The 144,179-nt window shown below is 43.7% G+C and overlaps 1 protein-coding gene across 1 annotated transcript; it reads right to left on the reverse strand.

Annotated features, from left to right (window-relative positions):
- Nucleotides 1–9,036: 9,036 nt before the first annotated feature.
- Nucleotides 9,037–108,630, reverse strand: CUNH7orf57 (chromosome unknown C7orf57 homolog). The gene is made up of 8 exons (XM_089669439.1): nucleotides 108,459–108,630; nucleotides 65,284–65,352; nucleotides 51,906–52,094; nucleotides 48,602–48,710; nucleotides 38,103–38,265; nucleotides 26,537–26,649; nucleotides 16,487–16,611; nucleotides 9,037–9,136 (listed from the first exon to the last, which is right to left on the reverse strand). Exons 2-8 carry the CDS (start codon nucleotides 65,330–65,332, stop codon nucleotides 9,126–9,128), a joined length of 759 nt encoding a protein of 252 aa, XP_089525565.1. The 5' UTR covers nucleotides 65,333–65,352; nucleotides 108,459–108,630; the 3' UTR covers nucleotides 9,037–9,125.
- Nucleotides 108,631–144,179: the final 35,549 nt, after the last annotated feature.

Raw genomic sequence — 144,179 nt, forward strand, 5'->3', positions numbered from 1 at the left:
TCCCAAGGTGCTTTTTGATAAGCTCATCTAGATACTTCCTAACACTTTCCACCTCCCATATCTTCCTATTGGCCGGTAATGCTTTCCATAATAATGACTGGCCAATAAGAAGGTACTGGAAGAGGACAGGTCTCAGCCAGGGGTGGACTGACAACTCATGGGGCCGGGGCAATAGGGGATCATGGGGCCCCTGTGTCCTTGCCCAAACTCAAAAAAGCCTATGAAAAAGGTAGCAGGGGCATCTCATGGGGCCTTCTACTGACCCCGGGCCCTCGGACAGTGCCCGAGTTTCCAAATGGTCAGCCCGCCCCTGGTCTCAGCTATAAGGTTTTAAAATTCAACAAATAGCACTATCCTTTCACAGAATAGAATCCCCACCAAGTTACCAACACAATCCTTCCCCTGAAGTACAAATAACATCAAAATATAGTAAACTTGATTCCCCTCTAATCTAATATAAGTGTATAAACATAAAATTCAAACCCCAAAAGGATATAAACAAAAAGTAAAAAACCACCCAAAAAAATAAAATATATAGAAACAAAAAAAAGTCCAAAATAAAGTCCCAAATAGTTATATCAAAATCTTTATCTGTAATATCTTAATTCTTCATATCTTCCAAAATCTTTGTGATATACTTCCAACCAGATCTTCATATACCTCAAAGAAAAGAACTCAACATGTGTGATATCTTCAAAGAAAAAGGGTTATCTAAACAACCGTGCCACACGTGTTTCATGCACATAAAAAATAAACGTGCCACCACAACCGTGAAAAAGGAAAAATCCCTCAGCCTTAGGAGTCAATCCACTGCATACCATTAAAGGAAGTTCATAGTTACCCTCAGAATGGTATCAAGGGTCTGAGTATTTCTTTCCAACCTTTAAAATATTCCTTCAGCCTTTCCAGCCACTTCCCACAGACCTCATAAACAGACCATGGATCAGTATGTATCATAAAAACTTATAACACTTTATTGTAGCAACTTACATTCAAATATAATGACATCAGCTTCAACATCACAAGCGATATGTTCACAGTCCTGCCTCTCCTCATAAGTGTATAGATTCCACACTATCTCACTCCCGAGGGGGAACCGATTGCCTGTGGTAAGTCCCCAGTACCTCAAAGCCCCATGAGGATTCCAGGAAGCCACAGCCGCATGTACCAGGATCAAAAATGGCCGTCGCCGCACTTCCGGAAGAGCGTAGCTATGTCACCACATCACGTGCCCCGGACGCGTTTCGTCACATCCGGACTTTATCAACAGGGATACGGATGTGTCTCCTCATTCCCCTTAAGTACCAACCAGGGCGGGAAATCGGTTCCCCCTCGGGAGTGAGATAGTGTGGAATCTATACACTTATGAGGAGAGGCAGGACTGTGAACATATCGCTTGTGATGTTGAAGCTGATGTCATTATATTTGAATGTAAGTTGCTACAATAAAGTGTTATAAGTTTTTATGATACATACTGATCCATGGTCTGTTTATGAGGTCTGTGGGAAGTGGCTGGAAAGGCTGAAGGAATATTTTAAAGGTTGGAAAGAAATACTCAGACCCTTGATACCATTCTGAGGGTAACTATGAACTTCCTTTAATGGTATGCAGTGGATTGACTCCTAAGGCTGAGGGATTTTTCCTTTTTCACGGTTGTGGTGGCACGTTTATTTTTTATGTGCATGAAACACGTGTGGCACGGTTGTTTAGATAACCCTTTTTCTTTGAAGATATCACACATGTTGAGTCCTTTTCTTTGAGGTATATGAAGATCTGGTTGGAAGTATATCACAAAGATTTTGGAAGATATGAAGAATTAAGATATTACAGATAAAGATTTTGATATAACTATTTGGGACTTTATTTTGGACTTTTTTTTGTTTCTATATATTTTATTTTTTTGGGTGGTTTTTTACTTTTTGTTTATATCCTTTTGGGGTTTGAATTTTATGTTTATACACTTATATTAGATTAGAGGGGAATCAAGTTTACTATATTTTGATGAAGGTTTTAAAATTACCGTACTTCAGGATTTCAGGGTACTTATACCACTCAGCCATAACTTTAGGACCACGGACAGGTCACATGAATAAAATTGATTGTCTTGTTACAATAACATCTGAAAGTTGGTGATATATACTAGACAGCAACTAAACATGTTGTCCATTAATTTTTTATGTTGAGAGTAGAAAAAATGGGCATCACAGTTTATTGTGTATGGGGTTGCATAGTCACAGACTGATCAGGGTGCCCATACTGACTCGTGTCTACAGCTGAAAGTGCACGTTAGCATCAGAACTGGACCACAGAGCGATGAAGGAAGGTGGGCTGGTTTGGTTTGATGAATCATGTTTTCTTTTACATGATGTAGATGACCGTGTGCATCTCTTACCTGAGGAGATGATGGAGAGATGGTACCAGGATGCAGTATGGGAAGAAGGCAAGCTGGCAGAGGAAGTGTGATGTTTTGGACAATGTTCTGTTGGAGAACCTTGGGTCCTGCCATTCATGTGGATGTTGCTTAGACATGTTCCAACTATCTAAATTGTTGCTGACCAAGCACATGATCCCCTCATGAAAAAACTATTCCCTGATGGCAGTGGCCTCTTTCAGCAGAATAATGTGCCCTGCCACACTGCAAAAATGGTTCAAGAATGGTTTGAGTAATGCAACAATAGGTTTGAGATGTTGACCTTTAAATTCTCTAGATCTCAATCCAATTTATGAGTCATTACTTTTGATAAAAGATCTGACATTATATGGCTGACTAGTGTATCTGTTTCATAAAAGTATAGGGAAAATCTTAAGTGGGGTACAAACTATGAGAAAATCGGACGACCGATCATGAGATAACTGATAATGGCATTAGCTTGTGCGAAAATTCTCGAACGACAAGGGCAAACAATCTTTCTTGTGTATGATTTCTATGTTTGTTGCCACTTTCTTTCATATCATTCTTTGCTTCTGATCATGTGCGTTTTTTTCTGTGTGATTATTTCCATACCATTACTGTACACATTGAGTGAAAATTGGACATGGTGCTCACATATGATAAAAATTTTCTGCCTTGCAAATTTCTTTTTTTTTTCCGAACCGTTGGAAACAGCTGTTGAAAGCAATATACTAACAATGAGATAATCAACTGATTGTTCCTCGTATGGAATTTTTCTTCTAATTTTTTTATAATGTGTACCCAGCTTTAGACTCTCCTGCAAAGAGGCATGGGGAGGATTTGAATCAAAAGTTGCAGTAGGTGAATACTTACAAAGCAGTTATGTGATTTGAAATAGTTCTCACTCAATTACCATTTCATTTTGTGACTATTCATACGTGGAGATTGTAACATACGATGCCATGAGGATACTCAGCACTTATTTCTGGCAGAGTGAGTAATCTTTGCTTTAGTTTTGTGCCATGACTTTAAGAACAGCGGGTCGCTCTAGCGGTGGCATCAACAACATAAAACATCGGTAATGATCCAGGGAATATCTGATTGCATCCTGGGGGATCAGGAAGGAATTATTCTTTCTTGCTGGAGCAACTTGGATCATGCTTTATTGGGATGTTTTTGTTTCCTCTGGATCAACTGTGTGTACAAGATTGTGTGTATGGAGGTTTTCTATGTTTTTTTTTTTTTGTGTTTTCTATTGGTTGAAATAGATCAAGAATAGCCAAACTTAACCACATGCCACCCAGCCACTGTAGAAATATGGCGGCAGGGCGGCACGGCTGGGCAAAACCACGTTTTAAACTGTGTGTTTGCAAAACAGGTAGGGGGCGCGCGCGAGGTGCGCCACCGCCCTACCTGTCCCGCCGATCACGGCCGCGGATGTCAGTCGCCGGGTCACAGCCGGTCGTTACCGGCTGTGTCCCGCCGATTAGCGGCAATCACTGACAGAGTGCACAGCTGCAGTAGCTCTGCTCTCTGTCAGTTCCCTGTCAGCTCCTGACATGCTGAGCCGGAGAGAAGAGTTTATCTCTCCCAATCAGTGTGTCCCCCGTGCAGTACACACCCCCGCCCCCTAGTAAAACACCCCCCTCACACAGTTAACCCTTTCAGTAAATAAAAAAGTTAACCCCTTCCTCCCCAGTGCAATTAGTACAGTGTCAGTGTTTTTTTTTTTGCACTGAATACTGTATTGGAGTCACTGGGGATGTCAGTGAGCCCAAGTCAGTTCCCCCCCAATGTCAGAATGTCCGCCGCAGTCCCGCCATAAGTCGCTGATCGCCGCCATAAGTGACTGATTACTGCCATAAGTCGCTGATCGCCGCCATTATTAGTATAAAATTTTTTTTTAAATCCCTGTATCTTTCTCGCCATTTGTAAACGCTATAACTTTCATGTAAACCAATTAATTTACACGTATTGGGTTTTTTTTTTAGCAAAGACATGTCGCAGAATACATTTTGGCCAAAATTTATGACGAAATTTGATTTTTAAATTTTTTTTAGTGGACATGTTTTATAGCAAAAAGTCTAAAATATTGTTTTTTTTTTCTCAAACTTTTCAGCCTTTTTTTTCTTATAACGCAAAAAATAAAAAACGCACAGGCGATCAAATACCGCCGAAAGAAAGCTCTATTTGTGTGAAAAAAAGGATGTAAATTTAATTTATGTACCGTATTGCATGACCGCGCAATTGTCCGTTAAACTAGCGCAGCGCTGTATAGCAAAAAAATGGCGTAAATTGCAGTATCTATACCATAGTTTGTAGACGCTATAACTTTCACACAAAGCAATCAATATACACTTATTGGGATTTGTTTTACCAAAAACATGGAGCAGAATACATTTTGGCCTAAATTTATAACTAACTTTGAGTTTACTATATATTTTTTATAGCTGAAAGTAAAAAATATTGTTTTTCTTCAAAATTTTTGGGGTTTTTTTGTTTATAGCGTGAAAAATAAAAAGCGCACAGATGATCAAATACCATCGAAAGAAAGCTCTATTTGTGTGAAAAAAGGACGTAAATTTTGTTTGGGTGCAGAAGTGCATGACCGCGCAATTATCAGTTGAATTAGTGCAGCGCCGAGTAGCAAAAAGAGGCCTGGTCATTAAGGGGGGTAAATCCTCAGGAGGGCAACTGGTTAAAGAGGTGGAGATCTACCTGAACAACATGGGAGAAGTCAAAGACCACCAGGCACAGTGTCACCTCCTCACCCCTGATTTAAGCCTCTAATTGCTGTACTACCGTGTCATAATCGCATGCATTGCATGGCAATCATGGGTCTAAATCATATGGGGAGGAGGCAACATATTGCCTGCTCACCACCTGTCAACCACAGATCACTTTTCAGAGGAGCAGCAGTGCCTGCTGCACTTGTGAATGAGCCCTTAGTTGCATTCAGCAACGGCACCCTTGAAAGGGGTGGTAAAACCCTGCTGTTGAGTTGGAGTTTTACCACCCCAATTTCTACCCCCTTTCACTGCTTAGGCATCAGCCAAAGGGTTCAAACCCCTGTTGCTTTTGGTGGGCGCTACTGCCTGCCAATTGCGACCCATTCAAGTAAATGGGGCCACTCAGCTAGTGCTCCGCAACTGCATGTTTCTGCGGGGTTAAAGCAGGTGGCGAGAAAGCAACATAGCGCTGCCTGCTTTAACCCCATGTTTGCTGTACTGCACAAGGTTGCAGGGCACTTGAAGAGTGGCCTTGTTCGCTTGAACGGGTCATGCTTGGCAGGTGCTACACCCACCAACCATGACAGAGTGTATAACCCCTGCTGTGGCTGTGACATATGTTCACCCCTGGCCATTACAGCTAAAGGGTGTGCGGTTGGGCCGGGGAAAGTAAAAACCCATCTTAACTATGGGGTTTTACCACCCCCAAGACTTTAAATGTATATGAACCCTTACTGTTCTGAGACCCTTATAAGGCTGCTTTTACACCGATGTGCTGGGGTTTACCTGCACCGCGAGTGCAGCACAGTGCATCTGCGACTTTCCTCGGTTGGATGCACTTTGCCATAGACTTCTATTATATTCTGCAGGTGTGGTGCACTTTCAGAAAGTGCACCTAAACTCCTGCATTCAGAAGTTTTGGTGCGATTTCAGAAAGTGTACCCAACCCACAGGATATAATAGAAGTCTATGGCCCATAGGAAAGCTGGAGGTACACTGCACTGTACCCGTGGTGTGGGTAAACCGCAGCACATCAGTGTGAAAGCAGCCCTATACTATTATGCCCAATGTGTTGTTTTATAATGACCTAAAGATCACTTCTTTTCTGCTGCTGGCACCACTCTGGAGACCGTTAGCTGGGATAAGAGGTGGAGTGCAATTGGTATCACTCCGCATGGGACAGGAGCCAGCGCTACAGGGGAAGTATCGACTTATGTGGCTCTTGCTCCCTACTACAGCTCCAACTTTACAAGCAGTCCCTCTGCAATGCACTTGCTGTGGAATGATGGATCAGCAAGCCTGGACCATGATCTACCAGTCACCTAGCTGCGACCTACTGGTTGCTGACCCTCGAACTAGATGGACTTGTGTCTTTTTTCAACCCAACTATGTGACAACTTATATAGCTACATTTAGGCGTATGTCAAGCTAATGATCCTGTTGCTGGTGGTAACATTCCAGCACCAAGATCACTAGGAGAGGAAAGAAGCCACCCCCTGCCTCTACTCATTCCCTCTCTGGAAAGCAAGGTCCTGAAGCATTTGGACCAAGAAGGAAGCAACACCATAGAAATAAATGTATCATTCTTGTGGCTGACAATTCTCCACCAATGATAAGATTGCTAGTCTGACAACAACATTAGAAGCAACACGCAGGAAGTTTTTTTCCTATATTTATTATTCACATAAATATTAATGTATCCATGCAGATTTTCTTAAGTAAATAACCACGCAGGTGTACGTCTTGTAAGCTAAACTCCAGATATGCAGCGCAATACACAGCTCAAATACAATACATATATGTGAACTGATTTACCTGCCAACAAATTTGAATTATAATCAATTTTTGATCGAGGCAATAAGCAGGCCAGGCCAGACAGCATAACCAGGTCCTGCCCTATCTGCAGAGAACACTGCAGGTAAGCAATACAGCCTGGCCCAGGATCTATTCTAGCCTGTGACTGGACAAAAAAGCAGAACATTGTTAAAATATATTGGTTTTCTCCCCTACTCTAAGCTCGGTCAGAGTCAGGGGTGGACTGACAGCTCATGGGGCCCCCGGGCAATAAGGGATCATGGGGCCCCTGTGTCCTTGCCCCAACTCAAAAAAGCCTATGAAAAAGGTACCAGGGGCATCTCATGGGGCCCCCTACTGACCCCGGGCCCTCGGGCAGTTTTCCAAATGGTCAGTCCGCCCCTGGTCAGAGTATTAGACTGGCAACATTGTGTACAGCAATAAATCCCTGATTGGCAAGAAGTGCTGACTAATAGGCTGTTATTTATTAAAACTGGAGAGTGCACAATCTGGTGCAGCTCTGCATAGAAACCAATCACCTTCCAGGTTTTATTGTCAAAGCCTAATTGAAAAAGTTCAAGTTAGAAGCTGATTGGCTACCATGGACAGCTACACCAGATTCTGAGTGCTCCAGTTTTAGTAAATCTACCCCAAAGGCTCAACATACACATTACAACCAGACTATACAATCTCTATACAATCAGCTTTAGATCTACCAAAACTACTATCTTGCTTTATTAACTTCTTAAACTACCTGATCCAACCAGGCAGGCCCTAACATTGCATATTTGTTCGTAGATCTAAAGGAGATTGTACAAACAGATTGTAATGTGAGTGGTGAGTCATAATGCACACGGAATTACAGGAGAATTTCAAGGCTGATTTAGGTGATATGCCAGTTCTATGTGCAGCCATGTGCCGGCTATATTGTTATGTCTTTCAGGGACATATACAGATGAGACTATGATTAATCCCTTTTCCTCCTAGTGCCCAGTACTACATCACTTCCTGTTAGAGTGGATTCAGTTATTCTGACTGCAGATGATCTTGGGACCTGTAGTCCCATAGCCAATACATACTGTGTTTCTGAGTGCTGGTTGAACTACAACTACCAGAGAGTTGGGGAACCAGAATGTTGCTGGGAGAGCAGATATATTCTTCAGCAAGGAACTAGCTTGTTCACTTCATATGGGATTCAGAGCTGAACACCGGGGGGCTGCCGTTTTCCAGAGACAGATTGCTGGCCTACTGCTGAGAGACTGTACACATCAGTTCAGCACAGCGGTGATGACAATCGCCACACCAGGTTAGCATCGGGACCGTCACTGTTCAGTCTTCACACAGACCTCTCAGCTCGTCACACTGACAGGCTGTCAGGCAGTAAATCTGCACTTCCCTGCAAACAGACAAAATCCCCGGCAAGAAGTCTCATTCCTAGGAGCTATCCATAGGATTGGTGAGCAGGTGGATGCCCGACCTCTTTCTGTCATCACTCTAGAAACACTGCATGCAGACACCTTTACACCTGAGTTATCAGAAGACCTTTGTTTTGAGCAGTACCACAGTTTGTTTAACTTTATTGAATTACCAGTATTCACTAATGCTTATGGGCCCCACCATTGCTAGCAGAAGACAACAGATACCACCACGTCAGGAACGTTAAACATCTCAGGACTCAAGTTGCAATCTCTAGTTAAAGGGACTTTTTCTCCAAGGCCATTGTTATTCAGTTTAGATCTATTTATGCCAAAGTATACTTTTGCATGCCCTGTTGCGGTGCCGATGGGATGGAGGGAGCTACTACATATGTTAAAATACATCTAATTATTGAATAAATTTGTAACTGGATTAAATAGTGAATTCTACATCTCCCTGGACTTCAGCTTTAAAATATACAGTGGCAGTATCCTTTAATGGTGATCTAACCACATCTGTCAATGATGTTGATGAGTACGATAATTAGCTGGCCTGTTACTAGATTTTGAGCCACATGCCGTTAATATATCAGATCACCGTTGATAGTGCAATCTAGCTGTCAGTCATGACTTACTTCTCGTTACCTACTGAAACGCCTAAAAAAAAAAATATATATAGTGCTTCTAGATGAATTATCAAAAAATGTTCCAAATGTAATATTATTTGTGCTTTTGTAACAATGCAGTGGACAAACTATGAAACAGGAGTGTTGATGATTCTTCACACATATTCTTTTAGCCAAAATCTGAAAAACACAAAATATCAAAAGAAGTGAATGGATTTTAAATTTAAAAGTTATTAATCTGATTTGTAAACTTAAAAATGTGATCCTGTTTGTTATATTAAAGAGGCAGTGACAACACTTTATAGCACAGCTTCTTCACCTTCCCTGTGCTCCCTAATGGGAGTGTTCCTCTGCAGTTCTAAATGCAATTTCTCCTGCGCTCCGGGACCCAGGCCGATGGTGAGTAGATCAAATCCCAACAAAGCAACCACCAGGGCATTCAAGGTCGTGCAGCTCCAAACCAAGGCTAGGGAAGCCCGAGGAAGAAGGCATGACCTTCGAAACGCGTCAGCTGTGCTGAGTGTCTACCCCCATGATGGGATTCCTGCTTGGCTCTTGCCTTTGAAGTCCCTGGGAGGAATTACATGCCTGTTTTTATTCGCTGTTTGTGAGTACCATTCTTTTACTAAATACATTTTGGTTACTGAGGTAATGCGCAAGGTTGGTGCGTTTCTTCTTGTTTTACTTCACACCTCTACAGTTCTAACCAGGGGTGGACTGACAACTCATGGGGCCCCCGGGCAATAGGGGATCATGGGGCCCCTGTGTCTTTGCCCAAACTCAAAAAAGCCTATGAAAAAGGTACAAGGGGCATCTCATAGGGCCCCCTACTGACCCCAGGCCCTCAGCCAGTGCCCAAGTTTCCAAATGGTCAGTCCGCCCCTGGTTCTAACCCTGTATAAATTCTGTATGGGAGGGTGTCAGAGCTTGCACAGGGTTGATGATGTCACCCCTCCCTCTTATGACATTGCTTGGGTCTGATAATTGTCTATTCAGGCCAATAAACAACACCACATGAGAGAAGGTGTCAGGAATGGACTAGCCAGCAATGGTGGGACTCACCTGCCTTTTGATCTGCAGTACCAGGGCTGGCCAGCGGATGCTCCCAGCAATCAGACTCAACTTTGCAGCCAGCTAACACCTGGAACTGATTATGCTGGGGTATTTAAGGGATGGCCAGACTTGCAGACTCTGCCTTGGTGTTGTGTTTCTCTTGGGCCCTGTATCCTGTTCCTGCTCTCTGTTCCTGTCTGATTCTCTGCTACCTGTTCTGATCCCTGGCTTGTCTGACCATCCCTCTGCCTGACCCTCTGTACTACGCTGCCTGCTACCTGTTCTGATCCCTGGCTTGTGACCCTGACCATCCCTCTGCCTGACCCTCTGTACTACGCTGCTAGCTACCTGCTGAACCTGGCCTGTGACCCCGACCAATCTCCGCTTGCTCCCCCTGTACCTACCTGCCCAATTGATATTGACCCGGCCTGCCTGACGACGCTTGCTTGTATGTACTGTTATCTGTGGGTGGTTGGTTTGGTTTGTTTGCACTGTATTATGTTTAGTATTGCACTGCGTTTATGTTTGTATTGTTAGTGTTAATAAATTATATTGTTTATCACATATCTGAAGTCTGCGTTTCCCTGCGTCAGTCACACACCTCTGGTCACACCTGGGAGCAGTGCAATACTAAACATAATACAGTGCAAACAAACCAAACCAACCACCCACAGATAACAGTACATACAAGCAAGCGTCGTCAGGCAGGCTGGGAGCATCCGCTGGCCAGCCCTGGTACTGCAGATCAAAAGGCAGGTGAGTCCCACCATTGCTGGCTAGTCCATTCCTGACAGAAGGTCACATATTGCCAAGTCATAAGGTATGTAGCAAAGGCCTTTACCGGAGGAGAAGGTGAGTACAAGTTAGATCAAGGTATGGACATTAAAGAGATTCTGTCACTTCTGTCCCTAAATATGTAGACCTTTCACATACTAACAACCCCAGCCTATTTTACAGCCCCAGGATTTTAAACTATAGCCTAAACTTGTTTCTTGATTTCCAGGGATAGTGGTTGATTTAGAAAATTTGCTCTAAAAAATGTTTTCATTTGTTCTTGGACTTTCTGATTTTTGGCTTTGATCTAATTTAAACCAAAAAGAAACAATTCTAATAATATTAATCTAAAAAAATGTATTACTGGTAGCAGAGACTTTGGGTGTTTTGTTTCTTACTGTAGCGATTGGGATGTGGTGCTCTTATTTCATGTCCCATGCAGGGGCGAACTGACAACTCATGGGGCCCCCAGGCAATAGGGGATCATGGGGCCCCTGTGTCCTTGCCCAAACTCAAAAAAGCCTTTGAAAAAGGTACCAGGGGCATCTCATGGGGCCCCCTACTGCAATAGGGGATCATGGGGCCCCTGTGTCCTTGCCCAAACTAAAAAAAAGCCTATAAAAAAGGTACCAGGGGCATCTCATGGGGCCCCCTACTGCCCCCAGGCCCTCGGGCAGTGCCCGAGTTTCCAAATGGTCAGTCCGCCCCTGGACTCCCAGGCATCCCAAATACATGTGGTCTGATCTTGATTACAGGGACTGCAAAACAGAATTGACTACCTTTAAATAAATCGATCAACTATTCTACTCAAACTATGCATATGATTAAATAAATGCACACGTAGAGGTTAACTTAAGTAAAAACTGCAAGTCAAGACAATTAGGAGATCCAGTAAAACAAGGAGCTGCATAAGCTGATCTTCACTTCTCTGACCTTTTCTGGTGACTGAGAGTACTTATCACATGAAAGGATAACTGTACCTGTAAACCACATTGTTGTTTTTATTATACCAAAGGATACCAAGTATCTTTGCATTCCCAACATAGGGGTGATTTACTAAAACTAGTGCACTCGGAATCTGGTGCAGCTGTGCATGGTAGCCAATCAGTTTCTAACTTCAGCTTGTTCAAGTGGAAGTAAAAGCAAAACCTAACTAACTCAGCCACATTCTAAGCCTAATCTATCTAGCCCTGTAAAGAAAAAAATCGCTATATCTATCTATTCAGTGGTCACTCCAGTTTAACCACCTCCCATCCAGCCATTGTATATAAACGGCCGGACAGTGCCAGTGCAGGGTCAGGTGGCCGTTTATAAACGGCCTCCCTGCCCCCTGCTTGTGAGCGCTCCCTGGGAGCGCGCGCACCGCGATCCGGTGCCCGCTGTTTCCTCCGGACACAGTGGAACACTGATCGTCGTACAGGACCTCTGTGCGAGGTCCCGATCATGTGATCACTGATTGGCCAATCAGTGATCACATGCAGAGTAGCAAGCAAGATGTCACTTCTGACATCATTGCTTACTACGTGCGAAATTTGTGAATGATCACAGAGGTCACATGGTACAGGGATATTCACAACATCCTTGTACTATGTGACAAGCTGTGATCAATCACAGCTCACACAGTAGTTCTCAATGGCTGCAAGAATGCAGTCAGAGAGAAGGAGAAATGATTGCTTTTACAGCCTTTATGGGTGTAAAAGCAATCAATTTGAAAAAAAAAAAAAATCTTCATCACCCCCTACAAGTAGTACAGTGTCACCATGGTGACACTGTACTTCTAGGGTGACAGTATGTACAAAAAAAAAATAATAATATAAAGAAATAAAATAAAAATGTAAAAAAAAAGTTTTAAAAATTTTTTAGTTATAAACTAATTTGGGTTATTTTTTTTTACTAAAAAGATAACAGAATAAATTTTGGCCAAGATGTATGATGAAATATTTATTTGCAAAATTTTATAAGAAAAACACTTTTTTTCAAAATTTTGGAATTTTTCATTTACATAGCAAAAAAAAAAATCCCAGTGGTGAATAATTACCACCAAAATAAAGCTTTATCTGTCTCAAAAAATGCTAAAAAATTCATATGAGTAAAGTGTTGCATGACCGCGCAATTGTCATTCAAAGTGTGATAGCACTGAAAGCTGAAAATTGGCCTGGACAAGAGGGGGGTAAAAGTGTCCGGACTGGAAGTGGTTAAGCAGGCTTGGAATGTGGCTGAGAGTAGGTTTAGAGTTTGTAAGGTTTTGCCTTTAAGTTTTGCCAATAAAACCTGGAAGCTGATTGGTTTCTATGCAGAGTTGCAATAAATTGCACTCTCCAGTTTTAGTAATTAAACCCTCATAACCGATTTTGTCTGCCTTTTTCTTCCCTGTGTTTTGAGAGCTGCCTTCACAGGCCCAGCACGGTGTACGTGTTGCTCTGTTTTTTTTAACTTTCAGCATGTCTGCACCGGCTTTGTGACTTAGAAGGAATGAGCACAAAGGAGATGGTTATATTTAAGGTCATGCCGTACAACACTGTACCAAAGTGATGCTCCTGTTGGCACTGAAGTTCATAGGATCCAACAATTAATTTTCTAGCTGATATTTCCAAGCTAATTAAAATTGCTTTTGCAGTTTTCCAGTGATAATTGAGATACTCTGAATGGTTATCTGATGTTATAATCCTTACAACCAAAAGTGCAACACCTTGTCTCCTGCAATACTGGATGCTGTACCCAATTCACTTCTACTGTAAGCTGCTTGCTCAATTGCCGAAACCACCCAATCTCTACCATCTTCATCTGCCACGGTCTGTTTTGCCCATATGAATAGTCCAGTAAGGATATGAGATGGCTCATGTCCAAGTCCATTTATCATACACCTGAAGATCACCGCTCCTCAAAAACCAAAACAAATCTATGGTTGTGGTAATACTAAAATCTTCCTGTCCGGCAGAGGCAATCCAAACTGTCAGGTCATGTGTTCAATGCAACCAGTACTGAAAGGCTACTACTGTTTTCCTCTTTCTGAAAATTATATTTGCTTAGCTGTCTTTTACTTTCTAGATACAATCTTGTAGATATACAGTGGGGATCGAAAGTTTGGGCACCCCAGCTAAAAATCTGTATTAATGTGCATAAAGAAGCCAAGGAAAGATGGAAAAATCTCCAAAAGGCATCAAATTACAGATTAGACATTCTTATAATATGTCAACAAAAGTTAGATTTTATTTCCATCATTTACACTTTCAAAATAACAGAAAACAAAAAAATGGCGTCTGCAAAAGTTTGGGCACCCTGCAGAATTTATAGCATGCACTGCCCCCTTTGCAAAGCTGAGACCTGCCAGTGTCATGGATTGTTCTCAATCATTGTCTGGGAAGACCAGGTGATGTCAATCTCAAAGGTTTTAAATGCCCAGACTCATCTGACCTTGCCCCAACAATCAGCACCATGGGTTCTTCTAAGCAGTTGTCTAGAAAACTGAAACTGAAAATAGCTGACGCTCACAAAGCTGGAGAAGGCTAGAAGAAGATAGCAAAGCGTTTTCAGATGTCAATATCCTCTGTTCGGAATGTAATTAAGAAATGGCAGTCATCAGGAACAGTGGAAGTTAAAGCAAGATCCTGGAAGACCAAGGAAAATATCAGACAGAACAGCTAGCAGGATTGTGAGAAAAACAATTCAAAACCCATGTTTGACTGCACGATCCCTCCAGAAAGATCTGGCAGACACTGGAGTTGTGGTACACTATTCCACTATAAAGAGATACTTGTACAAATATGGTCTTCATGGAAGAGTCATCAGAAGAAAACCTCTTCTACGTCCTCACCACAAAAATCATCGTTTGAACTTTGCAAATGAACATATAGACAAGCCTGATGCATTTTGGAAACAAGTTCTGTGGACCGATGAGGTTAAAATTGAACTTTTTGGCCGGAATGAGCAAAGGTACGTTTGGAGAAGAAGGGGCACAGAATTTAATGAAAAGAACCTCTGTCCAACTGTTAAGCATGGGGTTGGATCAATCATGCTTTGGGGTTGTGTTGCAGCCAGTGGCACAGGGAACATCTCACGAGTAGAAGGAAAAATGGATTCAATAAACTTTTAGCAAATTTTGGATGGTAACTTGATGCCATCTGTGAAAAAGCTGAAGTTAAAGAGAGGATGGCTTCTACAAATGGATAATGATCCTAAACACACCTCAAAATCCATGGAGGATTACATCAAGAGGCATAAACTGAAGGTTTTGCCATGGCCTTCACAATCTCCTGACCTCAACATAATTGAAAATCTATGGATAGACCTTAAAAGAGCAGTGCGTGACAGACAGCCCAGAAATCTCAAAGAACTGGAAGACTTTTGTAAGGAAGAATGGGCAAAGATACCTCAAACAAGAATTGAAAGACTCTTGGCTGGCTACAAGAAGCGTTTACAAGCTGTGATACTTGCCAAAGGGGGCAGTACAAGATATTAACTCTGCAGGGTGCCCAAACTTTTGCAGACGCCATTTTTTTGTTTTCTGTTATTTTGAAAGTGTAAATGATGGAAATAAAATCTAACTTTTGTTGACATATTATAAGAATGTCTGATCTGTAATTTGATGCCTTTTGGAGATTTTTCCATCTTTCCTTGGCTTCTTTATGCACATTAATACAAATTTTTAGCTGCGGTGCCCAAACTTTCCATCCCCATTGTGTAGATAACTATCAAAAAGCTTAAAGTGTATTTAAACTCAAAACCAAAAATATAATATATTGCTGTTTTACATTTCTTAGATGGGGTGGTTGCAATAGTTTTGTTTATTCATTTTTTCCTTTATTTTCACCTGGTAATCCTGCAAGCAACACACTTCCCCATCCTAGGCTGACAACACTCGCTGCACTGTATCTATTGAGGAGCAGACTTGTTACCCTAGGCTGCTCTCCTGGTTTGGACTAAAAATACCTCCTCCTCACTGTTTCATAGGACGAAGGTGTTCTGTATTTCACATAAGATAGCTGGGAAAGCTATTTCTGTACTTGCAGAAAATATTCCTAGCCTGAAGAAGAAAAACAAATGCAGCTGCCAACTTCTAAGGTAGTGTTTCTCAACCTTTTTTCAGGGAAGGAACCCTTTAAAATTCTTCACAATCTCAAGGCACCCTTTGGAGTTTGGCATTATCTTGAGGCACCCATTACAAAATGTAAAAAACTAAGCAAATAGTTTTACAGAGCGCAGCAACATCTGCACATGTAGGACTCCCAATGTTAGAGGTGATTTATTCTTTCAAAGCAAATACACTTTTGCACACTGGTACTGACTAGTATTCCATTGTTTCTCTTCTCCTTCAGTTTCTCTCTCTCTTACTCCGCTAGTGTGACCCCAGTGCTTATGGAGAGAGTCAAGAAAGGATGCTGTGCAGGTGCCCAATATCCTTCTTATCAATTGGTGACATCATTGGTTTTTATTTCGCCAGCGGCTAGAAAGTTGTAATGTTGCACAATGAAAACCTGTGGTTTTGTGTAACTAAAAGCCAGGCTTGATCCACCAGCTGGCTTGTATACACTTTTTGGGCAAGTTTCAGGTATTTTGTCAAGGCACCTATGAAAAGATCTGCAGGCACCCCAGGGTGTCTGGACACCCTGGTCAAAAAAGGCCGATCTAAGGAATGGTACGCTTCAACATATTGGAACTTTTTGTTCTTTAGTTTAGACATAATTTACTTTCTATGACACTTACTTTTGAATGTCTTGGACTTCAGTGTGGCCTTCCTCTCTTCTTCACCGTACTGACGAAACCAATCATCTCCATAACCATTGCTAAGCAACTTGCTAATATTAACAGCATCATTTCTATTTCCTGGCCTTTAGCATAGAAAAGAAAATAGCAGGAAGGAAAAGAAAAAAAAAATAAACAGTGAAATACAAATTTTTAAAGTCTAAAAATAACATTTGAATCTTAATTTCCAATTTTTTATATTGAGCCACAACTTATACAAATATATAAAAATAGTGATCTATGAGTGTTGTGTTTGTACACAAAGTATGCTCTGAGTGTTGAAAAAAGTGAAACGGAATTTTAAAAAAAATCAAGATTCCCTATCTTATAGGGAACATCTTGAAATAGTAATAGTGCCCAATAAATACCCTGACATTCAATTTATCTAGAATTTACTTTCTGACATGCAATTGTGTCTACAAGCTCACAGCTATACATCTACAGTGTGTGATCACCTAAGGCGCTGTTGTCTGCCTGGTTTCACGAGATTTAAAATCAGATTTGGTGATGTCACTATGTTGCTGCAAATCCAGGTTGAATGTTTGTTTACAAACAAACCTCACCAGCCTGCTGATGGCAATTTTCTGTGTATTCACTGTGCCAGTGGTACAATGTTAAGCTTGAAAAATATGAATTCATTTAAAATGTTGTGTAAAACAACTTAAAATGCATTTTTCCACATTTTTCAGCTTTTATCAAAATGTTTGGTTGTTGACTTCTTTATATGTGTGTAAGATACATTATTATTTTATTAAAATTTACTTGTCATAAAGTGAGACCTACACTATATTACCAAAAGTATTTGGACACCCCTCTAAGACATTGGATTCAGATGTTGCAATCACCTCCATGGCCACAGGTGTATAAAATCAAGCACCTAGGCATGCAGGCTGCTTCTACAAACATTTGTGAAGGAATGGGTCGCTCCCCTAGGAGCTCAGTGAATTCAAGCGTGGTACCATGATAGGTTGCCACCTGTGCAATAAGTCCATCCGTGAAATTTCCTTGCTACTAAACATTCCACGGTCAACTGTTAGTGGTATTATAACTTGGTGGAAGCAACTGGGAACAACAGAAACTCTGCCTTGAAGTGGTAAGCCACGTAAAATGACAGAGCGGGGTCAGCGCATGCTGAAGCACACAGTGTACAGAAGAATTCGCCAACTGTCTGCAGAGTCAATAGCTAAAGACCTCCAAACTTCATGTGGCCTTCAGATTAGCATGACAACAATGCATAGAGAACTTCATGGAATGGGTTTTCAAGGCTGAGCAGCTCTATCCAAGCCTTACATCACCAAGTGCATTGCAGTGGAGCACTGGAGACGTGTTTTCTGGTGTGATGAATCACGCTTCTCTATCTGGCAATCTGATGGACACGTCTGGGTTTGGCTGTTGCCAGGAGAACGGTACTTACCTGACAGCATTGTGCCAAGCGCAAAGTTTGGTGGAGGGGGGATTATGGTGTGGGGTTGTTTTTCAGGGGTTGGGCTTGGCCCCTTAGTTCCAGTGAAGGGAACTCTTAAGGCATCAGCATATAAGACATTATGAACAATTTCATGCTCCCTCCTTTGTGGGAACAGTTTGGGGATGGACTCTTCCTGTTCCACCATGACTGCACACCAGTGCACAAAGCAAGGTCCATAAAGACCTGGATGAGCGGGTTTGGGGTGGAGGAACTCGACGGGCCTGCACAGAGTCCTGAACTCAACCCAACAGAACACCTTTGGGATGAATTAGAGTGGGCCTCCTTGTCCGACATCAGTGCCCGACCTCACAAATGCGCTTCTGAAAAAATGGTCAAATATTCCCATAGACACACTTTTAAACCCTATGGACAGCCTTCCCAGAGGAGCTGAAGCTGTTATAGCTGCAAAAGTTGGACCAACTCAATATTAAACCCTATGGACTAAGACTGGGATGCCATTAAAGTTCATGTGTGTGTAAAGGCCGGCATCCCAATACTTTCTGCAATATAGTGTATGTAATGGCATACTCAAATAGTAACAGAACTGATGAAGACAAGGGTCTTTGGGTTCCATTCACGAAGCGGTATCCACCGCTTCAAGAAATGCGGTAAAATACCACTTGTATTTTTGAAAAGTGTTGGCTTTCACAAAAAAACCCTTCTAAAATACTACATGTGGTATTTTTCCAAAATATGCCGTATTTATCTCACAAAACTATGCAAAAAAATGTAACTGGAATACCAGTCAAAAGGAAGCTGCTTTCACAGGACACACGTGGTATATCAAAAACAACGAAGTTAAATTAGTTAAATACAAAATATCTTTATAAATGTCAAATATTGAACGAAAATCGTATAAAAAAAAAAAAAAATCACACACATTTATAAATACCATTCTTTTGCAATCTTGTCTTTTTATTGGTGGAAGACAGGTATTTGTATATGTGTGTGATTTTTTTTTTTTATACTATTTTCATTCAAATATTTGACAATTAGAAAGATATTATGTATTTACTTAAAGTATAACTAAAGGAATAACTTTTTTGTTTTGGATAGGGTGGAGAGGTATTAGAACACCTACTGTGTGGTGGTGCTGTCTCTCAACATTAAGGAGATTCACCCTCTTTGTTTGTTCTCTTTACCATTAACATTGAAAGTGAAATTAAAACAAGATCCCAAACTTTGGGTTTTCCCCAAAAAAGTAATAGTGGGGAGGTTTTCCCCCAATGGGGACACTAGATCTGGTGACCTGGAGGAACCTAAAGGATTCCCTTAATTTGCAGGGATTTCCTTTCACTTCCTGTTTTGACTATGGGACAGGAAGTAAAAGGTAAATCTCCCCAATGGGACACGGGTGGCAAAAAAAAACCTGCCATGGTTCTAACCCTCTATTACAGTGGTGGGCAACCTTTTTTTTCAACTGAACCAAATCTCGCCAAAACCACGATTGAAATTTATTTTGAGAGCCACATTTTTAAAACTGAAAATACATCCCCATATAGTAATTCATCCCCCATAGTAATTCATCCCCCATATAGTAATTCATCCCCCATAGTAATTCATCCCCCATATAGTAATTCATCCCCCATATAGTAATTCATCCCCCATAGTAATTCATCCCCCATATAGTAGTTCATCCCCCATAGTAATTCATCCCCCATATAGTAATTCATCCCCCATAGTAATTCATCCCCCATATAGTAATTCATCCCCCATAGTAATTCATCCCCCATATAGTAATTCATCCCCCATAGTAATTCATCCCCCATATAGTAATTCATCCCCCATAGTAATTCATCCCCCCTATAGTAATTCATCCCCCCTATAGTAATTCATCCCCCATATAGTAATTCATCCCCCATAGTAATTCATCCCCCATATAGTAATTCATCCCCCATAGTAATTCATCCCCCATATAGTAATTCATCCCCCATATAGTAATTCATCCCCCATAGTAATTAATCCCCCATAGTAATTAATCCCCCATAGTAATTAATCCCCCATATAGTAATTCATCCCCCATAGTAATTCATCCCCCATATAGTAATTCATCCCCCATAGTAATTAATCCCCCATAGTAATTAATCCCCCATATAGTAATTCATCCCCCATATAGTAATTCATTCCCCATATTGTGTCAATTCACTTACCTTTGCTCCGCACGTTCCTCTCGCTGTGTTCCCGCGCCGTTCCGGTCTTCAGGGCGGACTGTGAAAGGAGAGGAGTTCGTCACGCTGCCCCGCCTACATCCTCACAGCCAATGTTTGCCACGCTCCGCGGGCCGGATTAAAAGGTCCGCCGGGCCGTAGTTTGCCCATTGCTGGGCTAGCTGCAGAGTCCTGACTTTTGGGGCGGCCGCCCGAGAGGAGGGAGGGGAGCGGGCACCCGGCACACAGAAGAGCCGCATTAAATTGTGTAAAGAGCCGCATGTGGCTCGCGAGCCGCGTCTTGCCGACCACTGCTCTATTACATATAAAATGAAAAAGAAAGTGTTGCCTTTAGTTACACTTTCAAGCAGCCTTTCCTAACATTTTCAACACAGAGGGTCCCTTGAAATACATTTCTTGTCTCAGGAAACCCTACTTAAAATTACATTAGTGCGATGGTCATTGGGAAGAATGCTCCTTACACTTGTGCTCAATGGAGCCAGCAATGGGGTTGGCAACAGGTAAGATAGCTAGGGACAAGCGCTTCATTTTTAAATTGTAAAAATGATTACAGAATAACTCCAAGCACATATGAAATGCACAACATAATGCAGCATATTATTCATTTTGAAATCATTACATATTTAAATGCTGTTAGCGTAAGTATCTGAATTTGATTTGGAGTTAGCTTCTTGCAATCCCCTGTACAACAACACTTAGACTAATAGAGGGAAAAGCAAGATTTGGACCCAATCAGGTGTGCTACATGCAAATGTTTTGAAAAGGAACATGATCATAGTAGGAGAGAGCAGAGTGAGCAGAGATATGATCTCATTATCATTAGTCTGCTGTTGCTCTTTTTCTGTCCAATCAGTAGGCAGTGATGGAGAGAAGATACCACTGTATTCCTTAACTTTTAAGTTATATCATCCACCTGGCCATGCTGTGTCAGGCAGTTGTGGATCTCAGACATAGATGGACAGAAACATAAATACTTTGGCAGGCAAAACAGCTTCCTTTAATGTTTTATTTTTTTATCATGAAAAAAAAAGGTTTGACAAGTATGTAGCTATACCACAAGAATGTATATTTGACTCACAATCATAAAGTTTCTCACATTTTAGAATACTGTACATGAATATATATATACAGGGGCGGACTGACAACTCATGGGGACCCCGGGCAATAGGGGATCGTGGGGCCCCTGTGTCCTCGCCCGCACTCAAATCACACCCAAAAAAGCCTATGAAAGGTACCAGGGACATCTCATGGGGCCCCCTACTGACCCCAGGCCCTCGGGCAGTGCCCGAGTTCCCCAATGGTCAGTCCGCCCCTGTATATATATTGAGAGGCACCGTCTAGCAGGACTGTGGATGGTGTTTCACCACACATGGTGAGAGGCTCCATGGTTTATGACTGATATGGAGAAAACAAACTTTGTCCTGTTTTTGGTCCTGGAGCTTTGAGGCTTTGTAAAGCTTGGGTGGGAACGAGCTTCCATTCCTAGCTCCTTATCTTACCTGGTGGTCAGACTTCATTAATAAATTTGCTCAGTGGGTGGCCCTGCTGAATACGCACTGTTAGATATCTACTGACTTGTTGAAGGAGCTTTCTGGAAGATTGCCAAACAGCACCCTCCCCCCCCCCCCCAGATGGTAGCACCACTTCCCCTGCTGCTAATGAAAAAAAAAGTTGTGGAGTCACTGGGCGGCCCCCATTACATCATAGGGGTGGGGTCACCTGGTGATGTCACTGGGTGGCTCTGCCCCTATGAGAACACATGCCGCCCCTGAGACCTCGCTTCCTATGATGCCAAAGAGCAGGGTTTTTGGGGGTGGCATGTGTTATTCATAGGGGGTGGAGGGCTGAGTGACATCAGGGGGCAGGGTTACTCCCTGCCCCTTTGTTTAGCTAGCATCGGGGGGAAGTGGCGCTGTCATTTGGCAAGTGACAAATGACAGAATTAATCATGTTCGGAGGGCAGTGTTTTTTTTTTTTTTCATGCACGTTGGTAGCTGGTGGTCATCATGATTGATGGTTTTTGTAAATAAAAGACTTGTCACAAACTGGGCACAAGTCACTAAAGCTTATTGCATGAGTTAAGTCAGTCACATGACCACATATCGCATGCGATACTGAAAATGTCAATTCACTATTGCTAGTAAGCGGTATTCACCAAAAATAGCAAAAACACTCCGTAAATACTGCATAAAAAGACCTTAAAGTCAATTCAAAATACAAAGAAAATAAATAATTAAATGCATGCAAGTGATTAAGTAGTGGTCCAGGCATGCGGTATGTACTGGTATCTGTCAGTACTGTCGTGGGTTGTTAAGGAATGGGTGGCCGCCGAGTCCCTAACAACCTATGAGTCATCAGCTGTCAGCGGGGTTCCCCACTGACAGCTGAATGTAAAAAAAAATTGCTGGCAATTAAAAGTTATTTTAAAAATGATGTGGGGTCCCCCCCTCCATCCATACCAAGCCCTTTGGGTCAAAAAGGGGGGGGGGCAGCAAGCATACCATACCAGGCCACATGCACTCAACATGTGGGGGTGCTTTGGGGCAGGGGGGCTCCCCCCAAAGCACCTTCTCTACATATTGATGGGGACAAATGCCTCTTCCCATAAACCTGGGGGGCGGGGGGCTTGTCGGAATCTGGAAACCCCCTTTAGCCCCCAAATACCCCCCATGTGAATGAGTATGGGGTACATGGTACTGCTACCCATTCACAAAAAAAACCTGTAGTGTGAAAAAAGACAGGAGACAGTCTTTGACAAGTCCTTTATTAAAATAAGGAAAATAAAAGAATGTCCCCTGAAGTAGATCCAACATCAATCACGATGCCCGCCACCGCTACACGAAAAAAAAAGGCTCTGCTCCCACGGTACCATGTACCCCATACTCATTCACATGGGGGGGGGTCGGGATCTGGGGGCCCCCTTGTTAAAGGGGGCTTCCAGATTCAGAAAAGTCCCCCACCCGCAGACCCCCACAACCATTGGCCAGGGTTGTGGGGAAGAAGCCCTTCTCCCCATCAACATGGGGGCAAGGTGCTTCAGGGGGGGAACCCCCTGCCCCATAGCACCCCCCGTGTTGAGGGCATGTAGTCTGGTATTGTTTAGGGGGGGCACTCGCTTGTCCCCCCCTTTCCTGACCTGCTGGGCTGCATGCTCGGATAAGGGTCTGGTATGAATTTTAGGGGGGACCCCCAAGCCATTTTTTTTCCATTTTGGCATGGGGGTTCCACTCAATCCATACCAGACCCCAAGGGCTTGGTATGGATGGGGGGGGGGGACCCCATGCCAATTTTTAAAAATGTTTTCAATTGCCAGCAATTCTTTCTTTTACATTCAGCTGCCAGTGGGGAACCCAGTTGACAGCTGAAACTAACGCATGTTTTTCACTACTAAAATAATGCGTGACTTGATAAAATAACTCATGCTGTATTTTAGTAGTGCTTTTTAGAGAATCGAAAAGTTTTTTTTTAAAATTGCTGTACGGTATCCTACCGCATACTCATACGGATGCGGTAAGATACCACTTAGTGAATCGTGTCCACTGTCTTGTGTTTTTATTTATGGAGGAGGCAGGACATGGGGCCTCCCTTCTTAAAGGGGGCTTTCAGATTCTGATAAGCTACTCCACAACCACCCATCACGACCTCATAAACACGTGGACAAGGTGCTTTGCCACAGCTCCCCCCTGGCAAAGTGCCTATGTTGAGGGCATGTGGCCTGCTATGGTTCAAGAGGGTGGGGGGGACTTGTTTGTTCCCCCTTGCCTGGCCTGCCAGACTATGTTTGGATAAGGGTCTGATATGGATTTTGCCAGGACCTCATGCCATTTTTGTGGTGTGGGGGTTCCCCTTAAAATCCATACCAGACCGAAGGGCTTTGGGTGGATTTTGGTGGTGACCCCATGCATTGTTTTTAAAGTGCGGTCCCCCTTAATACCCCTGTGCTGTGCTGATATTGTGTGACATAAAAATATGCAACACCCACTATTTTATTCTCTAAGGTTCCTGCTTAAAATAATATATGTTTGGGGGTTCTAAATAGTATTTTTGCAAAAAAAAATATTTTTTACATGTAGGAGAGGAATGTCAGAATTGGCCCAGACTGGAAGTGGTTAATACCAACATGAGTCCATTTCCACCTCTAGTTAGGGCTCATTCACACTCATGTTAAAAAGTGCAAGCTAGTGTCTGTTGTGTAGGGGTGGTGCCATGCGTTATTGCAGAAAGTATAGCTTAGCAAACAGGAAAGACACACAAAGATGCATGATCAGTACCTAGTCCTCACACATGGCCCATTTCAGTCCCTATTTCCTTACATATTTTAACTAATAATAAAGAAGGTTAAGGAATTGTTCCACACAAAAGAAAGAATTACTTTTTTTACCACAATAATGTGTGTTAATTCCATTTTTTTTCTAAACACATAAAACAAAGGGAAATATACTGGGGAAATTCCAAATATACAGTGCATCCAGAAAGTATTCACAGCGCTTAACTTTTGCCACATTTTGATATGTTATACCCTTATTGCAAAATGGATTAAATTCATTTTTTCCTCAACATTCTACAAACAATACCCCATAATGACAACGTGAAAGAAGTTCACTTTGAAATCTTTGCAATTTATTAAAAAAACGAAAAACAAAAAAAAAAACACATGTACATACTGGAAGTATTCACAGCCTTTGCCATGACACTCAAAATTGAGCTCTGGTGCATCCTGTTTCCACTGATCATCCTTGAGATGTTTCCACAACTTGATTGGAGTCCACCTGTGGGAAATTCAGTTGATTGGACATGATTAGGAAAGGCATATACCTGTCTATAGAAGGTCCCACAGTTAACAGTGCATGTCAGAGCACAAACCAAGCCATGAAGTCCAAGGAATTGTCCGTAGACCATCGAGACAGGATTGTATCAAGGCAGAGATCTGGGGAAAGGTACAGAAAAATGTCTGCAGCATTGAAGGTCCCAATGAGCACAGTGGCCTCCATCATCTGTAAATGGAAGAAATTAAGAACCACCAGGAATAGTCCTAGAGTGGGCCGCCTGGTCAAAATGAGCGATCCAGGGAGAAAGGCCTTAGCCAGGGAGGTAACCAAGCACCCGATGGTCATTCTCAAAGAGCTCCACCATTTCTATGTGGAGAGAGGAGAACCTTCCAGAAGAACAACCATCTCTGCAGCACTCCACCAGTCAGACCTGTATGGTAGAGTGACCACACAAAAGCCACTCCTCGGTAAAAAGCAAATGGCAGCCCATCTGGAGTTTGCCAAAAGGCACCTGAGGGACTCTCAGACCATGAGAAACAAAACTCTTTGGTCTGCTGAAACAAAGATTGAACTCTTTGGCCTGAATGCCAAGCGTCATGTCTGGAGGAAACCGGGCACCGCTCACCACTTGGCCAATACCATCCCTAAAGTGAAGCATGGTGGTGGCAGCATCATGCTGTGGGGATGTTTTTCAGTGGCAGGAACTGGGAGACTAGTCAGGATCGAAGGAAAAATGAACGCAGCAATGTACAGAGACATCCTTGATGAAAACCTGTTCCAGAGAGCTCTGGACCTGAGACTGGGGTGACGGTTCATCTTTCAACAGAACAATGACACTAAGCACACAGCCCACATAACAAAGGAGTGGCTACGGGCCAACTCTGTGAATGTCCTGGAGTGGCCCAGCCAGAGCCCAGACTTCAATCTGATTGAAGATCTCTGGAGAGATCTGAATATGGCTGTGCACCGACGCTCCCCATCCAACCTAACGGAGCTTTAGAGGAACTGCAAAGAAGAATGGGAGAAATTGCCCAAAAATAGGTGTGCCAAGCTTGCAGCATCATACTCAAAACTACTTGAGCCTGTAATTGGTGCTAAAGGTGCTTCAACAAAGTATTGAGCAAAGGCTGGGAATACTTATGTACATGTGGGTTTTTTTTTCGTGTTTTATTTTTAAGAAATTGCAAAGATTTCAAAATGAACTTTTCACATTGTAATTATTCGGTATTGTTTATAGAATGTTGAGGAAAAAAATAAATTTATCCATTTTGGAATAAGGCTGTAACATAACAGAATGCGGCATAAGTTAAGCGCTGTGAATACTTTCTGGACGTACTGTATAGTCACAAGTTTAAAGATGTGGTGTTCCATGTGCCAAGAACATAAAATGTAAATTTACTCATCGTTAACATTTTGTATTAGCATTTATTTCGGTGGCAATAATAACACATCATAATTTATTGTAAAACACACTTCATGTTAATGTGTTTTTTCCGTAACTGCTGTCATTATTTTGCTTGTACCACAATGACACTAAGATTTTTGGTAATTCTACACATACAGTTAAAAACTAGTTAATCCAACACTGTAATGCAAGTGGAATCCTTACATTGGTGGAAAGAAACATTTTTTCCCAGGCCTGTCATGTCTTGTCTTTGTGGGAGGAGGTCCTTTACCAGATGCAGTCACATTGTTGTCTTGCTTTATTGCAGGTAGCTTCACCTACAAAATGACATTTATAGTGAGTAACAAGGGAGTTGAATGGCTAGGATTAAATTTTCAAATATATTCACGGTCTGACTGTCATTCAATATTCATGTCAAGCTCTTCCTGCCTAACAACGCCAGTAGAAGCAATCAAGATATGCTACTGGGGAGGGAGTCATTAAAGCAACCCTTTAAGCTTGAACACTTTCTTATGTCAGGGTAATTAAAACCTTTGTAACTAGACTTGCAAATTTTGACACATTTGCATGCAGTGCTTTGCTCAACAATAACTATTAAACCAAATGATTTTCACACCTTGTTTATTTGGTAATTTGTTTTAAAAATAATCTTATTGTTTTTAAATAAGCAGAAAAATGGACAAAAATTCATTTTAATTTATGTACATTTACATTTGTTTCATAACCTAGTTTGTATACTTACCATTATTTCAGACATTATTATTATTATTAGTAGTAAAGTTTTTTGTTATATTTATCCAGAGTACCAGGACCCAAAATAAGTGTACATTTTGATAAAATGGCTGTAATTCACTTACTGGCCAGGGAAGGTGTTAATGATAAAGATGAGACTAACTAATAAAAAAATCTAGGCTAAAAACTGTGTGGCAATAAACAAAAAAATCCACATTTTAACTTAGAAGGCACATTAAAAAAGTTACTGCCTATCAATTTAGACTTAAATTAAAATGACAGCCCTGAAATGTTTCTGTCTCTGTGTGGTAATGCGTGATAAGTGTGTGTGTGTGTGTAAGGAACTCTTTAACTTCTATTAGACCCCTAATGTCTTCCCTGTCACTAGTAAAAACAGATGGGGGACAAAGATTCCCAGTCTACTTGTACACTTGGAATCTGTGCTGGTAATGTAATATCTCTGCAATGGCTTCTAGTGTAACATAGACTCTTTTATAGTTAGAGGCTTGCTGAAAGCCTGGGTATGAGTCAGCCTGGGAGTGAGTCAGCGAGGTTACTTCAGATTAAGGCCAGAGGGCTCTGCAGGTCAGTTCTCTGATACCTCCCCCTGCTCTAGAAATTTGAAGAAATTTCTAGAAGCCAGTGGGCAGGGGTAATGAGGGGCTGATCTGCATACTTAAGGGAATCTGGCCAATGTCCAGGCAGGAGGCCTGGCATGGTGGCTAGGTCAGCCTTTAAATAAGAGAGAGCATGGTCAGCAGGGAGTCGGGTGTAAGATGGAAGTGAAGTGCTGCTGGTATGGAGCCTGGGAGGGGTCCCAGAGGAGGGGGGTCTGCCTACAGTCTGGAAGCTGAAAAGAAGGACCTCCACTGTCAGCAGGGAAAAACAGCCTGTCAGCAGGGAAGAAACCAGTCCAGCGTAAAGCCTGAAAGCAGCTTCAACCTTTAAAAACTACAGGAACAGGACAGTGTGAGCACTTCTACACTCCATGGGCCAAAGAAGGGGGAGAGCGGTCAGGAGCAATACCCAACTAGTTCTCCCTGGGACTACATTACTTGTCTGTCTTGGAATTCCTTGCCCTGAGATACTCTCAAGACAGCCAGGTGGATGAGGAGATTTTCATCTGGGGTCTGAGGAGGTTCAGGAAAAGATAAGAGCTACTACTGAAGGAGACGATAGCCTAGGATCTATTCTGTTCTTTCATGATTTTGCTGATTTTTGTCCTTTTTGTGCTTAAGAATTTGTCCTCCAAGTTGTTTCAGTTCTATTGGGCATTCCATATATCTCTAGACCCCATCCAAGTTGTTAACCCCTAATAAAACAACAAAAACCAAGCTCATGGACTGTTTACTGACTGTGGATGAAAGTGTGGAAATGTATGTTGTCTGGCTGTGCAGAGATTAGGGGGCTCAAAAACTCAGCGGACCTCAAGAGAGTAGTGCTACATCTCTGACCTTGGAGTGCTTACAGTTGAGCACTTCCAGGGTCAGTCCTAACAGAAGATCAATAACAAACACCATCCTTACTGTACCCAACATTTTACTTCAATACTTACACGGATCCTACTTCAGGTTAAGGTGTCCGTTTATGAACCAGCAGTAATAGATCGCTGCTCAGTTCTCCGCCATTCTCGGAGAACACAGTTCTCCTGTGAATGCAGTTTATGAAGCAGTTCTCCGAACGAAGGGAGAACGATCTCCAAACGCTGGAGAACGGTCTACAAACTCTGGAAAACGGCTGATTTTACTATAATCTCGCGAGATTAGAGTAAGAGATCAGTTTACTAAGCAGAGGTAAATTATCTCTGCTTAGTTTGTGGTCCCTCCGATTCTCCAGCTCTGGGCTGGAGAATCTGGAGGGAGAACACAGATCTCCAGAGAAGGGCTGAACATGTTCTCCTGGGTGTTATAAACTGTGAATGACCAGAGAATAGCTGTGATCCTCTGAATCTCAGCTATTCTGTGTGTCATAAACGGACACCTACAAGAGAAAACAAACTCATGGCCACTATTGCAGCCACGGGGTTTACTTTGCCCTTTCATTATCACTAGACAACAAATGGGTAGATTATATTGTATATTCTCTTTTTATTGAAATACAATTTTCAAACACAATAAGAGACAATAAGGTACAGAACAGTAGGTAGAGACAGACATGCTATGTCCATATATCCTGATGCCTTGTCCCCAGCTGCCCGCTGTCATGGGCAGCAGGTGAAGGCATTCTCCATGTAAGGGCTCAGCCATGCAGGAGGTATGTCTCTGCACATAACCAGTAAGCTCCCAAGTGGCAAGCAGGGTCATAACAAAAACAAAAACATGAGTGAACGTGTTTGATGCCAATTACTAAAACACAAAGTATGATTCAGGGCACAGACATAAGAAAGAACAGAAATAATGGCATTAGCCATATGAATAAACATTAGAGCAACAATGATCACAACTTACAAAACCATTCCAAGCATGAGTAGAGCATGAAATTGAACAAAGGGAAGGTTGACAGACCATGAGGCCATGCATAATCAAGCGGTAGATGATGGAAAACATGCTAGGCACATATTGACAAATATCTGTGATGGGATATCATCATCTAATCTCACCAATGAGATTCCCTAGTGGTTACAGCAGTCAGGTATCAGTACAGTCTAGGCTCTCCGGTACCATAGAGTAGTACATCCAGCCAGACCAAATGGCATGACATTTTTCAAGGTTATTTTTAACAGTGTACACCCAACGTTCTGCCTCCCATATCTTCTCTACTTCCCCCTCCAATATTGTACAGTGGATTGTTTCACAAAATTTCACAAAAACACTAGGATTGTTTCCAAAATTTCAGTATCAGGCTCTTGGCCGTGTTCAAGAGTCGTGGGGTAACACTATATCAATAGGACTTAAAAGAGGAGGGGGTAGCATGAAATAGGTTATGCAGAGGGGTGAATTTAATGGATTTAAGAGTAGTTCTTTGAATCCAAGGTGTAATTTCCCTCCAAAATTTTTGTATTTTGGGGTAGTGTCACCAAATATGCATATAGGTACCCTCCTGAGGGAAGCCCCTCCAACAATTGCGGTCAGTTCTCAGGAAAGACGTATCCAGCTGTGAGGGTGTCTTATACCAGCGGGATAAAATGTTATAACATGATTCTTGGGTCTTAAAGCTAATGGAAGATACATCTGATAATTTAACTATTTTTTGTAATTGGTGTGGTGTAAATTCCAGTCCCAGTTCTGATTCCCATTGCCTTATAAAGCAGGGAGTGGATAGATAGCAGGCATTTATACATTTGGGAAATCAGGTGTTTGGATTCTCCAGGGTTCTTACACATAGATTCATATTGTAATTACATTTTTAATTAGCTTTGTACAGATCAGGTAAGGTTTAGAATGTCTGAGGGTTTTTATATTGTGATGAACACATTGAAGAGCCCTTAATCAATAGGACAGAAAGTAAAATCTAAGACTACACAGATGTCACACAGTCAATAGGAGTTGAGTAGAAATCTGCAAAGGAAATACATATTTTGTTGACAGCAGTCAAACGTGATATTTTCTGTCATCCTTTGTCTCAGGGGCGAGAAGTTAGGGACAGCTCAGGCAGCAATCACACAATGATAGAGGTTCTATGGTATCAACACCTAGAAAAAATGGCTACTAGTAGATTGGATGATATAAGAACTTAATCAGAAAAAAGACAAATTTAATGAGAGGTAGATAACAATATGGTTAATAACATAAAAATAGGAGAAGGATCCTATTAAAAGAGTTTTTTGGGCATGCTTCTCATGTAGGTCACAGGAGTGCACCTACTTTTGCTCCTCTGCGACATAGAGTCAGCTAATAGTTGGCTATTGCCAGCTATCAGCTGATGTAGCAGAGCTGCTCCAGGATCTGCAAGGATTCGGATGATATTGTCGGGATGATCCTGATTACTCGACCGGCAGCTGGCCTCTCAACATGCCAGTGAGAGCTGTCTCCAGCTCTCACTGGCATGTCTCCAGCTCTCAACATGCCAGTGAGAGCTGGAGACAGCTCTCAAGCTCTCACGCTCCAGCTCTCACTGCCAGTGAGAGCTGGAGCGTGAGAGCTTGAGAGCTGTCTCCAGCTCTCACTGGCATGTTGAGAGCTGGAGACATGCCAGTGAGAGCTGGAGACAGTTGCTTTCTCTCCCACTCCAGCCCCATGCTCCACTGAGAGCTGGAAGGGCAGAGAGGAGAGCAGTGAATGACAGTTACTGCTCTCCGCTCTAAGCATGCTGAGAACTAAGTGATTAGTGGTCATGTGATTGCTTAGTTCTTAGTGTTAGAGACATTGTTAGAATGGAACAGATGCTGCACCATGGAGGTGAATATGTGTGTTTGTTTTCTCAAATCACACACTTCTCCCTTAAATAAGACAAGAGGGAAAAAAGATTGTACAGAGGAGCAGGTAAGAACAAAAAAAAAAACTGAATATATATATATGACAACCTGGGCTTGAAATAAGAATGTACAGTATTCAAAGGTTTTTTTTTATTTTAAAAGAAAGAAGAAGATACTGGTGGAAGAGTAATATATAGAGAATCTTTAATATAATGAAAAATGCTTAGAATGAACTCAAGTCAACACTGCATATCCACATTAGAGACTGTCAGCCAATCTGTCCACCCACACTATTTTGTGTGTAAAATATGGTTCGTTAAACCCTGACACTAATGATTTTGTAGAACAAGCCTGAGCTGATTAACTGACAGGAAAAAATAAGCCCTTTGTTATTAATATTTGTACCTAGAATCATGCAGTAAAGATGTCAATGGTACACCATGTAACATGCAAATATCACCAGTATAGGAATAAGTTAAAATAGTCTGCTATCTCTGTGTCATATTATCAGAAATGTTCTGTTTTTTAAGTATGAGCTTTATATAATCACCTATAAGTTTGCATATCAGTTTTCACAAAAGATCCAACATTTAAATGTTTGCATAATTTCTTCTGAACGCCTTCAATAACTCTGAACTCCAAGCAAACTGCAATACAAATACACTCACTGGCCACTTTCATAGGTACACCTTTTCAATTGCTTGGTAACACAAATTGTTAATCAACCAATCACATGGCAGAAACTGAATGCATTTAGGCATCTAGACGTGGTGATGACTTGCTGAAGTTGAAACCAAGCATTAGAATGAGGAAGAAAGGGGATTTAAGTGACTTTGAATGTGGCATGGTTGTTGGTGCCAGACGGGCTGGTCTGAGTATTTCAGAAACTGCTGATCTAATGGGATTTTCATGCACAACCATCTCTAGAGAAATCATGAACTATAGACCAGGTAACATTTTTGTGTGGCACCCGGTGTGGTCTTCTTCTGCTGTAGCCCATCTGCTTCAAGGTTTGACGTGTAATGCGTTCAGAGAAGGTATTCTGCATACCTTGGTTGTATCGAGTGGTTATTTGAATTACTGTTCCCTTTTTATCATTTCCAACCAGTCTGCCCTTTTTCCTCTGACCTCAGCAAGGCATTTTTGTCCACACAACTGCCACTCATTGGATATTTTCTCTTTTTCAGACAATTCTTTGTAAACCCTGTAGATGGTTGTACATGAAAATCCCAGTAGATCAGCAGTTTTTAATTACTTAGACCAGCATGTCTGGCACCAACAACCATGTCACGTTCAAAGTCACTTTAATCCTCCTTCTCCATTCTGGTGCTCGGTTTGAACTTCAGCAAGTCTTCTACACCATGCCTAGATGCAAAAATGCATTGAATTGCTGCAATGTGATTGACTGAATTTGCTTTACTAAGCAATTGAACAAGTGTACCTACTAAAGTGGCCGAGGAATGTATGAATTAAATACATTATATGAGAGCTGTTTCACCTCCCAAACAATTTGTATTTTTGTCCATCATATCTTGAAATTTACACAGCTCTGCCTCACAGCACAGCCCTATTTGGCATGGGACCCAATTTTAATTTGCTGGAGCCTGGGCATTTTTAAGATTGGGAAAGATCTATGTAAGGGGGACCCAGCTTATTCCTATATGGCCATCACGCATGGGTGGGTTCCTCCCATACATACACGTTGCAAGGTATCACAAGTTGTTCAGCCCATACCATATACTGTTAAGTGCATGAATGAATGTCCTAGACCTCCTCTCTCCCCATCCTCCTGGTCACGTCACTATTAACCCCTTCCCGCCTGGAGTACTCACACACATAGGCCTATGTTTGACATGGGGTTCAGACAGAACCTCTAAAAATGCAGTTGATCACCCAGGGCCCATAAAGCCACCTGGCACATGCTGTGTAAGGGGGCTTTCTCTCACCTTCAGGCGAGGATTCCTTTTCCTCCATCACCACCCACTTCAGAGCTGACCAGGCTTGCACAAGTAAAGGACATTACTCTCCTTTCTCTCCCGAAGTATTGACTGAACTTAAAGAGGAACTTCATCCTCCCCTCCATTTAGTCTTTGCTTACCCGATGCAGGGTTGTTCTCAATTCAGATACTTACCCACCCAGTAGTTCCAGAGTTGTCCATCTAAGATCTTCTTCTGTTCTGCCACCGCTCAGGTCCTGACTCACCATGTTTTTGTGTGATGTAATTGGGAGGCTGCCAACTCTTCTGGGTTCAGGCCAACACCTCCAATGATGCACATGCCCCCCCCTCCTTATATGAATGGAAGACTATGCGAATGACATCACATATCCTGGGAGGCACTGGGAGCACTGCACATCATTTGCTTAACTGAGAAGGAAAGATGGAGAAGGGCCGAAAACTTGGTAAGGAAAAAAATATTTTAAAAAAGCGATGTAGGTAGTGTGAGGGGGAGGTTTGGAAAGGAGGAAACATTTTTCAGCATTAAAATCTGCTTTAAAAAATGTACTTCTAGGTCATTACACAGAGGCTCTTTGTGCAAGAAAACTTCTTTACTTGCAGGAGATAGTAGAACAGAGTGATACAATCCAAATTCTACCATACATTGTCAGATAAAGAAATCTTCAGTCTTACATAAACATGGTTCTTCAGGCTTTTCTGGAGCAATGTGGCAGTTTAGTTCATCTTCATTCACCTCAAAACGTATGGAATAGTACAGAGGCCATCACTCCCCAGAAGAGAAGAGCAAAGGGAAAACACCAAGGACACTTTTCATTAGCAAGACATGCTTTCAGAACCGTCTGATCACTAGAGCCAGCTCCACTCACCCATCACAACAGGGACCGGGTGAGTGGTCCTATCTAATAATAATTGGGCTGCTTAACAGAAATGTACATATCCCAGCACAATCATTTAAAAAACACTCTCATTATATATGCTTTTCTGCACATGAACTACCTTCAAGAAGAACCTAATTAAAATGGTCAGTGATTACTTAGCAACAATTAGTTGCTGAGACAATAAACAAACACTTTGGTCAGGAGCAGGGGCGGACTGACCATTTGGAAACTCGGGCGCTGCCGAGGGCCTGGGGCCAGTACGGGGCCCCAAGAGATGCCCCTGGTACCTTTTTCATAGGCTTTTTTGAGTTTGGGCAAGGACACAGGGGCCCCATGATCCCCTGTTGCCCGGGGGCCCCATGAGTTGTCAGTCCACCCCTGGTCAGGAGTACATAATGTATATTATAGCATTAGGAGTGCAGTGGTCAGCACTATGATATGTAGGATATAGTGTATATAGGCAGGGGTCAGGAGTGCGTAAGGCAGAGGTAGGCAACCTTAAAGAGGTAGAGATCTACCCGAACATCAGTGGAGAAGGCAAAGATCTCCGGGCACAGTGTTGCCTATTCACACCTAATTCAATCCTTAAATTGCCATACTACCGTCTTGCAGTCGCGTGCATTGCATGACAATCATGGGTTTAAATCAGGTGATAAGGAGGCCTCATTCACGTGATTCATGTGGTTCATGCTTGGCAGGTGCTACACCCACCAACCATGACAGGACGTAGCACTCCTGTTGTGGCATGTGTACACCCCTGGCCATTACACCTAAAGGATGTGCGGTTGGGGCAGGGGTGGTACAAACACATCTTTTTTTTTTTTCCAAAAAAGTATTTTTATTGAAATATGAAAGGCATATCAAGTCATATACAGATACGGATCACAGGCCGCGCATATACATCTTGCATGTTCTCCGTAACGCAGACAGGTCATAAGACGTTTGTTTAAAGTGCGAATCATCTTGAGGCAAAATATCATAATATAACAGATGCATAATATAAATCAGTAGCAATAACACATCTTAACTATGAGGTTTTACCTCCCTCCAAACTGAAAATGTACATGAACCCTTACTGTTCTGAACCCTCTATAAGGCTGCTCTGGTTTATCCGCATCTACGACTTTCCTGGGTTAGTTGCGCTTTGCCATTGGCTTCTATTATATCCTGCAGGTGTGGTGAACTTTCTGAAAACGCACCAAAACTCCTGCATTCAGGAGTTTTGGCGTGCTTTCAAAAAGTGCACCAAACCTGCAGGATATAATAGAAGTCTATAGCTAAGCACATCAAACTCGCAGAAAAGCTGCAGGTACACTGCACTCACGGGGTGGGTAAACCGCAGCACAGTGTGAAAGCAGTCCTATACTATTATGCCCAATATATTGCTTTACACTGACCCAAATATCTCTTCTTTCCTGGTGGTAACACCATTCTAGAGACCGCTAGCCGAGAGAAGAGGTGAAGTGCAGTTAGTATCACTCCAAATGGGACAGGAGCCAGTACTATAGAGGAGGCATCTGCTTATGCAGCTCTTGCTCCCCTCTACAGCTCCAACTTTACAAGTAGCCCCTCTGTATTGCACTCTGTTTGATTCTCTGGAATGGTGGGTCAGCAAGGCCAGACCATGATCTACTAGTCACCTTGCCGCTATCTATTGGTAGATACAGGTTGCTGATCCCTGTGTAAGGTATATGGCATACACACAGGGGTCAGGAGTCCAAAGAACATATGGCTCAGCGTTGTGTAATGCACAAAGTGAAGGAGTCCAGAGTGCATAACACACAGGTCTCAGGAGTGTGTAGCACACAAAGAACAGGGTTTGGGAGTGTGTACTGTAGTATACAGAGTGTAAAGTTCAGGAGTGTGTAAGGCACAGAGTGCAGAGGTCAGGAGTGTGTAAGGCACAGAGTGCAGAGGTCAGGAGTGTGTAAGGCACAGAGTGCAGAGGTCAGGAGTGTACAACACACAGAGCACAGGGTTCAGGACTGTCTAAAGCAGAAAGCAAATAGTTCAGGGGTGCTTAACACACAGAGTGCAGTGCGCAGAGGTCAGGAGTATGTAACAGAGTGTACGGCTCAAGAATGTTAAGCAAAGAGGGTAGGGGTCACCAGTGTGTAACTCACAGACTTTAGGACAGGCACAGACTTCACAGGCTTTAGGAGTGCATAATGCACAGTGCTCAGGGGTCAGGAGTGTGTAAGGCACAGAAGACAGGTCAGGAGTGTGTAAACAACATTCCTCAAACTGTTATCACTAATCCTACTACTACTATTTTCATCAAAATACTCTGGCTGCTTTGCCCACTTTGTGGGAATAATCCTGAAATCATTGGCCATGAATGGCTCATCTAACTGTGTGAGTTCCTCTATTTTCCTTTTTCTATATCTATTGTATGCATTTTGACCGTTAGTGCAATGACAATAATAATGAGAATGATAGTATAATAATTTTTAATGAAGAGATTAATTAGCTAATTGGTCATTTTTAATTTTTAAACTTTTATCCATGTATTTACAAGCTGTACGTATTAATGAATGAATTTTGTAGTATTAATTGATTTCATATATGTATATACGGTATATTTCTATTCTATCCTTTATGTCTACTATTTATATGGTTTTATGAAATCTTGATGATTATTTATTGCATCTTGGTGACACCCGAGCCCCTCCTCCCTGCCCAGGACAGCCCAACCCATTGGGGAGGGCCTTATTTCAGTCTGGAGGCATAAATGGGAACATACACTCTCAGTCTAGTCAGCTCTGAGGAAGAAGGCTTGTCCTTCGAAACGCGTCAGCTGTACTGAGTGGCTTCCTCCATGATGGGATTCGCATTTGCATCTTGCCTTTAAAGTCCCTTTGAGGACTTACATGCCTGTTTTTATTCGCTGTTTGTGAGTACCATTCTTTTATTCAATAAATTTTGGTTACTGAGGTAATGCGCAAGGTTGGTGCTCTTCTTTTTGTTGTTCTTCCTCACAGTTTCGTTTGGGCTTCCCCAGCCTTGGTGTGGAGCTGCACGACCTTGTCTATTTCGGTGGTTCCTTCCTTTTTTGGAGTTTGTTCCATCTACTCACCACCGGTCTGGGTCCTGGAGCGCAGGAGATATTGCATTTTGTTCATTGTCAGGAGTGTGGAAATAACAGACATCAGGGATCAGGAGTATGTACACAGAGGTCAAGGGTACATAATGCAGAGTGCAGTGGTCAGTACTTAACACACAGGCCAGTTTACAACTCTCAGTACAAATCAGTAGCCAGTACATATCTCTCACCTCCCTTCTTTCCCCTCGACCCCCTAGTACAGTTACCTCCCCCCAAATCTCTCCCAGTATAGACCTCCACTCCCCCATATTGCCCCCAGTACACATCCCTTCTTCCCACCAAAATTTCCCCACGGTACAATGCCCCCCCCCCTTAAAATCCTCCTTAGTACAGATTATTCCCCAGTATAGAGATCTAAGCCCTCTCTGCATATCAGAGCTAGGGAGAAACTTAGGGCAGCCTTCCATAGCTCTGTGCATTCACAGTATTTGAAGTCTGACAGGCAGAACAAGCCAGCAAGTGTAGTCCAAATGGCGCACACCCTACCCGGAAACGCAAAACCACGTATATTTACATGATTTTGCCCAGCAAAGCCGCCCTGTAGCAGTACATCTGTGTAAGTGGGTAATTACGGTACACTTTGTTTCACCTGCTATACAAAGTCACGCCAAAGCAAAATTGCAGGGAAAGACCAAACTTGCAAAGAAGTTTATTATCCACCAGATATCTAACACTTTTCTCATTTGATGGCTATTTTTTTTTTTACGTCAAGTAGTATTAGCTCTTTATTTTTAATATAAAGTACCTTTTTGTTATGATTCTCTTTTTCATTTTCTTCAGAGTCACGCTGCCAAATGGTTTTCTGATCAATATCAAATGGGCCTTTTCTTGACTCATATTTCTGTTCACTTTCCTCCTCGTTAAAGTCTTCATGGGTCATGTAGTCTGGCACATTTCTCAGTGGCGCACTGTCATGACAAGATATTTATACAAGAATATTAATACATTTATATTCATTATTGGTATATAATTAAAAATAAACATTCAAGCAATCACAAATTAAATTAGAACTAAAAGCAAAACTTTTTTTTCATTTTGGATAGAGTAAGGGAGGGTAATAACCCCTACCAGATTATCTTTTGCCATCTGTGTCCCATTGGGGGAGTTACTTTCACTTCCTGTCTCATACTCAAAACAGGAAGTGAGAGGAAATCCCTTCAAAATTAGGGAATTCCTTGGGGCCCCCTAGGTCACCAGAACTAGTGTCCCTATTGGAAGATTCCCCTCTATTACTTTTCTGGGGACAAACCAAAATATGGAGTTTCTTTTATTTTCACTTGCTATTTGTCCTGTTTACTGTTATCATTGTGAGGGGAAATCTCCCTAACAGGGGCACAGACAGCAATACAAACCTGACAGGGGTTCTTATCCACCTCCACTCTATCCAAAACTTAAAAATAAAATGTTTTGCCTGTGGTTCACATTAAATCTAATGTATTCAACTTATTTTTGTTGGCAAAAGAACATAGACTATACTTCTTTTATATTTAAATCCACTATGAGATTTTTGTTGCAGTTTTTCCACATTAGAGTCCTCCCTTCCTGTCCTAGTGATGTCAATGAAGCAGAAAAAGATACACCCTCCAGCCAAAACGTTTCATTTTTCTTGGAAGACTTGGATGAATTGTCTGGAAGATCCTTCAAGGTTACCACTTTGTTCTTAGTAACCATGTCATAGTGTACAGGGGAAAAATCTAATTGGAACCTTTTATGCTGAACAATGCTTTTATGTACAGCACAATTTAAAGCAAACTTGATATGGCCTAAACATTTCCATGGAGAACAGTACAAGTACCTATATTAGTCTTCAAACCAGTCTGTGTGTGTGTATGTAGCTTTCTGGAGCCTAAGCGAAGAGTGCACACAGAACATCATCTTTTCTCCAAAAAACCAGCAAACACAAATGCTCCTGCGCTTGGGGATGGACTCGATGCAGGCTACAACCACATTAAGAATGTCCTGGAACATGCACACCTTGCTGCCCTCAAATGGAGCGGGGGAATCCAAATATACTGAATGGGGAAAGAACAAAGAGAGGGCGCACAGGCCTAGTGCATTACCATAAAAAATGTTTAATAAAAAATAAAGTAGGTGTTGTACTCACAAACGACAATATAGTCAAGGCACATCATAAAAGAACAGCTGGGTCAGCACCGCGCTGAGTAACAGTCCGCAATAGGGAGTTTAGACATCCAAAAGGCTGACGTGTTTCGAGGACTTGCCTCTTCCTCAGAGCCATTAAACCCTTCCCTGTTCTGACAGTAACTGCACCTCCTGTTATTTTACTGTAAAATGCCAGTGCCTCGAATACTTACTGAGGGTCCAGCTGATGACAGGAGGGAGAGCTTAGTGTTCGTATAGGGCAGCATCTGAACTCAACTTGGAGAAAATGTAAGGCCCTATCCAGGGGTGGACTGACAACTCATGGGGACCCCGGGCAATAGGGGATCATGGGGCCCCTGTGTCCTTGCCCAAACTCAAAAAAGCCTATGAAAAAGGTACCAGGGGCATCTCATGGGGCCCCCTACTGACCCCAGGCCCTCGGGCAGCGCCCGAGTTTCCAAATGGTCAGTCCGCCCCTGGCCCTAACTATTGCCTTTGGGATCCATGGGGTTCCCTAAGAAATCAAAGACTGAAAGGCTAACAAGGGTGCTTGCAGGCTGCAGTACTGTTGTTCTGGTGCTTGTACTATTGTCACTTTTCAGGCCATGTGATGTTCATTTTAAAAGCATAACTATAGTCATCAATACATTAACCCTATGTGCCCCTTTCACCGTTTCCATACCATTAGTAGCCCCCATCTACAAACCTGAAATCAACAAGCACCCTGGACAAAAAGGTCAACCCCAGGCCAGGCAATGCTCTATTTCTCCAGAGACTCTACCTCAGGGGTATTGAATGGAAATTCATGGAAGTCCAGTTAGTAAAATTTTCTTCCAGCGAAGGTCTGAATGTTTGTGCAATGGCTCAGATCCTTCACATCACAGCCCCCCTCTTTTTAGATTATAATCCTGTTCTTATCTCAGTGCCCCCGTGCACATCAAAATCCCCCTTTACATCACAGCCCCACTTCATGCCATAGTCCCTCCCTCACATAGTTACATAGTTACATAGTTAGACTGGCTGAAAAAAGACAAAAGTCCATCCAGTTCAACCATTAAAAGAAAAAAAAAAGTGATAATCCTATACCTACAGTTGATCCAGATGAAGGCAAAAAAAACCAGCAAAGCACAATCCAATTTGCTCCTGCAGGGAAAAAAATTCCTTCCTGATCCCCCGAGAGGCAATCAAATATTCCCTGGATTAACTTTACCTATAAATATTTCCCAACCCATTCTCTCCCCCCCCCTTTTAATTTTTTTCTTTTTCTCTCTTCCTTCTTCCTTTCCTTTCTATATACTTACCTTTATCATCACACTCCTCTATTTACTAACTAACCTTTTCTCTACCTGAGCTCTAGCTCCCATCTATATCCTACTCATATCTTCACTTTCGTACCATAACCGATACAGAACGCTGTCCTTCAAACAGACTTACTACGCCCCATATCATTTACACATCCAATGCTTGGACACACGAAACAGATCTAAAGCTGTAGCGTGTGCTGTTCATATTCAATATCACATACTTCACACTTCCCTGACAGAAAATCTTGCTCAAAGGTAAAAAAGACAATATATCTCTCTGCTCACTTCATATATGACGTACATTTCCTGGTTTGTAATATTATGTTGAAACAATGCTTTACAACGTTGTGTTTTGTATTGCCTGTTATGATTTGACCTGTCTGCGACACGGGAGTCGACATACAGTGCCATGTCCAACTTTGGATTCACATCTGTATATGTATTGTTCTGTGCTTTTTTCTAATAAAAATCTTTTTTGGAAAAAACTTTACCTATAAATGTTAGTATCCAGTTATATTCTTTGTATCTAAGAAAGAATCCAGGCCTATATTAAAGCAATCTACTGAGCTGGCCAGAACCAACTCTTGAGGGAGTCTATTCTACATATTCACAGCTCTCACTGTGAAGAAACCTTTCCGTTTTTGGAGATTACATTTCTTTTCCTCCAGACATAAAGCGTGCCCCCTTGTCCTCTGTGATGACCTCAGTGTGAATAGCTCTACACCGAGTTCACTATATGAACCACTGATGTATTTATACATGTTGATCATATCCCCCCTTAATCTCCTCTTCTCAAGAGAGAATAAATTCAGTTCCTCTAATCATTCCTCATAGCTGAGCTCCTCCATGCCTCTTATCAGTTTGGTTGCCCTTCTCTGTACTTTCTCCAGTTCCCAAATGTTCTTTTTGTGAATTGGTGCCCAAAACTGAACTACATATTCCAGATGAGGTGTTACTAATGATTTGTACAGGGGTATTATGATATCTCTCTCTCTGGAGTCTATACCTCTTTTAATACAAGAGAGGATTTTGCTCGCTTTAGAAACCGCAGCTTTGCATTGCATGCCATTATTAAGCTTGTGATCTTCCAGAACCCCCAGATCCTTCACCACCATTGATTCCCCCAATTGTACCCCCCCAGTATGTATGCTGCATGCATATTCTTAGCCCCCGAGTGCATAACCTTACATTTATCAACATTAAACCTCTTTTGCCACATTGTTGCCCAATTAAACAGCGACACATCAAGATTTCCCCTTTATTTCATATTCCCCCTCTTCAAAGCAGTGTCCTCAGCACGCCTTCACAGTAATGTTCTCAGCCCTCATTTACATACCCCCCCCCCCAGCCTTTTCACAGTAGTGTTCTCACCTCCCCTGCACATCACACACCCCCGGTGGTAGTATTCTCAGCCCCCCCCCCCCCCACAGTAGTATCCTCTGCACCCGTTCACATCACTCCACCTTCACTGCAGTGTCCTCTGCCCCCCTTCATATCATCCCCACACAGTGGTGTTCTTAGTCCCCCAACACATCACCACCCACCCCCACATCCTTCACAGTAGTGTCCTCAGCCCCCTTCATATCCTTCACAGCAATGTCTTAGCCCTCCTCCCTGTCCTACCTCACACAGGTACACAGGGCAGAGGGCAGGGGGCACAGCATATCTGGATAGAGGATGGGAGCTGCACAACCACCCTGGACACAGGATGGTCTTGCAGTTCCTGTCTGGATGAAGGGAGGCACTGCAAGACCACCCTGCCTCCTACCAACCAATCACCCCTTGGTTAACTTCAAAAGTTAACTCAGGCAGCTTACATCTTCCCTCCAGAGGTAATCTGCCTCCAGATGACCTCTCTACTGTGAGGATGTCTCTACCGCTACTTGCTGTCCCTGACAGGCAGAGTCTCTTTCCCTACAATAGCCACTTGAAAAATGCATGCCAAAATCCAGGGGCTTAAATAGACCCTGCTGACCCAAGATGGCCACCAAGGGTCACATGGCTGCTTTGTAGCCAACCAGATAGCCGCTCCAATTGACCCAGGAAATGATAGAGAAACCAGGTTTCCCTATGACTTCCTCTCCAGGCTGTGGAGAAAACACACTGCACCTGACTACATGCTACTTATTAGCCAATGTATGTTCGGACACTAGCATATACACACTTTGGCAAACCACAGTTATTTGTAAATGAAACACACATATGTGGGCACATATAAACATTATGGGGTTGATTTACAAAAAGAGGAGAGTGCAAAATCTGGTGCAGCTGTGCATGGTAGCTAAACAGCTTCTAACTTCAGCTTGTTCAATTAAGGGTTGAGAAAAAAAGAACCTGGAAGCTGATTGGTTTCTATGCACAGCTGCATCAGATTTTGCACTCTAGTTTTAGTAAATCAACCCCTACAAGTATGTGATTTGGATGTCCGTTTGATGTACAATTATAGACTCATCTTTAATAAATCAAGCAGTGTCTCCCAAATCATTATAATTAGCTTTAACAATTCATGTACTCAAACTGGTACTTTCCTCTGATCTGATACTGCTAACAGAGGATATATGGAATCATACATGGTATGCTAAACATTAGTTTAATATTTTAGGAAATCTGTGCTAAAAACCATATGCAGGCCACTACTGTTGGCCTCATTCTAGAAATGCTAATTGTCTGGTTGACTAGCAGGAATGCCTTCAGAGTTTCTTATCCAGAAGCATGCGGCTAGGAAAGTCAAAACCTGACATGCACATACTTTTCTTTTTTTCTTTTCTTTAAATACGTTGTATTAATAAAGAATTTTCAGAGCTATTTCTCCTGTGAAACTGCATATATGTTTCTTCTGTGCAAATTCCAGAAAAAACAAACATTGCCCTGCTATTTTCTCTCCAGGGCGTTCTTAGGTAATAAAAATAGCTTGAATCATCGAAGACTGCATTATGACCCCTAAATGGAACTAGATGATTATAGGAAATCAATCTTCATCTCCATCTAGTGACCATAATGCAGTAGTTTTCCAATTTACACTATTTATATGAATGAAGAACATCCACCATGGAGTGAAAATAGCCCGGTAATATTCAATTTTGCTGGCATTCGCACAGAATGAACATACATGTAGTGCCCTGCAAAATGTTTCTTAAAAACATTTGTTATTGTAGATCAGTGATTCAGACAGTAATCAAGCATTTAGATCAGCCTTTCTCACACAGGGTTCCTTCAGAGATTGCTAGGAGTTTATTGAGCAATTTATGACTCTCAGATAAGTAACCATTGACACCAAGGATCTTTCTAGCTGTCTGTACGGAGGGTATTCCTCCCACTTGCCTACAATGTAAGGAGCATTCATTCAAATTACCACCAAAAGACCATTGATGTACAGGAATCCTCCACCCATCACCAAACAAATGTTGGCCATAAACTAGTAGAATTTTGTCTGAAAATTTTTGTTTTAAGAAAATTTGTTCAATTTTCTAATCATCATTGGAGCCAAATTAATGTTTGTTTTTAACCGCACTGACAAGAAAATGTGAAGGAAGTGGATGGAAAATGTTTCTTGAACATCAAATTTCTAACAGTGATTGTGGTTTCTTCTGTACATCACTCAAAAATTGAATGTTAACAGCAAAAGTACTTTCAAACGGCCTTCGTCACATCATCGAATGTATTGATGAGAATTTTCATACTTTCATATTTTTGTGTACTAACATTCTTTCAAGTCTATTGTGTATGGCCAGCTTAGGAGGACCCTTCTCTAATGCAAGACGCCACTTCACAGACCAGCGTTTTAAGAGGGCACTTTCCATCAACTATAAGAATAAGTGGGCATTTCTCTACTGGCCATCAATTTTTCACCGCCTGCATTTTTTTCTGGCTATTGTTATTATTAACAATATACGTTTCCATTTGTTTTCATTGCTGAATAATCTATAGAGCAGGCTAAAGTTTCAAATACATTAGGTTCACCACCTTATTCTTTTATTTACTGTATTCCGATATCATAGCTTACTGTTCACTCAATATACCATGATAGACTAAGAGTAATGATTAGGAGAGGTTCCTTGAGTTCTGAAATCTATAACATGTTAAAAGGCAAATCTAGATCAGCTTACCGGCAAAAAAACCCCCAAAATCTTAATTTTCAAACGGAGAGTTCAGCAATGTCAGCCTACATATATTCTCTGCACAGGTTTCTTTTGAAGAGGAGCTTTGCCAAAAAGAAGACAGGCAATAGGCATAGGATTAGTCACCAGTTATTCCTATGGAGCTGATCTTCTCCCCATTACTGATCTATCATGGCTTGTGTTCTGCACTGTGTCTGTGTTTGGAGGCGGTCATCTTGGTAAAGACAGTCCTTTATTTCCTTATGTTTCCAAGGAAAACAATGAACAACACAGTAACAACACAAAATATCCTAGCAGTCAGGGGCACAGTGCCTTAGATCTCAGATGGCAGATATATGGATTTGAAGCTTTAGGTATAAATAGGCACCCTCACAAATCAGGAACTTTCAGGATGAAATCTAAACATAAAGTCATTTTTCAGAGTACTTCCTCAGCACAGTTAACATTTCTAAATGTTTCCTTTTAACCAGGGCTTTTTTTCAGCTGGAACTTGGTGGAACTCAGTTCCACCACCTCTGGCTCAGGCCTTCTGCTCCTTGCTAACCACTATGGCTTGTAAACACAGAAGGTCCGACTTTTGTGCAGGGGCGGACTGACAACTCATAGGGCCCCCGGGCAATAGGGGATCATGGGGCCCCTGTGTCCTAGCTCACACTCAAACCACACCCAAAAAAGCCTATGAAAAGTACCAGGGGCATCTCATGGGGCCCTCTACTGACCCCGGGCCCTCAGACAGTGCCTGAGTTCCCAAATGGTCAGTCCGCCTCTGATTCTGTGTTTAGAAGTGGGTGCTTGTGTCCAACAGCTCCCACAGATCTGATCTCCTGAACAGCTCCCACTGAATGCAGGATGGGGGCAAGGAAGATGAAGGTGCCAGGGGTGCGGGTGCCAATACCCCTCCTGAATGATCTCCTTGCAAGTGAGAGAGACAAAGCCACCTACTGTGTGTGGGGAGGTATTAGGGACGGCTGGGTGCTTCAGCTTAATACAGCAACAAAAGTAAAACGTGGAAGATGGTGGAGCTTTTAAGGAGGGTAAGCAGCTGTGGAAGAAAACTGAACTCTACACTCTGTGTGTAATGCACACCTGAACTCTGCACATAGTGCACCCCAAAAACTCTGCATGTAGGGAACCCCTGAACTCTGCACTCTGTGTGTAATTCTTCCCCCCAAACTCTGCACTTAGTACATAATGCACTCCTGGTATTTAATGCCCATTCAAGACCCTCCCACTGTTAGTAAAATTTGACCACAACCACTGTTTGATGCAGTTTGAAGGGTTTGTGTGTGGGGGAGGGTTTTTTTTTTTTTTGGGGGGGGGGGTCATGGTTGAGTTCTTGTACTTATTTTCGGAGAAACAAATAGCCCTGCCTATAACCCAGGAAATCATCACTTTTTGGATCCAGGCCTGCTTTAATAATACAGACACAGGTGTCTAAATACCTCTAAATTAGCTTCTATATCAGTGACTTTACATGTGTGCAATTGTGGGGGCGCTTAGTCTAAAAAGTAATACAAATGAATAGAATAGCAACGTAAAGATGAGCTCATTTTTACAAGGCTTGATGGAGTTATACTAATTCTTAACTGTTCATCTGTACGGAGTCATTATTTTAATACAATTATTATACAAAAATTTACATGCATAAAAAAGCTCACTGAGCACACCTGCATGAGGTCTCAGGTAATACACCCTGGTTTAGAAGAAAACATATGTAATGCATATGTTTTATTTTTCCCTGAACAAGTTGGAAATATATACTTTGAGCCAGGCCCAGACTGGCCACAGGGCACACCGGGCATTTGCCTGGTGGGCTGGGGCTGCCGGGCTTTAGAACAGCGGCGTGTTGATGACCGGCCGCACAGCAGGAGGTAAGTGGCGACCATGGCCTGGACAAAGTGAACACAGACCATGGCCGCCGCTCACCTCCCACTGTGTGGCTATGCCTAAAGCAGGGCCAACAGGAACAGTGGCAGTGACGGCTCCAGTGAAGAGCAGAAAGCAGCTGCTGAGGACAAACAGACACCTCCTTGGCCGGCCTCTGCACACAGTTGCACTGAAGGGACAACGGCAGCCTCTCGCCTTCACTTTGCTGCACGGGCTGTCTCTTTGCTTGACGGGCTGTCTCTTTGCTGGACGGGCTGTCTCCTTGCTGGACGGGGATGTCTCTTTGCTGGACGGGGATGTCTCTTTGCTGGACGGGGATGTCTCTTTGCTGGACAGGGATGTCTTTTTGCTCAGTTGGGTCCTGCAAAGAGACATCCCAATCCAGCAAAGAGACAGCCCAGTCTAAGACGGGACATCCCCACCCAGCAAAGAGACATTCCTGTCCAGCAAAGAGATATCCCATCTCTTTGTGGATTAGGATGTCTCTTTGCTGGATGGGGATGTCTCTTATGTTTCTTTGTTGGATGGGGATGTCTTTTTGCTGGATTGGGCCATCTCTTTGAATATATAGGCGGTGCTGTGATTAGATTTCTAGGGGCACTGAAATATAAAGGGGATTGCGCTGTAAAGGGGCACTGTAATCAAACTCTTTACAGTGCAGTCCCCTTTATACAGTATTACAGTGCGGAGGACTGACTCCATGAATATTCCGTCACCAACTGCTACCGCAAATGCCCTTGTACCCCCCCCCAGAAATTGGCTGTTCAGTCTAAAATGCCCAGGTCTATTTTTTGTTCCAGTCTGAGCCTGCTTTGAGCAAGAGTAAGTGTCAAACTGTCAGCTGTGTTTGTACAATCTGCCGTTGTTTCATTGTGGTTTTGCTGAAATTGAGAACTAATAGTGGCAGTTGTGCATATGCTAACATGCACTTACCACAATTAGAAATTATGGAAAAACTGTTTTTGTTTATCAACTACAGATAGAATTCTAACCACTTGTCCTCCAGAGGATTTACCCCCTTCCTGACCAGGCCATTTTTTGCGTTACAGCGCTGCCTTAATTTAACTGACAATTGCGCGGTCATGCAATGCTGTACCCACATGAAATTGATGTCCCTTTTTTCCCACAAATTGAGCTTTCTTTTGGTGGCATTTGATTGCCTGTGCAGTTTTTATTTTTTGCGCAACAAAAAAAAATTGAGAAAAAAAACTATATTTTTGACTTTTTGCTATTAAACATGTCCAGTAAAAAAAACAAAAAAAATCACATTTCAACTGTCTTGGTGTCACTGAAATCTCCAGTGACACCAATACAGTGATCAGTGCTAAAGAAAAGCACTGACACTGTACTAATGGCCCTGGGCAGGAAGGGGTTAACATAAGGGCCAATCAAAGTGTTAACTGTGTGCTGGGTGTGTTTTACTATGGGGCGGTGTCTGTGTGCTTCACTGTAAGTACACTGCTTTGGATGGCTGTGCTGTGCACAGCCATCCAAAGCAGTGTGCCCGAGCTGACAGGAAGAACTGTTAGTAAACAAAACAGTTCTCCTCCCCATCAGAGATCCTTGGTAATCAGAGGGCGCCGGCGAGTAATCACCGTCCGGGACCCGGTGATTGACAGCTGTGGACGCGAATGGTGGCGCAGGTAGGGTGCTAGCACGTGCCCCCTACCCAGAAATGCTAAATTATGTATATATACAAAAAAAGTCAAAAGCCAAAAACAGCAGCTATAAAAACGTCCAGTGTGCATGAGGACTAAATGAGCCCTGACTTGTAAAACTTTCTTGTAAAATTTCAATACAAATCAAAGGAAAGAGAAGTCAAGAGAACTTACGTAGCTGGTTCAGGTGGGGGAGATAAATTCTCATAGGTGTACCAGTCAGGCGCTGCATAGGACACTGGTGGAGTCTTCTTTGGTGCAGGTGTCATGTGCTTTAACAAATCTTAAAGATGTAGAAAATATTTTTAATTAACAAGAAAAAAGAAAACTCTTTACACATTTTATAATGTAGCTTTAAATTAAAAACATATGCATTTATACTGAAATGTACTTGCTTTATTCAATATTTAATGCAATCTAATCTTTCAAAAGTCTACTAATGTAATTATTTAAATAAAATGTGTTGCACTGCCATATCTTGACTCATACCTGTGCATAATCCATACCTGTGCATAACGAATCATATCATAAAAAACATAAAATTCATAGTCAAAAAACATAAAAATCAAGTGCATTTATGACGTCCAAACAAACAAAACGAAATAAAGTGATATACCAAAAGTCCAAATAAAGTGCAAATAGACACGAAGAAGAGCTCTCATGGTGCAGTAAAAGAAAGCTACAACGGTGATGTCCGCCGGGGTGCTGGATGCCATTCATATGATATCCTGTTCACTTTTGTTTTTATCTAAGCAGATGCCTAGTTTTAACCACTTCCTGTCCGGACACTTTCCCCCCTTCCTGTCCAGGGCAATTTTCAGCTTTCATCGCTATTACACTTTGAATGACAATTGCGCGGTCATGCAATACTGTACCCATATGAATTGTTTACCATTTTTTTGAGACAGATAAAGCTTTATTTTGGTGGTATTTATTCACCGCTGGGATTTTTATTTTTTTTTGCTACGTAAATGAAAAATTCCCGAAATTTTGAAAAAAAGTGTTTTTCTTATAAAATTTTGCAAATAAATAATCTTTCATTATAAATCTTGGCCGAAATTTATTCCGTTATCTTTTTAGCAAAAAAAATAAAAATAAGCCAAATTAGTTTATAACCAAAAATTATAATTTTTTAACTTTTTTTTACATTTTTATTTTATTTTTTTATACTGTCACCCTAGCAGTACAGTGTCACCATGGTGACACTGTACTACTTATGGGGGGTGATGAAGATTTTTTTTTTTTTTTACAGTGATTGCTTTTACACCCATATAGGATGTAAAAGCAATCATTTCTCCTTCTCTCTGTCTGCATTCTTGCAGCCATTAAGAAATCCTGAGTGAGCTGTGATTGGTCACATTGGTGATTGGTGAGCTGTTGTGAATAGCCTTGTACCATGTGACCTCTGTGATCATTCACAGATTTCACACGTAGTAAGCAATGATGTCACAAGTGACATCTTGCTTACTACTTTGCATGTGATCACTGATTGGCCAATCAGTGATCACATGATCGGGATCCCGTCCGACGATCGGTCTTTCACTGTGTCCAGAGGACAGAGCGGGCACCGGATCATGGTGCTGCGCGCTCCCAGGGAGCGTGCACAGCTAGAAATGGCGGGTGCCGTTTATGAACGGCAACCCGCCCCTGGAGTGCCACTGTCCTGCCGTTTATAAACAGCAGGCGGACGGCAAGTGGTTAAATAAATCCTGTTTCTTTTACTGCCCCATGAGAGATCTCCTTCCTTTTCCATGTACTATTCTGATATGACCAGATGACAGTAAAATAGGCTGTGGATTGTATAGATGCTGGTGGCGGTGTAGATCACAGGCAGTGGTGGAGCTAGTGAGGCACACTATGCATTCATCCATTCATTTGGCTGGAGCTCATTCTTCCACTCATCCACCCTTTCCCACACCAAGTCCTGAGTGGGATAGGAGGTGATCATCCATCCAGCGATTTTTCCCTAAATTACAGCCAGACCTCCTTCAATTAGAGGTCTAATGGCATGATGAGTGGCAATTAATTGGTGTTATTTGCACTTTATTTAGACTTTTGCTATAGCACTTTACTCATTTAGTTTTGTTTATTTGGACTTCATCAGATGAGTTTATTTATTTATATAGATTTATGAATTTTATGTTATTTATGATATGATTTATTACACACAGGTAAGAATCATGCACAAATGTGAGTCAGGATATGACAGTGCAACACATTTTGTTTAAATAATTTGTGTATATCAGGTGAGTACAGCAGTCATTGGTCATTTATTTTCATTTTTTTTTCATTTTGTGTATGTTAGTGACACTTTTTAACTCTACTACTGTAATACCTGTCATGTTGACAATGAATAGTTACAAGCTGTGAGAAGGTATTATTAACTTCAATTTATTTCACTATCAGTGGCTCAGTATTACATGACCATGAAAGTAGTTTTTTTTTCTTAGGACAGCTATTACAGGGTTAAACTGCTATGCCACCTGATGATTCAATCTGATACAGTCGAATTACCTATATGTGAACAAATACAGAGTTACAGCCTGTCTCCTGTTCTCCAAGCATTTTAAACATCATAAGAACCTTGCTCTCACTTATCCTCATCGTCTATCAAAAAGCTGCATAATATCTCATTAATGGTGAAATATAGACCCCTCTGTACACAGCCTAGACTTGGAAAAGATCCTTCTCCCTCATACACGCAATTCATAAATACACTGTCATTATTATCACATATCTTTTGAACATTTTGCTTTCACTCACAGCAGAAAACAAGGCTTTTCCCACTGACTGGCAGACTTTCTGATCTTGATAACCTTACTCATATCATATGTCATATGTCATATCTCATATGTCAGCATTTTTCCAACCTTTTCTTCCATTTTATTAGCATCCCCCTATGACATCAGAGGTCCCCCCATCAATGAATCTTCTTATCACATCAGAAGCCCAGCCATTCCCATCAGGGTATCCTCTATACATCAGAGGCCCCCTATACTTGAAAGTCCCCATCACATTCAGAGTCCCCTCATCACATTAGAGTCCCCTGTTCCCATGAGAGCCCTACCGTAGGGCTCCAACAACATGGCAGAGGTTGGGAGGCAGAACAGGTCTGGTCTGAGGTGCACTTCCATCCCCTCCTGATTGCCATCTGCCCTGGATCAGTGTCATGTCCTGCCATGGTTTGGGTGAGATGCCGTGCCTCCAGGCCCTATGCCTAGAGCTTCATTGATTGTTATAATGCTGGTGGCTTGCCTGCTTGCATTGTGGCACTGCATGATACGGATTCAAGGCAATCTGTGTCCCATGTTTGTTGCACCCTGGGGGAACCAAAACAGCACCCCAGGGTGCAGTGACCTTGACTGATGTGATATTCCTTAACACATGCATTGTACATGACTATATAAAAACTAAACTATGTGATTAGATGTTTTCTCATGTTCAGATATTGCTCTATAAGCCCAAATATGGTCTTTACCTGGTCGACCTCCTTGCTTGGCTAGTTTGACATATTCAGAGTCTGTCTCTCTGATCCATTTTTTGCGACTTCCAGTCATTAAATCATTATGAGGTTCTGCAAGGTCACTCAAACCAGGTATTTGGGAAGCGGGAAGATGTGGAACTTCATTTTTCTTCTCATGTTTTAAAGGCACGTGGTAATACCAATCTGTGAACATGAATCATGTGAGGTATTAATCAGATTCTACATATGAACAATGTTTTGGCATTTATTACAGGTACTTATATAGCGTCGTCAATTTACGTAGCACTTTATATATATATATATATTGTGGCAGTATGGTATCCTACCACGGTGGAAATCATGATAGAGACCCAGGATTCTCAACCATACAGGTTGAGGGGCTCCAGGCAATTCTCATAATGCAGAGGAAACTGGTTTATAAGTTTCCTCTTTGGTTTGTAAAGCCTGTTTGGGACCTGTAGCCTGGAGATTTCTAAGAGATTTGGGAGGGATGAAATCTCTAATCCCGGGCCCATGTTTTGAGAGCAGCCAGCGTGGTGATTGCACAGGTGTGTGCAGGCCTTTTTGTGGAGGCCAGGCCATGATTCTGGGCTCCACCCCTGCACACAGGAGTCAGGAGGGCTCCACCCCTGCACACAGGAGTCAGGAGGGCTCCACCCCGGCAGACGGAGTCAAGAGGGCTCCACCCTGGCAGACAGGAGGTCTCTGCTGTGGAGTCAGGTGGGCTTCACGTAGTAGAGGTGGGAGCCAGAATAGCTGTGTGCTAAAGGTTTGCTGTGTGCAAAAACAACCTTGTGGAAGGAGTCTGTAGGAGACAGATATAAAGCTGTGTAGCTGAAAGAGCCAGAAGGCTGAATTGGTTTGATGGTGGATACCCCTGTGTGGGAAGCATTTTGGGTTATTGAACTTTTTCCTTTAAATAAAATTGGGCAAAAAGGCCCTTCAAAAGAAGAGAGTTGCTGTGTGCTTTGAAGAAGCTCTACCATTTAGAAGCGAGTTCCCACAATATATATATATATATATATATATATATATATATATATATTGTACAGTCACACCAGTCCCTATACCCCAAGGGGCGTACAATCTAATGTCCTAACTTACATTCATACATACACATACTAGGGCCAATTTAGACAGGAGCCAATTCCCTACCAGCATATCTTTGGAGTTAATAGGAAATACTTTCATTACATTCTGTGGGTCTGGTCTGTGAATGTTTTAAGTGGAACATTTTAATTGGATTTTATTGATTTAATACTGTCCTCACTGTGGTTGCGTGGAGTAACAGTGCAGGCCAGGTGGCACTGGTGCATTTGGAGAAGCTAGTAATACTGAACTGAGAGCACCCAACTGGGATGCTGAAGTGATTTAGTTGAGAGAGGCCATGCACAGCAGTAAAAGCTGCGATGGATAGTTTGCTATAGACACCAGACAATGTATTGTTTACTTAACTGTCAAAACAGAATAAGACTGAGAATATACCTCTAACAAACACAAACTGTGGATGGGATGTATACAAGTCCGCCCATGTGGTATGAAAGATGAAACATTATTTCTACTGTGAAGCAGATTCTTAATTCTCTATCTGACATAAAAACAAAATGTTTTGCTCTGCCTATTTCATGTGAAGTGATTAGGCAGTTTTTCAACTGATCAAGTTTTTATATTATATATTTGAGAATCTAGAGCACTTTATAATCAAGGAGGGATTCCATGGAATAAGCACCAATAAAAAAGTTATTTTTACTAATAATTTGGCTCATATCTTGAGAAAGATTAGGCTAGCTTGGAGAATATTCCAGGGTGTGCATTATATATTTCATTTTGATTTTACAAGTAAAAAAAAGTTTCTGGGAATGCATATATACAGTGGGTAAAAGAAACATTGGACACTTCACCATTTTTCTAGGTAAATATATTTTAAATTCTTCTTATTTGTTCCTTGGGATTCGTTATCCTGAGGATGTGTCCTCCTTGATAAAGCGATATCCTCACTGCATTTCCTGAACCTCCCTGTCAATAAATCACATACCTTGTTGTTCCATGATCCTTTTTCTCTGGGGGATATCATACACCAGTAGCCTTACTGGTACTTGTTTCCTGGTGCTACATTTACAGATTCCTAACTGATGTCTCTGTGGTGGACTCTGCTCATGGCTGTCCAAATACAGCAGGTAAAATAAATATTGAACACGTCACCTTTTGTTCTCCGCAAATATATTTCTAAAGGTGCTATTGACATGAAATTTTCACCACATGTTGGTAACAACCCATGAAATCCATACATATGAAGAAACCAAAACAAATAACTTCAGAAATTAAGTTATGTGTCATAAAATGGAATGACACAGGGAAAAAGTATTGAACACCCTAACTGAAATGTATTTAATACTTCGTACAACATTCTTTTTTGGTAATGACAGCTTCAAGACGCCTCCTGTATGGAGAAACTAGTCGCATGCATTGCTCAGGTGTGATTTTTGTCCATTCTTCCACACAGTCTTAAAATCTTGATGGTTCTGTGGGCCTCTTCTATGAACTCTGATCTTTAGTTCTTTCCAAGTCAGGTGATTGGCTGGCCATTCTAGCAGCTTTATTTTCTTTCTTTGAAACTAATTGAGAGTTTCCTTGGCTTCATGTTTGGGATCATTGTCTTGTTGAAATACCCACCCTTGTTCAGGGGCGGACTGACAACTCATGGGGCCCCTGGGCAATAGGGGATCATAGGGCCCCTGTGTCCTTGCCCAAACTCAAAAAAGCCTATGGAAAAGGTTCCAGGGGCATCTCATGGGGCCCCCTACTGACCCTGGGCCCTCAGGCAGTGCCTGAGTTTCCAAATGGTCAGTCCACCCCTGCCCTCGTTTCATCTTCATCATTCTGGTAGATGGCAGCAGATTTTTATCAAGAATGTTGTGGTACATTTTTCCATTCATCCTTACTTCAACGAAATGAGATTTGCCAGTACCGTATGCTGAAAAAAACAGCCCAAACCATGATGTTCCCACCTCCAAACTTCACTGTTGGTACGGTGTTTTTGGGTTGATGTGTGGTTCCATTTGACCTCCAAACATGGTGTGTATTATGGCATCCAAAGAGTTCAATTTTGGTCTCATCTGACCAGACTATATTCTTCAAGTATTTTGCAGACTTGTCTAAATGTTGTGCAGCAAACTTTAAACGAGCTTCAACATGCTTTTCTTCAGCATTGGAGTCTTGCGTGCTGATTGTGCATAAATGCCATGGTGGTTGAGTGCATTACTTATTGTTTACTTTGAAACAATTGTACCTGTTAATTCCAGGTCTTTCTGAAGCTCTCCACAAGTGGTTCTTGGCTCTTGAACAACTCTTCTGATAACCATCAACTCTTCTGATAACTGTCGCCGGTTTATGGTTAAATGATGTTCTTTTCACTTCCAGTTTATGGCCCCAACAGTGCTCACTGGAACATTCAGAAGTTTAGATATCCTTTTGAAACAAATGCCATCAGTATGTTTTGCAACAATAAGGTTGCGGAGGTCTTGAGAGAGCTCTTTGATTTTTGTGTGACACCTTGGTAATGAGACTTTTTATAGGCCATCATTTGAGAATGAACCAGTTGATATTAATCTGCACTGACAAGGGGCAGTTTTGCTTTCTAATTACTTATAGATTTCAGCTGGTGTCTTGGTTTTCCATGTCTTTTTGCACCTCCCATTCTTCATGTGTTCAATACTTTTACCTTGTGTCATTCCATTTTATTACACATAACTTATTTGTTTTGGTTTCTTTGTATGTATCGATAGCATGGTTTGTTACCGACATTGTGAAAATTTCATGTCAATAGCACCTTTAGAAATATATTTACAGAGAAAAATGGTGACTTGTTCAATACTTATTTTACCCACTATATTTGGACAGCCATGAGCAGAGTCCACCACAGAGACATCAGAATTAGGAATCTGCAAATGTAGCACCATGAAACAAGTACCAGTAAGGCTACTGGTGTACGATATCCCACAGAGAAAAAGGCTTGTGGAACAACAAGGTATGTGAATTATTGACAGGGAGGCTCAAGAAATGCAGTGAAGATATTGCTTTATCAAGGAGGACAGATCCTCAGGATGATGAATCCCAAGGCACAAATGAGAAGAATTTAATTTGAGGTGATGAAGACAGACTGCAGTAAACTGTATGAGTAGCATTCCAAGTGTGAAGGATAGACCAGAACATGAAGAAAAAAACCGACATATATTATTGTTAGCCCTGGAAAAAAGGGGTTACCGGATTATCCCATAAATCCCTTCAAAAGAGCAATGGTATGGGATATAAAGTATCTAAGGATACCACCATATGGGCTATTTACACTTGGCCTCTACACAAGATCATTGTTGAATGGTTTTTGGTCTTGCTGCTGTGTTTCTCATACTTACACTAACCCTGTTATTGATCCAGTTTCCTTCTGACCTGCTCTTGGATTACCATTGTCTGCTTATGTTTGCTGTCCTACCTCCATTACTGACCTCGGCCTGGACTTCTAACCAAGATTCTGCTCATAGAAATTGTACCTTTCTGCCTGCACATTAACAACCTCTGTTTACTCCTGACTTTGATCCTGCCTACAATTCGATGCCCTCTTGCTAAACTGTTACTGAGCTTGACTTGTGACTCGACTCTCTCATCTGATACCAATGCCCCCAAAATCCAGTCTTCAATGTCTACACCCTGGCACTTGTGCCCTTCCACCTGCAGACCCTGTCTCAACTTCCAGGGGTGCCCAGACCTGAATTGTGCAAGAGGCCACCCTTGTCAGCTCCACATACAGGTATGTGACAAACATAAATGTAGGGGATTTACCCAAGGGGAATAAAGAAAAGAAGGCAGCAGGTTTAGCAAAGAAAAGAGCTACAACAACTTGGGGAGCTGAACAGAAGAGGTCAATGAGAAAAACAGTTTGTATGTCTTCCTCTGTAACAGCAGAGAAAGGATGACGTTGATCCACCTCATCAGTAGATCTCCTGTGGTGGGGAGGATGTACACTCTGAGTACCAGTGAGACCAAGAAAAAGTACCAGTGAGACAGTCAATGACATGGCCAAAGAGATGTCTACCCTTCAAGGGAGAGTAAACAGTTACTAAACCAGAGAGAACTGAAGGACTGCAAAGCTCCACAATGCAGATCACTCACCAGGTTTATCTGCTTATCGTTTTTTTGTTTGCCAGTGCCCAAACCACCCATAGGCAGCAGCAAAACCCACTGGTCAGAATTGTTTAAAATCCTGTGTCCCTCAAAAAGCTTAAAAGAAAAAAAAAATTGTACTTACCATAAGGCCAAACATTACTTGTCCTAACCTGACCATTTGGGAACACGGGCACTGCCCGAGGGCCCAGGGTTATTAGGGGGCCCCATGAGATGCCCCTGTATCTTTCATAGGCTTTTGTGGGTGTGGTTTGAGTGTGGGCGAGGACACAGGGGCCCCATGATCTCCTATTGCCTGGGGGCCCCATGAGTTGTCAGTCCGCCCTGATGCACATTATCCTGGAGGAGTTTAGCATTTTGCCTGTAGAAGCAACTAATGTTATCCTAGGAGTCCATGAACAATAAGTAGTCTAAAGGTGTTTTTTAAGCTTAGCGTTTAGAGGCAGAAAAAAACCCTTTTTGCATTTTTTAGAGTGTTTTTCTGGCAGAAAAAAAATGCAAATTGCCCCTAAACACCAGTACAAAAAAATTGCATTTTTCTGTCTTTTTTTAAGCCAGTGTGCGTGGGGTCTAAAATTCTAGGTTAAGCATAAAAGTATGTTTTTATCTGTGCGGGAAGTGTGAACCAAACTGGTAGCTTCTGATAAACCCCTCTTATACTGAAATCCCTCAGTAAAAATACCTGTTTGTTGCTTGGGTCCATATGAAAAAATATGAAAAACAAACTGTATTCTAAAAAAAAAAACATAAACCAGACAAGGAAGATTTAAAAAATGACTACAAGAAATGTTGAAAGTAGGAGCACACTATAAAATGAAAAATACATGTGAATTGTGAAGGCAGAAATAAAGGCATTTAATGATGTAAAAGGAAGCCCAGTAATCAGGCAGAAAGAGAATGATACAGTGAGCGTAAAAATTCATTGAAGATAATGAACTGTGCAAACTTAAGTGATCTTAATTATTTATGCCTGTGAAATCATTGTGCAGTATGCATCAATCTATATTTAGCTGTAAAAGTTCAAATTCCCACACTAACTGACTCATTGCTAGAGACAGATATTTATATTCTATGGCAAGTTTTCCCTTTGCATGATATCTCTAGAGAATGTCCCATTTTGTTTCCACATTGGAATCCAGGCAACCAAGTAGTACTTTTTTATATTTGTGTACATATTTTTCCAGTGCGGATATTCTTTATTTCCATGTTATCCCCTCTTTATATATTTTGTGGTCTAACATTGCACAATGGGGGGGATTTACTAAAACTGGAACGCTCTGAATCTGGTGCAGCTGTGCATTGTAGCCAGTTTCTAACTTCAACTTGTTCAATTAATCTTTGGCAATAAAACCTGAAAGCAGATTGGTACCTACACAGAGCAGCACCAGATTTTGCACTCTCCAGTTTTAGTAAGTAACTCCCAATGAGTGCATCTGAAGAAAAAAATGCGGATGTATAAAGATCACTGTGTTATTTTTTTTCTCACTGCAATTAAAATGTGAAAAACATATCCACAGCACAGTATTTTGTATGCAATGATTGCTGTTTCTCATGCCCAAATTCTAGATGACACCCTTATCCTTAACCCCTTCCTGTCGGCACCGCCCTTTAAGAGTTTCAGACGCTGGGAGGCGGGGCGGGTGGGGCGTGGTTTAGGGATCAAGTGACCTCTGTGACGAGTCGTCACGGCAGTCACATGATCGGGAAAGGTCCCGATCGAAAGAGCGGATCGGGACCTTTCCGTGAGTACCACACATGTGTGCTGGGAGCGCGCAGGGCGTGCACTCTCAGCACATATGTTTTTTCTTACATGAACGCAAATATGCGGTAACTCAACGTCTAGGCCCAGACGCCGGGAGGTCGCACATTTAAAGGGGTTAAAGTAGCTCTGTCCCAACATCCAGATATCCTTATCATATGGTACCTGGGCCAATCACAGCACCCCGTACCATGCGATAGCTGTGGGCCAATCACACCACACAATAGTAATCACAGCTATTATGAATGTAACCCTTTCACGACAGTTCAAAACTTTGCTGTTACAGTGATAATTGTAACAACAATAAAAAGAAGAAGAAAAATCCCTGATCAATCCCCCAGAGTAGTAGTGTGATGACACTGAAAAACACAGATGAAAGTACATTACAAAAAAGTAAAAAAAAAGAAAAAAAAATAGAAAAAAATGCAAAAGAATTGAATAAACAAAATATTTTTTAACATACCTTTACCAATAATTATCTCTGATTTCACCACAGCAGTCATATGATGATGCTGTACTACACTGGTGACAGTATGTAAAAACAAATTGTGAAAAAAAATTGATTTAATTTCTTCATTTTCCAAAAAATTGTGCCAAAAAAATTACAACTTCAAAAAACTTGCCATGCCTCTTACTCAGACTGTCTACTTGCTAAAAAGGGGTCATTCTAGGGCAGGGGTCGGTAACCTGTCGATCGCAGTCTACCTGTCAACCGCGGGCAGGTGACAGGTTGACCGCAAACAGGTCCCTCCCACACCCTTTCCCCCAGCCTCCTCCGCTGCTGCTGTCATACTCAGTGCAGAGCAGATAGCAGAGGACAGCATGGCTAAGGACTAAGCGGGGGGGGGGGAGGAGCTGGCCAAAGGAACTTTTCTTATTAACCCGCAGGTGATTGGTTGCTAGGTTGGTCCTAGCAACCAATTACCAGCTTGTTAATATGTAAAGTTCATTTGGCCAGCTTCTCCTCCCGCCTTCCGTCCTGAGCCATACTGTCCTCTGCTCTGCACTGAGCATGACAGCAGCAGCGGAGGAGGCTGGGAGAAAGGGGGGCAGAAGACATTGCTGGGGGGGAGGGGGCCAGAGGTCACTGCTATGGGGGAAAGGGGGGGGCAGAGGACACTACTGGGGGGGTGATTTGCAGAGGACACTGCTATAGCATTGTCCTATACCACCCTTCATATCACCCCCCCCAACAGCATTGTCCTCTGCCCCCCCCCTTTCCTCCATAGCAGTGACCTCTGGCCCCCTTCCCCCTCCAGCATTGTCCTCTGACCCCCCTTTCCCCCATAGCAGTGACCTCTGGCCCCCTTCCCCCTCCAGCATTGTCCTCTGACCCCCCTTTCCCCCATAGCAGTGACCTCTGGCCCCCTTCCCCCCCCCCAGCAATGTCCTTTAGCTCCCCTTTCCCAGAAAATCCCAATCTCCAGCCACTTGCTGGGAGTTCAAATTTTTAAAATACCTGCCTTCCGACGATCCCCTTTATTGTCCTCCTGGAGCAGCTGAAAGCTAGCATCTCCTCCTCGCCCTCCCACCAGCATACAGCTGCTGCAGGAGGAAAATCCAGCAGATCGGTTCTAGCAAACACCTCCCATCCTTGTTCCTTCTTTATTCTGCTGCCTGGCCCCTCCCCCAAGTACTCCACTTTCAACAGGGCTTCTAAAAAAAAAATGTGAAAAATATTAAAATGTAAAAATAAAAACTACTGACACCAACGTCTGCCCTAATGACACTGTCCACCGCTCTACTGACACCATCCACTGCTCTACTGACTGACACCAACCTCTGCTCTACTGACACCATCCACTGCTCTACTGACTGACACCAACCTCTGCTCTACTGACACCATCCACTGCTCTACTGACTGACACCAACCTCTGCTCTACTGACACCATCCACTGCTCTACTGACTGACACCAACCTCTGCTCTACTGACACCATCCACTGCTCTACTGACTGACACCAACCTCTGCTCTACTGACACCATCCACTGCCCTGCTGACTGACACCATCCATTGCCCTCCTGATTGATACTGTCCATTTTTAAGGTAGGCTAAGTTTGTATTTTTACAGTGGCATTTGTTTTATTATATTTTTCTACAGTTTCCTTGCTATTTAGTTAGACATTGCTAGTTATTTTATTTTTTAAATGGTGCTGAACCCCGATGATCTTTGATCTCTTTCATGTTGTTTAAGTAGATCCCCACCTCTCAAAGGTTGCCTACCCCTGTTCTAGGGCTATCTGTACTGTCCAGGGGCGGACTGACAACTCATGGGGCCCCCGGGCAATAGGGGATCATGGGGCCCCTGTGTCCTTGCCCAAACTCAAAAAAGCCAATGAAAAAGGTACCAAGGGCCCCCTACTGACCCCGGGCCCTTGGGCAGTGCCCGAGTTTCCAAATGGTCAGTCCACCCCTGGTACTGTCCTGGAATATTAACTGCCTCAAGAAATTTGATAGGCTGTCAGTACATCAGGAATGATCAATTTGCAAATAAATATACTGTACCATAGTTTGTAGGCACTATGACTTTCACACAAACTAAATAATATACACTGATTTGAGTTATGTTTACCAAAGAAATTTAGTAGATTAGATTTTGGCCTAAATTTATGAAGGAATTTGATTTTTGGATGTTTATTATAACAGAAAGTAAGAAATATAGTTTTTTTTTTTTAAATGTTCAGGCTATTTTGTTTATATAGTAGAAAATAAAAAAAAAAAACAGTGTTGATAAAATACCACCAAAAGAAAGCTCTATTTCTTTGAAAAAATAATATAAATTTAATTTGAGTATAGTGTTACATGAACAAGAAATTACTAGTTAAAATAGCACAGTGCTGAATAGCAAAAAAATGTTCTGGTCATGAAGGGGTTAAAACCTTCAGGAAGTCAAGTGCTTAACCTCTTGCCCTCCTGAGGATTTACCCCCCTTAATGACCAGGCCTCTTTTTGCTACTCGGCGCTGCACTAATTCAACTGATAATTGCGCGGTCATGCAATGCTGCACCTAAACAAAATTTACGTCCTTTTTTTCACACAAATAGAGCTTTCTTTTGGTGGTATTTGATCACCTGTGCGCTTTTTATTTTTCACGCTATAAACAAAAAAAGGCCAAAAATTTTGAAGAAAAACAATATTTTTTACTTTCAGCTATAAAAAATATATAGTAAACTCAAAGTTGGTTATAAATTTAGGCCAAAATGTATTCTGCTCCATGTTTTTGGTAAAAAAAAATCCCAATAAGTGTATATTGATTGCTTTGTGTGGAAGTTATAGCGTCTACAAACTATGGTATAGATACTGCAATTTACGTCATTTTTCTGCTATACAGCGCTGCGCTAGTTTAACGGACAATTGCGCGGTCATGCAATACGGTACATAAATGAAATTTACCTCCTTTTTTTCCCCACAAATTGAGCTTTCTTTTGGTGGTATTTGATCACCTGTGCAATCAAAAAACCCAATACGTGTAAATTAATTGGTTTACGTGAAAGTTATAGCGTTTACAAATGGCGGGAAAGATACTGGGATTTTTAGTTTTTTTTTTATACTAATAATGGCGGCAATCAGCGACTTATGGCAGCGATCAGTGACTTATGGCAGCGATCAGTGACTTATGGCAGGACTGCGGCGAACATTCTGACATTGGGGGGGTACTGACTTGGGGTCACTGACATCCCCAGTGACACTAATACAGTGATCAGTGCAAAAAAAAAAACACTGCCACTGTACTAATGGCACTGGGGAGGAAGGGGATTAACTTTATTTTGCAGGGAAGGGTTATCTGTGTGAGGGGAGTGTTTTACTAGGGGGCGGGGGTGTGTACTGCAGGGGACACAGCTGATCGGGACAGAGAAAGTCTTCTTTTTCGATCAGCTCGTCCTCGAGCTGTCAGGGAAGTGACTGCAGCTGTGCTGTCTGTCACTGTTTGCCGCGGATCGCCGGGAAACAGTTGCTAAGGACCGGCTGTGACCTGGCGACTGACATCCGCGGCGGTGATCTGCGGGACAGATAAGGCGACGGCGCGCCTCGCGCACGCCCCCTATCTGTTTACAAAACACACGTTTTAAAACGTGGTTTTGCCTGCCCATGCCGCCCTGCCCCGTATTTCTACAGTGGCAGGGCGGCAAGTGCTTAAAAACTGAGTCTAGTCACAATCATTGTTACTATGCAAGCATGTCGTACATCAGCTACTCTGAACATATTTTTAAAATACATTTTCATGCTTGCCTGTAATTGGGCAGTTCAAGATTCAGAAAACATTGACACAAGCTGTATATAACTGCAGGATGCAAATGTATGTATAAAAAGATACTGAAAGTTCAGATATACAAACTTCTATGTTATTTGTGTGCCTAATAAAATATTTACAGCAAGTAAACAGCTTAAGGCTCCATGTACACGGGACACTTCTGAACGATGGAAACTGACTGCTGGAAAATGTAGGTTAAAAAATGTCTGTTTAGCATATGCGTTTGCATATCGCATTTATGCGCGTTTGTGTTTAGAAGCGTTTTTTAAAGATAAGCACAGGAGAACCTCCCAAATGGCCAGAATGCACTGAAAAGTGGTCAATTATATTAACTATTTCAGACTGTTTCAAAGAAATACAGAGAGTAGAAGCAGAGACAGCAGTATGTGTTGAGATTAGCTTAGGTGTGAGTTGCTCATTAACATTTTGTTTCCAAGCAGGGGTGGACTGACAACTCATGGGGCCCCCGGGCAATAGGAGATCATGGGGCCCCTGTGTCCTTGGCCGAACTCAAAAAAGCCTATGAAAAAGGTACCAAGGGCATCTCATGGGGCCCCCTACTGACCCCGGGCCCTCGGGCAGTGCCCGAGTTTCCAAATGGTCAGTCCCCCCCTGTTTCCAAGGGTGGGAAAGGTGTCTGGTTGAGTGAGTCATTAAGGCCACCTGGCAGGGGGTCTGCATGAGGAATTTAAGGCGTGAATGGTCATTAACATATCTTTTGTTTCCAAGGGTGGGAGAGGTCTGAGGTGTGAATTGGCATTTCAATGTGTGACAAGCTTGGTAGGAACAACCTGTGTTCAGTGTTTTGTCCATTTGAGTACCTTGAAAACGCTTTGCATGCATTTTTCATGATGAAAAAAGGCTCTGGACAGCATCAGGAACTGGAAGAGTTAAAAAAAAATGTTAAACCGCAAACGCTTATAAATGCGATTTGCCACATTTACAAGCATTTTGCGTTTGAAACGCTGATAAAAACGACTGCTGAACGCAAGTTTTCTGCGTTCAAAAAAAGGACTGTAAACTCAAATGCCTGTAAATGACTGTAAACGACGACGTGTACATGGACACATAGGAAAACATTAGGGGGAGTTCAGGGGCTGCTGAAAAAAAACGCTGAACAGCTCCTAAACGTGAGTTTATCAGCTGCAGTGTACATGAGCCCTAACTCAGCTGACTGACTCACATGGCTCCAGGAGTATTTTCTGGCCAGTGGAATGACAGAGTCCCTGAACTGGATTGCTTTGCTATGTGCTGTTGTGGTCTGGATGACGGCTCTCAGTGGACAAAGTTCATGTTAGAGGGACTTTACTCCTTATGACATGTGACTTGTTGTTTCTATCAATAAGGCCACTTTCACACTGATCCATTTTCTTCTGCTTTTGCGTTAAAAAAAAAGCAAAAGAAAAACGTGTGACCATGTATTCCTATAGAACTCCTCACACTGATCCTTGTCTGGTCCAGTCAATTTTTTAAAATCCTGCTTGCTGAAATTTTGCTGTAGGTTTTGTGCATTATAAAAAAGCACCAAAAATGCACTTCCCCATTGAAATCAATAGAAAATGCGGCAAAAACCCATCAAAATCGCACCCGCATTGTGTTTTTGGTGCAGTTTTTGAGTCATATGTCCAGTAAAAAAAAAAACACAGAAAATGCAGTAAAAATGCATATGTGTTTTTGCAGTGGATCAGTGTGAAAGTAGCCAATATGTGAGTTTTATACTGCCCTCTGCCCTTCCTTTTTGTTGCTTTAGAGCAGGGGTCTCCAGACATTTTAAACAAAGGGCCAGTTTACTATTCTTCAAACTGTAGTAGGGCCGGATTGTGGCCAGCAGGAGTAGAACATGTCCAGGCATCAGTTGGAGTAAACAATGTCCCATCTTTGGTGTCATTGGGAGGAATAGTGCCCTATCATTGGTGTCAAAGAAAACAATTGTGCCCCATCATTGATGTCATTAGGAGGAATTGTGTCCTACAGTTTGTGTCAGTGGGCAGAATAGTATCCCAGTGCTGGTGTCAATGATAGGATTTATGCCCTGTTGTTGGTGTCAGCATATGGAGTAGTGCCCCAAAGGCCAGATAAAGTTGGGCAAAGGGCCACATCTGGCCCCTGGACTGCAGTTTGGTACCGCTTTCAGCACCAAAAATCGGAAATAATCATACCGCCAGGGAGGTTAAGAAGACTTACCACAATTAGCAAACCTGCTGAGAGGAGCAGATGGTTCTTTAGGTCGCATTGTGTCTGTCCCTCAGCAAACTAGACAAAAAAAAATACAAAAAATAAAAAGGGTAAATAAGAGGACAAGATTGGAGACAGATTACAGTATATTATGAAAAAGCAAGCATAGGCAACAGGAAAAATCAGCTGGGCCAATCTACACTCGCCTTGAGATCAAATTGTTAGAGAACTCTGATGGAGTTGTAGAGGGCTCATAATTGATTACCTTAGGCATACCTCCCAACTGTCCCTGATTTTGAGGAACTGTCCCTCATTTGGAACAAAGTCCCTCTATCCATCTTTCCTTCTCATTTGTCCCTCATTTTGGTCTAATCTATATAGTTGTATATAAAATGCACTATGTACATATCAAAAAGTATTTTACAATGCTAAACCTTTTATCCAGTTTCTAAAGTGCTGCATTTGGATATTGCCAAAGCCAATATAAAGCTATAGCAGCGGTCAAAAAACTACGTGTGGGTTAGGTGTAATTCTCCTTTAAGGGGGGGGGGGGGATGTCCTATGGCTACATATGGTTGCTAATAGTTGTCCCTCATTCCCATCTCAGAAAGTTGGGAGGTATGCCTTAGGTCTGTGTGAACCTTTAAGCTGATGCGATTTTCTTTCCTGCAACCAGGAAAAAAAATCTATTGATTCCCCCATCAACAACATCAGTGTTGATGGGGTAATCCCTCCCATGGAGCTATGGTGTGGGGGTGGGACGGACACAGGGGGAGCTGTCCCTGCCGAGAGTATTCACTGATTATTGCTATCAGTTAAAGCTACCGGCAATAAAAGCATGAAGAATCAAACAGGCTGATTGTACCAAAATCATACAACAATCGATTGGGTACAATGATTCTGTCCATAGATGGGCAGTTCAGCAGAGACCAGGGGCGGACTGACCATTTGGAAACTTGGGCACTGCCTGAGGGCCCGGGGTCAGTAGGGGGCCCCATGAGATGCCCCTGGTACCTTTTTCATAGGCTTTTTTGAGTTTGGGCAAGGACACAGGGGCCCCATGATCCCCTATTGCCCGGGGGCCCCATGAGTTGTCAGTCCGCCCCTGGCAGAGACCATCCGAGAATTCGAACCATCTGTGGCCTGCTTTAAGGTGGCTACAGATAGACAAACAGATACAGGATCTCTTTAAAAATAACAGCCAGGAAAATATCCTCCTGTCCTTCTACAACCTTATGGAGTGTCAGGATCCAGTGCGATAATCTGGTAGCAGCACACATATGGTTCTCTAAAGTAAAAGATCTTGACCCATTGGGTTGGGAGATCCACATGTAGGTAACAAGTAACTAAAACTGCCATAAAAGTTCCTTACCACCTTCCACTCTAATGGTGGCCAAATACTATACAAAGAATTGCACAAAATGCAATTGATTGTAATATTTGTTCAAATTTCTAATAACTGGTGGGTGAAAAATGATAATCTTTGAACTATGTAAGAAAATCTGCGCTAGTACAAAAAAAATTTGTGTAACATAGCAGCTTGCACAAAATTCTGATACAGCGATTTGTTTGAAATATTTCTCAAACAGTGCAGTGCTTAAATAAAACCATCTGCAAACCCAGCTATTATCTTTACAAATAGAAGATAATGGAAGAGAAGAGAAGCCTATGGAGAATAATAAAAAATAAAATATAAATTTATTTGCAGGCAAATATGAGAAACACATTCATTTCATCTTTACCACATGTGTTCCCCCAAGTAGCGTAACATATTATTATTATTATTATTATACAGTATTTATAAAGCGCCAATAGTTCGCTCAGCGCTGTACATTACAAAGGGGGACAGAACATGTGACAGAACAACAATACAATGCAAAACATGAGGGGATCGAGGGCCCTGCTCCTTGGAGCTTACAATCTAGGAGGGAGGGGATGGTGGTACAGGAGGAGATAGCTTTGGGGGATGGAGTGGTAGGAAGAGTGGAGGAGGTCGGCAAGTTAGCGGGGGGTGGGGTAGGCTTCCCTGAAGAGATGGGTTTTCAGGGTGCGCCTAAAGGAGAGGAGAGTAGGTGATAATCTGATGGGTTGGGGCAGGGAGTTCCAGAGGATGGGTGACACCCTGGAGAAGTCCTGGAGGCGGGCATGGGAGGAGGAGACCAGGGAACTAGAGAGAAGGAGGTCTTGTGAGGAGCGGAGTGTGCGTGTTGGGTGGTACTTGGATATTAGGTCAGTGATGTAGTTCAGAGCAGTATGGTGGACGGCTTTGTATGTCAGTGTTAGGATTTTGAATTTGATCCGTTGCGCAATCGGAAGCCAGTGGAGGGATTGGCAGAGGGGGGTGGCGGAGATGGAGCGGTTGGAAAGGTGAATGAGTCTGGCAGCCGTATTCAGGATGGACTGAAGCGGGGATAGCCTGTGGCGAGGCAGGCCAGTGAGGAGGGAGTTGCAGTAGTCGAGTCGTGATATGATGAGGGAGTGGATGAGCTGTTTAGTGGTTTCTGGGGTTAGGACCGTGCGTATTTTGGCGATGTTGCGGAGGTGGAGTCTGCATGAGTTTGTTAAGGATTGGACTTGGGGCTGGAAGGATAGGTTGGAGTCCAGAATGACACCAAGTACTCTGGCCTGCGGGGCGGGTTTGATGGTGGCGTTGTTGGATGTGACGGAGAAGTCAATGGGGGGTGGTGTCCGGGCTGGGGGGAAGACAAGAAACTCGGTTTTGGAGAGGTTCAGTTTAAGGAAGTGGAGCGACATCCAGTCTGATATGTCGCTCAGTATTATTGTAAGATTGAAATTATTTGGGAGTGTAGCTGTTTTCTATGGAAAGACAAAGGTGAATGACACAAGGGAATGCCCATAGAGCAGTGGTTCTCAAGCTTCCTAATGCCGTGACCCTTTAATATAGTTCCTCCTTTTGTGGTGACCCCCAACCATAAAATTATTTACCAAGTAATTATAATTCATGAAGTGTTGTTTTACCTCCAATACTGCTGCTTTCAGCACAGTAGCTGCTTTTAACAGAGTAGCTGCTTTCAACACAGTAGCTGCTTTCTACACAGTAGCTGCTCTTTACACATCAGAAATAAGTGTTTTCTGATGGTCTTAGGCGACCCCTGTGAAAGGGTCGTTCGACCCCCAAAGGGGTCGCTACCCACAGGTTGAGAACCACTGCCATAGAGTATATTGGGAAGCAAAATTCGACTGATTCAGAACCATTAAACATATCACATAAATCCTTCGTAGACATACTCTTCAAATTCAGTGGTTAAATTTAAAATTGAGATTAAAAACAGGATTATCATTGCTTTCTATGGAATGACAGGGGCGAATGACAGAAGGGAATGCCAACATGTATAATGTGAAGCCAAATATGAATTTATTTGCAGACAAATCTGTGTCATGCAGCAATTTAACCTCTTCCACAGCTGTTCCTGAAGTAGAGTAGCAGTTTGTAAAATTTAAATGATTACAATCTGCAACAACACTTGGGGAACACCTGTGGGAAAGGTTAGTTTGCTATGATAGGATTTATGCCCTGTTGTTGGTGTCAGCATATGGAGTAGTGCCCCAAAGGCTGGATAAAGTTGGGCAAAGGGCCACATCTGGCCCCTGGAACTGCAGTATGGAGACCACTTCTTTAGAGTATCCTTCAGTCTCTTGAGGAATTGAGTGTTGAAAGCCAATTGAGTTAACCCCTTATGTGCACACATGGACAGGGGTGGACTGACGATTTGGAAACTCGGGCACTGCCCGAAGGCCTGGGGTCAGTAGGAGGCCCCATGAGATGCCCCTGGTACCTTTTTCATAGGCTTTTTTGAGTTTCGGCAAGGACACAGGGGCCCCATGATCCCCTATTGCCCGGGAGCCCCTTGAGTTGCCAGTCCGCCCCTGTATGTGACACAGATTTGTCTGCAAATAAATTCATATTTAGCTTTCCATTATATTCGATGTGCATTCCCTTCTGTTATCCCCCTTTCTCATTCCATAAAAAGCAATGATAATCCCACTTAATCTCAATTCTAAACATCACCACTGAACGTGGAGAGTAATACCGGGCATAGACGGTTCGAAAATCCGCCGATTTTTCAGCCGAAAAAAAAAATCGTCCGGTTTTCGCACTGTTAGTGGGTTAACTGGTCAGCCGTTTTTCGGGTTTTTTTGCACTTTGACATTTTCGGTCATGTTGGAAAATTTGCGGCCGATTTGAACGATCAGCTGATTTTCCCGGCAATGATGGCCAAATCGGCCGATCTTTTTAACGATAAAAAAATCGGCTCATGAGCAGTGACCTGCAAGGGACAGAAGTTATGGGGTGAACTTTATGATTTAGTCGGCTGATTTTTTAAACCGTTGGTGGGAACGTCGGCCGAATGAACGAACGAACGAACGTTTTTTCGTTTATTGTTCGAAAAATCAGCCGATGTTCGACCCATCTATGGCCTGCATATGTCTACTAAGGATTTATTTGGAATGTTGAATGGTTCTGACTCCAGGTCACATCTTGGTTCTCATTATACTTTAGGGGCATTCACCTTTGTCATTCCATAGAAAACAGATATAATCCCAAATGATTTCAATCCTACAATCCTCTACTCTACGTGAGGAACACCTGTGGGAAAGGATAAATTGCTGTTTCACAGATTTGTCTGCAAATGAGTTTATATTTTGCTTCCCATTATATTCTATGGGCATTCCTTTCTGTATTTCAATTCTGTCATTCCATAGAAAACAATAAACATTTTTCTTAATCTCAATTTTTAAAATTACCACTGAATTTGGAAAGTATGCCTTCTAAGGATTTATTTGGTATGTCTAATGCTTCTGATCTCAAGTCACATTTTACTTCCCATTATACTTTATGGGCATTCCTTTTTGTCATTCCATAGAAAACAGATATAATCACAAATAATTTCAATTACAATCTGCTACTCTACTTAGGGAACACCTGTGGTAAAGGTTCGTTTTCTATGTGACACAGATTTTTCTGTAAATAAATTCATATTTTGCTTTCCTTTATATTCTATGGACATTTCCTTCTGTCATTCACCTTTCTCATTCTATAGAAAGCAATGATAATCCCACTTAACCACATGCCGCCCAGCCACTGTATAAATACGGCGGCAGGGCGTCACGGCTGGGCAAAACCACGTTTTAAAACATGTGTTTTGTAAACAGGTAGGGGGTGCGCGCAAGGCGCGCCGCCGCCCTACCTGTCCCGCCGATCACGGCCACGGATGTCAGTCGCCGGGTCACAGCTGGTTGTTACCGGCTATGTCCCGGCGATCGGCGGCAATCACTGACAGGGAGCAGGGCTGCAGTAGCTGTGCTTTCTGTCAGTTCCCTGATGGCTCCAGGACAAGCTGATCGGGACAGAAGAGTTTCTCTCTCCCAATCAGCGGTGTTCCCTGCAGTACACACCCCCTCCCCCTAGTAAAACACTCCCCTCACACAGTTAACCCTTTCCCTGAAAAATAAACTTAACCCCTTCCTCCCCAGTGCCATTAGTACAGTGGCAGTGTTTTTTTTTTTGCACTGATCACTGTATTGGTGTCACTGGGGATGTCAGTGACCCCAAGTCAGTACCCCCCAATGTCAGAATGTCCGCCGCAGTCCCGCCATAAGTTGCTGATCACCATTATTAGTATAAAAAAAAACTAAAAATCCCAGTATCTTTCCCGCCATTTGTAAACGCTATAACTTTCACGTAAACCAATTTATTTACACGTATTGGGTTTTTTGTAACAAAGACATGTCACAGAATGCATTTTGGCAGAAATTTATGACTAAATTTGATTTTTAAATTTTTTTTTACTGGACATGTTTTATAGCAAAAAGTCCAAAATATTGTTTTTTTTCCTCAAAATTGTCAACCTTTTTTTTATAGCGCAAAAAAAAAAAACGCACAGGCGGTCAAATACCACCAAAAGAAAGCTCAATTTGTGGGAAAAAAAGGATGTAAATTTCATTTATGTACCGTATTGCATGAGCGCGCAATTGTCCGTTTAACTAGCGCAGAGCTGTATAGCAAAAAAATGCCGTAAATTGCAGTATCTATACCATAGTTTGTAGAGTCTATAACTTTCACACAAAGCAATCAATATACACTTATTGGGATTTTTTTTTACCAAAAACATGGAGCAGAATACATTTTGGCCTAAATTTATAACCAACTTTGAGTTTACTATATATTTTGTATAGCTGAAAGTAAAAAATATTGTTTTTCTTCAAAATTTTTGTCCTTTTTTTGTTTATAGCGTGAAAAATAAAAAGCGCACAGGTTATCAAATACCACCGAAAGAAAGCTCTATTTGTGTGAAAAAAAGGACATAAATTTTGTTTGGGTGCAACATTGCGTGACCGCGCAATTATCAATTGAATTAGTGCAGCGCCGAGTAGCAAAAAGAGGCGTGGTCATTAAGGGGGGTAAATCCTCAGGAGCTCAAGTGGGTAATCTCAATTTTTAACATCCCCAGTGTATGTCTGCTAAGGATTTATGTGATATGTCTTATGGTTCTTAGTCCAGGTCACATTTTGCTTCACATTATACTCCATGGGCATTCCTTTGTGTCATTCATCTGTCATTCCTTAGAAAACAGCTACAAGCAAAACCTGACTTAGTACTTGGTGGAGAAAGCCTTGTTGGCAAGCAAGGTAAGATGTTTCTTGTAGTTGGTTCCCAGGTTTGCACACACCTAAGGAGGGATTTTGGTCCACGCTTTTTACAGATCTTCTCTAAATCTCTACAATTCTTCTCTAAATAAAGGTTTCTTGGCTGTCACTTGGCATCTCGAAGTTTCAGCTCCCTCCATAAATATTCTGTAGGATTAAGGTCTGAAGATTGGCTTGGCCACTCCATGATCTTAATGTGCTTCTTCTTGAGCCACTCCTTTGTTGCCTTGGCGGTATGTTTTGGGTTATTGTCATGCTGTAACACCCATCCACGGCCCATCTTCAGTGTTCTGGCTGAGGGAAGAAGGTTCTCACCCAAGATTTTACAATACATGGCCCTGTCCATTGGCCACTCAATGTGGAAAAGCTGGCCTTTACCTTTAGCAGACAACAGCCCTAAAGCATAATCCATGCTTGACTGCAGGATTGGTATCATAGTCAGCATTTTTCTTCCTCCAAACACGGCAAGTTGAGTTAATACCAAAGAGCTCAATTTTGGTCTCATCTGACCACAGCACTTTCTCCCAATCCTTCTATTAATCATTTAGATGTTCATTGGCAAACTGCAGAAAGGCCTGTACATGTGCCTTGTTGAGGTGGGGGGAACTTGCAGGTTTCCCCCAATTGTGTTACCAATGGTTTGTTTGGTGACTGTGATCCCAACTACCTTGAAATCATTCCCAAGCTCTCCTGTGTAGTTCTGGGTTTGATCCCTCACTTTTCTCATGATCATCCTTACCCCATGAGGAAAATCTTACATGGAGCTCCAGACTGAGGGTGATTAATAGTTATTTTGTATTTCTTCCATTTGTGAATAATCATTCCAGCAGCTGTCTGCTTCTCACCAAGCTTCTTGCTGATGGTCTTGTAGCCCATTTCAGCTTTTGTGCAGGTCTACACTCTTGTCCTTGATGTCCTTTGACATCTCTTTGGTGATTTGCTGAAGCTCAAACCAAGCATCTGAATGGGGAAGAAAGGGGATTTAAGTGACTTTGATCGTGTCATGGTTGTTGCTGCCAGATGGGCTGGTCTGAGTATTTCAAACACTGCTGATCTACTGGGATTTCCATGCACAGCTATTTCTAGTGTTTACAGCGAATGGTCTGAAAAGAGAAAATATCCAGTCAGTGGCAATTTTGTGGATGAAAATGCCTCTCTGATGTAACTTCAGTTCTCCACCCCCTGCTTTTTAGAGCTGAGAGATCCTCTGTAAAGTCTGCACTTTGAATGTAGGGGAAAGATGGCTGTAGATAAACAGGTACATTCTATGCTGATGCAGATTGTACTTGAAGAGTTTAGTCTAAGTCCTCATGCACACTGGATATTTTTACAGCTGCTGTTTTTGGCTTTTGGCGTTTCTTTCTACAGCCAGTAAACTCCCCGGCATGTTATCCTATGTGTCCATGCACACATAGGCTGTAATCTGCGTTTTTTGTCAGGGGCGTTTTTTGGCTGGAAAAAACCCAGAACTAGTTGGTTTCTAGAGGAGTTTTGTATCTCTAAAAATGCTCTAATGCCAAAAAACGTGGTAAAACATGGCACACCGGCATTTTTGGACCTTTTTTTGAGTAAAAAAATGCTAAAAAAACTCAAGCATGGAAAAATACAGCTAAATGCTAATGAAAAAAATAAAAAATAAAAAACACCTGGGAAGTTGGAGGACTACATTTGGTTTTAACCATCAAACTTGTTTTGTTTGGCTTTTAGTTCTATCTCCAGCCGGCTGAAATGGGGTTGCTGTGTGTATGGAAACGCACACCATGACTTAGTCTCACTTAGCTCTTGTGTAAATGGGGCTCTTTAGAGTCTGCTTGAGCTATCTGCTGGGGACCACCTTTGACCCATGGGGTCATCAATGTCCTTTTCCCCCTCCTCTGCTAAATCACAGACACACTGGACTTCTCTTGCTTGGTCTGGATCTCTCTGTGGATCCATTATTAGATGTGGACTCTATGCCCTCTCTGATGAAGAAATAGTTCAGACCAGGGGCGGACTGACCATTTGAAAACTCGGGCACTGCCCGAGGGCCCGGGGTCAGTAGGGGGCCCCATGAGATGCCCCTGGTACCTTTTTCATAGGCTTTTTTGAGTTTGGACAAGGACACAGGGGTCCCATGATTCCCTATTTCCCGGGGGCCCCATGAGTTGTCAGTCTGCCCCTGGTTCAGACTGATTTTAGTTTGTGACTATTATTATCAAGCCTGAGAATTTGCTTTCTCCTTATTGTGGCAGTCAGCTCTGCCCTCCTATTAGTGCAAATAACAGCTCTTGCTTGTAATTATGCCTTGTCAAACCATGGATACTTGGATATATTCACCTTAAAGAGATTTCTCCACTACTGCAATTGATCCCTTGCCTATAGTATGCATGGATAAATGGCTGTAATGTTTTATTTCAGCTGTGCCGATCTGCTAAAGCTTCCTGGTCTCATTATTGCATGGTTCTCCTGTCAGTACTAATGAGTGTGCCCTTTGGTCAAGGTGCTCGACTGAAGAATTCTTGCATACGTAACTTTTGTTCCGCATGGTCTTAGGGGGACAATGTCTCTTCAGATTGATTCTAGATGCTAGTTATCCAGGACACTACCTCAAGCAAGGAAATCTATCTTCCTCAGCAGTAGAAGCTCAAGGAATAAATTGATAAGTCTTACCCCTCTCTGATTATATAGAAACATTCCTTTTTGTTTCTCTACTTTCCTAACCTGGTTCAAGATCAGCCCACAAGGTCTGGCACTCAAAGTCTGCCAAAGTCACCAAAACATTCCCTGGCATGCAGGTGTGACTTCACCTTCCAGAGACAACTTGCTTCTTTAATGTATGGGTGCAAGAGGGTTGAAAAATAGTGTTTTACTACCTGCCTCTTCGTTGGTTCTCTCACCATCCAGTGTCACTGATTAGCAGACCTTGAATTTTCTTATGTCTTCTGGATCAGGGTGGTATTACCACAGTTTCTGTGGTGGAACAGTTTAAGGGGTTTCACTCCAACTTGTTTACTATTTCCATTTACTAAGGGCATGTTCGGATATCTTTGATCTCAAAGTTCTGAATGTCCTCATTTGAATTCAGGAATTGTGCATGGAATCCATCTGTCATCTCCCTCCTTCACCAGAGAGATTTTCTGACTTTTGTTCATTGCACGCATTTGCTGGATGGTGCCATTCACTTAAATGGGTCTTGTATAAAGAAGGTTCTGAATGCATCAGAGGGGAACATTTTTGCTGTGGCAATGGAGGAAAGTATCATGACTGTGCCATGTGTACAACCCCACCCAGATGCAGTTTATGGGGGGCAGGTGGGGATCAGGGGTGGACTGACCATTCGAGCACTCGGGCACTGCCCGAGGGCCCGGGGTCAGTAGGGGGCCCCATGAAATGCCCTTGGTACTTTTTATAGGCTTTTTCTGAGTGTGGCCAAGGACACAGGGGCCCCATGAGTTGTCAGTCCGCCCCTGGTGGGGATGTCCTAAAACTGCTGCTCAACTGATTATTTTTACCATCCCCCTGACTACAAGTATAAACAAACCCTAAACATTAGATTTTAAATACGAACAAAAATTAAAGTGGAACTTTAGTCAGAAAATTAAGTTCTGCTAGATCGCTTCAGGATGGCCCCCTTTGCAGGTATAGATATGTAAAACATTAAATACTATAGGCACTTATTTTTAAAATCCATTAATACACTATCTCAAGCTGCTTTTGCTCAGTTACTCTCTATTTTTAGGCACTGAGGCCGATCTGCTGACAGCATAAAGATTTAGTGCTGCTCAGGGGCTCTGGTCTTCAGTAAAATGGCAGCCTCAATCAAGAAGAAACAGGAGCAATGCTGGAGGCAATTTAAAGCACACACTAATTTTGTTAGCGGAATTATTAATGTGGAATGTATGTTCCTTGCTAAAAAATCTTATTTGTATCAAGTTGCTATGGGTAATGTTCCACTTTAAGGTTTTTAAAAATGTGATCAGTACACACAGATGGAGAGGGGTGGGATTGTGTTTAGCATGCGTGTATCTTTCTGTAAATGCACATATGTTCCTACAGCAGCCAGTGTATGAGTCCACATACTGGCCCTAAGTATGAGGTTCCAATGATAACTATCCAAACATACCTTACTTTTTCTGCTCTTAACAACAAGCTGTTGATGTTGTCTGTAACCATTATTCAGGTGTTCAGTTTTTTCATTGTATGAATTAAATGCTGATTGGTTGCAATTAGAGATGAGCGAAGTATTCAAAAATTCGATTCGGCTGATTCGGCGAATTCGAGGAATAAATTTGATTCGAGGCGAATATATTCGCTGCGAATTTAACTTATAAAAAGGTGTTTCTAGGCTTCAGAGAGCCTTTATATTAGTGCAGAACACTGTACCTTTAATTTAAATGCCCTTGGAGTCTGCTGGGGAAGAGAAATAATACTGTCAGTCAGTATGACATGCAGATGAGTGCCGTCGATCTTAGAATCACCGCACACTTCACTCATTTGGGCAGTCACGGGGCCAAAACCAGAGTGTGGAGCCACAGTGTGGCGGCGGAGGCAGCAGCAATGGGAGGCCATACAGCACCCTATGACAAAAATGGAACCCACCAGCAGTGTGAGAAAGTGGCACATGGCAGAGTGTGGCGATGGAGACAGCAGCAATGGGAGGCCGTACAGGGACCCATGACACACTCTGGACCTGGCAGCAGCATGAGGAGGCGGTACAGGGGCCCATGACAGATTACGGGCCTGGCAGCAGCATGAGGAGTCGGTACGGGGGCCCATGGCAGATTACGGGCCTGGCAGCAGCAATGGGAGGCCATACAGCACCCTATGACAAAATGGAACCCACCAGCAGTGTGAGGAGACCTGAAAGTGGCACATGGCAGAGTGTGGCGATGGAGACAGCAGCAATGGGAGGCCGTACAGGGACCCATGACACACTCTGGACCTGGCAGCAGCATGAGGAGACGGTACGGGGGCCCATGGCAGATTACAGGCCTGGCAGCAGCAATGGGAGGCCCGTAATCTGCCAGCACCCTATGACAAAATGGAACCCACCAGCAGTGAGAGGAGACCTGAAAGTGGCACATGGCAGAGTGTGGCGATGGAGACAGCAGCAATGGGAGGCCGTACAGGGACCCATGAGACACTCTGGACCTGGCAGCAGCAAGAGGAGGCAGTACAGGGGCCCATGGCAGAGTGGCGAAGCGTAAGCAGCTTAAATTGAAGGCCATACAGAGGCCTATGTTAAAAATAATAACATGTTTGGGGCATGATTCATGGCGGATTTAGTCAGTTGTGTCAGGAACTGGTGGTTTGAAATCCAGACTAATCCACGCCTGATTCATTTTCACAAACGTGAGTCTCTCCACACTTTGGGTGGACAGTCGTGTCCTCCGCGGAGTTACAATACCTCCTGCCGCACTAAACACGCGCTCCGATGCCACGCTACTGGCCGGGCATGACAGCCTTTCAAGGGCAAATTCAGCTAGTTGGGGCCAAAGGTCAAGTTTCGTTGCCCAGTAGTCAAGGGGATTGTCTACTTCGGTTGGCAGGGTGCTGTCCAAGTAGGCCCGAGCCTGTTGTTTGAGGTCCTGCTCCAGGTCCACCTGATGCTGCTGCTGCTGCGGCTGGTTAGTAGTTTCCTCACTGCGCTGGTGAAGAAAGCTACTCATCATCGACTGCAGACTGAGGCAGCTGCTGCTGGTGGAGCTGCCACTGCTCCTACCACCCCACCCCTCCCCTGCTGCCATGGCAGCGGAACGCGAGTGCACAGGGCCCACAGTGTCTGAGGATGGACGTTGGCGCAGAAAGGCAGAGACCAACTGACTACATAGGTGGTTTTTATAGTACGTCATTTTGGCCTCCCTCTCAGCAGGTGTGAAAAAGGCCACCATTTTTGAACGGTAGCGAGGGTCCAACAAGGTGGACAGCCAAAAGTCATCCCTCTGTCTGATGGTTATTATTCGGCTGTCGCTACGCAAGCAACCGAGCATGCTATGGGCCATTTGTGCCAAGGAATGCGAGGGACTCCCTGCCTCCATCTCCACAGCATACTGCCACGGTGCGTCTGGGTCCTCTGTCTCCTCCTCTACCAGATGCTCCTGCTCCTCCACTCCTGTCCGCTGAGTGGAAAAACCACCCATTTCACTCAATAATTCCTGAGCACCAATGTCCTCCTCTACCTCCTCCTCTTCTTCCTGTCCTGCCCCCACAGGGGTCATGTGGCGTTGAGATCTGTGCGCCACGTCTACCGCACCCTGACCAGCCATTGTTAACAGCATTTGTTCCAGGACGTGCAACAGAGGAATGACGTCGTTCATCCCATAGTCCTGCCGACTCACGAATAGCGTGGCCTCCTCAAAGGGCCTGAGCAAGCGGCAGGTGTCACGCATGAGCTGCCAATGGCTGACATCTAAGTTACACAGGGGAGTACCTTTATCCGCTTGTAACATCAGGAAATCGGTGATGGCCTTTCGCTGTTCGTAAAGGCGGTCTAACATATGTAGGGTTGAATTCCACCTTGTTGCAATGTCACAGCATGAGGAGTCGGTACGGGGGCCCATGGCAGATTACGGACCTGGCAGCAGCATGAGGAGGCGGTACAGGGGCCCATGGCAGATTACGGGCCTGGCAGCAGCAATGGGAGGCCCGTAATCTGCCAGCACCCTATGACAAAATGGAACACACCAGCAGTGTGAGGAGACCTGAAAGTGGCACATGGCAGAGTGTGGCGATGGAGACAGCAGCAATGGGAGGCCGTACAGGGACCCATGAGAGACTCTGGACCTGGCAGCAGCATGAGGAGGCGGTACAGGGGCCCATGGCAGATTACGGGCCTGGCAGCAGCAATGGGAGGCCCGTAATCTGCCAGCACCCTATGACAAAATGGAACACACCAGCAGTGTGAGGAGACCTGAAAGTGGCACATGGCAGAGTGTGGCGATGGAGACAGCAGCAATGGGAGGCCGTACAGGGACCCATGAGAGACTCTGGACCTGGCAGCAGCATGAGGAGGCGGTATGGGGGCCCATGGCACATTACGGGCCTGGCAGCAGCAATGGGAGGCCCGTAATCTGCCAGCACCCTATGACAAAATGGAACACACCAGCAGTGTGAGGAGACCTGAAAGTGGCACATGGCAGAGTGTGGCGATGGAGACAGCAGCAATGGGAGGCCGTACAGGGACCCATGAGACACTCTGGACCTGGCAGCAGCAATGGGAGACCCGTAATCTGCCAGCACCCTATGACAAAATGGAACACACCAGCAGTGTGAGGAGACCTGAAAGTGGCACATGGCAGAGTGTGGCGATGGAGACAGCAGCAATGGGAGGCCGTACAGGGACCCATGAGACACTGTGGACCTGGCAGCAGCATGAGGAGGCGGTACGGGGGCCCATGGCAGATTACGGGCCTGGCAGCAGCAATGGGAGGCCCGTAATCTGCCAGCACCCTATGACAAAATGGAACACACCAGCAGTGTGAGGAGACCTGAAAGTGGCATATGGCAGAGTGTGGCGATGGAGACAGCACCAATGGGAGGCCGTACAGGGACCCATGCGACACTCTGGACCTGGCAGCAGCATGAGGAGTCAGTACGGGGGCCCATGGCAGATTACGGGCCTGGCAGCAGCAATGGGAGGCCCGTAATCTGCCAGCACCCTATGACAAAATGGAACACACCAGCAGTGTGAGGAGACCTGAAAGTGGCACATGGCAGAGTGTGGCGATGGAGACAGCAGCAATGGGAGGCCGTACAGGGACCCATGAGAGACTCTGGACCTGGCAGCAGCATGAGGAGGCGGTACGAGGGCCCATGGCAGATTACGGGCCTGGCAGCAGCAATGGGAGGCCCGTAATCTGCCAGCACCCTATGACAAAATGGAACACACCAGCAGTGTGAGGAGACCTGAAAGTGGCACATGGCAGAGTGTGGCGATGGAGACAGCAGCAATGGGAGGCCGTACAGGGACCCATGAGAGACTCTGGACCTGGCAGCAGCATGAGGAGGCGGTACGGGGGCCCATGGCAGATTACGGGCCTGGCAGCAGCAATGGGAGGCCCGTAATCTGCCAGCACCCTATGACAAAATGGAACACACCAGCAGTGTGAGGAGACCTGAAAGTGGCACATGGCAGAGTGTGGCGATGGAGACAGCAGCAATGGGAGGCCGTACAGGGACCCATGAGAGACTCTGGACCTGGCAGCAGCATGAGGAGGCGGTACGGGGGCCCATGGCAGATTACGGGCCTGGCAGCAGCAATGGGAGGCCCGTAATCTGCCAGCATCCTATGACAAAATGGAACACACCAGCAGTGTGAGGAGACCTGAAAGTGGCACATGGCAGAGTGTGGCGATGGAGACAGCAGCAATGGGAGGCCGTACAGGGACCCATGAGAGACTCTGGACCTGGCAGCAGCATGAGGAGGCGGTACGGGGGCCCATGGCAGATTACGGGCCTGGAAGCAGCAATGGGAGGCCCGTAATCTGCCAGCACCCTATGACAAAATGGAACACACCAGCAGTGTGAGGAGACCTGAAAGTGGCACATGGCAGAGTGTGGCGATGGAGACAGCAGCAATGGGAGGCCGTACAGGGACCCATGAGAGACTCTGGACCTGGCAGCAGCATGAGGAGGCGGTACGGGGGCCCATGGCAGTTTACGGGCCTGGCAGCAGCAATGGGAGTCCCGTAATCTGCCAGCATCCTATGACAAAATGGAACACACCAGCAGTGTGAGGAGACCTGAAAGTGGCACATGGCAGATTGTGGCGATGGAGACAGCAGCAATGGGAGGCCGTACAGGGACCCATGAGAGACTCTGGACCTGGCAGCAGCATGAGGAGGCGGTACGGGGGCCCATGGCAGATTACGGGCCTGGCAGCAGCAATGGGAGGCCCGTAATCTGCCAGCACCCTATGACAAAATGGAAACACCAGCAGTGTGAGGAGACCTGAAAGTGGCACATGGCAGAGTGTGGCGATGGAGACAGCAGCAATGGGAGGCCGTACAGGGACCCATGAGAGACTCTGGACCTGGCAGCAGCATGAGGAGGCGGTACGGGGGCCCATGGCAGATTACGGGCCTGGCAGCAGCAATGGGAGGTCCGTAATCTGCCAGCACCCTATGACAAAATGGAACACACCAGCAGTGTGAGGAGACCTGAAAGTGGCACATGGCAGAGTGTGGCGATGGAGACAGCAGCAATGGGAGGCCGTACAGGGACCCATGAGAGACTCTGGACCTGGCAGCAGCATGAGGCGGCGGTACGGGGGCCCATGGCAGATTACGGGCCTGGCAGCAGCAATGGGAGGCCCGTTATCTGCCAGCACCCTATGACAAAATGGAACACACCAGCAGTGTGAGGAGACCTGAAAGTGGCACATGGCAGAGTGTGGCGATGGAGACAGCAGCAATGGGAGGCCGTACAGGGACCCATGAGAGACTCTGGACCTGGCAGCAGCATGAGGAGGCGGTACGGGGGCCCATGGCAGATTACGGGCCTGGCAGCAGCAATGGGAGGCCCGTTATCTGCCAGCACCCTATGACAAAATGGAACACACCAGCAGTGTGAGGAGACCTGAAAGTGGCACATGTTTGGGGCATGATTCATGGCGGATTTAGTCAGTTGTGTCAGGAACTGGTGGTTTGAAATCCAGACTAATCCACGCCTGATTCATTTTCACAAACGTGAGTCTCTCCACACTTTGGGTGGACAGTCGTGTCCTCCGCGGAGTTACAATACCTCCTGCCGCACTAAACACGCGCTCCAATGCCAAGCTACTGGCCGGGCATGACAGCCTTTCAAGGGCAAATTCAGCTAGTTGGGGCCAAAGGTCAAGTTTCGTTGCCCAGTAGTCAAGGGGATTGTCTACCTCGGTTGGCAGGGTGCTGTCCAAGTAGGCCCAAGCCTGTTGTTTGAGGTCCTGCTCCAGGTCCACCTGATGCTGCTGCTGCTGCGGCTGGTTAGTAGTTTCCTCACTGCGCTGGTGAAGAAAGCTACTCATCATCGACTGCAGACTGTGGCAGCCGCTGCTGGTGGAGCTGCCACTGCTCCTACCACCCCACCCCTCCCCTGCTGCCATGGCAGCGGAACGCGAGCGCACAGGGCCCACAGTGTCTGAGGATGGACGTTGGCGCAGAAAGGCAGAGACCAACTGACTACATAGGTGGTTTTTATAGTACGTTATTTTGGCCTCCCTCTCAGCAGGTGTGAAAAAGGCCACCATTTTTGAACGGTAGCGAGGGTCCAACAAGGTGGACAGCCAAAAGTCATCCCTCTGTCTGATGGTTATTATTCGGCTGTCGCTATGCAAGCAACCGAGCATGCTATGGGCCATTTGTGCCAAGGAATGCGAGGGACTCCCTGCCTCCATCTCCACAGCATACTGCCACGGTGCGTCTGGGTCCTCTGTCTCCTCCTCCTCCTCTACCAGATGCTCCTGATCCTCCACTCCTGTCCGCTGAGTGGAAAAACCACCCATTTCACTCAATAATTCCTGAGCACCAATGTCCTCCTCTACCTCCTCCTCTTCTTCCTGTCCTGCCCCCACAGGGGTCATGTGGCATTGAGATCTGTGCACCACGTCTACCGCACCCTGACCAGCCATTGTTAACAGCATTTGTTCCAGGACGTGCAACAGAGGAATGACGTCGTTCATCCCATAGTCCTGCCGACTCACGAATAGCGTGGCCTCCTCAAAGGGCCTGAGCAAGCGGCAGGTGTCACGCATGAGCTGCCAATGGCTGACATCGAAGTTACACAGGGGAGTACCTTTATCCGCTTGTAACATCAGGAAATCGGTGATGGCCTTTCGCTGTTCATAAAGGCGGTCTAACATGTGTAGGGTTGAATTCCACCTTGTTGCAACGTCGCAGATCAGGCGATGCTGTGGAATTCCGTTCTGCCTCTGCAGCTCAAGGAGGGTGTGCTTTGCGGTGTAGGAATGGCTGAAATGCATGCAAAGTTTACGTGACATTTTAAGGATGTCTTGCAGTGGGATGGTGGATTTTAGGAACCGCTTGACAACCAGATTGAACACGTGAGCCATGCATGGCGCATGGCACAACCTTCCTTGACGCAGAGCAGACACCATGTTCTTTCCGTTGTCGGTCAACATGGTTCCGATTTTCAGTTTGCGCGGAGACAGCCATCTGTCGATTTCTCTGTTCATTACACTGAGAAGTTCCTCCCCTGTGTGACTACGTTTGCCAAGGCATACCAGGTGCAGCACAGCGTCACACCGTTGCACCCTGCACATGTGATATGCCGGTCGGGTAATGGGACTTGGCACGGGGGTGGCGGCTGAGGACACGGCGGAAGAAGAGGTGGTAGAGGCGGACATCTTTGCCGGACCAAGGACGTGCAAACGTGGAGGCAAAAGCGGCGTGACCTGTCCAAGTTGCTGGTGCGGCTGTGCCGGCACCACGTTCACCCAGTGGGCCGTAAATGACATGTACTGTCCCTGACCGTAGTTACAGCTCCACACGTCGGCGCTGCCGTGCACTTTGGCAGAGACCGACATGCTCAAAGACTGGCCCACCATCTCTTCTACATGTGAATGCAGGGCTGGCACTGCCTTTTTGGCGAAGAAATGCCGGCTTGGCACTCTCCACCGCGGCGTGGCACAAGCCATCATTTCTCGGAAAGGTGCTGAGTCCACCACTTGGAAAGGGAGGGACTGCAGCACCAGCAACTTGGACAGGAGGACGTTCAGCTTTTGCACCGTTGGGTGCGTGCTCGCAAACTGTTGTCTCTTGGAAACGGATTCCAAGAAAGACTGCTGACGGAATACGTGAAGAGGAGTAGCAGGAGAAGGAGCATCTGAACGAGCGGAAGATGCCAACGAGCGACAACTCCCCTCAGCAGAGGTGTTGGAGCCTTGACTGGCTGATAGAGGGCGATTGACGTCGGGTGACGGAGCAAGTAACGGAGCGGGTGATGGAGCGGAGGCTGGGGCAGGCAGAACCGCCGTATCTTTATCACGGTTTTCCCAGGCCACCAAATGGCGATGCTGCATATGCTGACGCAACGCTGTAGTCCCAACATGGGCCCCCTGGCCACGCTTGACTTTCTGGCCACATAGTCGAAATACGGCTACGTTTACTTCCTCGGGCGGCTTGACGAAAAATTGCCACACCGCCGAGTAGGAAACTTTGCCCCCGCTACTCCTCACTGGCTGACTGCTACTTCCTCCGTGCACACCGGCACCACTACTGGCCGTGGTGGTAGGCTGCAGTGGAGCTGGTGCTCTACTCCGTGGCCGTTTGCCTCCACTGACACTGCTGCGACCCTGCTGCCTCCTGGGCAACCCACCGACTGTTTTGCTCGCTGCCAAGCTGCCACCCTCTTCTCCTGATGATGCGGAAGCAATAGCCTGATGACGACGAGGCTGCCAAGTGCGATCAGCCTCATCATCATCAATTAGGGTCTCCGCCTCACTACTAGCCCCCTCGGCTGCGTGTGGGTCAGGAGACAGACCTGTCTCTAGACCGGCTACCAAGCCACTCTCCTCGCCAGTACTTCTTCGCCTGGCTGCTGAAGAGGCGGATGTCTCCCCCCATTCCTGACCGCCCTCTGTTAGCTCTTCCTCACTGTACAGTGGGGCTGAGCCCACAGCATGCGATACTTCGCTTGGTGAGGGAACACCAAAGGACAGGGGCAGGTAGAGGACACGTGATTTCAGTGGGCTTGCTCCCGGGTCATGCCAACTAACGGTTGTGTCTGACGTACCCACCGACCGTTGGCTGTAGGTGTCAGAGGTGACCTGGGAAGAGGAAGACGACCGAGCCAACCAATCAATGACGGCAGGGTTGTCGATGGAGACACGACCGCTGGATGACACCGGGAGCACTGGCCTCTGGCTGCGACTAGTGCTGCCTCGAACCCTTCCTCTGCTGACACGTCTGCTCGCTCCTAAAACATTGCCTCCTCTGCCACTCCTCTGCATGTTGTCTGACATACTCTTTAATTCAACGATTCTGTGTCCCTGAGTAACAATTCTGTGTCCCTCAGTAACAATTCTGTGTCTGTCCCTGAGTAACAATTCTGTGTCCCTGAGTAACAATTCTGTGTCCCTCAGTAACAATTCTGTGTCCCTGAGTAACAATTCTGTGTCCCTCAGTAACAATTCTGTGTCCCTCAGTAACAATTCTGTGTCCCTCAGTAACAATTCTGTGTCCCTCAGTAACAATTCTGTGTCTGTCCCTGAGTAACAATTCTGTGTCCCTCAGTAACAATTCTGTGTCTGTCCCTGAGTAACAATTCTGAGTCCCTCAGTAACAATTCTGTGTCCCTCAGTAACAATTCTGTGTCTGTCCCTGAGTAACAATTCTGTGTCCCTTAGTAACAATTCTGTGTCCCTCAGTAACAATTCTGTATCTGTCCCTGAGTAACAATTCTGTGTCCCTCAGTAACAATTCTGTGTCTGTCCCTGAGTAACAATTCTGTGTCCCTAAGTAACAATTCTGTGTCCCTCAGTAACAATTCTGTGTCCCTCAGTAACAATTCTGTGTCCCTCAGTAACAATTCTGTGTCTGTCCCTGAGTAACAATTCTGTGTCCCTCAGTAACAATTCTGTGTCTGTCCCTCAGTAACAATTCTGTGTCCCTCAGTAACAATTCTGTGTCCCTCAGTAACAATTCTGTGTCTGTCCCTGAGTAACAATTCTGTGTCCCTGAGTAACAATTCTGTGTCCCTCAGTAACAATTTTGTGTCCCTCAGTAACAATTCTGTGTCCCTCAGTAACAATTCTGTGTCTGTCCCTGAGTAACAATTCTGTGTCCCTCAGTAACAATTCTGTGTCCCTCAGTAACAATTCTGTGTCTGTCCCTGAGTAACAATTCTGTGTCCCTTAGTAACAATTCTGTGTTCCTCAGTAACAATTCTGTGTCTGTCCCTGAGTAACAATTCTGTGTCCCTGAGTAACAATTCTGTGTCCCTCAGTAACAATTCTGTGTCCCTCAGTAACAATTCTGTGTCTGTCCCTGAGTAACAATTCTGTGTCCCTGAGTAACAATTCTGTATCCCTGAGTAACAATTCTGTGTCCCTAAGTAACAATTCTGTGTCCCTCAGTAACAATTCTGTGTCCCTCAGTAACAATTCTGTGTCCCTAAGTAACAATTCTGTGTCCCTAAGTAACAATTCTGTGTCCCTCAGTAACAATTCTGTGTCCCTCAGTAACAATTCTGTGTCCCTGAGTAACAATTCTGTGTCCCTGAGTAACAATTCTGTGTCCCTCAGTAACAATTCTGTGTCCCTCAGTAACAATTCTGTGTCCCTCAGTAACAATTCTGTGTCCCTGAGTAACAATTCTGTGTCCCTCAGTAACAATTCTGTGTCCCTCAGTAACAATTCTGTGTCCCTCAGTAACAATTCTGTGTCTGTCCCCGAGTAACAATTCTGTGTCCCTCAGTAACAATTCTTTGTCCCTCAGTAACAATTCTGTGTCCCTCAGTAACAATTCTGTGTCTGTCCCTGAGTAACAATTCTGTGTCCCTGAGTAACAATTCTGTGTCCCTCAGTAACAATTCTGTGTCCCTCAGTAACAATTCTGTGTCCCTGAGTAACAATTCTGTGTCCCTGAGTAACAATTCTGTGTCCCTGAGTAACGATTCTGTGTCCCTCAGTAACAATTCTGTGTCCCTCAGTAACAATTCTGTGTCTGTCCCTGAGTAACAATTCTGTGTCCCTCAGTAACAAATCTGTGTCCCTCAGTAACAATTCTGTGTCCCTGAGTAACAATTCTGTGTCTGTCCCTGAGTAACAATTCTGTGTCCCTCAGTAACAATTCTGTGTCCCTCAGTAACAATTCTGTGTCCCTCAGTAACAATTCTGTGTCTGTCCCTCAGTAACAATTCTGTGTCTGTCCCTGAGTAACAATTATGTGTCTGTCCCTGATTAACAATTCTGTGTCTGTCCCTGAGTAACAATTCTGTGTCTGTCCCTGAGTAACAATTCTGTGTCCCTCAGTAACAATTCTGTGTCCCTCAGTAACAATTCTGTGTCCCTCAGTAACAATTCTGTGTCCCTCAGTAACAATTCTGTGTCTGTCCCTGAGTAACAATTCTGTGTCTGTCCCTGAGTAACAATTCTGTGTCTGTCCCTGAGTAACAATTCTGTGTCTGTCCCTAAGTAACGGTTCTGTGTCCCTAAGTAACGGTTCTGTGTCCCTAAGTAACGATTGTGTGTCCCTAAGTAACGGTTCTGTGTCCCTAAGTAACGGTTCTGTTTCCCTAAGTAACAGTTCTGTGTCCCTAAGTAACGGTTCTGTGTCCCTAAGTAACAATTGTGTGTCCCTAAGTAACGGTTCTGTGTCCCTAAGTAACGGTTCTGTGTCCCTAAGTAATGGTTCTGTGTCCCTGAGTAACAATTCTGTGTCCCTGAGTAACAATTCTGTGTCCCTCAGTAACAATTCTGTGTCCCTGAGTAACAATTCTGTGTCCCTGAGTAACGATTCTGTGTCCCTCAGTAACAATTCTGTGTCCCTGAGTAACAATTCTGTGTCCCTCAGTAACAATTCTGTGTCCCTCAGTAACAATTCTGTGTCCCTGAGTAACAATTCTGTGTCCCTCAGTAACAATTCTGTGTCCCTCAGTAACAATTCTGTGTCCCTCAGTAACAATTCTGTGTCCCTCAGTAACAATTCTGTGTCTGTCCCCGAGTAACAATTCTGTGTCCCTCAGTAACAATTCTTTGTCCCTCAGTAACAATTCTGTGTCCCTCAGTAACAATTCTGTGTCTGTCCCTGAGTAACAATTCTGTGTCCCTGAGTAACAATTCTGTGTCCCTCAGTAACAATTCTGTGTCCCTCAGTAACAATTCTGTGTCCCTGAGTAACAATTCTGTGTCCCTGAGTAACAATTCTGTGTCCCTGAGTAACGATTCTGTGTCCCTCAGTAACAATTCTGTGTCCCTCAGTAACAATTCTGTGTCTGTCCCTGAGTAACAATTCTGTGTCCCTCAGTAACAAATCTGTGTCCCTCAGTAACAATTCTGTGTCTGTCCCTGAGTAACAATTCTGTGTCCCTGAGTAACAATTCTGTGTCCCTCAGTAACAATTCTGTGTCCCTCAGTAACAATTCTGTGTCCCTCAGTAACAATTCTGTGTCTGTCCCTCAGTAACAATTCTGTGTCTGTCCCTGAGTAACAATTATGTGTCTGTCCCTGATTAACAATTCTGTGTCTGTCCCTGAGTAACAATTCTGTGTCTGTCCCTGAGTAACAATTCTGTGTCCCTCAGTAACAATTCTGTGTCCCTCAGTAACAATTCTGTGTCCCTCAGTAACAATTCTGTGTCCCTCAGTAACAATTCTGTGTCTGTCCCTGAGTAACAATTCTGTGTCTGTCCCTGAGTAAAAATTCTGTGTCTGTCCCTGAGTAACAATTCTGTGTCTGTCCCTGAGTAACAATTCTATGTCCCTCAGTAACAATTCTATGTCCCTCAGTAACAATTCTGTGTCTGTCCCTGAGTAACAATTCTGTGTCTGTCCCTGAGTAACAATTCTGTGTCTGTCCCTGAGTAACAATTCTGTGTCTGTCCCTAAGTAACGGTTCTGTGTCCCTAAGTAACGGTTCTGTGTCCCTAAGTAACGATTGTGTGTCCCTAAGTAACGGTTCTGTGTCCCTAAGTAACGGTTCTGTTTCCCTAAGTAACGGTTCTGTGTCCCTAAGTAATGGTTCTGTGTCCCTGAGTAACAATTCTGTGTCCCTGAGTAACAATTCTGTGTCCCTCAGTAACAATTCTGTGTCCCTGAGTAACAATTCTGTGTCCCTGAGTAACGATTCTGTGTCCCTCAGTAACAATTCTGTGTCCCTGAGTAACAATTCTGTGTCCCTCAGTAACAATTCTGTGTCCCTGAGTAACAATTCTGTGTCCCTCAGTAACAATTCTGTGTCCCTCAGTAACAATTCTGTGTCCCTCAGTAACAATTCTGTGTCCCTCAGTAACAATTCTGTGTCTGTCCCCGAGTAACAATTCTGTGTCCCTCAGTAACAATTCTTTGTCCCTCAGTAACAATTCTGTGTCCCTCAGTAACAATTCTGTGTCTGTCCCTGAGTAACAATTCTGTGTCCCTCAGTAACAAATCTGTGTCCCTCAGTAACAATTCTGTGTCTGTCCCTGAGTAACAATTCTGTGTCCCTGAGTAACAATTCTGTGTCCCTCAGTAACAATTCTGTGTCCCTCAGTAACAATTCTGTGTCCCTCAGTAACAATTCTGTGTCTGTCCCTCAGTAACAATTCTGTGTCTGTCCCTGAGTAACAATTATGTGTCTGTCCCTGATTAACAATTCTGTGTCTGTCCCTGAGTAACAATTCTGTGTCTGTCCCTGAGTAACAATTCTGTGTCCCTCAGTAACAATTCTGTGTCCCTCAGTAACAATTCTGTGTCCCTCAGTAACAATTCTGTGTCCCTCAGTAACAATTCTGTGTCTGTCCCTGAGTAACAATTCTGTGTCTGTCCCTGAGTAAAAATTCTGTGTCTGTCCCTGAGTAACAATTCTGTGTCTGTCCCTGAGTAACAATTCTATGTCCCTCAGTAACAATTCTATGTCCCTCAGTAACAATTCTGTGTCTGTCCCTGAGTAACAATTCTGTGTCTGTCCCTGAGTAACAATTCTGTGTCTGTCCCTGAGTAACAATTCTGTGTCTGTCCCTAAGTAACGGTTCTGTGTCCCTAAGTAACGGTTCTGTGTCCCTAAGTAACGATTGTGTGTCCCTAAGTAACGGTTCTGTGTCCCTAAGTAACGGTTCTGTTTCCCTAAGTAACAGTTCTGTGTCCCTAAGTAACGGTTCTGTGTCCCTAAGTAACAATTGTGTGTCCCTAAGTAACGGTTCTGTGTCCCTAAGTAACGGTTCTGTGTCCCTAAGTAATGGTTCTGTGTCCCTGAGTAACAATTCTGTGTCCCTGAGTAACAATTCTGTGTCCCTCAGTAACAATTCTGTGTCCCTGAGTAACAATTCTGTGTCCCTGAGTAACGATTCTGTGTCCCTCAGTAACAATTCTGTGTCTGTCCCTGAGTAACAATTCTGTGTCCCTGAGTAACAATTCTGTGTCCCTCAGTAACAATTCTGTGTCCCTCAGTAACAATTCTTTGCCTGTCCCTGAGTTACAATTCTGTGTCCCAGAGTAACAATTCTGTGTCCCTGAGTAACAATTCTGTGTCCCAGAGTAACAATTCTGTGTCCCTGAGTAACAATTCTGTGTCCCTCAGTAACAATTCTGTGTCCCTCAGTAACAATTCTGTGTCTGTCCCTGAGTAACAATTCTGTGTCCCTGAGTAACAATTCTGTGTCCCTCAGTAACAATTCTGTGTCCATCAGTAACAATTCTGTGTCCCTCAGTAACAATTCTGTGTCTGTCCCTGAGTAACAATTCTGTGTCCCTGAGTAACAATTCTGTGTCCCTGAGTAACAATTCTGTGTCCCTCAGTAACAATTCTGTGTCCCTCAGTAACAATTGTGTGTCCCTCAGTAACAATTCTGTGTCTGTCCCTCAGTAACAATTCTGTGTCTGTCCCTGAGTAACAATTATGTGTCTGTCCCTGATTAACAATTCTGTGTCTGTCCCTGAGTAACAATTCTGTGTCTGTCCCTGAGTAACAATTCTGTGTCCCTCAGTAACAATTCTGTGTCCCTCAGTAACAATTCTGTGTCTGTCCCTGAGTAACAATTCTGTGTCTGTCCCTGAGTAACAATTCTGTGTCTGTCCCTGAGTAACAATTCTGTGTCTGTCCCTGAGTAACAATTCTGTGTCTGTCCCTGAGTAACAATTCTGTGTCCCTCAGTAACAATTCTGTGTCTGTCCCTGAGTAACAATTCTGTGTCTGTCCCTGAGTAACAATTCTGTGTCCCTAAGTAACGGTTCTGTGTCCCTAAGTAACAGTTCTGTGTCCCTAAGTAACGGTTCTGTGTCCCTAAGTAACGATTGTGGGTCCCTAAGTAACGGTTCTGTGTCCCTAAGTAACGGTTCTGTGTCCCTAAGTAACGATTGTGTGTCCCTAAGTAACGGTTCTGTGTCCCTAAGTAACGATTCTGTGTCCCTAATACAGAGAGGTCTGTCTCTCTTGAATGACCAGAGGCAAATGGAGAATTGTAAGATGGCCGCAATTTATAGCTCCACCATTACACAGTGCTGGCTGGCTGCTGATTGGCTAATGCGATCACATGTCATGTATGAATGCATTATGGGTCAGCGCGCCTTGTCTGCGCGCCTTCCCAGAGATCCCCGCTCCGTCGCCGCACATGTCGCCGCCATTTTTGGAAAAATTTCGATTCGCGCATCCGAAGTCTGCTAATTTTCGGATTCAAAATTTTCCTAATATTCGAAACGAATTCCACTTCGCCGAGTTCGATTCGCTCATCTCTAGTTGCAATACACCACTTTTGTTTTCATTGTGTTTTCACCAGTTTTAGTGTGTGAACCCTTTTGTGTATGAGTCCACATACTGGCCCTAAGTATGGAGGTTCCAATAACTATCCAAACATACCTTACTTTTTCTGCTCTTAACAAGGTTTTTTTACACCTGCTTCTTTCCATAGTAAATGCAATCCGGTGAACCTATTGACACACAACTCATACACAAGGGGGTTTGTAATCAGTACGTCACATATAAACGACAGTTATTTGGGGTTGATTCATTAAAACTCAGAAATGAAAATAAGAACAAAAGTAGAGTTGTTGTCTATAACCATTATTCAGTTCCATTTTTTTATTGTAGGAACTAAATGCTGATTGGTTACAATACACCGCTTTTGTTCTCGTGTTTTCACCAATTTTCCTGCTCTTAATGACAAGGCGTACAGGTTTTTTTTTTTAAACCTGCTTCTTTCCATAGTAAATGCAATGATCACAGTAATGTTTTTTTTTTTTTTTTCCAAATAAAATGTTGGCACATGCATGCTACAGTGCACTATATTGGAAAAGAGGGCACAAAAGCAGCATTATTTTGATGCATTGAATGCTAGATAGGTTCAAGCACTGCGAATGCTGTGGTTGCACACATGCATGCATACTCGTGCAGACTACCAATGAAAGTGTATCACAGTGATTTTTCCCTGCATAGGTGTCCGTTTATGACACACAGAATAGCTGAGATTCAGAGGATCACAGCTATTCTCTGGTCATTCACAGTTTATGACACCCAGGAGAATATGTTCAGCCCTTCACTGGAGATCTGTGTTCTCCCTCCAGATTCTCTAGCCCAGAGCTGGAGAATCGGAGGGACCGAAAACTAAGCAGTGATAATTTACCTCTACTTAGTAAACTGATCTTTTACTGTAATCTCGCGAGATTATAGTAAAATCAGCCGTTTTCCACCGTTTGTAGACCGTTCTCCAGCGTTTGGAGACCGTTCTCCCTTCGTTTGGAGAACTGATCTACATATGCTTCATAAACGGCATTCACAGGAGAACTGTGTTCTCCGAGAATGCCGGAGAACTGAGCAGCGATCTATTACTGCTGGTTCATAAACGGACACCTTAGTAAACCAGGATTATTGTTCTAAATCCTGACTTGTTAAGCACCTGATTGCATTTACTATGAAAAGAAGCAGGTTTAGAAAAAAACCTGTAGGCCTTGTCATTAAGAGCAGAAAAAGTAAGGTATGTTTGCGTAGTTATCATTGGAACCTCATACTTAGCGCCAGTATGTGGACTCATACACAAAAGGGTTCAAACACTAAAACTGGTGAAAACACAATGAGAACAAAAGTGGTGTATTGTGGGCAGCACAGTGGCTAAATGTTTAGCACTTCTGCCTGGCAGAACTCAGGTTGTTGGTTTGAATCCCAGCCACGGCACCACCTGCCTGGAGTTTGCATGTTCTCCCTGTGCCTGCGTGGGTTTCCTCCGGGTACTCCGGTTTCCTCCTACACTCCAAAGACATGCTGGTAGGTTAATTGGCTCCTGTCTAAATTGGCCCTAGTATGTGTATGTATGAATGTGAGGTTAGGGACCTTAGATTGTACGCTCCTCGGGGGTGGGGACTGATGGGAATGTACAATATATATGTAAAGCGCTGTGTAAATTTATGGTGCTATATAAGTACCTGAAATAAATAATAAATAAATAAATATTGCAACCAATCAGCATTTAGTTCATACAATGGAAAAACTGAACACCTGAATAATGGTTCTAGACAACATCAACAGCTTTAGTTTTGTTCCTTTCTTCATTTCTGAGGTTTAATGAATCATCCCCAAATAGCTGTGGTTTATAAGTGACATAATGATTACAAAGGTTGAGTTGCTAATTAACCACTTGCCCTCCAGAGGATTGACCCCCCTTCCTGACCAGGCCATTTTTTGTGATACGGCACTGCCATACTTTAACTGACAATTGCGCAGTCAGGCAACACTGCACCCAAATGAAATTTATGTTTTTTTTCCACAAATGGAGCTTTCTTTTGGTGGTATTTGAGCGCCTGTGAGTTGTTTATTTTTTGCGCTATAAACAAAAAAACCTGACAATTTTGGGAAAAAAAAATTTTTTTACTTTTTGCTATTAAACCTGTCCAGTAAAAAAATGTAAAAAATCTAACTTTGTCATAAATTTAGGTCAAAATGCATTCTGCTACACGTTTTTGCTAAAAAAAACCCTAATATGTGTAAATTAATTGGTTTGTGTGAAAGTTATAGCATCTACAAATGCGGTATATATACTGGAATTTTATTTTATTTATACTAGTAATGACGGTGATCAGCTACTTATATCGGGACTGCGGGGGACATTCTGACACTGGGTGGGACTGACTAACTGTCACTGACACTAAAACAGTGATGATTGCTAATAAAAAGCACTGATACAGGGCAGGAAGGGGTTAACATCTGGGGCGATCAAAGGGTTAACTGTGTGCTGTGTTTTACTGTGCCAGCCCATTGCTTTGTATGGCTCTGCTATGCACAGCCATACAAAGCAGTGTGCTGGAGCTGACAGGGGAGAGTTCTCTATTGTTTACATACAGACCAGGGGCGGACTGACCATTTGGAAACTCGGGCACTGCCCAAGGGCACGGGGTCAATAGGGAGCCCCATGAGATGCCCCTGGTACCTTTTTCATAGGCTTTTTTGAGTTTGGGCAAGGACACAGAGGCCCCATGATCGCCCATTGCCCAGGGGCCCCATGAGTTGTCAGTCCGCCCCTGATACAGACCCCTCCTCCGTCAGTGATACTCGTTGATTGCCAGTTACCAGCAGGAAATCACCGGCTGGGACCCGTTAATCAAAAGCTGAAGACGCCAATGGCAGCATGGGTAGGGCGCGCACGCCCCCTACCCAGAAATGCAGAATCATGTATATATAAGCGAGTTTGCGCAGCCCTGCCACCCTGTAACAGTATATCTTCTATAGGGCAGCAGGCAAGCGGTTAAAGTGAGAAACCGCACTGAAAATGGGGTTTCTCTGCTGCCCATACCCCCCTTGAGTAGATAACCTCTCACCTTTGGTCTCAGTTACACCCAGGGCATTGTAATGAACTGACCCCCCCGGGGCGGACTGACAACTCATGGAGCCCCAGGCAATAGGGGATCATGGGGCCCCTGTGTCCTTGCCCAAACTCAAAAAAGCCTATGAAAAAGGTACCAGGGGCATCTCATGGGGCCCCCTACTGACCCCGGGTCCTCGGGCAGTGCCCGAGTTTCCAAATGGTCAGTCCGCCCCTGGACCCCCCCATTTCCCTGATTTGAAGTGCAGTTGCTACATATTGCTATGCAGAATCCACTAGGACGACAGTGGCACTGTTATTTGTCCCTAGTGAACATCCAGAACCCCAGAGGAGGCTCAGCTCATAGCAATGTCTTGGTTGCCACAGGAACATTAGGGGTAGGCATGGAAGCAGTAATAAACCAGCTGGAAGATCTAATGGAGGATCCACTTTAATATGAGAGGCTTTGAATAAATTGTATTTATCATGGGATCTCTGTAATTTTCAGATGTCAGTACATAAAGGGATTTGGTGTCAACCCTTGCTGTAAACAATGACAGCATTTGTACTAAACAATACAGCTGGGATTTATAACTTGTACACAATGTTGTCTGGTTCATCCCCTGTGTCTTCCGAAATACATATCTTTTTTGTTTATGTATTGTGTTGCTTGTGCTAGTAGATCAACAAAGCAAAATGCCAAAAAATGAAATGCATGTTTAATTGGAGAAAATTTCAAAAGCAGGTCACCACAAAATACATGTCAAACTAAGGGCTTGTTCACATTTGACTAAATTTCTAACGCTTCAAAAATGCTCCTATAGTGTTAGTATGGGCATTAGTTAGGCATTAATGGGTGTTAGTATGGGCATTAAAAAGGCATTAATGGGTGTTAGTATGGGCATTAGACAGGCATTAATGGGTGTTAGTATGGGCATTAGACAGGCATTAATGGGTGTTAGTATGGGCATTAGACAGGCATTAATGGGTGTTAGTATGGGCATTAGACAGGCAGTAATTGGTTTTAGTATGGGCATTAGACAGGCAGTAATTGGTTTTAGTATAGGTGTTTTACAATTGTTAAAAATGCTCCCCAAATGCACGGTTTTGAGACATTTTACAAAGGTTAAAACCGCACCAAAATGCCTAGAATAATGGTATTAACGCGCAGCAACCGCACTGCAAACGCCCCTCAAAAGCCTGCCAGGGTCTTTCAGGAGCATCACCATAGACTTGAATGGGAGGCGTTGAAAAGCTTCAACTCCTCCTGACTCAACATGAGGCTTCAATTTCAAAGAGATGTGACGCTAACGCTTCATGTTTTAATAATGTGAACAGCACTGTGTGCTGCCCATAATATAATTTCCATAGGCGTTTAAGGAGTGTTAAAAACAAACCTCAAATGCCTGCTTTCCAAGCCAGTGTGTACTAGGCCTAAGGCTACTCACAGACATAAGTCTAAAGCAGGGGTGCTCAACTCATAGCTAGCGGGCCACATCTGGCCCTTGGAGCCCTCTGATATGGTCTTCGACCTCAAACCAGGGAAACACATGCCCAGGGTTGGCAGCCTGTTGCTTGCGATCTGGGCTTGCTGACCCATCATCAGATGCGAATTCTCCTGCGCTCTAGGACCCAGGCCGGTGGCGAGTAGATAGAACCAAAACCAGAAAAAAGCGACCACCAGTGCATACACGGTTGTGCAGCTCCAAACATGGCTGGGGAAGCCCGACCAATACTGCAAAGTGAAACAAAAATGAGAAGCGCACCAACCTTGCACATTACCTCAGTAACCAAATTTTATTAATTAAAGAATGGTACTCACAAACAGCGTGATAAAATCAGGCATGTAGTCCTCAAAGGGATTTCAGAAATATGGATCCAGCGCGAATCCCATCATGAGGGTAGGCACTCAGTACAGCTGACGCATTTCGAAGGCCGTGCCTTCTTCCTCAGAGCTTCCCTTTGAGGACTACATGCCTGATTTTATTCGCTGTTTGTGAGTACCATTCTTTAGCCATTTGACGCCCGGCCTATGGCCAAATGGCGTCTGCAAAAATGCATTACCTTTCCGGGAGGCCGCCATATGGCGTTCTCCAGCACATGCGCAGCGGCGCGATCTGTCACTGCCCATGTACCTCGGACACGGCCAATGACAGATCTGAGTACCGGCCCCCATTGCTGGTACCATGTGACCTGCTGTGACCAATCACAGCAGGTCACATGACAGTTGTATACAATGGATGGCTTCATTCATGCCACCCATTGTATACTAGTGGCTAGCTGTGAATGGTCACAGCTAATCACATGCACATGTCATGTGATTAGCTGTGGCCAAATCACAGCTAAGCACAAAAAAAAACCCTGAATGAATCAGTCATTCAGGTAAATGCTTGCTTATAGCAAAGTAATTCTTTGCTATAAGCAAATTGTGTAAAAAAGAAAAAAAAATACTGATCACTTCCCCAAAGTAGTACAATGTTACTATAGTAACATTGTACTACTTTGGACATAGTGAAATATAAAAAACAAATCTTAAAAAAAAAGAAAAAAATGTAAGAAAAAAAAAAAAAAAAAAAAAAATATATATATATATATATTTTTTTTTAACACTGTCACCAGTCAGTGTCCCTGATCACCGCCATGCCAGTTATATGATGACGCTGTACTGCACTGGTGACAGTATGTAAAAAAGAAATAGTGAAAATAATTTTTTTTATTTTTTCATTTTCCGAAAAATTATGACAAAAAATATACAACTTCAAAAAACTCGCCATGCCTCTTATGAAGTACGTCGGACTGTCTACTCTGCAAAAAGGGGTCATTTGGGGGATATCTGTACTGTTCTGACATTCTTGGACCTCAAGAAATTAGATTGGCTGTCAGTACTTCAGGATTGATCAATATTCAGATCTATACCATAGTTTGTGAACTCTATAACTTTCCTACAAACTAAAAAATACATCCTAATTTGGGTTATTTTCATGTATTAGAATACATCTCGGCCTAAATTTATGAAGAACAATTATTTATTTGCAAACTTTTATAACAGAAACAAAGAAAAACTTTTTTTTTTCAAAACTTTTGGTCTTTTTTTGTTAATTAGCAAAAAATAAAAACCCCAGCGGTGATTAAATACCACCAAAAGAAAGCTCTAGTTGTGTGAAGAAAATGATAAAATTTTAGTTTGGGTACAATGTTGTATGACCGCGCAATTGTCATTCAAATTGTGAGAGCGCTGAAACCTGAAAAATGGCCTGGGCAGGAAGGTGTAAAATTGCCCGGTATTGAATTGGTTAATTAATAAAATTTGGTTACTGAGGTAATGCGCAAGGTTGGTGCACTTCTCGTTTTTGTTTCACTTTGCTGACCCATCACACCAGAGCATCAGAGTGCATCAAGCCGGAGCATGCAGCGGAGGAAGCAGGCACCAGAGAGCAGGGGCTGCATGAGCCGATGCTTCCTCTGTAGCGCCAACTCCTGTCCCAGGTGGAGTGATACCAAGTGCACTTCACCTGGGACCTTTCTAGCTGCCTGGATTTGGAGAGTGATGCCAGCAGAAGCTGGAAAAGGAGAAGAAGGTTAGTGTATTAAACAACAAATAAACTGCGCTTTTGCAATGCGAAAATTAGCACCTATAAAAGGGTTAACAACTATTAGGCTGTTTCACACTGATCCATGGGTGCAGCACAGTGCACCTTCAGCTTTCCTGCGGGTTAGTTGCAGTGAGCCATAGACTTCTACTCAGGGGCGGACTGACAACTCATGGGGGCCCCGGGCAATAGGGGATCATGGGGCCCCTGTGTCCTTGCCTACACTCAAAAAAGCCTACGAAAAAGGTACCAGGGGCATCTCATGGGGCCCCCTACTGCCCCAGGCCCTCGGGCAGTGCCCGAGTTTCCAAATGGTCAGTCCACCCCTGCTTCTATTATATCCTGCAGGCTTTCTGCAGTGCACCATAACTCCTGAATGCAGCGAGATATAATAGAAGTCTATGGCAAAGTGCAGCTAACCCACAGCAAAACTGCAGGTAAACCACAGCACACTGGTGTGGAAGCAGCCTTATACGGGGCTTAGAACAATGAGGGCTTGATTACATTTGCGATTTGGGGGCGGTAAAACCCCATAGTTGAGATGTGTTTTTATCACACCCGCCAACCACTGGTGTAGCATCAGGGGTCGCAATGGGCACCCTACCCCATGCTCTAGGGGGCCTGCGTGGCTTCCCTTTCACATTCTGTTTTAGCTTGGACAGGACGGGCGATGAGGGCAGAATATACAGAAACTGATCCTCACTACTTTCTTCCTGCAACTGCAGAAAGCTTCTCCTCCTCTTCCCTCCCACTGGCATTCAGCGGCTGCAGGAAGAAAATGGTCATTATGCTATTCAAAATATAAACATTCTAAATTCTGAACCCTTTAATTGCATTGGGGCCTGCGACCAGTTACCAAATCACTTAAGTGGCCCTTGCTCTTCAAAAGGTTGAGTACCCCTGATCTACAGAAAGCCAGCCATAGATGGATGGAATCTCTGCAGGTTCAGCAGGGTCAGTCTGAAATTTCATCCATCTATGGGTAGGCCAGTTGTACTGAAGTCGATCCAGGGAGGGTCTGTACTGGTTGGGAGCAAGGAGTTCTGTATTAGAGGGAAGGGTCTGCGATTTTGGGGGGAGAGGGGTATGTATTGAGAAGGGACTGGGTGGGTCTATGCTGTGAAAGTGGTCTGTACAGGAGGGGGTCTATACTGAGGAGAAGCTGAGAGGGGTGGTCTGCACTGAGGGGGCTTAAGGCTACAGGGGGGAATCTGTACTGGTTGGGGACTTGGGGATGTAGGAAGAGACTTTGGGAGATGTGGTTTTGGGGGATTTGTACTGGGAGGAGGGGAAATTTGATTGTACACTGACCTGTACGTTATGTACTCTTGACCCCTGCATTCTCTGCATTATGCACTCCTGACCCCTGCATTCTCTGCATTATGCACTCCTGACTACTATTCTCTGTATGTTATGCACTCCTGACCCCTGCATTCTCTGCATTATGCACTCCTGACTCCTATTCTCTGTACATTATGCACTCCTGACCCCTGAATTCTCTGCATTATGCACTCCTGACCCCTGCATTCTCTGCATTATGCACTCCTGACTCCTGCATTCTCTGCATTATGCACTCCTGACCCCTGCATTCTCTGCATTATGTACTCCTGACTCCTGCATTCTCTGCATTATGCACTCCTGACTCCTGTTCTTTGTATGTTATGCACTCCTGACCCCTGCATTCTCTGCATCATGCACTCCTGACTCCTGACTCCTGTTCTCTGTATGCTATGCACTCCTGACCCCTGCATTCTCTGCATTATGCACTCCTGACTCCTGTTCTCTGTATGCTATGTACTCTTGACCCCTGCATTCTCTGCATTATGCACTCCTGACCCCTGCATTCTCTGCATTATGCACTCCTGACTACTATTCTCTGTATGTTATGCACTCCTGACCCCTGCATTCTCTGCATTATGCACTCCTGACCCCTGCATTCTCTGCATTATGCACTCCTGACCCCTGCATTCTCTGCATTATGCACTCCTGACTCCTATTCTCTGTACATTATGCTCTCCTGACCCCTGAATTCTCTGCATTATGCACTCCTGACCCCTGCATTCTCTGCATTATGCACTCCTGACTCCTGCATTCTCTGCATTATGCACTCCTGACCCCTGCATTCTCTGCATTATGTACTCCTGACTCCTGCATTCTCTGCATTATGCACTCCTGACTCCTGTTCTTTGTATGTTATGCACTCCTGACCCCTGCATTCTCTGCATTATGTACTCCTGACTCCTGCATTCTCTGCATTATGCACTCCTGACTCCTGTTCTTTGTATGTTATGCACTCCTGACCCCTGCATTCTCTGCATCATGCACTCCTGACTCCTGTTCTCTGTATGCTATGCACTCCTGACCCCTGCATTCTCTGCATTATGCACTCCTGACTCCTGTTCTCTGTATGCTATGCACTCCTGACCCCTGCATTCTCTGCATCATGCACTCCTGACTCCTGTTCTCTGTATGCTATGCACTCCTGACCCCTGCATTCTCTGCATTATGCACTCCTGACTCCTGTTCTCTGTATGATATGCACTCCTGACCCCTGCATTCTCTGCATTATGCACTCCTGACTCCTATTCTCTGTATGTTATGCACTCCTGACCCCTGCATTATGCACTCCTGACTCCTATTCTCTGTATATTATGCACTCCTGACCCCTGCATTATGCACTCCTGACTCCTATTCTCTGTACGTTATGCACTCCTGACCCCTGCATTCTCTGCATTATGCACTCCTGTTCTTTGTACGTTATGCACTCCTGACCCCTGCATTCTCTGCATTATTCAATCTTGTTCTCTGTACGCTATGCACTCCTGACCCCTGCATTCTCTGCATTATGCACTCCTGACTCCTATTCTCTGTATGTTATGCACTCCTGATCCCTGCATTCTCTGCATTATGCCCTCCTGACTCCTGTTCTCTGTATGTTATGCACTCCTGACCCCTGCATTCTCTTCATTATGCACTCCTGACTCCTGTTCTTTGTACGTTATGCACTCCTGACCCCTGCATTCTCTGCATTATGTACTCCTGTTCTCTGTACGTTATGCACTCCTGACCCCTGCATTCTCTGCATTATGCACTCCTGACTCCTGTTCTCTGTATGTTATGCACTCCTGACCCCTGCATTCTCTGCATTATGCACTCCTGTTCTCTGTACGCTATGCACTCCTGACCCCTGCATTCTCTGCTTTATGCACTCCTGACTCCTATTCTCTGTATGTTATGCACTCCTGACCCCTGCATTTTCTGCATTATGCCCTCCTGACTCCTGTTCTTTGTACGTTATGCACTCCTGACCCCTGCATTCTCTGCATTATGCACTCCTGTTCTCTGTACGCTATGCACTCCTGACCCCTGCATTCTCTGTATTATGCACTCCTGACTCCTGTTCTTTGTACGTTATGCACTCCTGACCCCTGCATTCTCTGCATTATGCACTCCTGACTCCTATTCTCTGTACGTTATGCACTCCTGACCCCTGCATTTTCTGCATTATGCACTCCTGACCCCTGCATTCTCTGCATTATGCACTCCTGACTCCTGTTCTTTGTACGTTATGCACTCCTGACCCCTGCATTCTCTGCATTATGCACTCCTGACTCCTGTTCTTTGTACGTTATGCACTCCTGACCCCTGCATTCTCTGCATTATGCACTCCTGACTCCTATTCTCTGTACGTTATGCACTCCTGACCCCTGCATTTTCTGCATTATGCACTCCTGACCCCTGCATTCTCTGCATTATGCACTCCTGACTCCTGTTCTTTGTACGTTATGCACTCCTGACCCCTGCATTCTCTGCATTATGCACTCCTGACTCCTATTCTCTGAATGTTATGCACTCCTGACCCCTGCATTCTCTGCATTATGCACTCCTGACTCCTATTCTCTGTACTTTATGAACTCCTGACTCCTCCTAGTCCATGCACTCTGTCTGTTATGCACTCTAGAGCTCAGAAATGTGAAATTATGCAACTCTGACCCTTGCATGTGTTTGCAGCATAATACAAAACAGAAACTGCAATTGTGCAACATATATTGTGTATCACCAAGTGCTCTGGACAAAGAGAAGTAATTCTAGGGCCATCATTTTACTGAATGATTAACTGAAAGGCTCCATTCACACGTGTGCAACTCCAGAGTCATACGATTTCCATTGTGACTTTACATTGCGACTTTGATGCAACTTTAGTGCAGCTCTGACTACAATATCTGAGCTTCTTACACAAATGTGCTATGTGCATATGTGCTCAAATAAGCTCAACTCAAAAATTGCACTTTATTTCTATCATCACAGCACTACTCATATCTATGACCTGTTAGATTAACATATAGATGTGGCTTTGTGAGTTTAATGCAACTTTGGCTGTTGACTTTGGCTTTGACTGTTGCACAAAGATGTGACTTTACATTGCAATCTATGGCACTTAAGCCACACGAAAGTCACAATAAAGTGGACCAGGAACCTTTTTTAAGTTGATGTGACTAAGTCACACATATTGAATGGTTGTCATTAGAAAACATGGGGTGCAACTTGTCATGTGACTTTAGTGTCCAAAGTTGCATGAAAAATCGCACAAGTATGAATGGAGCGTAAATTGGTAAGCTGTATAAGTTTTTAAATGCATGTTTTTAAAGCATTGCACAGTATATGTGCATTTTGTTTAAAGTGCTTCTAAAGGCTGAAGGTTTTTACCTTCATGAACTCTATGCATGAAGGTAAAAAAAAAACACTTCTGTATCCAGCTCCCCCCCAAAACTCCTCTTTATATATATATATATATATATATATATATATATATATATATATATATACCTGAGCTGAACTCGATCCAGCGGTGTGCATGAGAGCAGCAGCTCTCTCCTCTTGCTCCCTCCCCACAGGTCAGATTGATAGCAGCAAGAACCATTGGCTCCTGTTGCTGTCAATCAAATCCTATGATGAGGGCGCGGGACTGAATCTCGCTGTCTGTGTCTATGGATTTCTGTAGCTCCATAACCACTGCAACTTGGAAGGGGGGGGGGGGGAGGGACATCCTAAGATTTTTGAGCCTTGACATATTTGGTATCTATTTACTCAACACAATCCCATTATATACTGTTTCCATTATCTATTATCCCCGATATGTCTTTTACAAAAAAGAAAAAAAATCAGTCTGAGTTTACTGTATTTTTTTTATACAGATTTTATGAACATTTGAGCAAATACTGCATATTGTAAAAAAAATACAGCTTTCAATCTTTTCTTTTCTGTTGGTCCTCTGCTTTCATAAAATATATAATGCTCTGAAAATTTTAAGTAAAAATTATGCATTTGAACAGAAATGTAAAAAAAGTTGAAAAGGTTAAAGTGCACCTGTCATGGAGGCTGCCATTGCTGACTTTCATCTGAAAATGTCAGTTGCCTGGCTGTGTCCCAAACCTAGAACAAGTTTGTAGCACATGTGTCAAAGTTCTTTTAGTAAGCAACTGTCTCCGCTTAAGGTCCCTTTCACATGACCTGATTGATGGGGTCCACCTGTCTATTTCTCAGGCGGATCCAATTGGTCCATCCACAGACTTCAATGGACCAGCCAGGGGTGTATTTACTACAAGGCAAACAAGGCATTTGCCTAGGGCGGCATTTTTCAGGGGGTCAGCACCGCCCCCCTGGAAGAAGGGACAAAAGAAGGGACAAATGCGGCTTGGGGACCAGATGGGATCTGAAAGAGTCTACAGGCTGCTTGACTCTTGTTCCTGGGGATGTCCAGAGCTGTGAAGGTGAGTGTTTCTCTCTCTCGCTGGGAGGGGAGTTGCCGTTGTATGGGGGCAACTGTAGTGGAAGGCTCTCTCGGGTGCGGGGGGGGGGGGGTTGTTGGTTTGTTGGTTAATGAGGCTCTCTCCGAGGGGGGGCGGTTGAATTATGTGTTGCCTAGGGAGCAGGGGCAGACTGACCATTTGGAAACTTGGACACTGCCCGAGGGCCTGGGGTCAGTAGGGGGCCCCATGAGATGCCCCTGGCACATTTTTCATAGGCTTTTTTGAGTTTGGGCAAGAACACAGGGGCCCCATGATCCCCTATTGCCCAGGGGCCCCATGAGTTGTCAGTCCACCCCTGGTAGGGCAACTCAAATCCTAAATACACCACTGGGAGCGCTGAAACCCACCGGCATCCAATCCGATCCTGTACACCACAAACAGACGGATGGGGATTCGTTCCCCCGGATGACAATCGGGTGGAAACGGACAGGCGTTCTGTTTCTATCCGAACGTCCCATTGAAATCAGCAGGCAGTGTCTGTGTCTGCTCTGCAGCAGCAGAGAGGACAGAGACCTGTCATCCACCTGCTCAGCGGGGATCAGCGGAGAGATCTCCCACGCTGACGGATCCGCCTCATCTGAAAAAGGCCTCTTTCAGTGTCACAGTCATTTTTCAACATTTTTTTATGCATTAAAAAAACTCCCTGAAACAGGAGGAAATGACTAAATTACTAAAATGAAGCAGACAGAATCCTGGTGCAGCTGTGCATAGTAACCAGTTATCTTCTAGCCTCAGCTTGTTCATCTAAGCTGGCCATACACTATACAATCTGAATGTACAACCTCCTTTATGTAATATGAAGAGCAGGGGTGGACTGACAACTCATGGGGCCCCTGGGAAATAGGGGGATCATGGGGCCCCTGTGTCCTTGCCCAAACTCAAAAAAGCCTATGAAAAAGGTACCAGGGGCATCTCATGGGGCCCCCTACTGACCCCGGGCCCTCGGGCAGTGCCCGAGTTTCCAAATGGTCAGTCTGCCCCTGATGAAGAGCAATTTAAACAATCCTTTTAACTAGTTTCAAACCAGGCAGGTCCTTATGCTGCATATTTAATGGTAGGTCTAAAGGAGATTGTACAATCAGATTGGATAATGTATGATCAGCCTTAAAGCTTTGAAACTGAAACCTAGAAGCTAATTGGTTGCCATGCACAGCTCCCCCAGATTCTGTCAGCTCCAGTCTTAGTCTAGGTTCACATCTATGCGTTTTCCGTTTTGCGCAAAACGCAGAACAGTCTATTTACCATGATTTCCTACGGGACAGGTTCACATCTCCGTGTTTTCACCCACTGCGTTTTTAGGAAAATGTCAGGGACTTTTTTAAGTGCAAAACGTAGCATTTTTGGTTCTATAGACTTCAATGGAGACACTGCAGAAAAGCATGTAGTGCATTTTTGGCGTGTTTTAAGCAATTCAATACCGGGCAATTTTACACCTTCCTGCCCAGGCCATTTTTCAGGTTTCAGCGCTCTCACACTTTGAATGACAATTGCGCGGTCATACAACATTGTACCCAAACTAAAATTTTATCATTTTCTTCACACAACTAGAGCTTTCTTTTGGTGCTATTTAATCACCACTGGGGTTTTTATTTTTTGCTAAATTAACAAAAAAAGTCCAAAACTTTTGAAAAAAAAACACATTTTTCTTTGTTTCTGTTATAAAAGTTTACAAATAAATAATTGTTCTTCATAAATTTAGGCCGAGATGTATTCTGCTACATGTCTTTGGTGAAAATAACCCAAATTAGGATGTATTATTTAGTTTGTAGGAAAGTTATAGAGTTTACAAACTATGGTATAGATCCGATTATTGATCAATCCTGAAGTACTGACGGCCAATCTAATTTCTTGAGGTCCAAGAATGTCAGAATAGTACAGATATCCCCAAATGACCCCTTTTTGCAAAGTAGACAGTCCGACGTACTTCATAAGAGGCATGGCGAGTTTTTTGAAGTTGTATTTTTTTGTCATAATTTTTCGGAAAATTAAAAAATTAAAAAAATTATTTTCACCATTTTTTTTTCTTTTTACATACTGTCACCAGTGCAGTACAGCATCATCATATAACTGGCATGGCGGTGAACAAGGACACTGACTGGTGACAGTATGAAAAAATATATATATATATTTTTATTTTATTTTTTATTTTTTTATTATTTTTAATTTTTTATTACATTTTTTTTATTTTTTTTAAGATTTTTTTTTCATATTTTACTATGACCAAAGTAGTACAATGTTACTATAGTAACACTGTACTACTTTGGGAAAGTGATCAGTATTTTTTTTTTTATACAATTTGCTTATAGCAAAGAATTACTTTGCTATAAGCAAGCATTTACCTGAATGAAATCGATTCATTCAGGTTTTTTTTTGTTTTTTTTTGTGCTTAGCTGTGATTTGGCCACAGCTAATCACATGACGTGTATGTGACCTGCTGTGACCATTCACAGCTAGGCACTAGTATACAATGGATGGCATGAATGAAGCCATCCATTGTATACAACTGTCATGTGACCTGCTGTGATTGGTCACAGCAGGTCACATGGTACCGGCAAGGGGCCGGTACTCAGATCTGTCATCGGCCGTGTCCGAGGTACACGGCCGGTGACAGATTGCGCGGCTCTGCAACTACACGAACTGCGCATGTGCGGGAGCACGCCAAATGGCGTGCACCTGGAAAGCTAAAGCGTTTTTGTGGCCGCCAAACGGCCATTGGCCGGGCGGCTAATGGTTAATCTGCCTAGCAACAAGTTAAAAAAAAACAAAACACAAAATGCTTTAAAAACACAGGTGCAAAAACGCAAAACGCACTGCAGAATCGGATCAAAAGCAAACTGCATAGGTGTGAACCTAGCCTTAAGTTGGCCACACACTAGTAGAATTTTTTTCCAAATTTTCCATTTTAAAAAAGTTTGTTTGACTTTTGAATAGTGTCAAATGTACATTTGTTTTGAACGCAGTGAAAGTAAATGCATAGGAGCAAGATAAAAAATTTTCCTCAGACGAACAAATTTCTAACAGTGTATGTGGTTTTCATTTGGAAAAGTCCATTCACTGCAAAATTGAATGTTAAGGCTACGTTCACACTAGCGTTGTGTGCAGGCGGCAGAAAGGCGTTTGGGAAGCGTTTTTACCGCTTCCCAAATGCCTCGTACAATTCTGTACATTGCAGCACATGGTGCTGTTCTAATGGGAGCAAAACGGACGCCTCTGGTCAAGTCAGGAAGCGTTGAAGCCTCCTATTCTAGTCTATGGTGCTGTTCTGCAAACGCCCGGCCGGCGTTTGAGGTTGCGACGCGTTTGCGGGGCGTTTGCGGAGCGGTAAAACCATTCAAACTTCATTGTAGGCATTTGTAGGGCGTTTTTAATGCTCGGCAATGCCTAGCAACCGCCGCTGAACCGCGCTTGCGGAGCGTTAAAAAACGCTCCGCAAACGCCGGACCAACGCTTGCCATAGGGGCGTTTGGCAAGAGTTGGTAAAACAGTCAAGTGTGAGTGTGAGTGTGTGTTAGTCAAGCCCTAAAAGAAAACAAAATGTTGAACTTCTTTGGAATGACATTCGTCAAGTTATTGAATGTACCGAGAACAGGGGCAGACTGACCATTTGGAAACTAGGGCACTGCCCGAGGGCCCGGGGTCAGTAGGGGGCCCCATGAGATGCCCCTGGTACCTTTTTCATAGGCTTTTTTGAGTTTGGGCAAGGACACAGCGGCCCCACGATCCCCTATTGCCCGGGGGCCCCATGCGTTGTCAGTCCGCCCCTGACCGAGAATGTTTGTTTGAACGTTCGTATGAAAATCTTCTAGTGTATGGTTAACTTTTGTCACCTCTCCTGCCAACCTAAAAAAGTATAGGTAAACTATGACACCTAGAAATAGAGTTGATGATGAAAGACAATCAGTTTATCAATGTGTTAAGTAGACATTTTCAACAGGGGCGGACTGACAACTCATGGGGCCCCCGGGCAATAGGGGATCATAGGGCCCCTGTGTCCTTACCCAAACTCAAAAACATCTATGAAAAAGGTACCAGGGGCATCTTATGGGGCCCCCTACTGACCCCGGGCCCTCGGGCCGTGCCCTAGTTTCCAAATGGTCAGTCCGCCCCTGCTTTTCAATAAAGGACATCCACGCCAATCAAGTTGCATTTCATCTGATACAGGTTTACTGATGAAGAATTATCGGATCGACATTGCATACAGCCAGGGGCGGACTGACAACTCATGGGGCCCCGGGCAATAGGGGATCATGGGGCCACTGTGTCCTTGCCCAAACTCAAAAAAGCCTATGAAAAAGGTACCAGGGGCATCTCATGGGGCCCCCTACTGACCCCGGGCCCAAGTTTCCAAACGGTCAGTCTGCCCCTGCACACAGCCACACAATGACGATAAAAATGATTACAGAGACAAGTCCTTATATACAGTTCTTTCTTTTCCCGTAAGATTCACCCAAATTTTACCGAAGATTCACTCATTTTTTCTTATAAGATTCCATTCAAAAGTTTGCGAATCTTGGAAGAAAGTTGTATGACTCTTGGGTGAAAAAGGGATAAATAAACGCCAAGTATTTTGCGATAGTTGTCCTTTAGATACAATAACACGATTTCGTAGTAAACGTCGACCAGCAATACTTTGCAAACCAAATATTTAGCATTATGTAGGTGTTGAGGTATATGGGAACATGATCAGGTGTAACAGATTGCTAATGTGGGACGTTTACCTGGAGATGAATATCTTCCCTACTTTCTTCAGCCGCTCGCTCGTTGGAAGTGAAGTACACAGATCACTCATTGTAACAGTTTCTGGTTCCCATAGCAACTCCCAATACACACAGGGCCCCGGGGCACCCAGTGACGTCCGGAATGCTGCTGCTGCTGTGAAATCTACATGATTGCGAACAGTCTGCTGCACTGGGGGATGGCAGCCATTTTTCTGACTACCACAACAATTGTCATTTCTACCAGGAGTGAAGGTTTCTGGGTTTTCTAGCCTTGTGGCTGAATGGAGTAAATCTGTCCATACATGCCTACTGAATCTAGGGCAGTCCTTGTAAGTCCCAAGTTAGGAAAAATAAAGCTTGCTCACTTGCACACATTGCAATCTGATTGTACAATCTCCTTTAGATCTACCAATAACTATGTAGTGCAATTCCTGCCTATTGGATTAGGTAGATCTTTGTGGTTCATTGTTTTGGTAAATCAAAAGTTGATTGTACAAAGATTGTACGGTCCGATTGTAATGTGGGTGGTGACCAATGTTGGACCAATCCTTGTAACACATATATGCGGAGACAAGAAAAGTGAGCTTTAACCTCCTTAGCGGTATTCCCAAGTGTAGCTCGGGGTAAAGTTTCAGTACCAAAAGCGGTAACCCCGAGCTACACTCGGGCTTACCATGCGGCATTGCTCAGGGAGTCCCTGCAGCACTTACCTTGTCCTTCGCTCCCGCGATGTATCCCCTGCAGCGTCCCCGACCATCTCCTCCCGGCCAATGCCGGCATCCGTGTTCCGGTCCCTGTGACATCGGGACGTACGGGCGCCGCTGGCGGCAAATTTGACATTTTTAAAAAATGTCATTTTTTTTTTAAATGATTATTACATAGTAAAACATTCCTGTATCAATGCATTTCACATACATTTTGTCCCTACTGCTTTGTCCTGTGCCCTGCCTGCATTTTTACTGTTCTTTCTGCCTGGAAGCTTAGAAAAGTCCATGGCGTCCAAAAAGCGTCCCTTTAGGTCAAAAGCGGTTTTAGACCGGCTAGAGAACAGCGATAGTAAATCAGAACCACTTGCAGAATTGAGTAATAATGATTTGTGGGGGAAATTCGTCATCAGACACTGAAAACGATTTTGCGACTTTGCTCAGCGATGTGCGAATATGCCTCTGTATTTCAAATTTCAGTGTTTCGGTTTGATTATATTATTGAATTAAATGTATTATTATTATTATTTTTTATGATTATTTATTAAATTATAATTTATGATTTCGTGTTTTAAGTTTTATCATATCCGGATGTTTACTAGACTCTTGTTCGGACAGATTTCAGTGAGTTATTCCTAAAAATTACAGCCTACAATAAAAAACTACATATTTCCATGCAAAATAATGTACCGCTTTCAGGACAAAAAAAACGGAAATAATCATACCGCCAGGGAGGTTAATGCACAGCCTTTTTTTTTTTTTTTTAAGTCCGCAAACATGCGAAAAACCCGTAAGTGAACAAAAAACGTGCTAGTGCAAAACCAACACAAAAAAGTGCACTTAGGGGTGTGCTTTGTCTGCCCCCCCGAAGGGGTAGGATCTCTACCCTGATCCCGCGGGGCATGAAGCTCCTGGCAGGGATTAAGGTTCCCATGTGGTACTCCTAGCCAAAAGGTCTGGTGGACCCCTTTCCTTGTGGCTAGCCGAAGCCAGCCACCAAGTACTAGGTAAGGGGTCTCTCCCGAAGAGAAAACCCCCTAGGGACAGAGGAGGAAGGAACCAAAAGGCCACACATCCTCCCCCTAGACTTCAGGGTAGCCCCGAGGACCCACACCCTACCGTCCGTGAGAAAAGAAAATGCACATATAAGTGAAAGTGAACAAACGTGGGAGAAAAATAAGTTAAGTAATTAAAAAATAAATAAGTGGCCATGCAATTGTGCACTAGCTAGGCCCTGAGGCCTGTAGCATAAAAATTGCCCTAGACTTAGCCAAAAGGCCTAGCCCTAAAAGGTGCAGTGCAGAAGAAGTGTTTGGATCAGTGACCATGTGCACGTTTCACACTTGCGATCCCATCCCCATGTGCTACTAAGAGCACCCCTGAGGTGACCACTCAGGGGGGCACTGGTCCGCAATCTCTCCCTGGCCAGACAAGGTAGATCCGTTCAAATCAGGAGGAACTGGGCCCCTCTGGCGTTCCTGGGGGGAATTACTCCCAGGCCCCAACTGCCTGTGGGCACCTCGGTTTCTGTTCCGCCCTGTATTAACCATCAGGGCCCCCATCCTACCAGCAGGAGTACTATACAACCACACGTCCCCGCCAGCAGGAATGTTGGTGGAGCTCCTCTACTGGACACTGATAAGAACAGATACTATACTTGATCTTTGCCAAATGCATAAATGCATTCATGCTTGGAGGAGGTTGTGTGCTGAGATTGCATTCCCAGAACACTGACAGCTCTTGGCCAAGGTTATGAGAGCCAATCACAGCCAGGGCGGACTGACCATTTGGAAACTCGGGCGCTGCTCGAGGGCCCGGGGTCAGTAGGGGGCCCCATGAGATGCCCCTGGTACCTTTTTCATAGGCTTTTTTGAGTTTGGGCAAGGACACAGGGGCCCCATGATCCCCTATTGCCCGGGGGCCCCATGAGTTGTCAGTCCACCCCTGATCACAGCAGTCACATCATACAGACGCCACAATGCTTCCCAGGTGTTAAAGCCCACGTAAACGGTTAGTTCATCTTCAGAAAAAACTGCCTTTTCAGATACATGTCTGTGGATGAAAACAAGCTGTGTAGCCTTGACCAAAATTCAATAATGCTCTTACTACAGGTGTAGGCCATTTACATACCTCATAAAGCCTGACCTGATAACTCCCAGCCAGGGGCGGACTGGCCATTTGGAAACTCGGGCACTGCCCAAGAGCCCGGGGTCAGTAGATGCCCCATGGCCATGAGATGCCCCTGGTACCTTTTTCATAGGCTTTTTTGAGTTTGGGCAAGGACACAGGGGCCCCATGATCCCCTATTGCCCGGGGGCCCCATGAGTTGTCAGTCCGCCCCTGCTCCCAGCACATTGTTAGGAAGTTGCTAAAGGATATTACTGTTCAGCTTCACCATTACAAGAGCTCTTTCTTGGATTCAAACTTTACATGTGCTTGTTGGCAGGGCTCCTTCATCCAGGCTCTCTGGTGTATGCGCTAGCTAATGCTTGAGACCAAGCGGGGCCACATTCATGTAACATCAACATCGAAAAGTAAATGAGCAAGCACAGGAACAAAGAAGCGGATGGATAACTTAGCTGCTAGCGCTACAGGGCATAGGCAACAGTCCCAATAGAAGCATTTATATAAAGTGCAGTGCTATAAATATATTTATATATATAAAATATTATTAATTCATAAAAATATCTGTGCAAAATACTCAAAGTGCTATTCAGTGCAATATGTGCATAAAGTGAATAAATAAATGTCCATATATGTTCTTCCAACTTCTTTTACAAAGAATTTTATTATAGAATAGATAGGATCAAAGAATCAGTCAAAAATGCATATGACCAATAGAAATGAGACATACCTGGTATTTGCTGAGTGTTACAGAACAAGTACTGGTAGAGATATAGACATAAGCTGAATATTTAAGTACCATGTATAATAAAAAAAAAAAAGGAGAAAACAATGAGTAAACATTTAGAGATTAATGATAATATAAACTCTAAGAAAAGTTGTCACTGTATCAGCGTACAGAGAGCGGAAAAGGTATGAAGTGAAGTCTCTCCAAATGGAGATAGGTAATCCAAACCCGGGGCACACGGTGGAGTCCAGTTTGCGGATTTAGTGTTGCAGGTGTGGCACTCATAGTAATAATCACAATCAGTACAAGTAGCATGAGCAGGGGCAGACTGACAACTCATGGGGCCCCCAGGCAATAGGGGATCATGGGGCCCCTGTGTCCTTGCTCAAACTCAAAAAAGCCTATGAAAAAGGTACCAGGGGCATCTCATGGGGCCCCCTACTGACCCCGGGCCCTCGGGCAGTGCCCGAGTTTCCAAATGGTCAGTCCGCCCCTGAGCATGAGAACAGATTAGACAAGAGAACAGGGAAGGACGATAAGTAAATGTCCTTCCAATTTCAAAGGGAAAGTAAATGAGCAGAAATAGTCCTCAGATTAAAACATGATATATCCGTGTGACCAAAGTGCAGATGTGTGCATATCCTTGAAGGTAATCCACCACCTTAGATGTATACAAGCATTAGTTACAATCTGTCACATCTGGTCAGCTAATGGCAGGACGGGAAGCAGTAATGGGCGGGAAATGAAGCGTAAAAGTGAAGGCGTCCACTGACTGCGTGTCTCCGATTAGGATTAAGAATATTCGCACCACCGGTACTTAGAGGATGCTGGACGATTAACCCCTATGCTGCTTCTCTGTTCCTGCACCCAGATGTGACAGATTGTAACCAATGCTTGTATACATCTAAGTTCTGGTGAGTGTACACCCATCAGAGGAGGTGAATTATCTTCAAGGTTATGCGCACATCTGCACTTTGGTCACACGGATATATCATGTTTTAATCTGAGGACTATTTCTGCTCATTTACTTTCCTGTTGAAATTGGAAGGACATATATGGCCATTTATTTATTCACGTTATGCACATATTACACTGAATATCACTTTGAATATTTTGCACAGATATTTTTATGAACTGATATTATATATATATATATATATATATATATATATATATATATTTATAGCGCTGCACTTTATATATTTATATATAACATCAACATTATGGCGGCAACCTGACTTAGAAGCAAGCTGTACACCCCGGCTTCATTGTATCATAACCTGAAGCTGTCATATAGGTGCTTCCCGGTCCCGTGATACATACACCTACTTTGGATGAGATACTACAGAGCAGTGTCCCATTCCACCAGACCATCTTGACTCTGCCACCTCTCTTCCAGTGACAAAACAGGGTCCTGCTGGGCACCAGCACGGATCCCATGCACGCACTAACTCTTTTCTCTCCTGTGCCATGCGGCGCCGACCGCTTCCTTCACTAGGCATGAAACCCATTACCCCTGGCTGTCATCTCCTACTTCTCTGGTACTTGTTTCCCCTGGCAATGGCATGATACCACTTCACTCCGTATGTGCATTGTAAGCCCTGTTCTTCCATACATCATTACCACCATGCACCTGTACGCAGGTTGGAAAGTGCTACCGTGTTTCCCCGAAAATAAGACACTGTCTTATATTTTTTTTGGCTCAAAAAAACACACTAGGTCTTATTTTTGGGGTAGGTCTTATTTTTTAAATGTCCAGGTGTGGACAGAGGGTGCAGAGGTGAGCTGCAGGCAGTTGTGGATGAGGGTTACTATGGAGAGGGCCGGTTGATGACAGTTGTGAGCTGCAGTCAGGTGTTGCAGGGGTAACAGGTGAGTTTCAGACAGGGTGCAGATATGAGCCACAGACCGGGTGAAGGGGTGAGTTGCAGACGGGGAATGCAGAGGTGAGCTGTTGTCAGGGGGTGCAGAGCTGACCTGTCGACAGGGGGTGCAAAGGTGGGTTGCAACTCAGCTAAGCTCTGCACCCCCCCAGCCACAGATCACCTATGCACCCTGTCTACAACTCACCTGACTCAATTTACCTCTGCAACACCTGACTGCAGCTCACCTTTGCACATCCCCCTCCCCCTCCACTGCCCTCATATGGTTAGCTAGCTTTGCAAAACACAGCTGTCAGCAGCCGGCCCCTCTCTATAGTAACTCCCGTTTTGGGTCCTATCTTCCCACACAGTGCACCAAGCTCACTTACTCACCATTCCGCCTCTTCCCCACTGGCCAGTGATCACCCCTGGGGCATCGGCTTCCATGCATTAGGCTGCAGGAGGAGATGCCCCACCCCTACACACACTGCATACTGCACCCACAGATATCTGTTCCTTCCCTGTCCCACAGTGAGTACAGGGGTAGGGAGGTTCTGTGGGAGCGGATGGTGCTGTCACTTCAGCCACGCTTCTGTGTTTATAAGAGACAGTAGATATAGGTGTGTGCAAGTGTAAGGGTGTGACACATGGATGAATACTGACATCTAATGTTAAACTATATTGTGCCTGTAATATGCTCTTTGGTCAGTAGATGGCAGCAAAGTACAAGAATCGATTTTGTAGTGACTTTTGCTAAGAGAAGATAAATGCTTATTTACCCTATAAAGTTTAATGAATACTAATTTAGGGGCCGAGTAGGACCCTCAGAAGGGTCATAGTGAACTGTAAATGCAGGTTTGAGGCTGCAATTAAGAAATGACTTACTGCATCACAAACTCTATGGGAAGGGGAGGAGTTCCTGTGCTGAGGAGGAAGTGGAGTCTGGGTCTGGCTGTTGGATGCTGAGGACGTCTGGAGAATCTGTGTGGGGCCTGGAAGAGGATTTACGGCTCACAGTGGAATCTGGCAAGGGCACCTAAGGAAGATCCACAACGAGGCCAGGAAACAAGTGACTGTATGGTCCGGTTCCGGAGTGGGTCAGGAGAAAGCACCAAGAGCCTGCCAGGGAACCGTAAGTGCGGCTTTGCGGCAGCACATCGCACCACACGTGGTCAGTGACATTTTGGATATACCAGAAAGTTACAAGAGACATACTCCACTTTCCTTTGGATTACAAATAGTATTGCACAATACTTAGGGTGCACCCCAACGTTATATCTTGCTCAGGAACATTCAGGCGCAGCCAGGCTGCTTTCTGGAGTTTGGGGAAAAGTCCGCAAGTACGGGGTTAGTGTTAGACAGTATTATTCTTACTGTATGGTTATGCGCTGTTATCATTCTGTTTACGTATGCTCAACTACATGATCACTAACTGTTCAATAAACATAATTGTTTTAAACTGCTGTCTGTGTCTGTGTGGCATCGTGTACCCTCTGAATCTGTGGGCCCAGCCCTCGGTTTTCCTTCACAAGGCCAGTGCCAGAGAAGCTGGAATGGCGTTCTGCCATGTTCCAGCTGAAAAAAAGCCCTGATCACAACTAGGTCTTATTTTCGGGGTAGGTCTTATACTTTAGCAATTCCCAAAAATAGCACTAGGTCATATTTTAGGGGAAACAGGGTAGTTAGCTTTTGCCCGACCAGAAGGGAAGGGCATTTTTTCTGAGATCTGCCTCTTTCTCTCTGCTAGTACAAAAGAGGACTTTGTAGCCTGCTGGGTGGGAGAGAAGGCACAATAAACCAGCAAGATGTAATTTCCAGCTGCTACAGAGAGCTTCCACCTGATGAGTCCTGCCTTGACCTTACTTCACTGTCCTCTAACTGAATTTGAGAAGCTCTACTCCCTCTCGGAGACCCCCAACACATGCTCTCCATGCTATATAAACTCTTACAATACTCTGTGAACAGTTCCTTGCCTTCTTATAGGAGGGTATGGGCTAGGGATATTGGTGGTGATATTGCCCCTAAGGATTGGGGAACACTGTTCTTATTTCCTCACAAATCCTCCATTTCCTGCTATGCTCAGGAAAAGAATTTTTAAAATACGCACAAGATGGTATATAGACCAGATCTCTCCATTGTCTTTTCCCTTCAGAGTCAATGTGATCCTGGAGATTTGGCCATGGCTAGGGAACCTACCTCCACATTTGGTGGGAATGCCCTAGGATTCAACCTTATTGGGCGCTATGTTTGTGGTATATAAACTCCCTCCCCAGACAGGTTATTCCCACCCATTGGAAACCCCCCACTACCCCGCCTCTATCGCAATGGGTATATATGGTCAATGATATAATGAGAACGGAAGAGATTTAAGCTTTTGAGACTGACTCTTTTGATAAGTTTAAAACACTATGGTTCTTCCTGGACCCACTTCAGCTCCTCTGATGCCCTGAAATTCATGATCTCTATTTCTACTTCCCCTATCTCTCCATTATGACCTGGTCCATCTGTGGTTGAGTGATGAACACTGAGACAAATATGGTTGTTGCTTTTGCTACATTACCCAGGAGTCATATTGTCAGGGACCCCAGAGTTGGGCGCGATTGCGCACGAGTCTGCACATTCGTGGTGTGCCCGGCCGCACTAGCGTGCGAGCATTGGGACCAGGGCACCCAATGCAGCGACGCTCGCGCATGCGCACTTGCGATCGCGGACGTGAGCCTGGCACCAATCACGGCGCATCGCACCCTATTTAAAACAGGTCAGGACAGTGTTTAGTTGCCGTATGGTCTTACCTGTGTCCTGAGTTCTTGCATAGTAGATTGTCTTGTTGCCAACCCTGCCTGACCCTGATTTGCTGTCTGTCTCCTGTTCTGATCCCTGGCTTGTCTGACCATTCTCCTGCTTAACCCTGCAAGTTATGATCTCCTGTTACCGAACCCGGCTTGTGACCTGTTTATCCCTCTGCCTGCTGATTTTGTACCACGCCGCCACCACCGTTACCGACCCGGCCTGCCCGACGCTGCTTTTGTTACCTCCTCACCTCAGGCTCTCACCTGCTACACACCTCCAGTGGTGCTCGGCCTGCTTCAAGTCCATCCCCACCATCAGGGGCCCTGGTGAACAAGCAGGTTGGGGCATAGATTCCGCGCAGGTTGGGGGATTCCGGTCTGTGGAGCGCTAGAGGCTGCCGCTGTAGTATCCCTAACACATATTTATGAGAATGTCTAAGTCTTTTGGCACATACTTCATTTTCTATTTCCTTACTTTTCTTTCTTTATATTCTGATTCTCCACTTCCTCCCTTTTCTTTCCTCAGGCCTGCAGGCCTACTCCTCTTTTTTTTTTATGACGTTTTTTATTAAACCAAAAACAGTTAAGATAGGTGCTACTCCTAAGATAGGTGATACCAGTGATCCACTAGTTGAAATAAAATCTCCAAAACATCTATAAAAAGTGATCAATACATATTATCTCATTCAGATGATCATACTCATGTCCATAATCATAAAGTGTCCATGTAGTGACTCCACAAAGAACCCTCGTGTACCGTGTCCACAAAAGCCAATGGTGAATGTTCATTCCAATCACCAAATCCAGTATTCCACCTGTGGGGTAAGATTAGCAACCTAACAGATCCTTATAATCAGTGAGTCTATCACACCTCTCAGTTGCAACCATCAGCAAGGAGGAAATGTAGCAGGAAACATCATGATCCCCTCATGAATAATCTCTCATAGATGGGAAATGCCACATATACACTCAGAGAAAAAGCTTCTATGGTGAAATATATTGCGTGCATTCCACAGACTGGAGCTAGCTCACCAGAAATGACATGGACGGAAACCGAAAGTGATGACAATGGCCAACGGAGGCTTCTCCTGTTGTAAGAGGAAGGGGAGGGAACTTTAATGGAAATAATAGCATGTGACTGCTGTGATTAGATATCACAGCAATCACATGGTATCGAGCCCCTCAAATCAGCTCCACACAATGTCACTGTCACAGCGATTATTGGAACTGCTACCTCAACTGTTATCTCCATTGTTGTTTATAAGCAACAGTGGCAAACTTATGGCCCACCAATCCACCATTTATAAACAAACTATGCTAGAAAACAGGCTAGTAACATTATTTACATTTTCTTTCTGGGAGACTGAATGTAGAGAAGAGGCCCTGGCTCTCCAACATTGGGACAAGCTCCTTTTCAAGGGAGGGGGCTTTACTACCTTTCTACCTTCCATAAAGTACCCTTCCAATGTTGGAAGACATGTAGCCTGGTGTGGTGCAGAAAATCTGGCTGCAGGCTTGCTGCTCTCCCTTCCCTTGCCAATTGGAAAAGAGAGTGCAGTGATCATGTGGCCCCCTCTTCCTATATAATACCATTCCAAATGTCTTTCAACATTGGAAGGGAAGGGATAAAGCCTCCCTCCTTAAGGCAGCATTCACTCTTAAACATTTTGTAGCTTGAAGCTCAAAGCTCCAAAAAAATTCAAACTTAAAAAATCAGTTGTTCTCTATGGTGCCTGTTCACTCGATCAGATGTAAACAGGCACAATAGAGAACAATTGATTTTTTGAGTTTGAACTTTTTTGGAGCTTCAAGCTACAAAATGCTCAAGGGCGAATGCAGCCTTAAAGGCCACTTGTAAAGGGGGTGAGTTGGGGGACATGGACCTTTTCCCCACATCTGGTCTACAAAAAAGGATGTGGAGGTTTCTAGGGAGGGGACTTATGGGAATCTGTAAGCCCCCTTTATAATAAGGATATCACAGATACCTGCTGCCTCCCAGGAAAATGGGTACAAGTACAATGGTACCCCTTATTACTTATTACTAAAAAAAGTCAAAAGTAATAAACACAGGTGCCTTGAAAACAGATTTTAAGTAAAATCACAAAAAAATACAATAGAAAAATGTAAAAATAGTCTACTTTTGTAGACCCATAGTCAATCATGTTATCCAGTGATATAAATCCATCGTCAATCATGACGACCTGCTACCTTACAACAGACATTGCTAAATGTAAGATTCCCAGAGCTGCGGTAATGTAAACACAAGTCCGGGGATTCTAGGTGGTCAGTGATGTCATGCAGGATCCCCACCACTGCTTTTAGGTTTATGTATACATATTTTCCCGTATGAGACCAAGCAATATGCCTTTCAACATTGGAGGGTACCTTTTGGAGGGTGTCTCTCCTTGCAAGACATCTTGACCCAATGTTGTTGAGGGACAAGCCTCTTCCCCACATCCACCCTCCAAAAATAGAGGTGTGGGTTTGTGAGGGTGGGTCTATATGAATCTTGAAGCTCCCTTTACAATAACTAGTCCTGCAATTACCCACCCCTTGCCAGAAGAATGAGTACAGGGGTAACAGTATCTCTTATTACTTATTCCCCATAAAAAATTAAATGTAAACAAACACACTCACACCATGAAAATGTTCTTTAAAGCATAACTGTGAGATGGGGAAACAGCTCTCATTGTTTGAATACTGCTTGTGTGGAGTAAATTAAATGTTTTCACTGACATTCTGCAGTTTAGCCACAAGATGTCACTGTTTTTCTAACACAGCCTCAGACTGCATAGATATTTCTATATTCATGAAGAGGTGTCACTGTTTTTCACACACAGAGAGAGAGAGCAGCCATGTTTTTGGAGCATGGTGAATAAGGGGCCCTGTGAGCTGAGAATCTGATGACATCCAGGTGTGAAAGCATCCCTCCGTAACCAGAGCTGCAGCGAAGTGAAACTAATGAGATTGCTGCCAAGAAGCTGATGAGATTGCTGCCAGGAATGCTGATGAGATTGCTGCCAGGAATGCTGATGAGAGCAGAGGAACTAAGCAACATATACGGCGAGACCGCATGCTTGTTGGAGAGACATTTGTTCTATTCAGAGTCACCAGCGGATGCAACGCAGACCCGGGTCGGTAAGATCATGCACGCACCTCATTTCAGTGTTGGCGCCTTGAGACTGAGTTCAGGCCTATAATTAGTTAGGGTCTCTGTTTGTGTCAGGCCACAAATGTTGTTACTGATCATTGGAAGGTCTCCACAACTTAAAGTGACATTTTACATTGGAGAGCTGAAAAATCCTACAAACTCAAGCCAGACTGGCGTTTTGCTCAGAAGGAATACTCAGGCACGTGCTACAGGACCAGTTATGGGAGGGGGAATACTGTAGATGTGTGTAAGATTGTAAGCTGTTGTGCTGCATCGCAGGCTGGCCCATACCGTACCCCCATACACTGATTCCTGCTCTTTTAGGGTAATAACAGGTAAGATGTGGCAGCTAAGTTGTGCCCGCCAGTAGGTAAATTACTTCACTTTCTACCTTCATCCATCAGGAGGCGCCGTGCTGTGCAGCACAAGGGTCTCAGCCTTTGGGCTGGGTGTATGTAAATTTATTGTATGTTTCCAGCATTTGTGGTTGTGTTTATTTGCCACATCCAAGTAAAATTCTGTTGTGGCAAAAGCCGGTGTTGGGGTTGCTTTCCTCGTTTGTGACTTCACTGTATCCTGGGGAGCCCACCCCGGTACAAGGCCTACATAACTTCAGTCGACCCTGAAAAGGCTCTGCCCCCCCTCTAGCACAGCCATTCTTGTGCATGAGCAGATGCACCCACGGGGCTCTGCACAACCTTTTGGTCCTGGCAGAGCCCATCAGCATATCTGTGCATGTGCCCTTGCAATGCTGCACATGCGCAAAAACAAGGAAGGTTTCCAGCTTCCCTATTAACAGTCTATTGCAACAGACTATTGCCTATTAGCAAGTGCATGGCAAAACCTGCATGTGCGCAGATACTGTGTACCCCTGCTGAACACTGAACTGTAACACAGGGCTTTCTAGGGATCCTTCTGTGATTCATCTGTGCATGCCCGGGGGTGGTGACAAAGTCTCGCCTAGATGAGCAGAGCAGAAGTGCTGCTATGTAGCACAAATAAAGTCCTTAAAAAAAAAAAAACAGCTTTTCATTAGTAAAAGAGGGAAGAGGTAGGAGCAGGGGCGGACTGACAACTCATGGGGCCCCCAGGCAATAGGGTATCATGGGGCCTCTGTGTCCTTGCCCAAACTCAAAAAAGCCTATGAAAAAGGTACCAGGGGCATCTCATGGGGCCCCCTACTGACCCCCTGGGCAATAGGGGATCATGGGGCCTCTGTGTCCTTGCCCAAACTGAAAAAAGCCTATGAAAAAGGTACCAGGGGCATCTCATGAGGCCCCCTACTGACCCCGGGCCCTCGGGCAGTGCCCGAGTTTCCAAATGATCAGTCCGCCCCTGGGTAGGAGACAGGAGGACAACTTCATAGTTAGGGTGAAGGTATGCTTTAATAGCATAAATATGTAATAAAATGTAAATGATGTTTCCCTGCCACAACAAAGATTCATGGGAATCTTCAGGGAGCCCCAGCTGTTTGTTTACAGATGGGTAAACTGGAAAATTTGGACCAAACAATTCATGTAGTCTGCGAATGGCGTACATGGGTTCAACCCGAACCTCATCTCTAGTAACTGGCCAGTAGACTACCTAAAAATGGTAAAAATGGAAAAAAAACATACAGCATCCTTCAAAGGGCACGAAGGAGAGGCATGGAGGGCTCAATACTTTTTATTTTTAAGTATTAATCTTCCATGTAATTATTTTTTGTAATTTAGAAATATGGAAGGCAAAAAAAAGACACATCTATCCCATACTGATTAAAATGATGTTGTTTCACTATACTTCCAAAGTTTTTTTAAACATTTGTCCACTAGATAGCGATATCATCCTGCTTTTGACTATAACAGATGACTAAGGTTTCAAACTAAAATTAGAACAGGGACTTTTTATTCATTTTTAGTAAATAAATGTTACATGAATGTGTGATTTCAGATAGTTTTCTTTTTTCTGCAATATCTCTTCTACTAGTGCTTAGCACTATCTACCGTACTTACTAGTGGTTTGTAAAATCTTTCCCCATCCTTTTTTCATATCATGTGTCATATGCCAAGATGCTGCGTTCATATTTAACTTTAATCAAGCCAAACCATTCTATTCACAGTTGAAGTACATACATAACCTGCCAAAATATTTGTAATTTGGTTAAGCTAGTCTTGAGTCATACCTGGCACACTAAAGATCCCAAATGGTGATACCTCTATTAGCTATTGCAGCTTTTCTTTTTGCCTATTAGATTACGAAAGGATATCATTGCTCTGTTAAAGTGTTCCTTGCCCCCTTATTATCAAGCTAAACAGCTCTCCGTTGGTATTTTAGAACCTGAAAACAAAATACAGTATATTGGCAGGACAGCGCAGGGTAATAAAGCCAGACTGGATCACATTTCATTACATTCAAAACTGATTCTTGCTCTACAGATTTTTGTGACGCCTATAATTTGGTACAATGTAAAAAGTCCCCGAAGGTTTAATTGCCTGACACTGTGAACATGATGGTATTATCTGCTAATGATAAGAATTGTGAGAATAATTAATCAAGCAGCACAGTGCCATTTACTGCTTTGATGTTTAGAGTAGTCCTAGGAGTTAGGGTTATGCTGAGGTTCACAGATTATACTTAAATCTAAAGTGTTACTAAACCCACAACAGTAAAATCAGTCTGTATATGTAGTAAAGTATGCTTGTTATACTCACTGCGGAACCTAAGGGGTTAATCCTCTGCATTGTGTAAAAAGATTGTTTTATCCTTTCTTCCTCCCCTTTTTCAAGAGACCACCTCTTATCTCCTGATAAGACAGACTGAATGGTAGGCATTTGCACATGCTCAGTTATTATTATTATACAGTATTTATAAAGCGCCAATAGTTCGCTCAGCGCTGTACATTACAAAGGGGGACAGAACATGTGACAGAACAATACCAATACAATGCAAAACATGAGGGGATCGAGGGCCCTGCTCTTTCGAGCTTACAATCTAGGAGGGAGGGGATGGTGGCACAGGAGGAGATAGCTGTGGGGGATGGAGTGGTAGGAAGAGTGGAGGAGGTCGGCAAGTTAGCAGGGGGTGGGGTAGGCTTCCCTGAAGAGATGGGTTTTCAGGGTGCGCCTAAAGGAGAGTAGGTGATAATCTGATGGGTTGGGGCAGGGAGTTCCAGAGGATGGGTGACACCCTGGAGAAGTCCTGGAGGCGGGCATGGGAGGAGGAGACCAGGGAACTAGAGAGAAGGAGGTCTTGTGAGGAGCGGAGTGTGCGTGTTGGGCGGTACTTGGATATTAGGTCGGTGATGTAGTTCGGGGCAGTATGGTGGACAGCTTTGTACGTCAGTGTTAGGATTTTGAATTTGATCCGTTGCGCAATCGGAAGCCAGTGGAGGGATTGGCAGAGGGGGGTGGCGGAAACGGAGCGGTTGGAAAGGTGAATGAGTCTGGCAGCCGTATTCAGGATCGACTGAAGCGAGGATAGCCTGTGGCGAGGCAGGCCAGTGAGGAGGGAGTTGCAGTAGTCGAGTCGTGATATGATGAGGGAGTGGATGAGCTGTTTAGTGGTTTCTGGGGTTAGGAAAGTGCGGATTTTGGCAATGTTGCGGAGGTGGAGTCTGCATGAGTTTGTTAAAGATTGGACTTGGGGCTGGAAGGATAGGTTGGAGTCCAGAATGACACCAAGTACTCTGGCCTGCGGGGCGGGTGTGATGGTGGCGTTGTTGGATGTGATGGAGAAGTCAATGGGGGGTGGTATCCGGGCTGGGGGGAAGACAAGAAACTTGGTTTTGGAGAGGTTCAGTTTAAGGAAGTGGAGCGACATCCAGTCTCATTGGTGTGTATTGCTGGAGAGGGTTTTTTTTTCCTCTTGGGAGAGTGCATGTGATCAGCACAGGGCCAACCAGCACTGGTCAGACAGAGGTCAGGGGTTTTGCATCCTCCTAGAGCAGAAAGAAAACTCCTACAAGCTTTAGCTAGTGCTGGGTTGGACACTGATAGAAGCCACAACACTGCTCTAACTGCTGATGAGAAAAGGTATTTAGCAGTTTATATTTACTAAGATAATTGCATTTCCATGTTCTGTGTACTGTGGGAGACCAGGTATAGTGAATGCAGGGTCCTGGGTTTAGTAACACTTTAAGGAGTGCAAATATAAAAAAAATTGCATAACTTGCATAAATTGCATAATTGTTCACCTAGTGAAAAGTGCATGTGTATTTGTTGTGTGCTAATGGAGTAAAAAAAAAAACCCCAAAAATTTTCATTAGCCTTTTTCCTGCTGTTCTAATGTTTTTCATTGATTTAAAATAGCACATTTTGCCAGAAAATGGCACTAAGTATTAAAGAAATCTGTCAGCATATCTTTGAAGTGTGGGAGGATACCCATGCAAACACAGGAACAACATATAAACTCCTTGCAGACAGTGTTCTAACCAGAATATAAACAAGGAACTCCGATGTTATAAGGCAGAAGTATTATTATTATTAACAGGGGCAGACTGTCAACTCATGGGGCCCCCGGGCAATAGGGGATCATGGGGCCCCTGTGTCCTTGCCCAAACTAAAAAAAAGCCTATGAAAAAGGTGCCAGGGGCATCTCATGGGGCCCCCTACTGACCCGGGCCCTTGGGCAGTGCCCGAGTTTCCAAATGGTCAGTCCACCCCTGATTATTATTATTATACAGTATTTATATAGCACCAAAAAGTTTGCTCAGCGATCTTACCCCACCATTGAAACTGGGTGAAGAGGGTTGGTACCTATCAATCTTTGGCATCCATCACCCTCATAAACCAGGGCAGATCAGAGTAGTTTTTGATTCTAGCACTCAATATAATGGAATCTCATTGAATGACGTACTTTTGTAGCAGCCCTGATATGAATAATATGCTGCTAGGTGTCCTTATACGTTTCTGCAAAGAGCAAGTTGCAGTTACTACTGATGTGCAGCAAATGCTTTACTGTTTTGTGGTTAGAGAAGATCACCACAATCACTTGAGGTTCCTTTGGTTTCAAAATAATGATCTCAACAGAGAAATTACAGAGTTCAGGATGAAAGTACATGTCTTTGGAAATAGTCCTTTGCCTTCCATAGCCATTTATGCTCTAATTAAAATAGCTAAGCAGGGAGCAAGTGAGTATGAAGAAGATGTAAAACAGTTCATCTTATGAAATTTCTACGTAGATGATGGATTTACATCTGTTCCTACTGAAGCAGAGGCAGTCAGTTTCCTGCAGAAAGCCAGGGAGATCCTTGCAGGATCTAATCTTAAGCTACCCAAGGCAGCGTTCAATAGAAGCTCAGTAATGGAAGCATTTCCTGCAGATGATAGCGCTAAAGAGTTAAAAGACCTCTTTTTAGGTATTGATCATCTGCCTCTTCAATGGAGTTTAGGAGTAAGTTGGAGCAGAGGTGTAGCTAGGATATTTTGCACCCGGGGACAAACGGTCACCTCATGACACCCCCCTCCCGCTTCATATGGTCCCTGTAGACACCCCCCATCCCGATCACATTGCTCCCACCCCCTTCATCCATGGCACTACTCACCCGGCTCGGCTCTCCTCTCGTCCCCTCCGGCACATGCCTGGCTCACTGCCCTCCTCTCCGCTCCTCTCCTGGCCAGCTCCTCTCTCCTCTCATAACTCACTGTGGATGGCAGATGTATCAGATGACACGTCTGCTGCAGTCGCTGCAGTGATCTTGTGACCTCATTTTGGCGCCCCTGTACCTTGGTGCCCGGGTACATATGTATCCCCCTGCCCCCCCTAGCTACGCCTCTGAGTTGGAGTCTTCACACAGACAGTTTTACCTTTTAAAGTGTCCAGAGGGGTGAAGCCATACACACATCCTAGCCACAGTAAACAGTCTTTACGAGCCACTCGGGTTTGCAGCCCCTATCAGTATGGAAGGTAAAGCTTTAGTTAGAGAGCTCTCAATAGATCAATGTAACTGGGATTCCCCAGTCTTGCCAGAAAGAGAAAATCAATATAGAACATGGACAGAAGACTTGACTCATCTTGAATATTCCCATACCCTCTGTGCCAGTGTCACTGAAATCTACAGTGCAAAGAGAAGTATGTCTTTCTGATGCTTCTACTGTGGCAATAGCAGCTGTAACGTAAGACAGTAATGGTCAATGTCACGTAGGCTTTATTATGGGCAAATCTAAACTAGCTCCAAGACCAGTCCACACAATGCCACGTTTAATGGCAGCCGTTTTGTCAGTTGTGCTAACAGAACTGATCCTTGAAAAAAATTACTTTAAACTGATGCAGTTAAGTATTACACTGACAGCAAAATTGTGTTAGGCTATAGTCACAATTAGAGATGAGCGAATCGAACCTGGCGAAGTGGAATTCGTTTCGAATATCAGGAAAAATTCGATTCGCATTGAATCCGAATTTTAGCAAACTTCGGGTGCACGAATCAAATTTTTCCCGATCAGCCGGCAAAAGTGTCACTGCAGAGAGCTCCGCTATTTCTGACAGTTCTGACAGTTCATTTACAGCGATTGAAACATTGTATCTATTTGTTTCCATTTAGGATACAGATGTTTTTATTCGGAAATAAATAGATACAATGTTTCAACCGCTGTAAATGTGAAGGAACTGTCAGAGAACTGTCAGAAATAGCGGAGCTCTCTGCAGATACACTTTTTGCTGTACTGGAATACTTCTTCTTTTCATTCTTCTTCTTCTTTTCATTCTTCTTCTTTTCATTCTTCTTTTCATTCTTCTTCTTCTTCTTTTCATTCTTCTTTTCATTCTTCTTCTTCTTCTTTTCATTCTTCTTTTCATTCTTCTTCTTTTCATTCTTCTTCTTCTTCTTTTCATTCTTCTTCTTCTTTTCATTCTTCTTCTTCTTCTTTTCATTCTTCTTTTCATTCTTCTTCTTCTTCTTTTCATTCTTCTTTTCATTCTTCTTCTTCTTCTTTTCATTCTTCTTCTTCTTCTTTTCATTCTTCTTTTCATTCTTCTTCTTCTTCTTTTCATTCTTCTTCTTCTTCTTTTCATTCTTCTTTTCATTCTTCTTCTTCTTTTCATTCTTCTTCTTCTTTTCATTCTTCTTTTCATTCTTCTTCTTCTTCTTCTTTTCATTCTTCTTTTCATTCTTCTTTTCATTCTTCTTCTTTTCATTCTTCTTCTTCTTCTTTTCATTCTTCTTTTCATTCTTCTTCTTCTTCTTTTCATTCTTCTTTTCTTTCTTCTTCTTCTTCTTCTTTTCATTCTTCTTTTCATTCTTCTTCTTCTTTTCATTCTTCTTTTCATTCTTCTTCTCATTCTTCTTTTCATTCTTCTTCTTCTTCTTTTCATTCTTCTTTTCATTCTTCTTCTTCTTCTTTTCATTCTTCTTTTCATTCTTCTTCTTCTTCTTTTCATTCTTCTTCTTCTTCTTTTCATTCTCTTTTCATTCTTCTCATTCTTCTTCTCATTCTTCTTTTCATTCTTCTTTTCATTCTTCTTTTCATTCTTCTTCTCATTCTTCTTTTCATTCTTCTTCTTCTTCTTTTCATTCTTCTCATTCTTCTTTTCATTCTTCTTTTCATTCTTCTTCTCATTCTTCTTTTCATTCTTCTTTTTCTTTTCATTCTTCTTTTCATTCTTCTTCTTCTTCTTCTTTTCATTCTTCTTCTTCTTCTTTTCATTCTTCTTTTCATTCTTCTTCTTCTTCTTTTCATTCTTCTTTTCATTCTTCTCATTCTTCTTTTCCTTCTTCTTTTCATTCTTCTTCTCATTCTTCTTTTCATTCTTCTTCTTTTCATTCTTCTTCTTCTTCTTTTCATTCTTCTTCTTCTTCTTTTCATTCTTCTTCTTCTTCTTTTCATTCTTCTTTTCATTCTTCTTCTTCTTCTTTTCATTCTTCTTCTTTTCATTCTTCTTTTCATTCTTCTTCTTCTTCTTTTCATTCTTCTTCTTCTCCTTTTCATTCTTCTTTTCATTCTTCTTCTCATTCTTCTTTTCATTCTTCTTTTCATTCTTCTTCTCATTCTTCTTTTCATTCTTCTTCTTCTTCTTTTCATGCTTCTTCTTCTTCTTTTCATTCTTCTTCTTCTTCTTTTCATTCTTCTTTTCATTCTTCTTCTTTTCATTCTTCTTCTTCTTCTTTTCATTCCTCTTCTTCTTCTTTTCATTCTTCTTCTTTTCATTCTTCTTCTTTTCATTCTTCTTTTCATTCTTCTTTTCATTCTTCTTCTTCTTCTTCTTCGTCGTGCCCCGTGACTGCCCAAATGAGTGAAGTGTGCGGTGATTCTAAGATCCACGGCACTCATCTGCATGTCATACTGACTGACAGTATTATTTCTCTTCCCCAGCAGACTCCAAGGGCATTTAAATTAAAGGTACAGTGTTCTGCACTAATATAAAGGCTCTCTGAAGCATAGAAACCCTTTTAATAAGTTAAATTTGCGGCGAATAAATTCGCATCGAATCGAATTTCTCCCGCAAATTCGGCGAATCAGCTGAATCGAATTTTTGAATAATTCGCTCATCTCTAGTCACAATACATCCAGAACATTTTATGTGTATGTCTCAAAAAGCATTAGAAAATCCACTTATCCAGATCAGTGGCATTGTGTTACCACCAGTCAGAACCCAGCATGGTGCATGGACACCAGTTAGGCTCACATAGATTTCTCATGTTCTTAAATTGGAAGTCTTTAGTGAGAAGCATAGCAACACTTATTCACATCAATAAATCCTTTTCCAGCAGCACTGCTATAGCATACTTCAGACCTGTCTCAAATTTAGCAGTCCTTCTCCAGAATAAAGAGCTACCTAGTTAAATGTTACAATAATTTAACCACTACGGGACCGCCCGCAGTAGATATACTGCTACAAGGTGGCCCCTGTGCGCAGGATCATGTATATAAACGCGATCCTGCATTTCGGGGTAGGGGGCGCACGTGAGACACGCACCCGCTGCATCGATTGCTGTCACGGGTGTCAATCACCAGGTCCCGGCCGGTGATTACCCACCTGAGCCCGGCGATTGCCGGCAAACACTGACGGGGAGGAAGGCTGCATTGTTTTCAATGGAGCTCTCCTCCCTGTCAGTTTTCAGCACACTGTTCCAGATTGCTGAGTTCAGATTTCCGGATCAGTGTTTTACTGTGAAGAACACCCCGCCCCCTAGTAAAACACTCCCCTCACACAGTTACCCCTTTGATTGCCTCCCAATGTTAACCCCTTCTCCCCCATTGCTATTAGTATTTTGCACTGATCACTGTGTTGGTGTCACTAGGGATGTCAGTGACCCCAAGTCAGTTCCCCCCCCCCCCAGTGTCAGAATCTCTGCCGCAGTCCTGCCATAAGTCGCTGATCATCGCTATTAGTATAAAAAAAAATCCAGCATCTATACCGCCATTTGTAAACGCCAATTAATTTACATGTATTGGGATTTTTTTTTAGCAAAGACATATTGCAGAATACATTTTGGCATAAATTTATGACGACATTTGATTTGTAAATTTTTTTACTGGACATGTTTTATAGCAAAAAGTCCAAAATATTGTTTTTTTTCTCAAAATTGTCAGTCTTTTTTACCACTGAAAGAAAGCCAAATTCGTGGGGAAAAAAGGACGTAAATTTAATTTTGATGCAGTTTTGCATGACCGTGCAATTGTCAGTTAAAGTAATGCAGTGCTGTAACACAAATCGCTTCTGTAACCTCTTCCTGACCACCCTATAGCAGAAATACTGCTACAGGGCGGCACGGGTGTACAAAATCACATATATATATATATATATATATATATATATACGTGATTTGCGCTTCCATGGTGTTCACGCCCCTCCCAGATAGCATCAGATTGCCCGTCATTACGCTAGTAATCAGATTTAGCCCCTTGATTGCCAGGAACACGCTCATACACAATAAACCTCCATTGCTAGTATAGTGTCTGAATGGATCAATATCTTTGATCAGATCAGCACTATACCAGCGTTCACATTAGCATAGTGTCCCCAAAAACGCAGCGTTAGCGGTATCAGCCCCGGCACCTGCCAGCACCTGCGTTTAGCCCCTACGCTTACCCCCCCCTTCTCCCCCAGGAAGTGCAGTGTCAGTAGGTCACTGTCACTTGATACATTATACACAAAATCGCAGTGTTCACAGATTCAGACCTGATCTCTGTTAGCACTTGCCGGTAAATTTTGATGACTCTCATATGCAGCAGAGTGCCAGTACTAGTGCCGCTCTACCTTTTGGTGAACTGGCGAGTACCAGTGGCCTAGTACATCCTGGCCTTTCACATACCAGCACTAGAGTATCACTTGGTGACGTGGCGAGTCCCATAAGTGCAGTACAAGCCGGTACGGTGGCAAGCGCAAGTATTGTCCCAAAACCACCAAGAATTTGCACACAGGCCCATAGAGCCCCTAGTATCCTTCCGGATGTGCTTGCAAATCCTGATTGGTAGCTCACAAATTCTGCAGCACCCGTACTTCCCCCATTTACTGCTCAACCCAGAATTCAGGTGGAAACAGCAAATTTAAATACCCCCTTGATTTTTTGGAGCTGTTTTTCACAGAAGATCTGTATGCATTGATTGTGGATCAAATCAATTTATATGTACAACAGTTTATCGCCACCAACCCAAATTCAAACCTTGCCAGACCATTCGCATGGAAACCTATTACGGTTTCCAAATTTAAAGTTTTTTTGGGCCTAACCCTCATCATGGGCATTTTTAAAAAAATGAACTGCGGTTGTATTGGCCCACAGACCCGATTCATCATATGCCCGTGTTCTCTGCTGCCATGTCCAGGCATAGATATGAGAGTATAATGCGTTTTATGCATTTCAATGGCAACACACTCTGTCGTCCTCGGGGTAACCCTGAATTTGATTGGCTCCACAAAACTCGGCCCCTTACAAACCACCTTAACCAAAAATGTGCAGAGTTATATACTCCCCAGCAATGGTATTCCCGTCGGAGTGAGTAGAGGACTGTATACACTGTACTAGTTCAAAAGAAGAGGTTATGTGGAAGAGTTGGGATGTAGCTGGGTTATTGACGTTAACAGGGATCTGAGGATGATAGTGAGTAGCTCAGAGGAAAGAAAGTAGGGTAGCCAGGCGGCGAAGTCATCAAGAAAGCAGAACATGGGTCCAGGAGGCCGATAGAGAAATTGGCCGATAGAAAAATCGCTGCGCAAGTACTATGTGAAATAAAAAATTGCATCACCCAACATTTTATTTACTAGGCTTTCAAAAAAAATTTTTTTTTGTCATTTTCCAAAAACTTGTGGTATAAAAATTAATTCTTCTATTGACTCAGAATGCCTCTCAGCAAATAGTTTGGGGTGTCTACTTTCCAAAAAGGGGTCGTTTTGGGGGGTGGGGGCATTTTATGCCCAGCATTAGAAGTTTATGCCACACATCACTCACTCTTCTAACCACCTGAAGACCAAGCATTTCTGACACTTTTTGTTCACATGAAAAAAAAAATCTGTATTTTTTGCTAGAAAATTATTTTGAACCCCCAAACATTATATATTTTTTTAAAGCAGACACCCTAGTAAATAAAATGTTGGGTGCTGCAATTTTTTATGTCACATTCTTTTTTTAATTTGCATTTGCATTTGCAAATGTGTGCTAACTAAACCCCTGTTTTTAAACGCATACTGTTAGACATGTTAATCTGGTTGTTGGCTGGCTGGCATGTTGAACTGGCTATCTTATCCCCCTATTTGATAAGTTATACCTATCCATGTTCCTTGTGGAAAAAGCCATTGTTAGACTGGGGCTGGCTGACAAGTTGAACTGGGTAGCTTTAGTAGTTTATGTTTAATGCCCATCCATGTTCACTGCTGTAAAAACCAGTTATAGACCGGGGCAGTGACCAACTTCTTTCGCACAATGTAATGGAGGTCTGTGGGTGCACTAGATACCCTGGCTGCCATTGTGCTATGTGCTGGGTGTCCTTTTTGCTCCTGTACCTTTAGGGATGGGTGGGCTCCCTCAGGATCACCCGCCCTTGGTCTATCCATTAAATACATGTGCCTCTACTATTTGGACTCCCAAATTTGTAGAGTTAGGACCACAGAATGTCGGGGTGTCATGATGTGGCTTACGTACTGTATGTATTTGCAAATGTGTGCTAACTAAACCCCTGTTTTTAAATGCATACTGTTAGACATGTTAATCTGGTTGTTGGCTGGCTGGCATGTTGAACTGGCTATCTTATCCCCCTATTTGATAAGTTATACCTATCCATGTTCCTTGTGGAAAAAGCCATTGTTAGACTGGGGCTGGCTGACAAGTTGAACTGGGTAGCTTTAGTAGTTTGATTTCACCTGAAAATGGCCTCTACCCAGTAATGGACATTGATGAGTGTGTGCATACACAGAAGGTACTCCATGTGCTGGGTGAGTGACCCTGCCTCTTGCCTGACATAGCCCAAGAGCTCCGTGGGCAAACAGCTACTAAAACTGGAGCTAGCCCACACACTGATGAGCTGGTGACTTTGTGGAAAAGGTTTTGCTGGTGACCTAAGTTTTGCTTTTTACCTGAGTTTTATTAACCGTTCTCTTTGTTTTCAGGCTGAAAAAAAGCTGTTGTTTTCTTTTGAAAAATACTGTTTGAAAAATTACTGTTTGCTTTTACCAGCATGGCTGGCTGGTGATCTGGACCTCTCAAATATCACAGTGAATCTTGGGTGATAGTTGTGTGAATCTTGTGTACAAACATTTATAAACAAAGCACTGTTGGCGTTATATTCTGTAAATCCTGTATAATAATAATAACACACTCCAATGAGAAAACCGGTTCTAACGCAGACAAATAAAATTATCTGAATCATACTTAAAATTTCTCTTACAAAATTGTTCAAAAACCATTTAAACAACATAGGCACAGTAAAAATGTGCTTAGTAGTACATTGTACATTTCTAAAATGAGAGCCTTTAGCTGTCAGTTGATGCCCCATATACCGTAATGATAGTAGTGTTTCTTGGCCAATTATATTAAAAGAAAGTTCAATAAATCACATGGTTTTCCCTCACCGGGTTTTTTTCAGCATTTCTCAGCCACAAAACAAATGCACATTATCCTTCTGGCTTACACATGCATCGCTGATGCTCTGACCTCACACTTCAGGCCCATTTCTCTGTACCCTCCAGAGAGGTTTCACACAAACTTAGTGCATGTACCTGACAGCCCCTTGCTGCACTGGCTCCCACCTATCTCCTAGGTGGCACCCTACTGACTCCTGAGCAGAGACCGCCTCTGTCTGCCAGGGTAGAGTCATGAACCATAATCATGACTCTACTAAAAGCCCTGCACAAACTTGCCCTATTAGTGTGCTGGTTGTTTCTCAAAATCTGGACCAAGGATTGGACACTCCATCCCTTCCAAATATCTATGAAGTCTGCAGACCCAAGGTCCCAAACCAGGTTTAACTAAGCAAAGAGGAAACTGAAAAAACAGTTTCCTCTGAAAGAAACAAGCACCCTGGAGCCCCTCGATGTGCCTGGATGAGAATCCTGAGTGACAGAAAACCCTTTTTACACCAATGCAGGGCTCGGCACTGTCAGAGTGTTTAGTAACTTTTGCAATGGAAGTTGCAAGTTGTTGAAATTATATTAAACTTACAATGTGTGGCCAGTGTAAGTCCAATCCGACTGTTGTCCTGGTCTTTTCTTACCTTCCTCTTTATTATTATTATTATTATACAGCATTTATAAAGCGCCAACAGTTCGCTCAGTGTTGTACATTACAATGGGAGACAGAACATGCGACAGAACAATAACAATACAATGCTATACACAAGGGGTTCGAGGGCCCTGCTCTTTCGAGCTTACAATCTAGGAGGGAGGGGATAGTGGTACAGGAGGAGATAGCTGTGGAGGATGGAGTGGTAGGAAGAGTGGAGGAGGTCAGAAATTAGCAGGGGGTGGGGTAGGCTTCCCTGAAGAGGTGGGTTTTCAGGGTGCGCCTGAAAGAGAGGAGAGTAGGTGATAGTCTGATGGGTTGGGGCAGGGAGTTCCAGAGGATGGGTGACACCCTGGAGAAATCCTGGAGGCGGGCATGGGAGGAGAAGACCAGGGAACTAGAGAGAAGGAGGTCTTGTGAGGAGCGGAGTGTGCGTGCTGGGCGGTACTTGGATATTAGGTTGATGTAGTTCGGGGCAGTGTGGTGGACAGCTTTGTACGTCAGTGTTAGGATTTTGAATTTGATCCGTTGGGCAGTCGGAAGCCAGTGGAGGGATTGGCAGAGGGGGGTGGTGGAAACGGAGCGGTTGGTAAGGTGAATGAGTCTGGCTGCCGTATTCAGGATCGACTGAAGTGGGGATAGCCTGTGGCGAGGCAGGCCAATGATGAGGGAGTGGATGAGCTGTTTAGTGGTTTCTGGGGTTAGGAACGTGCGTATTTTGGCGATGTTGCGGAGGTGGAGTCTGCATGAGTTTGTTAATGATTGGACTTGGGGCTAGAAGGATAGGTTGGAGTCCAGAATGACACCAAGTACTCTGGCCTGTGGGGCGGGCCTGATAGTGGCATTGCTGGACGTGATAGAGAAGTCAATGGGGGGTGGTGTGCGGGCTGGGGGAAGACTAGGAGCTCGGTTTTGGAGAGGTTCAGTTTAAGGAAGTGGAGCGACATCCAGTCTGATATGTCGTTCAGTAGGTGTGTGATTCGGGCGAAGACTGAGGGGGGGAGGTGAGGGGTTGAGAGATAGATTTGTGTGTCGTCGGCATAGAGGTGGTAGTTGAAGCCATGAGAGTGCATGAGTTGGCCAAGGGAGGAGGTGTAGATTGAGAAGAGAAGGGGCCCGAGGACGGAGCCTTAAGGGACCCCAACAGAGAGGGGGAGTGAGGGGGAGTTGGTAGCATTATAGGTAACGCTGAAAGAGCGTTATGATAGGTAGGATGAGAGCCAGGAGAGAGCGGAATCTCTGAGGCCGAGGGAGTGTCGTTTTTTGAGGAGGAGGGGGTGGTCGACTGTGTCGAAGGCCGCGAAGAGGTCAAGGAGTAGGAGCACTGAATAGTGGCCATTAGCTTTGGTGGTTAGAAGGTCGTTGGAGAGTTTGAGTAAGGCAGTTTCGGTGGAGTGTAGGGGACGGAAGCTGGACTGTAGGGGAAGGAGGAGGTTGTTGTCGTTGAGGTGAGAGCTTAGGCAAGTGTAGACTAAGCGCTCAAGGAGTTTGAATGTGAATGGGAGCAGGGAGATGGGTCTGAGGTTGCTTAGTGCTATAAAGAGGTCTAGAATGAAACAAGAGCTTCCATATGCATCAAATTTGACTTGCCAAACACCGCTGTCAGGCTCCGCCCAACGGGATCTCTAGTGGTCCACGGCACGGGGTTTCCCAGGATGCGGAGTCTAAGTCCCAGTCTGCCTTTTCACCAGGGCCCCTGATGGTGGGGATGGACTTGGTGCAAGACTGAAACCAGGTCGCGTTCCTGGGCACCCCCGGCGGTGGCAGAGGGGTCCCGTTGAGGGTAGGTGCCCGGGTTGAGCCTGCTGTGAAGGGGACGACAGATCCCGATCCGAGCGGGATGGATGGGATGACAGATCCCGATCCGAGTGGGATGGATGGGCGACTGTCAGGAGTAGGCGAGGTCAGACTAGCCGGGTCGGTATTGTGCGGGCAGCGTGGTACAGGGGGAGTAAGCGGAGAATGGTCGGGGTCACAAGCCAGGTTCAGCAGGTAGCGGGCAGCGTGGTACAGAGGGTCAGGCAGAGGGATGGTCAGGAACGAGCCGGGGTCAGAGCAGGAGAAGGTCAGCATAAACAGAACAGGCAGAGTTTGGCAACAAGGAAGCGTACTTACAGGACAGGAACAAGACCTTGCGGCAACTCGGAGATGCACAGGGCAGCTTTAAATAGAGCGCCCTGCTCTCCCATTGGTGCGGCCGCGATCGCTACTGCGCATGCGCGGCCGCCGCGATCGCCGAGGACTCTGCGCTCGCCGGCTGGGACGGATCGGCGGTCTGCGCATGCGCGCGCCGCCGAGGACCCGGGATCCCTGACAACCGCCTTTTGCATTAACTTACTCAAGCTTCAGAATTAATACATACGTGCAGCTAGACTGGTTTATGAACTGCAATCATGCTGCTTATCCATGTTGTGGGCACTGTGACTATTTAGATTTTTCCGGGTTTTGCTAATCTTTTAACTTTCTCTTTTATTTATGCTTGGTATTATTCCTTGGTACTGCATCCACCTCTGTGATGTTTTCCTGCCAGACTCTTTTTATACAATAATATAGAGCAGGGTTTCTCAACCAGGGTTCCTCCAGAGGTTGCTAGGAGTCCCTTGATCAATGAGCTATTTCTGCCTCTCAGATAAGTTCCCACTGACACCATTAATCTTTTTAGATATCTGTAAGGGGGTAATTCTTCCCAATGACCACAAGTGTGAGGAGCATTCTTCCCACTGACCAAAACACTAATGTATCATGAGTTGTACTCAGGGGCGGACTGACCATTTGGAAACTCGGGCACTGCCCAAGGGCCCGGGGTCAGTAGGGGGCCCCATGAGATGCCCCTGGTACCTTTTTCATAGGCTTTTTTGAGTCTGGGCAAAGACACAGGGGCCCTATGATCTCCTATTGCACGGGGGCCCCATGAGTTGTCAGTCTGCCCCTTGTCAACAGTGAATGTTAGCCTGCTGGCATTGCATGACCGCGCAATTGTCAGTTAAACTAGTGCAGTGCTGTGTAGCAAAAAAATGGCATAAATTTTAATAAATATACTATAGTTTGTAGACGCTATAACTTTCACACAAAGCAGTCGTTATACAATACACTTATTGAGATTTTTTTTTTTTACCAAAAGACATGCAGCAGAATACATTGTGGTCTAAATTTATGACGAACACTGAGTTCACTATATATTTCTTATAGCTGAAAGTAAAAAAAAAAATTTTTTTTTCCAAATTTTGGTCTTTTTTTGTTTATAGCGCAAAAAATAAAAAGCGCACAGGTGATCAAAACGATGAGAAAGACAGGCGCATGCTTCAGCAGTCCATGTATATGTTGTAATAAGTACCAAAGTGGGCAGGGCCCAGTAGGCACTAAAGCAAGCTGCGATGGAGAGAAGCAAACTTTGCAGTAGAAGAAAGAAACACAGCGCTGCACTGGGATAATATTTTTAAAATTCTAAGGTGAGAGTTACTACTTACCTTCTTATTGAATATTATCGCAGTATACACTTAGAGGCGCTCTGTTTCTTTGTTTCTGCACAGGTGATCAAACACCACCAAAAGAAAGCTCTATGTGTATGAAAAAGGACGTACATTTCATCTGGGTACAGCATTGCATGATCGCACAATTACCAGTTGAAAGAGTACAGAGCCGAATAGCAAAAAAGGCCTGGTAGGGAGGGGGGGGGTAAATCCTCAGGAGGGCATGTGGTCAAAGGTATAAGCTAGCCATAGTTGGTGCAACTTTCTTACTGCTAGTTGATCGATCCCCCCCACCCCATTCTGGTGACTGTAAATGGTGTGCATAACATGTTTTTAATGGCTTCTAGGTATGCAACAATTGTTATGCATGTGTGTCTTAAGATCGACAAAATGATAGTATCTTCTGTCATGTGAGTTTTATGCTAGTAATTAAAATACATCACATAAAGTTGCCGCCATTATTTCCTCATCAAGGTGTTTGGGGTCCAGCACATGTTGATACTCTTGTAGTTCCACAATTTGTATATGTGATAATGATGATAACCAGGGGCGGACTGACTATTTGGAAACTCGGGCACTGCCCGAGGGCCTGGAGTCAGTAGGGGGCCCCATGAGATGCCCCTGGTACCTTTTTCAAAGCATTTTTTGAGTTTGGGCAAGGACACAGGGGCCCCATGATCCCCTATTGCCCGGGGGCCCCATGAGTTGTCAGTCCGCCCCTGGTTGTACTGTAGTATTTTTATTAGCTGGGGTTCCTTGAGACTGGAAAGTTATTTCAAGGGTTTCTTTGTGTTGAAAAGGTTGAGAAAGGCTCATATAGAGTATGATAACATAGCACTTTTAACCGTTTTTGGAGCAGCATTCACTGTTAATTCATTCTGTTCTATATTCAGTGAGAGAAGCCCACTTTTCTTGCATATAGCAGCTAAAAAACTGGCTTGTAGGTCCTTTTATCATTTGAAATAAAAGTTGATCATATTTGTCTCTATCTGCGCTATTAATTTGACACTGTCCTATAGTTATCCTCATGTACTGTAGGTGTCATTTGGGCTGATTCACTAAAGCAGCAGTACAAACTTTGCATGATAATAAACTCACTCAACTACACATGCACTTTTGTGGTTGATTAACAAAGGTTTTCACTGGACCAATAAGAAAGTAAAAATAGCTTCTGACAAATCTGTAACAAGAACATCTTTATGAATCAGGGACCTTGAAAATAAGGTTAGCATTTTTGTCTTTGAAAATTAATAAAACGTTTGAACAAGAAAATAAGGTTAGCACTTGAAAATGTGTCTGAATAAGAAGTGCAAACCTTTAATTAATCAGGTCAACTGTATAATTTTGATATTGGTCCTCTGTAATGTCAGATTTCTTTCTTTAGTAAATGTACATGTTTTTGTACATCATAAGATTACAAATAGCTCAAGAATCCAGCAGAAAATGTATTTATTTGCCTGTGCTGAGCACTGGGCTCATGGGTGCTGACAGGTTCTTTTTGACATTTAACAGTTTTTTTGTCTTAGTCTTTTGTATGTTGTCTGTTCTGTTCTGTGCTTACAAACTATAGCAAGAGGAATCTAGTTTTTTTGATTTACAGTGTTTTCTTATATAAGTCAATGTTCTCCACACCAAGAGTGGCAGCTTCCGTATGTACATCTAATTTGTTCACATTTATTAAACTGCTTTTATTTTTGCTGTGTGTTCCATTCTGGGATATGCTATTCTAGCTTCCATCTCTGCCTTCTGGTTAACATTGTTTGACTTTGTTGCCCTGGAAGCTCCTGACTTCTGGATGTCTAAAGTTTTTGTAAGTTCAGCTCTGGCACATGGTATTCTCTTCCTTGCAGTGACATGATTTAATCCCAGCACTATTCTCTCTCTAATTAATTATTCATTCAATTCTTCATATCTACAGTTTGCAGCTAGCTGTCTCACCTTTGCAACATATTGATCCTTAGAATCTAAATGGCTTTGGTTTGTAGCATTAAATTTGCTTCTCACATTTAATTCAAGACAGGTATACAATAGCTATATGAAAATTCCTTTAGAGAATAGAAAATACACTTAACTTAGTGAATAAGGTGAAGTTGTGCTGAATTCAATCATACAATCAGGTCCAGGAATTGTAGATGACCTTAGACAAATGGGTTATACTACTGCTGTCAGGAGGTTGAAACACTGGCAAATAAAAAAAATGTTAAAGTGGTTGTAAACCATTCCATATACACTGTGAAGTGACTGGCCTCCTACATTAGTTGTATCTGTTTATCTGTAGTCTTTTCTACATCCATTCAAAGTGCAGAATTTACACAGTTTGTCTGAGAGTTCTGAAAAAAGGGGACGGGGAGTTGAGATTAAACACTGTAAAACTCAGTGAGGAGATTTTTGAGAGCTGATTGGGAAGAGACACACCCCCCTCCATACAGCTCACAGGAACAGAGCTGAGGCTGTCAATCTGCTGGAGGTCCCTCCCCTGTTACCATTTTTCTCTTGTTTTCTTGACAGAAGTGACTCATGCTGATAGTAAAGGAATGAGGCAGCAGACAGAAATGACACTTAGTGCTCTGGATGGAGACACATACACACTATAGAGGAATATGTTTTGTTCATGTTTCATGTCGGAGGTTTATAACCATCTTAAGTATGCCTCCAACTGTCATTCCTCACTCCTTTTGTGAGCAAGCAGTACATGAGGTCAGTAACAGGGAGGATCAGGACCTGTGTCACTCAATGTATTTGATAAAAAAAGATTTTGTGTTAAGTACATTTTTGGGACACAAACATCATAAATCAAAGATAATCTTAGACAAATGGGATGCCCAAAAAGCAGTCCAAGAGGGGAGTTGGCAAGAGCCACTAAGATCAATACAATGTGAAAACGACCCTTCACTGAGAATCAAAGTAGATAATGCCTGAATTGAAGGCTATATAGGAAAGAGCCAACCAAAAGCCACTACTAAGGAAAGAGCACTGTGGTAAAACCTGTGGCTACACACCAGGGCAAAATACATCTCAATTTTAAGTAACTGTACAAAAAACTGGGCCTCAAACATTTTAAATGAATTAAAATGAAACAAAAACAACAGACCACTAAATTATAGGTGGGACAGTAAAACACCTTTAAGAGCAAGAGAACAAACTGCATAGTAACATAGTCCACAGTAGAAATAGAAGGTTTTTCTTATACTGAAAATATCCCTAATGAAAAAAAGGCTTAAGCCCAGTTTTCCCAACCCTTGGCATCAGGGAAAGGGAACTTGGACAAGAAGAAATGTCCAGAGGAGAGATTAGTTAGCGAGTGAAATCCAAGAAATAATGATCAACAACATTAAAAAAAAGATACTATACATATTTTTTATTCATCACTATTCTGGAGTCCTTGTAGGTGCAGGTAAAGTGATCCTTCACCCCCTCATAAAAGTATATTATAGATGATGCGATGATTCAGCCATAGATGACGCGATTTTCTTTCCTGCAACTATGGAATGCAGGAAAGAAGATTGCTTGATTCTCCCATCAATACAGTCATTGTTGATTGGGGAATCCCTCCCACAGAGCTATTGTGTTCTCTCAGCTGAGGGGGCATGGGGGACTGTCCCTGCCGGGAGAACACACTGATTATTGCCAGCAGCTATAGATGCTGGCAATAATCACCTGAAAGGCTGGTTGTATCCAAGTTATACTACTATTAAATTGGGTACAATCAGCCTGCGCATACATGGTTCGAATCTTGATTGGTCCCTGCTGAACAGGCAGAGATTCGAACCATCTATGGCCAGCATAAGTATGCAGTAAACTCACAGCAAACCTCCTACGAAACATAATTACATATCTTGCTCAAGGTAGAAAACAATAGGTTTGACAAAAGGAAAATGCAACATTAGGGTTGAAGGGAGGAATCTGTCTTCCACAAAATAATTGCAGGCCATATAGAAGTAGAAAAATGTACTAAAAACAGGTGTTGTGAGAAGTTTTCTAAATTACCCTTTTTTCTAAGAAGTACTATAGCAGGCCTATTGGACTTTACAGAAGTACAAAGCTTACAACTGGTTCAATGCTTTCTTGGAACATAGAAGAGGGGTGCATGCGTTTGTACTGCTACCCCCGTAGGAGCAGCTGGCATTTTGCCCAGGCATTTTCCCAAATCTTTATCCGCTGCGAATCACACAGTATTTCCTATAGCCAGGTGCACACAATGTTTGCTCGTTACTCCAATGATTAGTATAGGGGATGTTGTTTTTGTAGCTTTGTTAGAAAACTGAGATAGGGATGGGGAATTTAGTAAGATTCTCCAAGAATAGAACTAATTACAGTTGGGGACACTATCTGATCTTAGGCCTCAGGTGAAGTCCTTGCCAAGGCAGATAAAAGACTTCTCCTATGCAGTAGCAGTGCCAGTGACTTCAGGCTAGGGCAGAGTTCCTTGCAGCAAAGAGTAAATGGACAAAGGTCTTCAGAACACTGGGTAGTGTTCCATTGTCTGGACCCTTAGCTGACCCTATAGTACCATGAGGAGGTTAAAAGCACAAGTCTATAGATCCTTTAGGTTGTCTGAACTCACAAAATGTCCAGGGACAGCTGGTTGCCTCCTTTCAACTTCCAAGCGACACGCTATACCAGTGATACCAGACCAGATCTTTGATAGACAGCCCCCTCAGCCAGCTCTCTGTAGAACCAGGGTCACTCTCTCTGACTTCAGGCCCTCAGTCCGCCCACCTGAGGCCACATGGCAAGAAATGCCAGGGGAGGCAAGCCTGCCTTGGCCCTTTCATGGTGCAAACCACTCCTGGAAAGACACTGAGCCCCTGTGCTCACAGAATATAAATACCAGCTCCCAGCATGTAATGGGGCCATCCTCCCCTGTAATTGGTCAGAGCTGTATCCATGTTCATACTGTTCATGTGCCTAGTTCCCACCTATGTTCTGGAAGGCTCTAGTGGATTCCAGAAGGCAGGAGGAGCTCAAGGCAAACTCAAACAGTACCACAGCAACATGAGCAGTCCTGACTAATAGACTGCAGCACTCTGTTAAGCAGGATGCCAAACTAAATTTACCTAATAGTCTCTCTGTTAAGGAAAGAAACACAGCTATACTGTCCTAACTGTACAAATCCTAGCACCTATCTAGGAGGGTGCTAGACATGGAAACCTTTCACTGATTAGAAAGGTATAATCGAAAAATGTGTTGACACGGAAACAGTGAAGAGCTTGCAACTTACAAGTAAGTAGTGCAGAGAGGTCAGATGAAAAGAACTACCAATGAAAAATTCTCTGATACCAGAAAAACAGTCTGTTTGTAAAAAGTTAGTGAAAGATACATTCTAATAAAAGGAGTCCATTGAGGTCTAGAAAGGTAACATCTACGACATGAGAAATCCCAGCAAAAAACAAACAAGACTGCTTTGGTCCTAAAAGACCTGGTAGAAGACTGAATAAAAAACTGAATTACCAATACAGTACATGAGAAGATAAATATTACTTCATAAGGAGGAATATAGTCTGGGAAAATTCTCAATATCCCCATAATCCTTTACGGGGTAATAGAGACAAAAGATCTATAGAACATATACAGAAAGGCCAACTATCCAATCAAGATTGTATATTATAGAGGTCCTCATTTTGTACGGAAGGCTTAAAACACTGGCTGAAAATGTGAATAAATCTCCTGGCCTTCTTAATCCCCTTATTAGTTTGTTGTAAGAAGCTCACCAACACTTTTATGTGATTCACAAATTTTCTGAAAATGTGTAAAAACTTTCTAAAAGTGTATGTTAACCACTTGACCTCCAGAGGATTTACTCCCCTTAATGACCAGGCCTCTTTTTGCTACTCGGTGCTGCACTAATTCAACTGATAATTGCGCGGTCATGCAATGCTGCACCCAAACGAAATTTACGTCCTTTTTTTCACACAAATAGAGCTTTCTTTCGGTGGTATTTGATCATCTGTGCGCTTTTTATTTTTCACGCTACAAACAAACAAAGCCAAAAATGTTGAAGAAAAAGAATATTTTTTACTTTCAGCTATAAAAAATATATAGTAAACTCAAAGTTGGTTATAAATTTATGCCAAAATGTATTCTGCTCCATGTTTTTGGTAAAAAAAAATCCCAATGAGTGTATATTGATTGCTTTGTGTGGAAGTTATAGAGTCTACAGACTATGGTATAAATACTGCAATTTACGCCATTTTTCTGCTATACAGCACTGTGCTAGTTTAACAGACAATTGCGCGGTCATGCAATACGGTACTTAAATGAAATTTACATCCTTTTTTTCCCCACAAATAGAGCTTTCTTTTGGTGGTATTTGATCGCCTGTGCGTTTTTTATTTTTTGCACTATAAAAAAAGTGACAATTTTGAGGGAAAAAAAACAATATTTTGGATTTTTTGCTATAAAACATGTCCAGTAAAAAAAAAATGCAAAAATCAAATTTAGTCATAAATTTCTGCCAAAATGTATTCTGCAACATGTCTTTGCTATAAAAAAAAAACAATAAGCGTAAATTAATTGGTTTACGTGAAAGTTATAGCGTTTACAAATGGCGGGAAAGATACTGGGATTTTTAGTTTTTTTTTTATACTAATAATGGCGGCGATCAGCAAATTATGGCGGCGATCAGGGACTTATGGCAGCGACTTATGGCGGGACTGCGGCGGACATTCTGACATTGGGGGGTACTGACTTGGGGTCACTGACATCCCCAAAAACACTAATACGGTGATCAGTGCAAAAAAAAAAACACTGACACTGTACTAATGGCACTGGGGAGGAAGGGGTTAACTTTATTTTGCAGGGAAGGGTTATCTGTGTGAGGGGGAGTGTTTTACTAGGGGGCGGGGGTGTGTACTGCAGGGAACACCGCTGATCGGGAGAAACTCTTCTTTATCGATCAGCTTGTCCTCGAGCTGTCAGGGAAGTGACAGACAGCACAGCTACTGCAGCTGTGCTGTCTGTCACTGTTTGCCACCGATCGCCGGGAAACAGCCGGTAAGGACCGGCTGTGACCCGGTGACTGACATCCGCGGCGGGGATCGGCGGGACAGATAGGGCGGCGGCGCACGCGCCCCCTGTTTACAAAACACACATTTTAAAACGTGGTTTTGCCTGCCCGTGCCGCCCTGCCGCCGTATTTCTACAGTGGCAGGGTGGCAAGTGGTTAAACTAAAAATCTCATATTTTTTTTTCGTGTGTGTGTTTTTTATAAATCATAATCTTTATTATTTTAATGTTCTTCTTCCATCTGAAGTGACTGGTTGATCCT

The sequence above is a fragment of the Staurois parvus genome, unplaced genomic scaffold (assembly GCF_062004578.1).
Source record: "Staurois parvus isolate SC_StPar_1 unplaced genomic scaffold, SC_StPar_1.0 ptg000077l, whole genome shotgun sequence".
In the NCBI taxonomy this organism is placed as follows: domain Eukaryota; kingdom Metazoa; phylum Chordata; class Amphibia; order Anura; family Ranidae; genus Staurois; species Staurois parvus.

Bases quoted from the DNA above. Each gene is read 5' to 3' on its own strand.
- CUNH7orf57 (XM_089669439.1), bottom strand. From the start codon at position 65,332: ATGCGACCTAAAGAACCATCTGCTCCTCTCAGCAGGTTTGCTAATTGT. The intron at 52,095-65,283 runs GTAAGTCTTCTT...TCATGTTCACAG, and splicing joins CAGCAGGTTTGCTAATTGTG to ATTGGTATTACCACGTGCCT. The intron at 16,612-26,536 runs GTAAGGATTCCA...TCTATGCTAAAG, and splicing joins AAATGTTTCTTTCCACCAAT to GCCAGGAAATAGAAATGATG.